Source organism: Amblyomma mixtum, chromosome 2, assembly GCF_055824585.1.
Source record: "Amblyomma mixtum isolate Tamu chromosome 2, ASM5582458v1, whole genome shotgun sequence".
NCBI lineage: Eukaryota > Metazoa > Arthropoda > Arachnida > Ixodida > Ixodidae > Amblyomma > Amblyomma mixtum.
In genome coordinates, this window is record NC_143013.1 from 261,119,716 (window position 1) to 261,263,894 (window position 144,179).

General features: G+C 46.0%; 1 protein-coding gene and 1 long non-coding RNA gene across 2 annotated transcripts; one reads left to right on the top strand and one right to left on the bottom strand.

Annotated features, from left to right (window-relative positions):
• Positions 1-14,840: 14,840 nt before the first annotated feature.
• On the bottom strand, positions 14,841-97,410 carry LOC149363753 (uncharacterized). The gene is made up of 2 exons (XR_016288582.1): positions 95,010-97,410; positions 14,841-14,908 (listed from the first exon to the last, which is right to left on the bottom strand). It is a non-coding gene; the product is annotated as an uncharacterized LOC149363753 (long non-coding RNA).
• LOC149363754 (uncharacterized) lies at positions 32,196-33,519 on the top strand. The gene has a single exon (XM_089569981.1). It carries the CDS (start codon positions 32,308-32,310, stop codon positions 33,517-33,519), a length of 1,212 nt encoding a protein of 403 aa, XP_089426107.1. The 5' UTR covers positions 32,196-32,307.
• Positions 97,411-144,179: the final 46,769 nt, after the last annotated feature.

Sequence of the window (144,179 nt, forward strand, 5' to 3'; positions counted from 1 at the left end):
CACAACATAACACAGCAGAGTGCCACACAACATAAAATGACTCAACATCACATAACATAACATACATGGCAGAAGCCAACAGTCACAGAGAACATAACACAGCTTAGCATAGCATAGCCTAGCATAACATGGATAGCGTAGCATAATATAGCATGCATAGCATAGCATACCATAACATAATATGCATAGCGTAGCACAGCATGCATAGCATGCATAGCATGCATAACATAACATAACATAACATAACATAACATAACATAACAGAACATAACATAACATAACATAACATAACATAACATAACATAACATAACATAACATAACATAACAAAACATATATAAGGTAACACAGCATAGCATGTAACATAACGTAAAAGCTCCCAGCCAAGTCGCGCCGCCGGGCAAGCCGTGAATACCAGCCGCATTTCACGAGTCCGTAAACTCCACTACTATGGGTGCGCTCGTAAGTTTGTGAACCCCGAGAGATGCACACGACCCGAGCAGGGCGAGTCTCGCGAACATCGAATCAAGAAAGCATCCTACATCACCGCTCCTTGGCCACGTGCGCGAGCGCTCTCCGATAAATTCGGGGCGTCTGGAACGCCGCCGCTCGCCGGTTCGAACCATTTCGTACCGGCAGATGAATTATTCAGGCGCTCCTGCTCGCGTAGCCACGTAATCTGGTTGAGCGAAACGAAGTGGCTCAAAATTGCACGCACTTGGCACCTGCTCAGGCGGAGGCAGTAATCTACGGCGGTGGATGCGAACGAACACTATGGAGTGCAACGAGGCAACGCGGATGGAGCAGCGTTACAAAATTCATACGCGTCTTCCTACGAGCCCCCATCCCTGGTTGCCGGAACTTTCTTCTTTCTTCAGTATTTATTTTAATGTTGAGAACATTTTTTAGGAGCAGTGCGGCCAAACTTGTTCTTGTGCTCCCACTTCGTTTAAAGGGAAGTTCTCGATCGGGTTCGAGAACGAGCGTACACTAAAGAACGCAGCAGACATGGCCATCAGAGGAAAGAGACTCGGCAGCAGGGGCTCGATCATCGGTTGTCTAATATTCTATTTTCTTTTTTTCTGCCAGGAAGATCTGATGAAAATGTTAAGCATTGTGAAGCGCTGAAAGTTTTGAGCTTTCTTGCGCGGCTACTGAAGAGTTGTAAACGCGCCTATATCTATTCTGGTGATAGATATTTAACGCACTGATAAAAAAAAATAAGAGAGAAAATCTTTGGCCTTCCTGGTTTGCAGAAACGCGAACTCTGTAGATTCATGGTAATTCTTTGCAGAACCAGAGAGAAAAGTTCTGTTTAGAAGAAAGAAGGTTTTACTTTTTATTTTCCGTATTTTTTCTTTTGTACAAATTCTAGCTTTAAGTCCCAAAATTATCCATATACACCACTCCTTGTGCACCACTCCATCGCCTGTGTGCACCCTGGCCAATCCCCCGCTGTGGGTAAGTGCCATTAAGCCTAGGGCATCATCGTCATCATCAATATCAAAATTTTGGAAGGACAGTTGATGCCATTATCTGTTGGAGATGCGATGGCACTGGGAGCTATTAATGCCTTTACTGGAAGGCCCACCATTCCATATCTGGTACCATCACTTCCTTCATCATCATCATCAAAACGTTTATTTCCACCGAAATGAGACTCCTTTTTGGACCCCCCGGCACGCAGGCCTAAGGGGGCCCTACTTAGGAGCCTCGCAAACTAAGGTCTGGTGAAGACACATTGTCTCTTCACGGCCTCAGCCGCCAGGCGGATGGCTTGTTGCGGCCCTACTTAGGAGCCTCGCAAACTAAGGTCTGGTGAAGACACATTGTCTCTTCACGGCCTCAGCCGCCAGGCGGAAGGCTTGTTGCTGCTTAGCGGGGTCCTCGCTCCGCAGCAAGGTCTCCCAGGCTTCTCTATCTTCTATCTTTTGCTCGGCGCCCGGGCTTCCAGCACATTCCCATATGACATGGTCGAGAGTGCCCCTCTCCCCGCATCACTTCCTTCATGCCAATTGCAGTGACGTCTGTTGGCGTCACTTACCCCGCCAATGGGAATTCTCCGGTCTAGTGACGTCACCTCCATCCAGCCAATGGGCGAACTTTATGACCGAGAACTCAACCTTGCCCCAAGGGGTTTTATGCTCTCGCTTAAAAAGAAAGCATCTCTAGTTCCTTGAAAGAAAACTTGATCCACAAGATTCAGTACTAGAATAGTGCCCGATGCGTTATTACTATGCCGATGTTGTTGCCGTGTGAGGATGGTTGCTAGAACCCGCTAAAAATGCGAGAGGAGAGGAGATATGTGATATTATCGGCGGTCGCATCGATTGGCTTGACATGATGGCAATGGCACAATACCCACCGTCACCGACTCTTAGGCCGCCTGCCGGGCGTATACTACAACCGGATTGCTCCCTCCCCATTCGTAACACGCATTAAAAAATCTCCTGATTTTAGCACGCTCCCCGCGGTACGCATCACTTGGGCTCCAGTCCACGCGTCTCTTCCTGGGTACGAGCCGAGCTCTAACGCAACAGCAGAGAGTTCATTCTATACCACACTATGTGCCCCCCCGGAAAACACTTGTAACAGACCTACCTCCTCATGAGAAGCTGCTCTGTCTAGATCAGCAGAAGCTACAGGAATCCTGGAGGGAGAATTCAGCCCAGGAGGACTGGTCTCATAGTCAACCTTTCTAAAAATACATTTTCCAGCCCCACCGTTTTGAGTAGTTAACTTTAGGTCGGCAGGTTTTGTGCGGACTTAGCCTTATCCCTATTAATGCATACACGTCGGTGATGGCTTCAGTAAACTTGTTTTTTAAAGCAGCAAACAGGCGTCGAGAATTTCTGCTGTGCATAAAACTACAAGGTTCTTAACCTTCTCCAAGGAAACGGGAAAGCATTCTGGGAAAGAAAAGAAAGCATGGAAATTTAATTAGCAATTAGTAGTCCAACTGAACTAAAGAGAGTAAAAAAAATCTGGTTGAATTTTAGGTGGTGCCTACGTATGTAGCTAACAAGATGAAAAAATTGAGTTCTGAGTCCTGATAGCCTGTCCATCCGCCGATAGGAGGATTTTACTCCTTAAGATAAAGCGTCAGTGGACGTCTGTTTGCGTAATGGGAAACCGTAAATAATTTCGTTTCGGAAATCAGAAAGAATGTATCTATTGCTGTTACACTGATTCGGCTAGTTACCTAGTCAGAGCCAACTACATACTGAATCCACTTCCGTGCTTTCTGTTGCTAACTAAAAGAAACCTGAACACAATTGAGCGACGAAAGACAAAGCTATCGTATTCTAGTGATCCAGTACTGCGCCCTTAACACAACGCAAGTTACCGGCAAAGAAGGACAAAGACAGGGTCACAACAAGAAACTTCATTACCTCCATGAAACAATTAAGGCCAACCTTCACATAAACAGCCGAAGCACTGAACAAAAAAAGAGCACTCAGGGACATAAGGGCATTATCCGCTGCGAACTCCTTTTCTTGCCCAGTTGTTCAGTGTGAAAAGCATGGGCAGCACAAAGAGCAAAATGACAAATGCGAGCTAATTGGATTAGCGGACTGCCTCAACTACGTCTCCTTTCTCTTTTTCCTTTTGGGGGCACAACAACGCACACGTCAAAAAGACAGCGGCGCCCGTCTTATCCCCGCGTTCTCTAGAAACGTGGTCGAGCTCTCTTCACGTACTTGCTGCTCTTACTTTCGTGTCCCGCTCCTTTAGCTTCCTCCTATGCGCCTCTGTCGTGGGATTAGTGCTGCTGTCCCAGGCTTCCGATGCCTTCGTTCCGGGTGTTGGGGACGTCGTCTGAAGTGGCACTAACTCCTGTTCGAGGCGAACGTAAGAGAGCTCTCGCTGGCAGGGAAGTTGAGAGATAAACAAATAAAGTTGGAAGGAGTGAGAGATTGTGTGCTTGTTGTTTGGCACGGTGCCAAGAATTATGCGCGCACTCGCGAAGATTTTCTTGAACATTTTGAAGAAGTTTGCGGGGATACGGTGGCCGCAACTGGTGCAGGACAGGATTAATTGGAGAGACATGGGAGAGGCCTTTGCCCTGCAATGGGCTTAGCCCGACTGATGATGATGATGACTGAACTTAGCGTACAGTTCGGTTGAGTTTGTTCCCCCTTTCACCATTTTATTTGATTTAATTCCAGTTTGATAGTATTTTCTTCAGCACCTTTTGAAAGGCTCCTCTATGACACTTCGCTCGCCTTTTTGGCTGGCGAACAAAGAAAAACAATGCATATCTCAGAAATAGTTTATGTTCTTTTTTAGTCAGCTAGCGTTCTCCTAAGTACAGTGTAAGGCAGCCCCTACGGATGTGGTGTTGCCATTTCTATGCGCATAAACAATTAAACTCTTGACATCTTTAGTTCAGCACAAGTGCTGAATAAAAGGCCTTTTGTTTGTGTTCAAGAATATATTTTTTAATTGGATTAGGATCCCTACTTTTGCGTGTCGCCCCCTACTTTTGGATATCGCCCAATTCGTAACCACAGCGGTGGCCTAGTCGGTTAAGCATCCGCCTCGTATGTGGCAGGTGCGGGATTCGGCCACCAGTGTCGCCGTGTACCCACCGGTGATGCAATGGGTGCAACATTTATCCTGGCCTTGTGCTACGCTTCTGTGGGGAGAAATGCTTGGGAAATGGGTCTTTGACACCACACTCTAAATACGAATACACCTTTAAGGGAGTAAAAAGGGAGTGAGCTATCCTCTAGTGCACTCCTGTTTTAGTTTAGAGTGCCCTTTGGGTAGGCGAAGAACACCTGGTGCCATGGCGCTCTTGGGCCGAGCTGCCGTTGAGTCATAAAAATTCATCGTCATCAATAAACAATGTGCGACGGCAAAAGCCCATTTCCCTCTCACCAAGTTAGCACTTTACACTTGGGAGAAGTATTAGACAGTCCAGTCTTCAAAACTGCCGACATAAGTTGTTCTCACTCCACCGTCCCAGAGGGCAAGATATTCGCAGGAGATGCAAGCACCCCGGTTAAACGAGCTACTATTGGCTAACATGCGTGCTGACGTCACTTCCCACGAACGCCGGCCGCAATCAGGACAGTACAGTTGGAACCGAACATGCAGAGCACAGTGCAAATAAAATCCGAACGAGGCGCACATCGTCGCTAATGCTCTGACGTCACCAACAGTTAGGGTCCTGTGCTCGGAAAGAACCTTGGATGCTTGCTAAATTTTTACGAAAAAGGCGGCATTGAGAGCAAGAAGGCCAACCAGCCATGTACGACGTACCAACCATGGCATGTCGAGTCTACAAAAGGCGATTACGTTTCCAAATACTACTTGCGCAAGTTCATGCGTTGCTTTGTGACTTCAAAAGTGCGTTTCAGCAAACTAAGTTTACCAACTGAGAGTGTGCTGTCGGAAAGCAATCCCATCGGATAAGCTTCACAACCACTGTTCGCCGCAAGGGGAAGCAATAAAGTTCCTAAGGAGAGAAAGAAGAGAGCAGAAAAAAAGTAAACATCTAACAGCCCTAGCTTGGACTGGTGCGCTGAATGTTGGGTATTTTACGAGTGAGACGTACTCGCCTGAATGAGAAAAAAAGAGAATAGTTAAGCACGTTAAAACTGCGTACGTACGAGGGGCTTAAACCGATCCAGCGACAAGCCTTTTGTCGCGCGCCTAATTGGGCGGTGCGGTCTCGTGGGAGGACCCCTAAAATGGCTCAACCGAAGAAAGTTAGCAGAGCAAAATTAAATCAAGGGCTTAAAAGGACAAGTGGAGGGAAATCGTGGTTGGGCCTCTTTAAAGCTAGATGAGGAGCTCGGATTGTGATGGAGGAGGGCACTTAACGATGTCCTTTCCGCTTTTTTCTTCTGGTTAAGGCACAACAAAACAGGACGCAACCAACGATGGCGACGGAGCAGCAAAACCGGCGACAAAGGATTGTCGCTGTTTACTCCCGGTGGTCCTTGCTTGAGCTCTTTCAATGGGCGTGAGGAGCTGCCATGTTATGATGGAGCGTGTTTTCTTGGAGGAGTCCTCTTTAAGGATACTAATTCCCCCCTTCCCTTCTGCGCTGCATCTTTCGAGAATTAAGGTACAGTGGGAGGAACACATTAAAATTCCAAGAAAAATTGTAAAGTACACGTCGAGATGCCACACAAAATGTCCCCGCCTACCCGAAAGATTTCTTTCGCTGTCTCAGTCGCATTTCCATATTTGAAGGCTTGGCCATAGCCTTCAGGCGACAATGTTTTCGTTCGAGCTGTGTAACGGAGCTTTTCAGAATCTCTGAAGAACGAAAAAAACTTGAAAAATGAAGACAAGGTTATTCCTCACTTTATAGATTTGGAGAATGACGAGCGTTCACAAGTTCTTTTCCTACATGGCCGAAAACTAAACCATGTTACCTGAGACTCCTGAACAAGGTTGGAAACATCACCTCTCATCACTGCTTTCAGGGTCTCAGTCATACTTATTTGGCCCCGTTATGACGTAAGAAGACGTCACGTAAGCAATCGTCAGGTTATGAGTTCCTTAAGAGGCTCATACTTGCAAAAGAAGCGCAACAAAAACACAAGCTGAGCGGAAATGCTACAAAAGATAGAGGCGTCCAGCTTGAAAACAATTTTCTGCCCTCGCTTCGCATGCCTGTTGTTTGATGGCGAAGCCATGCGGTTTGTTGCGAAATGTTCCATATATAAGCTTCATCAATTCGCAGCACGTCACATCCCAGCTGTGTCCAAGACCGAAAATAAATGGATAGCGCATACATCTATAGAAGCCGTGACCAAGGAGACAGCAGGGAACCCAAGACATGAGCGTTTATCTACTCCTGTGCGTCGCATTATGATAGAAACAGAAACTGAATAAAATAAGCAGTCAAAATTTCCACCTACATTCAGGGCGATAAAACGAGTGTCATAGCTGCAATCTTTCAGATCATACTGAATAACCTCGAACTGTTTGAGAAGCAGATCTATCCATTTCGTACTGTTATTCTGCTTCCATTTTTGTTGGAATTAAATCCGCACCTGACGGCAGTTTTCTGGTATATAAAGCTTTTTAACTGTTCTCGACGCTTTCGGCTCGTAGCGTCACACGCTTTAACCAACCAAGTTCAGCGAGCCATTCACTATAATGCGGAGCACGTTCGTTCCCGTCACTAAGACGCGATCGCGTAAGCGCGCTTGGGATCAAGGAGACGAGAGTCCGAAAGTAACGAAATTGGTGCCTGAGTGACTGTTTGGCTTTCGTCTCCTGAACTCGAGTTAAGAAGTTCGATCTTGACCCTGGAGGCTGCATTTCAGTGAAGACGAAGTGCAAAGACGCCCTCGCGCCGTGATTTCGGCGTACGTTAAAGAACCCCCGGCGACGGAAGTTTATCCGGATATAAAATTTACGCCGAGTCCATCGGAGCCCCGGGCGCTGCTTGAGCACACAAGAACCTTCATCTCAAGCATGCCTATTGCGGAGTTCCTGCTTTTCCTTATCTCTCCCTTTTATCCCTCACCAGAAGCTAACTGGGTCACGTGACCTTGTGGCGTCGTCACAAACTGCCCACCGGATTGTGAGCGAACTAACAACCCTGGCAGGTGGCAGACAGAATATTGACTGATCGCGAGGTGTTGCTCGGAAAGAGCAACTTGGGTCGCACAGGACCCACCGGTGGAAGCACCTACAATCGCAGTTCAGTAGCGAATCCTTTAATCGCTGCACGATTGCGCAAGGAGTCGTATGAGGACCCCCGGGGGGGGGGGGGGGGGGGGTGCATGGGCATAGGTAGTTGAGAATGACCAATTCCATATATAGGGTCATTAATTCATTAAGGCTATCCGCCATACCTTTAAGCCGGAGCTTAAGTGCCCCTCCAGTTTTTATGCTGCGTACATATTCGACATCGTGCGCCATCTGGGGCTGTATGTACAATACGTTTCTTACGTGGGAGTTTAAACGGTCACGTCAGCTAACCATAGGCGATGGATTAATCACTGTAACAGTCAAAAATAGAGGCCGGAATTAGGGAACTTGCGCAAGGCAAGCTGTGCGAGTGATGTGTGGCTGTACTACGCCCTTCATATTTACACTGCGAGACACCGTGTGGACCCAAGCCGCCACTCCACCCACTTACGACATTTTGCATAAAGATCCGCCATAATCACAAATCAGCAAAGCTTGCGACACTTCGTCACGTCAACATCATAGCCATTTCACCGCAACTTAATATAACAAGCTAAGATTTTCACCTCTTTGTAGGTTATTCAGACAAACGCCCCACAAAATAAAACATCCATCCATGAGCTGAAGATGAAAATGTAGTGCCGCTGGACAGAAAGAAACTCAACGCCTGTCCTATTTTCGTACTACTCGGTACTTCGTTCTTTTTATACCGTAGTCACTTGTGTGTAGATCCAACTTTTGTTGCGTTTTTATTCTAAATTTCGTTCCTTCACAGCCTCTCTATCATCTTGAAAGCCGACCCTGATTTTATGGATATTGCGTAACGCACGCGCTTCAAAAAGCCGGAGCCACAACACTGTGGTCTGGCCGGCTCACAATCCACAAATCAAATTCCCCCGTTCAAGGTTATCGGCAAGCTTCGTGACATCGGGGCCTATTGTCGAGAGTGAGCTGTATGACCACATCGACGTCGATGCGCGGGTTTCACAACCGGCGATATTTCGGTTATTACTTCTTCGCTGCTGAGCCCGAGAATTTCTTCGTCCTGACTTCTTTTTTCTTTCTGAAGCCGCAATATAGGTTCCACGCCACACGGAGTGTTTTTATCAAGCAAAAAACAACAACAACAAACAAACAAAGGATAAGCAAGCAACGAATATGTCTCTGTAGAGAATACGTAGTGCTGACGGCATGCGTATTCGCTATAGGGCGCATGCGACGTCTGTTATGAAATGCCGCCCCCACGTCGGCACGTGCCATATGTTTGCCACCGAAGCCTAACTTCTCAGCGAACGACTCAACTGCGCTAAAGGTAAGAAACCGAACTAAATTACTCTTGACAGTGAAGTTTGTTAAGAATTACTAAACGAAAGATAATCGCAAAAGGCCCCTTTTTTCATAAAGTTTACGTTTTGTCAGTTCTTGACTTCTATTAACGTCGAATAATTCGAAAGACATATTGAACATTGCGTTATTTTTCGATTACTTCGCCAGAAAACGAGGAAGATTAGGAATCGATGCAGGTTCAGCATATGTAACACGGTTTCACTTTGTGCGGGTTTTTGTATCACAGTACACTGAAGAATGGTTGTGAGAGTTTCAATGTGAAAGAACCTTCGGTGAGCTGGAATGTGGCTAGAAGTAATATTCTGGACCTTGATGCGATGTGCGGGAGGTGGGGATAGATTCTTTCAACACAGCCCCATAAGCTATTCGATTGCCGTCATTTCTGTATTTTTATGTGGTCATCTTCCAGGGCGTTGACTGTAATGATGCTTTAAACAAGAACGCGTTAGTATGAAACACAAAGTCCCTCAAGTGAGACCAGTGGGTGGTACCATTAGTACCCAGATTGTCGACCACCTAATAAGCGTATTAAGCGATTAGAATTAAACGGAGTGGTATTAAACGATCGAGCACGTTACGGAGCATAAGATTACTAGTCGAATGAAAGCGTAGCGCATCATAGGGATCCACACCAACGACCTTTCGTTCCTCAAACCATGACTTCTTGAAATTTCAAACGTCCATTACGACGAAACTAATTGACGTAAGGCATTCGAAGTGAAATGATTTGATTTGCCTTCTTGCGCTGTATACTGTGACATCAAAGATGTAGATATCTCGATAAAACGAAAAATTTGTACCGGATATAGCAAAGATGGCTAATGACGCAATATTTGTTCGATATTACTAACACTCGAAGCTCATACACTGGCCTAGCGTTTTTCTTTTCTTTGAATTTTTTTTTCCTGTTCACAAATGCATCTCCTCACTTTGCGTCGCCACGCTCCCCTCTTTATAAGCAGCCGAGCCAAGCGATATTCAGTGGAGCGACATCTGCTAGCCCCGTTTCTGCGCGCCAAGAGCGGCCGGGGGTTCATTCCCTCGACGTTCGTTGGAATTGCGTGGTCCGGCGCGATATTGAGTCGCGCTCACCGTCGCTCCGCCGTGTGACATGCCGCCATTTTCGTTGCCACCCTTGTCCGCGTGCCGTCAGGGGATGCCAGCTGACGCACTATTGATTCGCGGTAGAAAGACATGTCCTGCACGGCGCTTTGACAGCTTTTGTGAGGACGCCCTCCTTTTCGTTACCTCCACATCGCGTAGTCATTGCGCGGAAGATACTCTGCAGACGTCTAAGACAGTCTCTGTGCTGACGTGAGTGCGAGCGTGGGTGTGGATGCGCATTTGGAGCTGAATGAAGGAATGACTAAACGTACGCGTGTTTATTTGTTATCAGAACGGCGCGAATAGGGGGACGATAAGCATGGTACCAACCTGCCCAAGATTTCGCTTTGTCTTTATTTGCTAATAGTGGCTCGTAGCCACCTTGTACTTTCCTTAGCTCACGGCACCGTAGGGGCTCGCTGTATATGCCGTAAGGTCCATCAGCAGTTGCTGAACAGTATCAGTGACGTCAGAGAGTCTTAATTAGAGCACAGAGAAGGGTAACAACCCATCACCAGTGTTGTACCCCCGGCGCTTTTATCCGTGTCCACTTCACCCTGCACATTGTAGTCGTGGCTAAACAACTGCCGTCAGCTATATATATATATATATTGTTACTAATATACATTAACGACCTGCCAATTTCTATTAACTCCACAATCAGGCTTTTCGCAGATGATTGCGTTATTTATCGAGTAATCAAATCCGCTTCAGACTCACCTAAATAAGGTATCTAGTTGGTGTAATATTTGGCGCATGAGACTGAATACTAACAAGTGTAAGGTCATGCGTATCTCACACCGGTCTGCTAACGAAAATCTTATTCCCTACAACATTTCAGGTTCTCTCCTTTAGCAAGTTACCGCATATAAATATTTAGAGGTTCATATAACTGCTTACCTTTCATGGCAGGCACATGTCGATTATATTGCTAACAATTCTAACCGCATGCTTGGCTACTTGCGTCGTAATTTTTCCATGGCTCCATCTTCTTTAAAGCTCCTACTATATAAAACCTTAGTTAGATCGAAACTAGAATATGCGTGCTCTGTGTGGGACCCGGGACTTGAAACTCTTACTAATCGGTTAGAGTCAGTACAGAATCGTAGCGCCCGATTTATTTTGTCTAATTTTTCCCGCACTGCTAGTGTAACTGCAGTGAAAAATATTTTGAACCTTCCTAGCCTTTCCCTTCGTAGAAAACTCGCGGGAATGCTAACTTTTCACAAGATTTACTACCACAATGATCAGCTAAAACGGGATCTTCTATCGGAACCATCATTCATATCACCTCGCACGGATCATCGCCACAAGGTACGCATTCCATACTGCCGAAGCAATGCATACTTTAACTCCTTTATACCTAAGACTGCGAGCGATTGTAACCACCTGCCCACTTTGGTTGCCGATATTTCTGACACCTGTTTATTTAAAAATGCCGCGGAAAACTATGTGTTTGAGTAGGCTGTTTTCTTACGTAATCTGATTTGTATTTTGTTCAAGCTTACGTTTTTCATTTCCTTGCTGTATTACATTACATTTTCCATTTACTTTTTGTTTTCATTTTGCTGCATTGTCTTTATTTTTCTATCCACTCCGTTCTGTAACGCCCCACTGGGGCCCTGAAGGTATTGTAATATATATATATATATATATATATATATATATATATATATATATATATATATATATATATATATATATATATGAAAGAAGCCAACAGCCACAGAAACCAAGGGGGCACAGGGGATTGTTAATTTATTTATTTATTTTGTGGTGTTGATCAGTTTTAGAATATTACTGAATATGTTAGCGCTTAAAGCTAGTTGATTAGAAAAGTAGAAGAAAAAACAACCACTGCCGCCGGTGGGATCCGAACCCACGACCTCCGAATGATTTTCTTATTTCCTCCTGATTAGTTCTTAATGACTGACGTGAAACGCCATATATATATATATATATATATATATATATATATATATATATATATATATATATATATATATATATATATATATATATATATATATATATATATGGCGTTTCACGTCAGTCATTAAGAACTAATCAGGAGGAAATAAGAAAATCATTAAGGATAAGTTAGGAAATTAAATTATATTCCAGGACGTGTCTGACGTGATATTCACCTTTCCAGATAACGCATAAAAATTAATGAAAAGTGGGAGCATTATACGGCGACTCAATACTATCTCGGACGAAAGCGAAACTTCGTGCCCAGGCGCCGTAGTAATGCCAGAAAAGACAGTACAGGTGGTCAGGTGAGCCACAATATCAGAACACTATAGCACTCTGCAACCCAAAGAACACTGCATAGGAGCGACGACAAACCATCTTATCTTTGTTAAAAAAGAACAAAACAGCTTGTGAACGGAGAGCGCGCTTTAGAAGGCTACTTTTAGCTTCTCATTCTTGCGCCTTCTTTCCATCGGTAAGGCCCACATTTAATTGATATTTCTTCTTGGCTATGAACGCTGGTGCTGGAAGCCAAATATCAAGGGACAAGACAAATTGATTATAAAATTAATCGCGATAAAATGCTGCTTCTGGACTTTTTTGGCCCGAAACAGTGCATGTGGCCAGTATTTCTTTGGTGTTCCGCAATAACTTGCGGAAGGAAGCACCGGAAGACGCTTTTCCGACTTATGTCCTTGATTACAGATAACTTTAACCAACCCTAACGTCTTCATTCATCTCTCAGTTCTCGCTCGTGCCTTTCCTTCAGACTTTTCGGTACAAAACCCAACTTTCAAAGAGAAAACTTTACTGAAATTCAGGCTGACGCTGCGTTCGACGGGTCGTTCCGTAACGACCTCTCTAGCGTTCGACTATTAAGCAATAGTTATTGTTTAGAAACACTGGTCTTCGTGTGCAGTGAATAGTTTAGGGCCACTCCTGCGCACGGTGAAGCCGAAAGCGGCTTTACCTGGCGACTGGAGGGACAGCCGTCGATTTCTTTTCCAGTCGCTCGGCCTCTAGTTTTCACGATTTTATCACTCTCCTCACTATTAAAACATTCAGCCATCAAGCCGTCGCTCCTAACAGTTGCCCGGATGTCGCATTTATTTTAATTTTCTTTCTCACTTCTTTCTTCTTTCTTTCAAGATTACTGAATATAAATTTTAATTTTTTGTTTCTTTTTGCGTAACACCGGACAGCCGGTTTGCTACGAAACTGTTTCAGCGAACCTGAAATGCCTCTTTGCGCCGACGATTCATATTTATCCTATCCACATAGAAAAAGCGCATTCTCTGCGGGCGGCCGTCGTTTCTTCCTGCCCCTCCCCCCCCCCCCCCCCCTTTCAACCGTCTGTCGTCAGGGTAATTAAGCGAAGCAAGCTGGTGGGCGAGCAGGCATACGCACAATACCACTAGGCGCGCGCTGTGTGGTGCCGCTCCGGGGACGCAATTCGTGCGGACGGCCGCGCGAGTTGACAGCGTTCAATGAGCTGCTCGCGCAACTGTTTCGGAAATGTCATTTGTCTGGCAGCTGCCCCGGCGGCAGGGTCACCTTAAATTGCAGGCTGACGAAACGGCCTACTCTCATTCCAGTTTTATGCTTCTCTTTGTAGGCGTCGCTTTTGGACTCTTCATCTGCATTCTCCGACGACATGTGATTTAGATAGCGGAGATTGCATGCTACATTGCGCAAATAATGGCCCGCAAGAAATGGCGCGTTTTAGAATCGTGTAGCGTTGAGTGGAAAATCGCTCAGAAATACACTTTAGGCAATGTAGAGAGAGCGAAAGCATCGCAAAGAAAAATATTTAGAAAAACAACAATCCTCCACCGCGTGTAGAGTTGAACGGCGTTCACTCTGAAAGCAAAGGTAAGTAAACACACTCGTAAGAATAAAAAAAAAAGTGAGCTCTCAGCTATATTCGGGGAATAATGCGCCGTGAAGAGGTTGCAACATTATGTTAACAAGAACACGGTGAGCAGATGCAGCTTTTTACCTCATTTATTACGCCGCCAAGGAAGATGTGAAGCCTCCGTTTTACGTTTCGCCATACTCGTTGGATAAGGGTCCGCTCGATAATGCAGTGGACTCAACGACTCACCCTCGAGTCCAGCACGCGTTCTCTATGGTTAAGAATTGCTTAATAACTGTATGACGGCTGCTGCATACGCGGCCGACCACAAATGTCAGATTAACTTGATCCTCCCTTTATTGTGCCTTCCGCAACTTTGCATTAAGCCGCATTGTGCCCGAATATGGTCCAGCCTCGTTTCTTTGTCGTGGCGCAAGCAGCATTCCAGTTGACAGGTTATACCCAAGTGACAATATAAGCACGCAGCGATGGGAGAGACGTGAAGGTTGTGCAATCATTCCAATTCCTTGGTAAGCTCACTATTGAAAGGCTCCCAATGATGAAGCGATTTCAGGACGCCAGATTTATGCGAATTCACGGTGATAGCGCAGCTGTCGCATCGCCTTTGCTTACTCAAGGAAGGTGCCCTGCCACCCCTGATATATCTGCTTTCCAATAAGGGCCGCTTTAAGAATACTTTTTGTGGTCTGTAAGTCGTTGCAGTCTCTGTACGTCGTAGCTTAAAATTCGCACATTCATTGATTAGCCAATGAGACCGCTTTATCGGTGACCCTATTTTGCAACAAAATTTTTACCCGTTCAGTCATTTGGCCGGCTACCAGTGGTAGGCGGGACTCATGATATCAAGAGAGAAGGTTAAAGAAGAAATTTTATTCGTCGGAAAAGTTTGGCGGGGAACTTGTCACGGTAGGTTCCTTCATTCGGACTTGTGTTTGCAGTCCGCTATCTGAGCAAAAAAAAAAGCAAAAAAAGCAAGCAAGCAAACAAAACAATTGAGGTTGCCCAGTTACGTCTTGTACTTAAGCTCACAAGCTGCCCGCTTTCCTTTTATGCGATTGTTTTGAAATTTGCCCGTGGGGCTAATTAAAATTGCTTTTTTCGTTAAATTCTTGCGATAAAACTGAATTTTGAAATAAACTGTACGAATTAACCATTTCAAGATGAGTAAGAGCGAACAGCATTGAAGAAACATGGTTATGACGAGTACACGATGTTAATTTTTAAATTCAGTGAAGGCTCAGATTAGACAAGTTTAACTTTCCGCACGCCCGGAGAATAGCGGCACTAGTTCTTTATATGCGAAGAAAAAAAAGAGGAGGAAAAAGATTGGGTAAGTTAACATGGCTGGAAACTAGAAAATAAAAAAAAATATGACGGTTGTTTCGCATAGTTAGGCCGAAAGTGAATTACGTGCGCTAGCACAGTGTGGCCATTGCTTTGCATTGTTTATCTTGGTTTAACATTGCGTATCGTGGTTATGCTTTATTACTCATGGTATTGCTATGGGGTTGAACCGGTATACCAAGTGTATTCTATGTGTTGTGCGTGTCTGAATGGCATGGATGAAGCACAGCAGATACATGACACAGTGTTTATTACAGTAATTCTATGCATGCGTGCCAGACACGGCTACCGCTCAGCGGAAAGTCTGGTGTCGTCGGCAGTGTTGTGAGCAGAAAAGCAGGTGGCTCCACCTGCCACTTAGAACACGTGATTTTGTGACGTCATCAAAACCTCCCAAGTGTGCGCGCGCATATATATATATATATATATATATATATATATATATATATATATACACTGAAAGCAGTCAAGTACTTCATGCTCTCGCAACACACACACACACACACACACACACACACACACACACACACACACACACACACACACACACACACACACACACACACACACACACACACACACACACACACACACACACACACACACACACACACACACACACACGCACACACATATATATATATATATAGTTGCAGGAGGTCTTGTCGTTCAATGGGCCAGGAAGACTTGTAGAAGAAGGGGTCACAACCTTGCAATTATCTTAATTTAATACCGACAGTTTCGGACGGAGGACCGTCCTTCCTCAGGGTATACACAAGAATGAACACAATTTCTCATTTTCTCTGAGAAATTGTGTTCATTCTTGTGTATACCCTGAGGAAGGACGGTCCTCCGTCCGAAACTGTCGGTATTAAATTAAGATAATTGCAAGGTTGTGACCCCTTCTTCTATATATATATATATATATATTGTGACTGACCTCGTTCAGTAGCGCTTTCGCAGTAAAATAACGACTTTATTATACCGAGGACGTTTCGTGCGAGGACCGGTCCCTGGTCGAAACGTTTAATAAATGCGCTATGTTTTTGAGTGTGATTTCCCGAACTTACACACACACAAACCTAGGCATGCTGCCACCTACTAGCCGCAGCAGGTGGGCACCTACCACAAGCAGGCTGGAGAAAGGCAAACCGACGAAATCGGTGAGTGGGGATTTTAGCGCTCTCATACTAAAAAAGATCGGCAGATCTTTGCGTATCAGCATTGCGTATGAGCAGTGCAGAATAGCATCGCTCTGTTTTCTACTGGCTTCGAAGCTGCAAAAATGAAACCCAGGCCTCGCGAAGGAGGCTGTAGACGCTTTTATGTGAGCGTTTCTGAACTCTGAGCAAAATTTCTACCGGTTTTATTCGCACATCGATCCGCACGTTCTCTGCTTCTGAAAAGCCTATTGTCGTCAAACTTTTTAGTGCAAGTGTCGGCCATATTTTGAAACTGCCATCTCGTGATAATTTTTGCTCGCCTTCGAGACCACACATTCTTTCATTTGCCTCCTCTCGTCTTTCTCTCTTCTATTCTCTTCTGAAGTTTCTGCAGTCTTCTGACGTTCTGCTCGCACTGGCTGGCGGAAGAATTCTTAATTGGAGTGTTCGTGCAGTAAACGAAGAATAATTTGATTATAGGCTGGTCTGGTCTCAACTCAAGCTCTCGTAATTAGTTTTTTTCGTTTATTTTAGACAGCACATATTAGGCACTACGTAGAGTAGAGGACCGGATCGTAATAAAAATTGTCTGTTCAGACAGAAGAACGGAAAAAGGTTAATTGTTTTCGCCACAGTTTTGCCGCGGGCATTTTTTAACGGGTAAAGGCACCTCTTTTTTTTTCAGCTCGCAAAGAATACCAGTCGGCACTGCTAAATAAAGATCTGAAGTGTAAAATTTTTAACTTGTATCTGGTTCATGCCTTTCCTTATACTGGAAGACGACTGCTGTAGAGAATATCATAATTGCTGCAGAACGTTAGGCCGCCCTGATGAGATTTTTAGTTCTGTAACGTCATTGCGAGATAACTAATTAATTCTTATCTCCATGACGTGCAAATAAATAAAGGGACGGATTCCTGCAGCTTTCTTGCTGCAGTAGCTGAAAATATTCCGCTTTCCGAGTTATTCTTTTCATACCTTCCCATTAGAATAAAAGAGTAACACAATAATGCCCTCAGTGCGTATACATTTATCGCGTATTTTTCTGTAGGCAACAAAAACAGCAAAAAAATAAAAGTGCTTTTCTGAACTGGTTCGAATAATCTTAAAATACACTACTTCTCTCTTTTTGCTGCGCCTGTGTGGAGGTTCTCACATTTTCGCCTCTAAAACGTGTTGAATATATTGCTGCCAGATGAGAAGCTGGCGAGTGCATGGAGTTATTTGAACGCTCGTTCTAAAGAGGACGGTCCCCAAGTCTTAAATGTCAACGTGTCGAAAACACTACTGTGCAAGACACTTCGAGACGACGCCAGTTAATAAAGAGAACCTTAACTCGATTGGGACCACAAAAACGGAGTAGAGGACGTGGCGTTCAGAAGCGGCGCGAAGTCGCTGCTTGCCGAAGACAGGACCGCAGAGCGGAAAAACTTCGTTATTTGCTCTAGAAGCAGCCTTTGCTGGTGAGAAATATTTCTGGCGAAGTGAACACTAAGGCAGCTTATAGCGTTCTGCTTTCAAAGAGTGCGCCGTCAAAAGGATGGGAAGCCGTACTACGCTGCTGTTATTACTGTGCAGTGCTAGAGGTGCTCTTTAGAGTTGACGCCGCTGACTACGAGGAGGCCAAATTGAAAGACAGACTTTGCGCGCGTACAAATCAATCGCGAACTTGCACTTCATATGGCCGCCACGTTCTCGGAATTTGCGACTGACTATTCTATACCCACGAGCTACTCGTACACTCAAGCACACAAGCAGCCTTGGACTATTCTGCCAATGGCTGGCAGACGCCATGTCTCCAGTTTCTGGAACACGGCACAGCTTTAACTAGGGATAGTACGGGGATTCCTAAAACTCGGTAAAGGGAAAATACAACGGAAAACTGATCTGAAGCACCCGACCGAACTTTCGGTGGCGCGGTCAAAAAGACTGGCGGGCTCAAGCAAACACTTGCGAAGCTCAAACTTTTGAAGCCTCGGGGCGCCGATCGAAATACAGCTGTTGGGAGCTTTCATTGAATCTTGGGATGCTTGGGCTGGAAGCGCGCCAAGTTAGAGGCTTCTGGTGGGCTTGCTTATGTCGGAACGCGGCGGTATTCACCAGTGTGAGCGACTTAGCCAAGAGGTTGGAATGGGGGAAGGGGGGTCAACTTTCTGTGCGATTTGATTGTGCGCAGTAAATGGACAGACGGGCAGCCTATATGCCTTCAAGTAGATTGCTGTTCGCTGCCTGTGGCTTTTGGCCAGGATGCAGTGAAAACGTTGAATACGCGGTAATCTGAGTGCTGCCTTCTGAGATCATAACGTTGGTCTTCGTGCTCCGTCAGGTTGTCTTACTTCTTATGCTCGAAATAACCATCGGAGTTTATCATACTGTCCTAAGTAGACTGTCTACTGGAAGAAACCTTCCTTAAAGCGAAAAAGGATAAAGGTTTAAGCTAGAAACATTGCGAGTAAGAGTTCAGGATTCAGAATTTCGTAACTAGTTCAATTCGATATGCGTTCTGCCTGGATCTTTATTCGCTTCTTTTTTTTTTTTCGCAGTGGCACTGGTCGTGCTTCGATTGAAGTTCCCATATGACAAGAACACATATTGTGAAGCAAGAAAAGGTGAGACACTTCGATGTATTTCGCCCCATTTCAGTTATGAAAGTAGACGAGTAAATAACACTTGCAAAGCCAAATATGATGTCGTACCATTAAAAAATTGAATCCTTCAATGCACGTCTCTCTCCAACGAAGAAAAGAATTGTAGCGATTTTTTTTTGTGCTCAGTCGACTTTAAAAGCAATACATACGCATGAAAAATCCTACGAGGGCAAATGTGTGCACTATCCCGCAAGTGAAGACTCTCTGGTCACTTGGAAAACTTTTTTATCAGAATGCTTTATCTTATCAGAAATCCACCCATTTTAGCTATGGCCCTACAGGTCAGACGAACCTGGGAGTAGGGGTCCGCGGAAAAGTATCACCTTTGCCCTTGAACGACAGAAAACTCAGCAGTCATTCAAACCAAATCTGAAATATCGAACTACTTTTTTTACAGTGGTGTAGATTAAGGCAAGATTTTAATAGCACGCTTATTTTTAGAGGGAGCATAATGTTACAGAAAGGAGAATAAAAGGCAACCATATGCCGTTACTGGGATCCACACCTGCGACCTCCGAGCGACCACTGCTACAACGATGACCATTTCGTCCATGTTAAATTGCATTTAATTGCGTGCAGCCTGAACGTGAAAGTTCTCCAGAGCCACACCCAAGCCACAGTGGTGGTTGTGGCACATACAGGTACGTCCTCCTATACCGCAAGCGCCATGCAGAAAGAGGCCTACGAGAAAAAGTGGAAAGTGTGGGAGAACCTTGTGCTACCTATAGCGTCAAGAATGTCGAAACCGATACCCACACTATAGTATCCAGGAGACAAGGTAAGGATATCCTTGTCTGCCAAACATCTATGGCCCTTCGATCCAGTTGTACTTAGAAGCTAGCGGTCTAGTGGTAGAGAGCAGGAAGTCCTACGCCACCGTCTTTCTTTAACTGCACCTGTGACCGACGAATAGTCTGGTTGTCTCTTGTGTGACCGTGACGCAATAATCTTCCAGTCTCAGAAGCGGTGTGCCTTCAGACGTTCCGGTACAACAGTCGGATCTCAGGAGGGAAGTCTCCGGACTGATCCGGAAGGTTGGAAGGCGGGCCCGATCCATTCGAACGGATCGTAAACAAGGACATTTGACACACTGATTCTACGCGCACTTGAAGCCAGAGTTTGTGATGATTATAATAAAATAGTTTAATTTATTTGAGCTTATATTTCTTATTTTAAATAAATAAATAACTTTAAATATGCCTTAGCTCTTTATATCTCATATTACTTATACCCGGGTGCAGGGCCGCCGATATGAACATTCTGGTGGCTAACATAATTGATTTTCTTCGTCTCTCTCTCCTAGATGGTCAGGTAAAATAAAGAAATAAAAAATTGGCTAAATCTAATAACACAGAAGCAAGCGGTATGCACAGGGATTAACAACTGTCAATCTGCAATCTTAAACAGCTTATTTATTACGGTATGCATGTTTAGAAGCAAGAGCATGTTAACTTGACTGCACATAAAAGGAAGAATCAGAGCGTGTTTCATCATTCGCGTATGAATAGTCAGAAAGTAGGAAAACAAAATTGAAAACTCGAGATGCAACATCTTGACGCAGTCGCAAAGCACATAAGTGCGTTTTCAAAGTTCTACTCTGTAGAAGAAGTCTATAGCCTACTACTCTGCAGAGAGCCTATTACTCTAGAGAGAGCCATCATTGTGCGAAGGAAACAGCGGCGTCCGTTTAGGACACCTCGCAACTTTCCCAAATGATGTTCGACGCTCTAATTTTTTAAACATTTTTATGGTCGCCATAGAGAAAAGCTTTCTCAGAGCTGCCGGCTGCGGAGCGAAGGAAGCCCGAAGAAAAAAAAAGAAAAGACAGCAAACTTGCCGGAGCACGTGTGGCTCATTACTCACGGCTACGTGCGTCGCGTGCTGAGCGACGCTCCATCTTAGGTTCTGCATGACAAAGAGATTTCTCTTTTACGCGCATGAACTCAATGTTGAAGCTGACCTCAACGCGTATCGCCTGTGAGGTGAAGCCAAAGGAGGTCTTCTCAAGACCCCCCCCCCCCCCCCCTCTTCCTTCTTTCTTTTTTCCCCTTTAGAATAAAAGGTACGCGTCCAGTCGGCTCCCAGTGATGAAAAGAAGTCACCACTCAGCGACGCTGCGCATACATCCATCATAATGACGAGCCGAAGGCGCAAGATAAGTCGTTAGCTGTCTTCGCACGGCCCAAAACCTGTGCCGCGCAGTGCAGCGATTCATTTACTTTTCCGAATTGACATAGGGCTTCTATTTGCGCAAGACATTGCTGTCCCAGAAGCACTCTGCTTTGGACAATACGTTCCAGGGACTGCGATCGAAGCGTGAAAAGGTGCTCTTACTAAACAAGCCTTGGATATAATTACCTGCTCGTCTTATTTTCCAACCTGTGGCGTCTCCGACTAATTTAATTTGACTAATATTATTCTAACGCAGTGTCTACACGTTCCCAGTTGTGTGATGTATTCTCATCTTACATTTCGTTTATTCCTGCTTATCATTCTTTCTACTTTCGAAGAACGCCAGCACGAGGACTTAAGCTGTTTCTGGGCTGTATTATTAAACATTGATTACTAATATCAGCAGTTTCTTACTAGAATATTTTTACGTTCATAACAGACACCGCTACAATTCTTACACGCCTAATTAATGATATTCGCTGTCCCACCTGACCTTTGCAAATATGGGTAAAGACGAATCTTTCAACACTTAAGCACTATAAAAGTTTCACACGTGGAGGCTTCCGTCAGCTGCAGCGTGCACGCGTCTTTGTAGAGTCTTCCAGAGGAAAAGCTGGCGCTGCGGTTGTTATCTATACACCGTGGGAAATCCGGGAAATGTGAACTTCTACTCGGCTAGGCTCTAGTGTTTGCCCGAAGATGTGTTTTAAGCTGCAAGAGTATGGCTTTTCTGGGAATTCTATAGACTGCCAAGTTGTGTTTTAGCATTTTCGCAATAGCGCCCAGTGCCAAGCGTGTATACGTGCACGAAGTAATTGTTCAGGAAGCGAAAATTGTATATTGCAAAATCCTTGTATTCCATATTATTTCAGCTGGAGAAATGGGGGGGGGGGGGGGGGGGGTTGCACAGCTTTACCTCTGTGTCGAATTCAGCACCCTAACTGTAGGAAGAGATTTCTGCTTTTTAATCAATGTACCGTCTAAAATGTTACATTAACCGCGCCGAACCGAGATTTCTGCAGCCGAATCCGTATTTTCTTCTAACAGAAGTGCGCATAACAGAAGTGCGTAGTTCGTGGAATTCCCGAGGTGAATTTACTGTTATTCAGGAAACGTGCGCTAGCAGTGGAAACTTTTATCGATTTATATAATTTTCAGAAGGTCTAGCAGAGCATCACTGGTCTCCTGCCGAAAGTTCACGTAGGCTGCAGGCTTTGCTGGCTGTGGCCGTGACAGGGGCGATGCCGTGGATATCACACAAGCTGGCCGGCTGAGCAGCTTTGAAAACGAACCGGTTATCTCAAATGAAATTGTTAAAAGAACAGCTTGGAGGAACAGCGCGCGAGTGCAGCACGGGTCTGTTACAGAAACATCGTACTGAGGTGTTGTAGCGTGCGCCAACGGAGCAAGAGGGAACGGGAAGCCAGCGACTAGTTTTATGCAGAGGCTGCCGCTATAGGACTGCAGTTAGTGCGCTTCCAAATGCAAGTGCTCAAAGTCTGCAGCAGCCGCATCTTATGCTGCGCGAACTTTCTTCAACGGACGACGAAGGGGTGTTGAATTTTTTTTCGTCTCAAAATACCGCGCGTCCTCCTCGTCAGTTCCTGCTACTAGTGTAAGTACGTGTGCGTGTGTGTGTACCATGTGTGTGTGCGTGTGTGTGTGTTTGTATGTTCGTGTGTGTGTGTGCTTGTACGCTGGTGTGTGTGTGCGTGTGTGTGCTTGTACGTTTGTGTGTGTGTGTGTGTGTGTGCTTGCACGTTTGCATGTGTGCGTGTGTATGTTCGTGCGTGCGTGCTTGTACGTGTGTGCGTGTGTATGTTCGTGCGTGCGTGCGGTGCACGTGTGTGTGTGTGTGCGTGTGTGCGTGCGTGCGTGTGTGTGTGTGTGTATGTGTGCGTGTGTGTGTGTGTGTGTGTGTGTGTGTGTGTGTGTGCGTGCGTGTGTGTGTGCGTGTGTGTGCGTCTGTGCGTCTGTGCGCGCGCGCGCGCGCACTCGCTCGCCACTACAATTCGTTCTCACCTGCGCATGCATAAACGCTGTAGGCTCCACAAAGCAGACTCACGCGTTACTGCAGCGTAATGTGTGGCTCCCATCAACGATAAACATGCTCATCGGAGAAGCGGTACAGACTGATATTGTCAGTGATTAGCTGTGGAGGCCCCGTCTTCATAGCTCTGTACTCCCTTTTCACGCGGAAGGGGAGCGACTGGACCACGGGAGAGTGAAACCGGAGCTGGTGCGTCATTACTCTCAGCAAACCCCGAAACGTTCCGGAAAAACGACGACACGGGGAGCATGGCGGACGCCGTCCGATGCACTCGTAATTCAAGCCGAGTTTTCCGCGAAATGTTCGAGCGGAGCTAAGATTACATAACCTTAATGGCCAGATTTCTTCATCCACGTGTTATTATGCTATAGCGGTGCTGGAAAAGCTATCATCAAATTGTCTTGCAGCCGTAACACTGGATAATTTTCGCATACATTATGCGTGCCGCTCGCTTTCTCCAGTGCCGATGAACTCTACACTTGAGCATGGGGAATGTAATCTGCCCGGTGAGTTTAACGAGAGTCGTCACAGTGGCCTCCTAGCTAATTACCAATAGGGCTGATGTAAAAACACCCTGGCCGCGTGACTTGATTCATTAGAGCGAGCGGATTTTGCAAACGCCTGGATGCGTTGCGAGAACATCGCTTGACATGTACAGGTGAGTTCACGTCCTTTGTGCGCGACCTTGAGCTTAATATCCCGGCACTGAGTTTGTTACTAGTGGGTGTCGATGTTATTCAGAACATTCGCGGACGTTGCTTCGAAGAACCTCACAGGTGATTAGTGTTACAAGTGTGTCTTAGTGTGCAGGACCGGGCTCAATGGACAAACGTGCTTTCACTGTTATTATACAAGTGTTCTTTAGTAATTTTACTGGCCTACTAGCGAAAACAAATTCTTAAATTACAGATGAAAAATACTGCACACCGAAACGAAGGTTTGAGACCAGAGAATAACTAGGACTGACTGGCGCGAAACAATTAACAAGGAAGTAGTACGCTCGGCGAAAACCGCTGTGGAGTCAACAGAGCCGTACATATGCGTCGTCTAATAGGAATAAACAAAGACCGGAGCAAAAAAATATGCATGAAAAGGAAGGAAAATTATAGAGAAGCATACGCACATACGCCCTATTGAAATCACAATAAATAAAAGAAAACCACCTTGCGTCAGCACTTCCACGTGTTACCCCTGTTGTTCTCAACCAATGTGGGAGGTGTTACTGTTTCAAAGTCGAGTGAACTTTACGGATAATCACTTGGGAGCGATATTTGTCCACGCGAAGACAGCATCTTGATAACTTAAGCGTTAAATTTTGCCTCTGCACAGCAACTCATATCAATTGCCTCTGTAAGAACAAAATAAATCTCTCTACTAATTTTCTCTCGTGATAGAAACTTCCATTCGCGCCATATTCAATCGGGAATTTACCACTGGAAGGCTACAAAGCAATTATTTCATATACAACATGCAATATGTATCTTTGCTTATATTTCTAATTACAGCTTGCAGTAAATGAAAATAATCCACTTCAGGACATCCAGGCCAAACTGGCTGAGTCGCTAGAGAGGCGAGAGAGTATGTAGTTGCCGACTGTGTTTCTTTTTTTTTTTTCGTGCGTATACAGAAAATTTCATCCAGAGAGTAAATAACAGGCGAAAGCTCTCTGGAAAGCCCAAGGGAAAATTTTAAGCAGTACCATTGGTCGTATATGCGCGCCGTAGCAACAAAGAAAGGTAAATGAAAAACACCAGCGCCTGGAATCCGGTATGAATTTTTCAAGAACGCAGGACAAAAAAAAAAAAAAACATCCGCGTGACGCGCCGACATGTTGTCCAGCATCTCATTTTGTAAATGGCGAGGGTTCCAGCACAGAGTCGTGCGATGTTGCTATCATTGTTGTGAATATAATGGAGTCTCGATTCCGCTTCCTGAGATGGCCCACTCTTTCGGAGACGCGCTGGTCTCAACGGGAACCCTACCGACCTGTGCATATCGTGAATAAAACATTTCAGTTTTTTTTTTTTTTCAGTGCTCCTGCCTCACTGTATTTACGTTATCATAGAGGGCGTGCAAAACCTAAGTAGCAGCAAGAGTGCAAACTTCGTCTCTTTTCTTCTGCGCAGCGCGTACTTTTTTCTTCAACATGTTTCTCTTTATACTTACAAACCAACACGTTCAAAGTTTACATGTCCAAAATTCTTGGACAAACATTTTGAAACTTGAAAAACTGTGGGTTACTCTTATGGAAATATTGAAGGTAATGGTACATTCTTTGATATACGAGGTCTGTTAAAAAAGTATCCAACTTTTTTTTTTTTTTTGCGAACACCTAAAGGATATGAAACAAGCGCGCTTGCATCAGCCGACCAGAACCTTCGTGCGCATGCACGAATTTTTTCCGGCCTGCCGATAGCGTCAGTCGCTGGGACGCAGCGTTTGAGTGAGACAGTGCGCAGTGGTCTCGTCGGTTTTTTATTACAAGGAAAATGGCGGAGCGACAGGAGCAGCGCTACTGCATCAAATTTTGCCAGAAACGGGATGACAACCAAGTGGAAACTGTCGGAATATTCAGTGCGGCTTTCGGCTAATATGCTATGAGCAGCACACAAATTAAACAGTAGTACCACTGGTTTAAAAATGGCCGCACATCGGCGGATACAGAGCCACGCTCCGGTCGGCCATCATTATGCCGAAATGACCAGGTCATTGCCGAAGTGAACGCTCTTGTGATACGGGACCGTCGTGTGACTATCCGAGAAATTGTGGAAGAGGTGGACATCAGCAATTTTTCTACACATTCCATTATCCCCGAAGATTTGGCCATAGAGAGAGTTGCGGCGAAATTCGTGCCGAAGCTGCTCACGGCGGAGCAAAAAACAGCTTCGTGTTGAAGTCTCGCAGGACATGCTAGATTCCACAAACAGTGACCCCGACTTCATAAACACCATAATCACTGGTGAAGAGACTTGGGTGTACGGGTACGACCCGGAAACCAAATCCCAGTCGTCATAGTGGAAGCATTTCATTTCACTGAGACCAAAGAAGGCCCGCCAAGTGCGCAGCACTGTCAAAGTGATGCTGACAGCTTTCTTTGACTCCCTCTGTGTGGCACACCACGAGTACGCACCCCACAGGGTCCAACAATGGCCAAAGTGTACTATAGGGACGTCTTCTGTCGCCTACGTGGTGCTGTGCGGCGCAAGAGACCGGAGTTGAGGTCAACAGGAAATTGGCGTATCCATCACGACAGTGCTCTTCCACATTCCTCGCACTTGATTCAGATTTTGTGGCGAAAAACCAGACTCCTGTAGTTCAACAGACTCCTTACTCTCCTGATATGGCCCCCTGCGACGTCTGGCTGTTTCCCAAAGTCAAGAGGACATTGAAAGGAGCGCGATTTCAGACAAGAGAGGACATTACGGCTGCAACGACAGCTGAGCGAAAGTCCACTCCGAAAGAGGCCTTTTCGGAATACTTCCAGCAATGGCAGCACCGCTGGGAGAACTGCGTGGAGTCCTAAGGAGACTACTTTGAAGGTGATTAGGTTTTCAACGCTCCCGTTATGCCAGTTTTTTTTCTTCGGCCAAAGGTCGGATACTTTTCTAACAGACCTCGTATAGCAAAATCTTTCCGCTAAAGTGTTTCCATCGATCCCATCAAACAGTCAAGACTGCCATAGAAAAGTAATGGAGAACGCTTTCTACATAGAAAAAACGTTATTAAAAAAAAAACGAAGTAATACTGGCGTCGGCTGATCTGCGGATATATTGATTGTTACAGCGAAGTCTTACATTATATAAAAAAAATTGCGTCCATAACCGGTATCGCTCTCAAAAATTCTTTTGTCCAGAATTATCGGGTATGCTTTTTTCTTCCAGTTTTTTTTAGTGTTCTGCTTATTTTTGCATGTTGAAGAGGGGTGCGGATGAAGCGGTTCAATAACAATGAAGGAACGGTAAACAAAAGCATCAAGTGTAATTTCGGCACAGAGAGAAACCAGAATGAAAGAGTAATATTATTACCGGAAGTGTTCCAAAGTCTAATAATCTGCGCCGAGCAAACGGATATCAGAAGCCGCATTCTGCAACGATTCGATTCTTTTCCCTTCCTTCGCTCCTCTCTGATTATTTGCAGTTTCCTAGTGACGTAGGTCATGGCGGAAGACAGCAGTCGCAGGGGACCAACAGAAACGGGAACGAAATGGCTCGTTACAAAATACGGTACAAGCTAGACTGTCCTTCTGAAACAAGCACTGAAAGTGCAAAAATTGCGAGGACACTTTGGCAACTAAAGCGTTGAAAGGCGAAAGCCGAGGACTCTATGCCGTGACAACTTCCGGTGGATGTGACGTCATACCTTCCCGTGGCTCTATCGATACCAAAATTATACATCTTTCGGGATCTTAAGTGTTAATTACGCTTAACTACACATTTTCCCATATAATTTGACAAGAATTCGACCTTTTTCCGACCATTCTGTGAAAATATTTACTATGCCGTGACCACCTCTGTTGGATGTGACGTCACACCATTCCCGTGGCTCTATCGACGTCCGCGCTATTTTGAGGCAATGTATACATTTATGCCTATAATTAATTAACTAATTACTCTACAGTCATCAAACTTGGCTTCTAGGTTCATTTTTTCCTCCTCTATTTAAGCAATCATTTAAAAGCTTTCGCCTTAAAAATCACCATTATTCTTCTTAACAGTATAATTCGAAGGAATACATAATAATAATAAGGTCATGGTTGTAGCAAGAAGCTTCTCGAGATGTTGCTGTGCCGTAACATTGGTTCATCCCCAACTGTCCCCAATCAAGGTCTCTGAATACCTTTTGTAAAGAGGCTATTGCTTCTGTTCCTCAATTTAGGATTTTCTTTGGATGAAATATCTATTTGCATTGCTGTGTCGCTGTCAAGTAGACGGTGAGCGGACGCTGCCAGGCCTTATTTTTGGGCTTCTTGTCAACTCTCCGCAAGATCACGGTCTGTAGATGTTGACGTCGAAATAAATTTGAATAAAAAAAGCAGCACTTGCCAAGGTCAGTGGTTTCTCCATCGAAGGACACGGTTTTCTATCTATTCACCTTTGTATAGCATGGCTAATGAACAATGAACCCTTTGTCTGTGGCCGCGCAGGCCTTCCATCAACGCACAAGGTGGTATGAATATTTAACCAGCCCTTCAGAAAGAAAATGGCTAAAATAAAAGGCAAGTCAATCACTCCTGGAAAGGATGTGTAATTAACGTTAATGAACACCGCGTCATGACATGTTTCGTGCACGCAAGGACATGGTTGGGTCAAGGTTGGCACGTGCTTTAAAACAACTGTACTTAAATGCATAAAGTGCCGAGCACGCCGCTTATAAAGGGCTTGATATGAGGCAACCAAGAAGAAATTTTATGCACAGCAGTGGCATTCGATGACACGCGCTTAACAAGTTATCCATTCGAAGGCGCGCTTCTCTATAGCCTAGCGGTCTCCGTGTAACATCTCGAAAGTAAAGCATCTCGAAAGAGAGTACAAAAAAAGCAGAAGCCTTGAGTTCATCCTGCCAGTGTAACTGAAAGAGGAACTCCGTACCATTTAGTTACTTGAGTTCTTTTATAATTCAAAGAGAAGCGACCAATGCGTAAAAAGACTACGCTTAGGGAGGCAGCTAGCAATATGGAATCACCAAAAACAGAGGTACGGAGTAAAGACACAGCAATAACAAGAACAAACATGAGCAGAAGGCCCAGCGGCCGGTCTTTTACATGCGTGAGTGTGGGACCGCGGCGCCATCCTTGGGGACGGCGCGGCAGCAGTTTTTCCGCCCAAAGCCCTTCTCGCCCTGGAGCTCCCCTCTTGCTCTAAGCGGCCCTCTCTCAAAGCCCCTAACAGATCACGTATGAGTCTCGTTAAATCTCGTACGGTGCCCGGATGCTCTCGTTTCAGCTCCCGGATGTGTGGAGTTCAGTGCCCGAATGAGTGGAATTCAGTGCCCGGATGAGTGGAATTCAGTGCCCGGATGTTGGCTGTCGGTCTCGGCGTGACGTCACCACACTGCCGACAACGGGAGCTAAAAGCATTTCATGCTTAAAAAGTAACAGCGTGCAAAGCCAGCATCGTTGTCTTCGTAGAAAAGGGTGTTCACAGTTAAACAGATAACACACAGCACACGATGCGGAATTGTGCGACAACAATCTAGAAAAAAACCTAATGCATCTATCCAATCAATCGCAACAATAAAATTATAGCAACTATAAAAAATTCAAGCTGCTCCTGTTAGTTCGTAGTTAGCAGGCATTTTGCAGCGAAAGAGGATCACACATGCAGGAGAGGATACACAGGACCGATTATGCCAGCAACTATAACAACTGCGACCTATTCCTCGCTGGGCGAACTGTGCAGAAAAATGGACTCAAAAATGTTTATTCAGTGATTTTTCTCTGCAATAAATCTCTATCGCCGTATGCGCTTAACTAACCTCGCATTAAGGCAGCCCTCGACATTCACGCCGACATTAATATTAGGCAGACGACGGGTGCTAGGCTATGCAAAACACGTTAGCAGGACTGTGTCAGACATGTATTTGGCCCTTAGTGACGCGCACCAGGATTAATGATGAATAATAAACAGCAGGCTTGAAGCACGAAAAGTTACTTCGAGGTCATCGTACGCAGTATCTGTTTCGCGCCTAAAATTTGTAAAATATTTTTTCGAGCAAACTTACGTGAGGTTAACCCGCACGGGCAGCGCGTCACTAACTTCCCATCCATATTCCCACTGTGTTAATGTTGCCCGTTAAAATTTAAACTGAGCTGGCGGAGCCCGTAAGACTCAGAGGAAAATGAAAGTGTCAGTGTAGGAGTGCCCTGAAAGAAAAGAAAGAACCCGTTAATTAATGCTTTACCAAAGGAAGACGCCTTATTTGCAGCCTCATTCTTCCTTCATGGCGGTTTATTCGCGGTCATTGTTCTCGTAACAACCAACCGGTGCCTGAGGAGGTGACGCCGTTGTAACGTCCCTCGTCTAAACATCCCGCCCGCCAACCCCTCTTCGCCACTGTTTGCGGCACTGAAAAGCTTCAAAGGGAATCAACGTGCTACTCCATCGGAGATACATAGAAAGCATTTATTTGTGCACGGGCTTTATGAAGACTATGCGAATGCTGATTGCGACATTGCTTCAAAGACCGGTACGAGTGAACTATGCACTGCACGATTACGCTGAGCTGGGCAAGTTGGAGAGGATGCAGCGTAGAATATTCAGCGCAACAAAGGGACGAGTACAAAGGAAGAAGACACAGGCTAGCGCATGCCGGTGTCTTCCTTTGAACCCGTCTCTTCATTGCGCTGAATTATCCAAGATGAACTATGTACACCCGGAGTCAAAACATTATTTAACGTGACTTTCGAGGAAAAGTGGAATTTCTTTGCATTCATGGCGCACTTTTTTAAGAATTAATAGTACATGCCTATTCTGACTCAAAGAATTAGATGCCAGTTCTAGCTATCGAGAAAATCGGCCATGGAGGTGAGGTTTGTCGCTGATATTAATGTTCCATAAACTTTATATAGCTGATGCACTGAAACTCAGTCACTCGAGAAGCCCTTTTGACATCCGATACAAAAGCGCCCTATGGGCGCCTATGAAAAAAGCTATGTCCATCTATGGCCTTTCATGAGCGTCTACATAAACCCAAAGCCGGGCTTATTGCTAGCCACTGAAAAATCTATGCCACTAGAGCAATAGCTTCGGATTCGTGCAACTAATTTTGGCTGTCAGTAGAAAAATGTATCCGCCTTAAAATACAGCTATATATGGCCCTAGGAAAGGTATATAGCTATTTCAGCCAATTATCTATATCTGGCCATACGACATTTTTGTATGACATTCGTAACGCAAAAATGTTCAGCTAGCGGTGAGGCGGAAAAAATAATAAGAAGAATAAGAAAATAAGGCTGTGGTAAGTTCTTGCTGTTATTTTTGAGATGTCTTATCGTTCAATTCTGTATAATTTCTCAATCAGTTGATTTCCTCTTGTCGTCTTCTCCATGAAGCTGCCTGCACCTATGAGCGTGATCTGTTCTTCAGAAACGTATGGAGAAGTGAGCAATGTCAAACTTACCGTCTCTATTTATCCCGCATTTTCACTTACGTTAAGCTCAAATGTATCGCGCGATAGATTAGCAGGGAGTAAACTCTTTACATGTCGTTCTTTAGAGCTTGCAAGCATCGTTTTTCATGACCCAAAAATTGAAAAGATTTTGCCTCATACAGCTTATTGGTTTATAACCTACATCGTAGTATATACCGAACGTACGCAGCATGAAAAAATGAACAAGTGCTAGCACGCGCACGAAATTCTTGTAGTGAACATTTTTCTGATTTCCTGACAGCTCTGTGATTAAAGATTAAATAAAATATATCGCTAACTTTCAGTGACAAAGATATCATGAGCATGGCTGGAACTCCTCATTCGAATTGCAACATTGCACTAACACTCAGGGAATTCAGTTGCACGAAAAAAAAAAGTAATGGTTGTTTCAAACAACAAGCCGCGCAGTTTAATGTTAGAATAAGCTCACTGTGGGCAGAAGTTAAGAGATTGATTTGAGACGTGCAAAAATGAGTGATGAATACGTAATGAAGGAATAAAGCAACAACTAGGCAGTAAGGAATTAGTGAAGAAACTAGAGAAGAATTAGGTGCATCTTTGTGTGGAAGCTTTGATGTTCATATTGTTACGGTGCATAGTTGCTAGGCAAAGACGACGTTGTTTTGGGACGTTCGGCAGTGGACGACGACGAGGACGTGGCAGTTTGTGCTGGAGTGATTTAGCTCGGTGTGGTTTCTGACTGTGGCCTGTCCCGTCTGCCGCTGGGCTAACCCCCCGTAATATTTGGTGGAGGTGCGGGGTATCACACCGGGACCCTGCCCTGGACCTCCGCAGCGGTCGTCAGCTTCGAGCCATCACTATGCCGTCCAACCAACCTCCGGCCGCAGCATCACCACCAGCGCCGACCGTTGTCGTGGCGCAGCCTCGCGACCCGGGCACCTTTTGTGGCACCGATGACGTCGATGTCGAGGATTGGCTCGCCATGTATGAGCGAGTCAGCAAGCACAACCGCTGGGACGCGACGCTCATGCTTGCTAACGTTATTTTCTACCTGGCGGGCACGGCGCGCGTCTGGTTTGAGACGCATGAGGAAGACCTCACCTCTTGGGACAACTGCAAAGAAAAGCTCAGAGACTTATTTGGCAAACCAATTGGACGCAAGCTGGGTGCTAAAAAAGACCTTGCTTCTCGAGCACAGTCGTCTACTGAGTCATACATCTCATACATCCAGGACGTCCTCGCTCTGTGCCGAAAAGTAGACAGCGCCATGCCAGAGACCGACAAGGTGGGCCACATCCTGAAGGGGATTGCTGATGATGCATTCAACCTTCTTCTTTGTAAAGATTGTGCAACGGTTGACTCCGTCCTCCAGGTATGCCGGCAATTCGAGCAGGCAAAACATCGCCGTATTGCTTCTCGTTTTGATCGCCTTCCGAACACCGCGGCGACATCCTCCTGCGAAGACCTGCCAACACTGCGACAACCATCCCATCCTGCCAATTTAACTAGAATCGTCCGCAGAGAACTGGAAGCTATGACTCCCGTCACCTTCGCCCCTCAACCGGCCGACTCTACGATTGCGCTGATCCAGGCCGTCGTTCGCCAGGAGTTTGCGAACGTGGGCCTCAATTCTGGCCTGCCGTCTGCGTCGCGCTGTTTGCTAAACACCGCTCCACTGGTTGCTGCTGCTTCACCGACTCCGACCGTACTACCACGTTACCGCTACCGGAATCCTGCGGATTGGCGCACCCCGGACGACCGCCCAATCTGCTTCACCTGTTCGCGTGTCGGCCACATTTCCCGTCACTGCCGCAGCCGTTGGTTTTCACCACCTCACCTTCGTTCCACTTACGATCGTCGTGCGGACTACGGACCTAGTTCCAATTATGATCGCCGTGCCGGCTTCGAACCACGCCAGACGTCTTCCCGTGCTGAGTCTCCGCACGCTTTCGACACTTCGACCCCGCGAAGGTCCAGCCGCTCGCCTTCTCCTCAGATCCGCCGCTCCCGTTCTCCGCAATTTCGACGCCCGTCCACTCCACCCTTACCTGGCTCTCACTCGGAAAACTAACCAATGCAGCTCCCGGAGGTGATGCTGCATTGATGACCCGGCCCGCAAATCCTCTCCTGACCCTCGCTCCTCGCTGCAACCTTCTCGATATCTGCGTGGACGGTGCACCAGTTACCGCTCTTATTGACACTGGCGCCCAAATATCTGTCCTGAGCTCCTCGTTTCGCCGTCGTCTGAAGAAGGTTGTGACACCTGCCGTTTCCTCAACCGTTCGCGTCGCCGACGGAAGTGCTGCTGCCGTTGTTGGACTGTGCACTGCGCGTGTTTCCATTGCTGGTCGTACAACCCTGTCGCGTTCACTGTCCTCGACCATTGCCCCCACGATGTGATCCTCGGCATCGACTTTTGAACGACGCACGCGGCTCTAATTGATTGCGCCACTGGCCTTCTTCGTTTAGACTTGCCGCTCTGCTCCGAAAGCGCCGATACCAAGCCGCCTCGCTTACGTGCCGCTGAATTTACTCGCTTGCCGCGTGACGCTGCAGTCTATGTCCCTATGTCCCCGTTACCCGCCGTTCCTGATGGTGTCTACGTCACGTACCCAATCAAGGACGTTGTCCTCCAGCGTAACGTCATCCTTCCACACACAGTCCTGACCGTCACCGGCAACCGCACCTACCTTCCGATTCTGAACTTCAGTCTCTCCCCCCAAGTTTTACCCTGTGGCATCGCACTCGCTGAACTGATTCCATTGGCCGAATGTACAGTTTCTGCTCTAACAGCTGAGCCTAACGCTGGTCTCCATGCCCTTCCCCGCTCGGCCGCTTCACGCCCGGACCCAGCTTTTGCAATGATCGCGGCGGATTTGCCACCTGACCACGCTAACGCCCTCAGCGCCCTTTTAGCTTCCTACAGTGATGTCTTCGATTTCGGGAATCGTCCTATTGGCCAAACTTCTGTCGTGACCCATCGCATCAATATGGGCGATGCCAGCCCGATACACAGAAGGCCCTATCGTGTCTCTCTTCCTGAGCGCCATGTCATCCAAACAGAGGTGGACAAGATGCTGGCGAACAACATTATCGAGCCTTCTAGCAGCCCTTGGGCATCCCCTGTGGTGTTGATCAAAAAGAAAGATGGCAGCTGGCGCTTCCGTGTCGACTATCGTCATCTTAAGTAACGAAGAAAGACGTCTATCCTCTTCCGAGAATTGATGACGCCCTCGACTGTCTACATGGTGCCAGCTACTTTTCTTCTATTGATCTCCGTTCAGGCTACTGGCAAATCGATGTTGACGAACGGGATCGTGAGAAGACTGCCTTTATCACCCCCGATGGCCTGTACCAATTCAAAGTTATGCCTTTCGGTCTCTTCAACGCTCCTGCCACCTTCGAGCGCATGATGGACTCGCTTCTGCGTGGCTTCAAAGGGACAACGTGCTTGTGTTACCTAGATGACGTTGTCGTTTTCTCCTCAACGTTCGAAAGCCACATACGCCGTCTTGCTACTATCCTTGCGGTCTTCCGTCGCGCTGGTCTCCAACTGAACTCCAAGAAGTGCACCTTTGGCCAGCGCCAAATTAAGGTCCTCGGCCACTTGGTTGATGCGTCTGGTGTGAAGCCCGACCCTGACAAAGTTCGTGCCGTTCGTGAGTTCCCTACTCCCCGTTCCTCGAGCGATGTGCGCAGTTTCCTCGGGCTCTGCTCGTATTTTCGCCGGTTTATCCCGAACTTCGCCGACACGCCCCGTCCCCTTACCACCCTCCTGAAGAATGATGTCCCTTTCTCCTGAGGCCTTGACCAAGCTCGCTCCTTCACGGCACTTGTTGCGGCCCTCACTGCTCCACCTGTGCTGGCCCATTTCGACCCATCTGCGCCAACGGAACTTCGCACAGACGCCAGTGGCCATGGTATTGGCGCCATTCTTGCGCAGCGCCAACACGAGCACTTTCGTGTGATTGCTTACGCCAGCCGCCTGCTCTCTCCTTCCGAACGTAACTACTCCATTACGGAGCGGGAGTGCCTTGCTCTTGATTGGGCGATAATAAAATTCCGCCCTTATTTGTTTGGAAGGCCCTTCTGCGTAGTTACGGATCACCATGCTTTGTGTTGGCTGTCCTCCCTTAAAGACCCTACAGGCCGTTTGGGTCGCTGGGCCTTGCGTTTGCAAGAATACACATTTAGTGTTGTCTACAAATCCGGCCAGCTGCACCAAGACGCTGACTGTCTGTCCCGCCATCCTGTCGATCCCCGTGATTCCCACACCCGTGATACCGACGACTGTGTACTGTCCGTATCAGACTTTCTCAACATTGGTGACGAGCAGTGCCGTGATCCATCTCTGCGCCTCATAGTCGACCGCCTCCGCAGCGACCCTTCCGATCCTGCTCTACGAATGTTCTTGCTGCATCACGATATTTTGTACCGGCGCAATATGCACCCAGATGGCGCCGACCTCTTGCTCGTCGTCCCGACCCATCTCCGCTCCACAGTACTTGCTCAACTTCATGACGCTCCTACTGCAGGGCACCTAGGCGTGTCACGCACGTACGACAGCGTGCGCAGGCGGTTCTTCTGGCCTGGCCTTTACCGCTCTGTCCGCGGTTATGTTGCTGCTTGTGATCAATGCCAGCGCCGGAAAACGCCCCCACTTCCACCCAGTGGCCAGCTTCAGCCCATCGACATCCCGACTGACCCATTTTTCCGTGTTGGTCTCGACCTGCTTGGTCCTTTTCCCCGATCAACATCCGGGAACAAGTGGATTGCCGTTGCGACCGACTACACTACCCGGTACGCTATCACGCGCGCTATCCCTACCAGCTGTGCCTCCGATGTCGCCGACTTTCTTCTCCATGACGTCGTCCTACTTCATGGCGCTCCTCGTCAACTGCTTACGGATCGCGGCCCCTGCTTTCTTTCTAAAGTGGTCCACGACCTTCTGCGCTCCTGCTCTACCCGCCACAAGTTCACGACGGCCTACCATCCTCAGACCAACGGCCTTACTGAGCGTCTTAACCGCACCCTGACGGACATGCTGTCTATGTATGTCTCAGACGACCATCGTGACTGGGACGTCAGTTTACCTTTCGTGACGTTCGCCTACAATTCCACGCGCCATGATACCACCGGCTACTCCCCCTTCTACCTGCTCTTTGGCCGCGACCCGTTGCTACCCTTCGACAGCCTCCTGCCTCACGACCCTTGTACCAGCAGTTACGCTTGTGACGCCATTGCCCGAGATGACGCCGCCCGCCAAATCGCTCGAGATCGCCTCGACTCTTCACAACACGCTCAAAAACGACGGTACGATCTTCATCACCCTGACGCCCATTACCCTCCCGACTCCCTCGTACTCCTCTGGCTCCCTGCGCGTCGTGTGGGCCTGTGTGAGAAGTTGCTGCCTCGTTACGTGGGTCCTTACCGCGTCTTGCGGCAACTGAGCAGTGTGACCTACGAGATCGCGCCCCTGCAACCCCACACTCCTCGTGCGGCCCCCTCCACACAGCTCGTACACGTCGCCCGTCTTAAGGGCACAGGGTAAGGTAAAATTAGAAAAAAAATCGTTTTTTTTTTTCTTTTGCAATTTGAGAAGGTCAGTTCTTTCTACACATGTTCCATTGTGGCACTTTCCTCAGAAAGCCATATCTTGGGCTGAAAAACGCTTTTTCCGAAACCAAGTCGTGCGCGGCCACGCCCCCTTTCCGGATACCCTCCGCGTTTATCGTCAATTTCTTCAACCAAAAAGTCCATCACCTGATTTCAAAGCTTTTCTGAAATCAGCTACATATACAAAGATTGTCTGGCAACTATTGTACAGCTGTCTTTTTTTTATCCCAGACAATCCTGAGACGCTGCGGACGTTTTTTTCATGTTTCTGCAACCTTTATGCAGCTGCTTCTGAGTGCTTTCCCTCCCGATGAGTATTGTTCTTTGTGCCGGTGTTGTTGATAAGTTGAGATGCCCAGGGCAAGGAAGGCCTTCGTCAGGCGTGAATTTCTCGGCAACCGTTACACTCATCCTGAAAAAGCAAAAGGAAGTCCGCGACCTAATGAGACGCCGAACGCGCCAGCTCTTGACATCGGAGCTTTCAAGATTTTCTGTGTGCTTCGAGGAAGAGGATGTGCTACAGAGCGGCAGCGAATATGCCTTAATGGATATGAATGGCATTTGTGCCGCAATTACACAGAGCTGTGTGTGTAGACAGTGCGGTGGAAGTGTTCAGCTTATCGAAATTGTGACAAAGCGCGCGCGTTTGTAAGGCGTCGGACGCTAAGGATGGCAGCACTGTACGCGACACTTTCATTTAATGAAGGTAGCATCGCACGGGCCAACGTTTTGAAGGCCTGTGGATTGAACCCAGGGCGCAACACTATCATGTGGCTGAGGGAAGCTGACCACAAGCGTATGTACTTTGTGGACCGAGCAACACGACAGCTCACAAAACAGGCCTGGCAAGCAAAACGACATGTTCAAAATCGCAAAAATGTGTGCGATAGTGACTACGAAGCAGGTGGCTGTTAAACCAGTGACTATGAATGTGTTTGTGCGAGCAAAATTTTCTTTTTCACGTCTTTTTTCACTTTAGGCTCAATTATCTCGAAATCGTGTTTTTTCCTGCAAAGGTACCATTATTTCCAATGCCTTTCAAAACAGACAGCTGAATTTTTTTTGCAACCATCTACATAAATCTTGGCAACTACTGAACTAGAATTAAGCAATTTCACTCATCAGTTTTTTTGTGATGAATTTTCAAATGTGCAAACAAAGCCGAAATTTATGCACTACAGGTAGAAATTAAATTAAAAATCAAATTTTCACCACATTTCAATTATTCTAGTTCAGTAAACAGTGCAAAGAAATTGGAACAAAATGATATATATATTACCTGGGTACTCCTATTAGTTGGTGAGAAACATGTACCTCAACATGGCCTAAAATGCATGGGAAGTATAGGGCTTACCCTGTGCCCTTAAGCCCTACCATCCAAACCAACCATCTTAGGACGCCCAGCGACTGTGCTTCCTTCCGCCCGGCGGAGGAGGGGGGGGGGGTAGTGTTACGTGGCATAGTTGCTAGGCAAAGACGACGTTGTTTTGGGACGTTCGGCAGTGGACGACGACGAGGACGTGGCAGTTTGTGCTGGAGTGATTTAGCTCGGTGTGGTTTCTGACTGTGGCCTGTCCCGTCTGCCGCTGGGCTAACCCCCCGTAATAATATATTGGCTTTGTACGAATATGGAGGGGAAAGCATCATTATCGTGGCTGGACTGAGCGACGAATTACATTTATTTTAAATGTACGCTTTCCTTTCAAGAACCAAGTACTACCTAGCCTAATATATTGTGGTGTAGCTCCAATGAGCCGCACCAGGAACACACACAAGTGCACACAGGTTACCTGTTATTCACTAGTTATCGCAGAAAAATCATTCGACATCTGCCGGTATTCTATACAAGCCGAACAAGTGTGCACATCTGCCTTGTCTTCCAGAGTGCCTTGACTGACTACTTGGTTATAAACGAAGCGCAGAACTTCGCAGTAAACACCGCCCTCAAAGAGACTAAGAACGCAAAAGCCATACTACTATTAGTAGGAAAAAATACCTTGATTAGCCTGGACGTCCTCTTAGAAGCCCTAATTATTTCCTGTTGTTTAAACCAACAAAGCTGGCGGTAATTGCTATCCGCATTCATCAAAAGTACTGGAGCCTTGGTTACAAAGCCTGTGCCCCCAAGGCACGGGGTAATTGAAAGTAGTACTTGCCGATGGGCACAGGCTATTAAAGAGGACATGAGATTTACTACAGGCTGCGTCGTCTGGCATGGTTTACTCTATAAACATTTCATGTCTAGCAATGAACATTCGTTTGAAAAAAGTCAATGAAGTTCAACAGAGCAGTGTGAAATATCGCCGTTCCTAGCAGGCGCCAGCGATCAGTCTTCTGAGCAAACGCACTTTTCTCAGAATAATGACTGGGTAATTCAAAGTTTTATAGTTGCGATTAGTTAGCAGCACCAATATTCGCGCCGAAGGCCGCCTGTTTGAAACGCAGTAACACGCAGCACTGAATTTTACTTTGCTAGGGAGCGTTGAAGCAACGGCACTGTAATGGTGTGACCTTTTGACTGCTTCGCGCGAATATTGGTGCTGCTAACTAATCGGAACTATAAAACTTTGAATTACCCAGTCATTATTCTGAGAAAAGTGCGTTTGCTCAGAAGACTGATCGCTGGCGCCTGCTAGGAACGGCGATATTTCACACTGCTCTGTTGAACTTCATTGACTTTTTTCAAACGAATGTTCATTGCTAGACATGAAATGTTTATAGAGTAAACCATGCCAGACGACGCAGCCTGTAGTAAATCTCATGTCCTCTTTAATAGCCTGTGCCCGTCGGCAAGTACTACTTTCAATTACCCCAGGAAGGGATTTTCGCAGGGTGAGCATACAGAAAATAGGTAAGTACAAATATTAAGAAAAAAAAATATGGTATTACTATTTCATCAAAACTATTCAGGTCGCTCTTTAAAAGCGCTTTAATTAAAACGCAGTCAAACTAACGCAGCTCAGCTTCGACGTAACAAGCCGTCGGCAAAGTTAATTTTGTCTGCACGGTGCACGACAACAGTACTAATTACGACTGAAAAAAAATAAACATAGTTAGGCTCGAAGTAAAACAACGAATCGCGCAGAGGTGATACTTTCTTAACAACCATAAATTTAAGGCTTCAAGTAAGTTTAAGCGGTGTTCGCTCTCAAGAATTTTTTTGTTCTTGTGCTCGTCAAGATGGAACTTCTCGACACATCGGCATCGAGACAAGCAGCTTGGCGGACGCTTTGTCACCATCGCGACATCTATTTTTTTCTTCATTTATCGCTCTCTTTAACTCCATCCGCGGTGGAGTCGGCAAGGGCCACAAAAAGAAACGAAGAAAATGCCTTAGGACTCTGTCATCATACGTTACGTACGAGTAGGAACAGCAGCAAGAAGTAAAAGTAAGCCCCCCCCCCCCCCTTCCCCCTCCTTGTGAACCCACGTGGAGAATTTGAGGTGGCCCCAAAGAGACGATATATCTCGCCCCGGATGGCGGGGCTTCGTAAGTCCAGAGTAAACTGCCGCCAAACCTCTTCCGACGGAAGAATGCTTCGGCATCGCTTAGCGGTGGTATGAGAAGTACAGGAGAGGCAGCACTGGTGTTTTCACACTAGCGCTCTCAGGATATTCCTCCTCACTTTGCAGCTTCCGTAAGAAAAAATAAAAAGTAAACTGACCAGCTTACATCTGGAAGCACCTTCACCTTGAATATGCGGGAGGCGCACGCTATGACGTTTCTGCTCTTTAGGAGCGTTAAGGCGTTTTAGCGAGTACGTGCAAACTTACGTAATCTTGTAAAACTGCGTGAAATCAGTTCGCGATTGGCAGGAAACAACACACACCCCAATGTCTATTACCACTTCCAGCCCAGCTGCTACCATGACCATTGTTATCATCATCCGTTGAGCTCATTTCATTGCAGGACACAAGCATTACCCAATAAACTACAATAAACCCTATTCGAGCTAGCCGCTGATTGATGTGACCTATTCACGCCTCAGCAATGAAACGAGAAGCCGCAAGCACGTCCCTGATGATAAATGAATCTTAATTTGCTTCCGTTTGCGTATTTTCGCACCAATAATTTTTTTTATAGCCTAACCGCAACCATAACAGTAGTTGCAGAGTAAAACAGCTTTCCAATAAGTTGGTCGCTGCAGTCAGACAGTGTGCACTGCAGCCTTCCACGCTCGCAGAAGTATCTTGTGCTGATTACAAATACTTATGCAGTTCCCTGATAAGCCGCTTTTTTATAGAAACAAGATAGTTACTTTCAGAGCGTCTGAATATGTTGAAATAAGTTTCTTCAAACGGCCTTGCCTGACTTCTAGAGCGTTAGTGTTAAAATCTAGGTGTATGAAGATCGCGTCGTTCACACCAAAGGCATCATCAACGCTTGACCAGCGGTGACGTGAGCAATTTTTTCTGCGTTATGTACATCGGTATTTCTTTTTTTCATGTTGCGGAGAATATAGCAGCAATATCCGAGTCATATCCACAATTTTAAAAAATAAAAAGAGAAACGGTACACCTTAATTGCACTGCTGCGTACATATGAATACTTAATGTACGATGTGTTCTGCCTCATATGTGTAGCAAAAATGAATAAAATTCATAAGACGGGGTGAAGAGCAAACATGACCCTATTTCTCGTGGTTGTGTTTCCATATGCTCTTCAAAACGACACCCGGTCGCTCCAGTACCCAATGTGCACCTTCTGCGCGCCCCCTTTGCTTTCAGATTTCTGCCCTGATATGCCGGCGTTACATAGCGTTTTGAAAGTGAACTTGGGAGAGGTGATCTCGGGCAAGATGACATCCGTGCGCGGGCACTGCGCGGACAGCTTCTGGGCTGCTCAAGGTGGCATCATTCACCAGAAAGCCCCGCAAGCACAGACACGCGTGAGCACCACGAACTTTGCAGTTAGGCGGACGGCATCCCGCTTCGCTATAATCCGCACTGTGTGGATATGATAAACTATAAGAACCATGTGAGCAATACAAAGAAAAGAAAACTTCGAGGCCCGCTTGGTTTTGTTTCAACTGGATAAGCTTCTTTATTAAGCGAGCAGTACTTGTCAAAAAAGAAGCCAAATAAGAGGCTGTAACAGCTCTTGATTGAGAAGCTTGGATTTTGACAAACCTAAACTTGCTTTGGTTCGGTTTATGGGGTTTAACGTCCTAAAGTGACTCTGAGGGACGCCGTAGTGGAGGGATTCGTATAATTTCAACCACCTGGGGTTCTTCAACGTGCAGTGACATCGCACAGTACACGGGCACCTAGCATTTCGCCTTCATCTCAATGCGACCGCCATGGCCGGGATAGACTTGCTTTAGTCCAAGCTGCAAAAATATGCTAAACAATCAAGGAATACTTTGTATCCGTTATAGTGCGTGATGCATCGTAAGAAAAGGCCAAAAGAAGCATAAGGTGCTTCATTTCATTCAGTTGCAATGTGTACGTAAAGACGCTCATACCATTTTAGCAAGACTATGAAAAGATAAAAATAAGACACACGGAACGCAGTGAAGAGATCTGATTCAGTAATTTTATATATTCGGATAATTACTGATTTGGACGCCTGCCGATATCAATCAATCGTGACTTAAGGCTGTGCACAGCGGCGCTTTAAGGACAACTACTGTTGAGTTCACCCGAAACTGAAACTATGGCCCACCCCTGTCAGGGAGCAAGAAAAAATGGCGGAGGAGAGAAAGACCTCAGAATGTGTTCTCGAGGTTCATACTGGAGGGATATAACCGGCGGCGTCACGCTGCCAGAAGGCCGGGCCATTCGTCCTGATCGTGAAATAGAAATCCGGCTTCTTTGAAGGTATGGCCCCCGTGGCGCTGGGCTTGCTGCAGCCGCGGACGCAGTCAGGCGTTCGTAAAGGCTGCAAGTCGGCTTCAGATGTTTGGCTCTGGCGCAACGACTGCGACCAAAGCATTTCGCTTTTGTCATTCTGGTTTGATCTGAGAAAAACATAGAAGGGTGCTAACAATGAAAGACAAAAAAAAGGCGAACAGTAAATGGCCAAAACATGAATCTTTTTGAAAGATTTCTCAGGTCCGTATAGTTACGAATGACGGTAAACTTTAAAACAGCAAGCTCTATAGATTGCCTTGTAACCCGAGCACAACTATCAAGATCCAGAGCGTGCTCGAGAAGTCCTGAAAAGGAGTCGGTCCCGAAGTGAAACACCGTGCTTTTTTTGTTTCTGCTACTTTTCGTGGGCAAGTTATAGTCGTTCATAGAAGATATTTCACTTTCGACATTTTTCTTTTTCGACATTCCGTACTGTAGCCTGCCTTGCAAGCGAATTTTCCCGTTGAGGTGTTTCTTCTACTACTTGATATTGCAATATATTGCAATAATAGTGTGTAAACTAAAGGGAAGGAAGGCTGTTAATAACAGCGACAGAAGTGTTTTACCTTGGATACAAAAAGAAGCTTTCCTAGCTTTTAACCGTCGAAGTACGCGTATAAACATAGAGAAATAAAAAAACTAAGAAAAGGATCAAGACTGCACGAAGACGTTTTATTTTTTTTACAGACATCTCACAAAAAGCTTCCCTGCTTTATATAAAGTTGCACAATGAAATGTCCAAGCCTTTTCTTTTCCTCTTCTGTTTTGGCTTAGACAGCGTTTACACGGCGAGGATGCCGAAAGCGCAATACAGCGAGAAGCCCATTGCAAGCACCCCAGAAGCGCCAATGAATGAAAGCCAAAAAACGCAGAACATAATGTATCCATTCATCTTCCCTCATACATACTACCACTGCGTAGTGATGCGCCGCAATGTTAGGAAAAGTATATTTAATGCCTTATAATCGGCCAAGGACGAAGATATTTGATTTACATCGCAATTTTCTCAAAACCGATGCGTGGTGTGAGTGATCATTTCAGAGCAACCACGCCTTGTTTGAGCACTTCAAAGAAGAGGCTGCGGTGGACCAGCACTTTTTGTAATATCAATGATCGTCAGAGTAGCTTTTTTAAGGCGAAAGCCTTTTATGGCTCATACTCGCGGTCAAGGTCACGTCCGGTGTAACGCTGTCTTCCACGAATAACGTGGCAACTGATGAGGATAGGAGAAAACGAATGGTAGTATCAGATAGAGGGGACAAAGTGTTACCCCGACGTCACGTTTGACGACTGTAGAGTGAGTAGTTAATTAATTATAGCCAATTATAGTGAAAAAACAAAGAAAACAACAAAATGCGTTAATACAGCGACAAAAACGGTGTGACGTCACATCCACCGGAAGTCATCACAGCATAGTGAAAATTATCACAGAATGGCCGGAAAAACGCCTGATTTGTCTCAAATTAGATTGAAACATGTGTAATTAAGCGTAATTAGAACTTTAAGTTCACCGAAAGATCTATGATTCGGGTAAAAACTGCTCAAAAGCTAGGAAAAGTGGGTGATGACGTCACATCAGACGAGAGGACGTCGAAGCAGTGTGATGCGCCGCCAAGCAACAACTGCCGACGCACTGCGCATGCGCAGAGTGACGTCACCGCTTCCTCTCGCCACGCTTTACTTCTCTGTCGTGAATTGGATTCAAGAGCGGCAAATTCAAATAAGTGGAATGAGTCGCAAACGGCTTTCGCTTTCCCGCACTTAAGAGATATCTAAGTGCCTCCAACGAATTTGTTCAGCAGGAGCTGCGTGATGTTCTTATCTACTGGCCATCCAAGACATTGCGTACTCCGGCGGGCGCCCGCATTGGGTCATTCAAGTTGCGGCACCGCACCCAGCTTTCTACAGACCTTCGCGACGTGGCGCTGTCAGGCGGTACCCTAAGTGACCAGCCTTAGCCACAATAGGCGGAAATGATAGTGAACTAGAAATGGAGAGAGCGAGAGGCAAGAAGGAGTAGAATTCACGATTCTCGGATTATATGACAGGCGGTTGATAATACGAAAGGCGTTGTGGGGACACAATTTCGAGTAAGGAAAGCAATATGACCTCCAGATTGTTCCGTAAACCGACTTGATTTTTCGCAGCTTGCACTGTGCAGATCAATTAGTACATTACAAGAGAGGAATAATTTATACTTTAAGTGCGTCATTTATTCTCGCTAGCGGGTTTCACATGACCGGTTGTTATTAACAGATTAACCGTTTTTTTTAGGTGTATGACAGGGCAGTAAGAATGAACAGCGTTTGAAAATAAGACCAAGACCTCTTGACACCAAGTAGCCAACGTCTGGCTTTCTTCTCTACTCAACTTCGAGAGATGTGCCCATTAGCGAAACGAAGAATATGAAGACATAAATAATGGATCCTAACAGCTGCGTCGCAAGGTCCTAGCGCTATTATTTCCCGGGCGAGCGAAGCGGCCCGAATTCAACCACAGAAAGAATAAGAAGAAAGAAGAACCCATCAAGGGCAAATTCGACTGTCGCGCGTGCAATATCGTGCCCCACCGTCTTGGTCGCGGGTCATTAGCGGCCCACACAGCCAGGAGGACTGTCGAGGGGGGGGGGGGGGGGGGGGGAGCACGAGGTCGCGGCCAGCAAAACGCCTTCCTTGCTCCTCCAATTATTCTTAACGACTGCGGCGCCACCCGCGCCCAACGAGATCCCCCCACGAGCTTGAGACGCTAATGCGACGATCGTTTTTCCCCCTCCTCTGTCGAGGGATTTAATTTCCCCGCTTTTTTTCCCTCTAATCTCATTTCTTGGTAGGCTGGTTTCGTAGAAATTCGAACATTTGAGAGGGACTCGAGTACGCTGTTCTTACAATGCCAACGCGCCCCGTTCCCCCCCCTTTTTTTTTTTCTCCGACATCTTTATCGACGTTCTTGTAAGTGTATTGGATGCTTTATTCTAACTGCGCCATGTTTTCGAAAAGCGAACAGCTGGATTAACGAACTCCTACTTTTCCCATTACCTTGTGGGACGGGGATTCCATTATGAACACGGTTTTCTTTGCAAGCAGACAGCCAATTAGCAAATGTAAAGGGTTGCTCAAAAGTTCCCAGGCCAGAACTCCTGCTTTCGGGCCTTGTTGTTGAGCATACACGGCGTACCAAAGCTAACAATCTAAGTACTGTGAGGAGGAAAGTCGTACTCATCGCTGAGGACTTTTTTGTAGCTTAATAGGAACCGTAAGTCTCGCACTATACTGCACAAAAGCACACCCTCGACCTGGGGACTTCTGACCAACCCTGCAAATTCATTTTCCGAAGAAAGCATTCATTACATACCACTGCAAACGAAGTTCTGTAGCACTGCCCTACTCTAATCCGCATTTGATAGTTTCTCTGGACCTACGTATTCGCCGCTCGTGCGATAGCTGAGCTAGATAAGCGGCAAGCAGCGCTATATCAGCCCGGGCGGGACGTATACTCAGAGACTGGCAGCGAAAGCGGCAGAGAAAATTTACATAGACTAAATTTAGAGGCTTTGCCACAACGCAAAACAGCATGCCAGCGCTGTTTCCGCGCTGGCTAAATTCTCTAACCTTTAGTAAAGAGCTTCTCTCTCTCTATCTCTTTACCAAACCGGGACCTTTGACGCCACTTCTCTTGCAGACTGTAAGAATTCTATTTAACGCATGTGAAGGCATCGAGAAATAATGGAGAAGCACTTTTTTTTTTCAGCGGGAAGTTGTTTCTGTACGAAATTTTTTTTCGCAAATCTTAAAATTTCAGCATAACAATAAATTTTTCCGCAGATCCCTCCACGCGACTCTTCTAGTTTTCTGCTGTTTCTAGTCAAAACCGCACCCCCCTGGTTTTCCGTGGTAAACCTAAGTACTCGCTGCTAGCTTAAGACAAGATTCAAGTGCAAGATTTTGCGACAGACCGGAAGGCCAGACTATTCCTATAAAACGTTTCTCACGGTATTTTGCAATGTTCCGCAGCTGCCTCGCAGGTATTGTCAAAAACGCAGCGCATCGGTTTTCTATTGAAGTCTCAACTTCTCAATGCGTGCTCACGACGAACTTTAAAAGCAGAATTCTGCTACGCATCGGAAGCTTAGACCATTCCCATCAATGCATTCATTACAATATTTTACAGTATACCACGGTTACATCCCAATCAAAAGCGATGTTCAAAAAAAGCTGTACGTAGATACCACCAAGCGAAGCTCATTCCGAGCGTCTGCAGTGAGAAGGCGCAAGTTGAGTCGCGACACCACGGTCACAGCAACAAATGAGTTAGACCGGCTTCTTTATGAGAAAATAGCGTGCTTGTGGCATTCGTCGACTCGCACTTGTAGCTGGTGAATACTACTACAAGAAGTTGTGAAAAAATTCTCAGTGTAGATCTGTACCTCTCTAAACCCTCCAATCGTCCGCATCCTTTCTTTCCCTTCACCAAATAATTCACGGCGCGGTTCATGGAGCCAACCAGAACGAAACACCTCCTGCCCTGTTCCGCAATCTTCTACCCCCTAAAAAAATTCTGCGTACAGTTTTTCAGAGGTTAACAAACTAACGACAACTGCCACTGCATGAAACTATAGAAGCACGAGGCATGCAGCTTTTGGTTCCAGATCAATTTTAGCCACTTATTTCTTTTTCCGTATAACCTCATTTTAAGTAAATCGGTTATAAGGAAAGGAATTTTCACTCTGGGTAGACTCCTCAAAAGCGCCGTTAGGGAATTAAGGGATGAAAGGGCGCACAGAGAGGTGTTGCTGCAGGTGTAGTACGTACCATGCATGGCCTCGGTCTTGCGCGACTGGAGAGCGTTGTCGCGAATCTTTGCCCACCGGAACAATGCAAACGTCCCTGCCTCTTCGCCGGTGTCTTTCTGTAACGTTACGTACTACTGGCGCATTCCGGACAAAAGCTCAATGCGACTATCCTACCTAGCATGCCCTCAGAAAAGGTTACAGTGCAAACGCATAAATCAATACGGACCCGTTATCCACGTATTGATCTGATGACAACGCACAGTATGCACGCCGGAGCTTGTACGCAGCTCCTTGATTCCCGGGCCGTTGATGCGTTGAAAGGGAGAGTACAAGGTGCTCGGCTGTTCTGAGAGGAACGCTAGTTTATCCGTGACTGCGGCTAGTCAACAAGGTATGGAGAGCTTCCTTTCGTTCTGTCTTGCCCCCCTTCCCCTGACCCCTCTCTTTCACCTCAGTTGACGCGATACTCTCATCTAGCGGCACGATAGTAATCACTATACTGGGCGTTTCAGGTAACTTGAACCAAATAATTACAAAAAGCGGCACGCTGGTGTTGTGTGCAACCGACGAGATATTGTTTCTCGTTTTGTGGGGCACTCCTGAGGGTATTTTGTAAACTCTACTTAATTAGTTAATTAACTATTATTGATCATGCGTAAAATTTTTAATATTCACTTTAGGGTATAGCGTGCGTTTCGTTAAATTGTCGAGAAGGGTAGGAAACAAACGATGCAATTTTTTTTGGCAACATTTAAAAAAATTCGCGCAAAAAAAACCTCGTGGCTGCGTTTATGCTCTACCATATTCCAGCTTTCCGAACAGTGTTTTGAACGAACGACACGTGCGTGCTGGCAGTGTCCAATGAGAGCGGCCAGCACTCAGTTTCGACTGCCTGCATAATTATACAAATAAAGAAAATGGAGGGTACCTTGAAATACGCGACTTCCCTCTTTCCTATCTTTTAATTTTGCTCTGCGTGATGGCTCAGTAAAAGTTCCGTATGCATTTGCTGTAGACGTCATGCTTATAGCTGATCGCAGATAACACCGTGCGGTTTCCATTTTCCGGAAGAATGTGCTGGCGCATTTTCAATACCATGTTGAGAACACCGTCGCCAACTCACTTCGAGACTCTCAGCTCCCATGCTTCGTTCGTTCAGAACACATTTGGCAGCACTACAACACGGTAACGCAACAGCGCGATCACGTGGTTTGTTTTTATGGATTTCGTGAACTTTCTGTAAGTTATGTAAAAAATGACCACGTGATAGATACACTACTACGAAAAACTCGACCGGTTGTTTCGTAACCCCATCTTCAACTTAACCAAGCATTAATTATTTTTCACGAATATTATTAGCTAATGAACTAATTAAGCGTGATTTAAAAATAAACTGTGAGGAGTGTCATACGAACGGAAACAATATGCCCTTGGTCCATCCCAGCTCCGGTGCGCCGTTTTATTTAATGTTCTGTTCAAGTTACGTGAAACACCCGGTATAATATGCAGTGCTATGTCTCGCCAGTCGATCGCATGGCGGCTCGTCGAAGTGCAAGAAAAGATGCGCTGATTGACCGAAGTGATTTTCACCTATCGCACAAACTCGTAGCGTCCTTAAAGGTGGCCCGACTTTTTTTAGCTTCTTTTTTGTTTCAATCAACCAACCTCCTTTCGCTCAGTGCGAACATACTCAGCGGTGCTCACATGGCATTCTTTTGTTTAAACCACATAAGAAGTTGTGCACAATACCGAGCTGTTTCTTACAGCCTCTCTCCGTTATATCTTCTTTGCCTGCATACACGTATAACCCCCCCCCCCCCCCCTCCCCCGCTCCCTCCATTTCGTGTTTATCAAAACAGCCGTCTTTACATATCTACTTTACCGCCGCTGTTTCGCGTAGCATATATTAAAGCAAATACTGCTTCGCCCAAAAGTTTAATCTGCGCCTTGCGGCATCGGGCTCACAAAAACACAAACACACACAAAAAATAAACCAAAGAGTGGAGCGCACTGATTCCGTTTGCTTCCGGCATCTCGGAACAACCGTTGTTCGATTTCAAAACCGAACAAGAGCGCGCCACAGCGAAACCACAAAGACCGTATTTTTCAATTTTTTTTCTTCAAACGCACACACCCGGCCAACGAGGCAGCGGAGCGCGTGAAGAGACAAAAAAAAAAATTCACGCCGCACAGATGCAAGTAAAACGCGCGTCGCACTTCGAAAACGGGCTTTCGAGAGTGAAGCAGGTACTAGGCTACATCTTAAACAAAACCACGCTGGGAAATGCGAGGGGGAAAACGCTGGTATTATAATACGGCCGTCGGTAGTCGTGCTAGCGATTCTGGCCCCGACTTTTTGCAATCACCGCTTGTCGTACAATTCCCCGCGAGGATTTGCTACGGCGTGTCGGCGCCCTGTTATTTAGGCGAAACGCAAAACGGACCAGCTAGCGCATTTTGCAAGTCGGTGAGAATTTATCTTGCTCTTTCTATCACTCTGTTTCCGGTTCTTTCCGGAAGGCGCTTTTCCCTAACGTCGTTACGAGTTTTCCTTTTCCTAAGTTGCGCGTGCTTTGTAGGCCCGTATCGCCACTGCATTCGTCGCGGCTACAAGGAAGGAAGACCGTCTTTAACAAAACGCTGACACGAGCCGACCCGGAACTCAATGCGGAGAGGCGCGAAGAATTTTAGCAAAAAGAAAAAAGGAAGAAAGAGAAGCGCAACACGGTGAAAAGAAGGGAGTAGGCCGGCGATCCTCAACCACGAAGAAAAAAAAAAGATAAAATAAAATCTTTCCCGGGACCTATGTGTCGTCGGTAAAAAAAGCGAATACGCATGAGTGCGCGCAGCAGGTTTTCGGCAACCAGAAGTCTCAGAGGGGAAAAAAAAAGCGCCGGTCTCAATACGAGGCGCCATTCATCATTCAAATATCATTACGCCTCGCCGAAGCCAGCTCCGCCACTACGGCCGTTGGACAAGCGCCCAGTGCAAAACGCGAAGCTCGCGAAAAATTGAGGTAAAAGGGAAGCGACGGGAAAAGAGTATGCAAACCAGGGAAGAATAGCGCGTCAGCGGGAAGAAAGTCAACGAATGCAAAATGTCTGCGCTCTTGCAGTCTCCCGCACTGCCTTCTCTTAATAAAGACCCCCCTCATTCGGCTTTTTTCCCCTTTTATGCCAATCTTTAACTCTGGAATACCCTTCAGGAAGTGAAGGAAAATGCCGAAGAAATAAATTCGGTTGGCAGAGAGGGAACTACGCCTACATTGCCTCGGTAGCGAATTGCCATATGAGGGGGTGTGTGCTCGTCTGTTTTGTGTGTGTGTGTGTGTGTGCGCGTGCGTGTGTGTGATTAAGAAGCGCTCCAACTTTGATTCTGTTTAACACGACGGAGTGAGCAACGAACCGTGCGGCTACAGCAATTCCAGCTTTCAAAGACCTTTCTCTCCCTTTAGATGCAGCTCGAAGTCACATCATTCTAAAAGCAAACGCGATTCCTGCATCTAAAGTAGAACCTCAAGTCGCGTTGCAGTAGGTTTAGCTTTCCAGCGGCAGACAATAAGGTTAGCGTACAACTACGCCGTCCTGTTCAGTCACGCAGCAGTGGTTTCTCATTTCGCGGAGACGTTCGAGGTAAAGGGAAACAATTTTTTTCTTCACTTGTTTTTGTTTTCGCGCAGGCGAAAGTAACATCACGCGTTAAAGAGAGAACGAGCGAATGTGTCCGACACGAGAGGGCGCTGCAGGCGATTTCAGCCCTCTATAAGATTAACATAAACCAGCACCAAACAGCAACACCAGGAGGCGGGCAAAAACCAAGACTAGTGCGATGAGATTGTACTTCAAAGCGCGCACACTTTATCTTTACTAGCGCGCTGTTTGGTTTCTACGAAGCAACCGGGTTTAAATTTATCGCCGTTGCAAACCCGTACTGTGTTGGTTTGACTAGTTACGCCTAAGTCTGCATTCGTGCAAAGCTATTTCTCTTTCCTGTCTCGTACTTTTAACTTGTTACCGGCATCATAACGCCCCCTTTTCCTTCCTTCCTTTCCTCCTAACTAATTTCCTTCGTACCACCTATTTCTCTTCCCTAGCGAGCTTTATATTAGCTGCTGCAGTTCAACGTCTCGCAATATGACAAAGTGCACCGGAACTGGACAACGGCTCCGCGCGCGCTCTCTCTCGCGGCAAGCAAACCAAACCTGGCAAACCCGACACGCTCGTTGAAAAGCCGACACCACTTGGGCAGGAAAGGCAAGAAGCGAGGGAACTTCCTGTTGACACGCGCCTACCCCTCTGCGTCCGCAGGAAGCTCGGATGAAGAGAGGGCCCATTCAGGCCGGAACAATGGATGACGGGAGAGAAGGAGAGCATCGCGTCCCGGCCACTCCAGTACTCGTTCGCGGGAGCCGGCATTCCTCCTCATCAGCGCACAATGCTTCGTCTCCCTTCTCGTACCTTTTATCCCTATTTTTGTCTCCTTTCATTTATTCCCGCTCGGACGCATTCGCGTATCTGTCTCACACTGGACGTTGTTTGCTCTGGCACAGTGGGCTGTCGCCGTAAAGCCGCGGTGTACGAAGGAGCGACGCTCAAAAGGCAAACAGAAAGTACACGACGCTCAACCTCCGAAGGGGAAAGAAAATATACAGGGTGTGAGCTACTGGCTCGCCCGCTTGCCTGAAGCGTAACACCGCAATACAAATAAATACGCGAGGCGTGAACAAGCAAGAAGAGTGCACTACCCGTGGGTGCGTTCCTATACACGTGCCTTCCTGCGGCAAGAGTGCGCTACGATTCGTAGGAAACCCCCCCCCCCCCCCCTCCCAAACACAAAGCAAGACGGAGTGAGTGTAGACGGCGACGCCAAGACGCTCTCCTACCGCGCGGTTTGGGCGCAACGAAAGGCGAGTCACGTGTCTGCGGATGGGACGAGCGCGGATACACCGTCGTAAAGAAACAATAATGACCCTCTTACTTTTTGTGGTAGATGTTATGGACGCAGGGTGTTGTTTGGGAACTCGGAGGAAACGCAGCGGCCGGAGCTCTCGCGAAGCTTTCTTTTTTTCTCGAGGGTTACTTTTTTGTTGCTTCCGTTGCTTTGTTTTTGGACGGCGTCGACGGAGCCCCATTTCAGGATGCGGAGCGACACTCGAGTAAAGTTGTTGTTGTAAGACGCGTCGCTGTACGTGACAACAGGTACGACATGTTGTCCTGAGTGGTAAAGATTTCACTCGTCGTCTATTTTCCTCGCTGCTGCGAACCAGGCAGGAATTCAAAGTACCGCAGTTCTAGAAGATTACGCCGTTGGCCCGAGCATTATGGAGCACTTTCAATCACACAGTGTTTTTTTGTGGCTGTTTTATTTTTCCAGGGCACACATTTCATGCGAACCTACGTATTGTCCGTGCTAACTATAACTATACGTGTTGACACAAAGAAGGCGGCACAAGAGAGAAGGGAGCAGCAGATGTTAAGCCGCAAATGTTTCATCGCGCAAGGTTCTCAGAATTCAGTCCGGCCGTTCACATCATCGCAAAGCAGTACGCAGGAACTGTGAGTCACTGAAATTTAGAAATTCATTTATTTGATAATACCAGTATCGCCGGTGAAAGGAAAAGAAAAGTTGATCTCTTGCACACCCTGCTGAAACATTTTTTCGTCCACATGAGAACTCGCCCTTTGAGACATATTATACCTAGCTGCTTAGAAAGAAAAAACTATTACCTACTAAAAATCGCTAGAACAACATAAATATAGTAATTGTTACAGGCCACCTGTCTAATGGTAACTGTTACACGTTGCATGCAATTTATGTTGGAAGCAACTGCTTTTGTCCGGAACTCTCAGTCGAAAGAAGACTTATTTATAGTGCGGCAAGCAATGCATAAAAAACGAAAGCTGAATCTAGCAAGTGGAGGAGGTCCTACGCTACGAAAGCCTTCGAGAATCTTATCATTGCTACAATGCAGCAATCCGCACCTGCAGAACCCTGAACAATGGATGACCGAGCTTTCTTAACGCTGATAAAAAGTCTTTTTTTAGCTTTTAAAGAGGGTATCCGTTTGCTATTTGCACTGCTGATCCTAGTTCTCAATAATACTATTTGATTTCATGAAGTACTCGTTCTATGTATTTAGTGCGGGCCGAATGAAGAAGCAGTAAGAAATGATTGTGATGCATTGTCGGCCGTATGTGCCTTTCTGGGAACCTGCTAGAGCAGAACACGCTCAAGTGCAACTCTGCAAAACTCCAAACAACATATAGTTAGATTTTATTCCCTCTATTTTTCTCTTTTGGAAATAACTAACTAACTAACTAACTGATCAGCTAATACTTCAATTACAGTTCAATTAGTATGCAATAATTAATCAGCGTCAATGACAGAAATTGTTCCGCTGCAACAGAAGTTCGTCGATCAATTTATCTTCCTTTCGTGTTTGCATTTTCTTGATATGTCAAACGCATATATTCTCGAATAAAAGTAATGTCGTAGCACACGTCTGGTATGTCCAGGCTGTTACCCGCAGAGCCCGCAGTTTTCTGCACCGTGAAGGCTCGTCAGGCAAGCACAGCCTACGTGCGCACATCGAACATCGGTTGCGCGCAGATATCTAGAGGACTGCGTCTTTCCTTCGAACAAGAACCGAGAAACGAGCTAAAATACCTCATCGAATCCATCTCTTCTTATTGCGTGACAATTTTAGGGATGTGTTCATTATCGTTCTTTGCATAATTTATGAAGACGTACTGCGTAGCACTTCCTTGAGCCGCGAGAAAAATTAACAACGTAGACGCTATTCGTCACGTGAATGCATCGTAGCATTCGATGTCCAATGTGTAAATAATGACTTCTTGATGCGTACGCCATTTGCACCCCCAGATTTTCCTCGTCTTTCCCTTTTCGTTAACGTTACTCTTTGTTACATTCTGCCACATCATTCGCTACCACCGGGCTGTTCCACTGCTTTTGCCTCCGTAACCAAGCTCAGCATCCACGCCACATTGTTACACACGCAGTACGTCCCGCAGCCTCCCTGCTTCCATGACCGGTTTGCTTCGCAACCGCCGCCGCGGCACACTGCGCATCACTTCTCTCCGTAGCTGTCCGCACGCTCAGTAATTTCCCGCGCGGTCATCTATCACCCCTGTCTCCCCCTCTTCTTCCCTCTCCCTATCTCTTCTCTCGCCTCGCCTCCCTTTCTGTCCCGCACGCCTTCCCTTTTCCCAAACTCGGGACGCAAATTATGCCGCCAGGCCACGCACAGGGGGATGTGTACACTGGGCTAACGAAGCGTGCGGGTGGAGAGCTCGGGTGGGGAAAGAAGTGACCGGAGGGAGGGGGAAAGGGGGAGAAGGAGAGATGACAACCCACGAGGCGTAGCCGCGCCCGTGACCTTAGCGGCGTCGGCGCGCAACAGACAGCGTGACCTGCGTCGACCTCGGCGTAAAAGCCTGGCCCCGCCATCGAACACGCCTGCGCGCTGCGGCGCCGAAGTAAAAATAGAGCGCTCGAAGTTCCGCCCTCAATTACTCTGGATTCCTGACGGGGCCCCGTGACACCGCGACGCTGCAATTATCCGTATTATTAGGTCGGCCGGGGATGTACAGCGGGCGGAGTGAGATGAGAGCCAAGAAAGGGGGAAGGCTACGCCCACGGTGAAGCATCTTTCCAATGCATGGCCCGTTTTGTTCGCCCTGTAAGTGTCGACAGACCTCTGGTTTTCCTATGGATCGAATGAACGACACTAAGAGGACTCTGACGACATTTTGAAAGTTTGGCTGGCAAGGCCTGTTTGCAGGCTATTGAGCAATGTATACCTTTCGTCTTTTTCTTTCCTCCCTCTTCGGACCATTTGTCATGTTAACTCGGGAAGATCAACAGCTTATTTGTGTTAATTACATTAATATCCACAAAACCACTGCCGCCTGCTGCGACGCCTTGACGACCTACGAGCGTAAGTGATTCTACGAAGGTGTATGCTTACGTTGAAAGCGGCCCTACAACGCTCATCCGGTCGGACTTGAAGAATGGATCGCCATGTGGAAGCGCTTCTTGAACATATTAGTTTGCAAACAAAAACATGATTACTCCACAAAATGTGGGGAATACGCGCTCTCTAATACGTCATCTTTTCGGGAAGTAACTAATCTCGAACTTTTGGATGACGCATATAATACTTTCCTTTTGTTGGAAGAAGGAGTTGATAACATATTTCTATAGCGTGAACCAATTGCTTTCCATAATTGTTCTCCTACCTTCGCCGCATTGCCCTTCTGCTTAATGTGTCTATAACCTTAAGGGCAACACTCCAATCTATTAATCATTCTGTAGTGGAAGGCTCCAAATTATTTTCGTAGCCTGCAGTTTAATTAACGTGCGCCGAAATCTCCGCGCACGGGTGTTTCTGGATTTCAGCTTCATTGAAATGTTTCGGTCTCCACGGTTGAGACCGCAACAAAGAACATGTTCTCGCCAGCCGAAGGCCAACTGAGCCTCTGCGGAGGGTGTTTCGTCTTCCGAGTGCTTTCGGGACCACTTCTGTAATTAGAAATGTTAAACAAAGGTGTCCAATACAAAGCGTTTATCCACCTTAGACGAGAACGCGTAGTCGAAGAAAGCGGAACTGGAAAAAGGCCGCCTATAGAAATCAGTGTCTTTTCCAAGCACGCACTGATACCAAACCACAACGGATTTGCGTTGGCGCGCTGATAACTCAAAGTTGCTTGGACGTTGCCTTATAGCTTCATCTTTATGAATCCTTTAGAATTAGATGTTCAGTTTGAGTGATGAAAATGATACGAAAAGGCCATATTTTTTTCTCCATGACGACTTCCAGACATTTCGGTTTCCTCCACAGAAATAGTTGAAGCTGCAGAGTAACCACCATTATGATGACGGCAATGACTGTACCACGCGTCACTCTAGCCTAGGGCACGAAACCATCTTATCCGAACTCCCGAGAGTCAGTCTAATCTAGGTTATTTCCAGAGAGAGCGTCATATTGAGCCGTAGTTTCGTAAGACAATGGAACTAAATTTTATTGTAGCGACCGAAACCATCAAGGCTGCATGAAGTAGTAATCTGCCTAATATTATCAACTACTGGTACAGTCATGGACAAAAGTTTGCGGGATGCGGATTTGCGTGCAAAAAATTATTTCTGCGCTCCCTCTGTGGACCAGCATTGTATTTTAGTATCGGATGGAGCGCGCATGTCTCCTCATGTTCCTATGCATTTCTGTGATCTGCTATGCTTGACCTCCCCGCAATAATTTTTTTTCCGCGAATCCGCATCCCGCAAACGTTTGTTCATGACTGTACACTCTATTCCAGGTCGCATTTTACGCTTCCAGAATGACGATTATAAGTGTGTTCGCGTTGTTATAAGATGCGTATTGAACAGAGTGTACAGACGCGGTTGGAACGCGCTCTAACATTTCTTCTCTTGCGACCCTTAGGTTGGAAGAGCAAGAAATGATTATAACGGTGGAAGTTCAGTATCATGTTCTGAAACTCTTCAGTCAGTTAAAGAAGTCCGTTTTGTCAAACTCTCCTCAAGATAGCACATGGGTGGCGTGAAGTCATTAGGAATGCAAGTATATATTTCAGGGTATAGCAGAGTCATGAGACCAAATGATTCTCATAACACGCGTTCGCTCTCCAAGAAATAGTCTACATCATTTGTCCAACGTGCTTAAAAAGAATTCTCTGCTTATTATCTGTATGCTCTCATTTTTCCCACCTCTTAAGAAATACCTACTGACGAGGGTCTTTAAGGTGACAAATTAAAGTCAAGGAAACACTCCTTTACAAGTAACCCGTAAGTTCGAACAAGAAAACAGCAAATTACTGACAGCATCAGCAACAGGCCTTTCTGCCTCTGTGCTAGTTATATAAACCGCTCACCAAAAGTCCATCTTTCATTTAAAAAGCTTCCCTTTTTCATTTTTATTCGCTTCACATCTTCGCTCGGCGGCTGTCCAGAACGATTTGGCAAGAAGCGTTGGCGTCGCCGATACGCGTTCCTGAAACCATCAATCAATGCATCGATTTCGCCCTAACGTCGTTCAGCTCGCCGTTTTTGTTCGGTTCCAGGCGCCCCTGTCTCTAAACCTGGAACCACGCATTCGCATCTTAATATAAAAGGGTCAATCCATCACTCGCCCTGCACCAGCGGAGTGCCCGTACAAAACGGACCCTTCTTCATCGAAATGGCAGTGTTTCGTTTTTCCGTCGTTCAAACCATGATTAACATGTTGAACTGGCTAGAAAATAAGATAAAAGACCAAGGTGCGTGTTGCTGTCGGGGCTTATTTTTCGTAAACAAGTGAATGTCTATCAGCGTACGGGTCAAACATCTGGCTGATATATAGGGTTAAGCAATGTTGGGCACGCGTCTCTCGGCGTAAAAAAAAAATGAGCCGACGCTGAGGCAGCGATCGAATATCGAGCGTCAACATGCCTAACATAGGTCGCCGGTTCGAATTCCTGCCACGAGCTAGACTCTAACTTAACTAACACGTTTATGCTGCACGAAACGCCAAATCGAATGCCACCATCCCAAACACTGCGACAAACGGTTGAGCCGCAATATTCATATGAAAATTCGTAAAGACGTGGAATTGGGGGTATATAGGCCGCCGGTTCGAATCCTTGCCGCGAGATAGGCTCTCTCACTCGCATCGAGCGATAGAAAAAGTTTAAAAGAAAGATGTTGCTACACATCGTAAGAGTGGACCATTACTTCAATACTTCCATAACAATACGTTGCAACTGTGCAATGATCAAAATTTGTAGAACAAAAACTGATGGGCACCTTGGTCCCATCAGCGGCAGAAGGGGTAGAAGCACCCCTTCTGCCGCTATCTTGCAGAAAGAACATGAATGTTTGCACACGTGTTAACCTTGTGTTATGAAAAACGTGCCTGGTCGGAGGGATATCTTTCATAGTTCTTTGTGTTTTTCTGTTTTTCAGTGTCGCTGGCGCCTTTATAAGCATGGCTTCCTGAATAAACTTCTGTTGTTAGTAGCGCTGTTTATCGTCCCTTCTTGTCCTCTGGCCTTGTGCCGTTGCGCTGTTGCTCAAGAAATCAAAATTTTTGTTCAAGAGTGTTCGACATGACACGGTCAGTGGCGTGCATGGTCCCCGTCTTTTGGTATAGTCGTGGAAAAAAAAAAAACGACAGGCCTTAATTGAGATTTGTGCCAATTGTTTGAGACGTAATCGAAAACGTAAGGGCATATTCGATTCGTTTCAAATAATTTTCAGCATATACAATTTCATTCGTTCTGTAGGATGGGGGTTTGTTAAAGGCACTGGGACCTCAGGAGTAGGACGGCAACAGTCCGTGGTCGGCGAAGGCGAGAACACAGCACGCGCAGCGATGGCAGCGCCGCCGTTAGGCAGAACGGTCGTCTTCGTCTTCACAGTTCGAATAATCGGATATCCGATTCGGTTTCTAAAATTTCAGAATATTAGCTCATCCCTATCAATCCGGAAAAAAAAATGAAACACATTGTGGTGTATGATATTAAAGCCTAACGAGATAGAACATCACGAGTAGAATAAAACAAAGGCCCAAATGAAGCAGAAAAGTCACCAAAACAGCGCAATATACAAATGGAGAGACCATTTTTGTTTGTTCTAAGCTGCTAGAGGGAAAAACGAAACAAAAGAAACGTTTTCTTTCAGTGAACACCGAGCAAATACTTCGCCAATGCTTAAGAAATGTTAAAAAGGAACGAATTACAAAACAACCTCGTATACGGTAAGTACCAGACGATACTAATTGCTTTTGGAGGCAGCCGTTTCAATAGGGAGCATTTAATAATGCTCGAGACGGTCACACCGCGCTGACTCCAAGAATTGGAGCTAATTAATGCGCCGGACTGAATTCGCGCCGGCAAGAGTCAGCTTTGCGGTAAGGGTCAAAGAAGCTAAGCATTCAGCGCCTAAGCGCAGTGCTTAGTAACTGTGCAGGGCCACTTCGCATCACTCTGCCGAGATTGGAACTACTTTCGTTATTCCTATAAACAAGTAAGCAGATAGAAATGTTCGCTTTTTTACTTCTCTGAGAAAGAATTAAAGCCTTTCTGCTACACAGTTTCTGTGGTTGTTTGCTTCCGAGGTAGTGCCCGAGTTGGAGGTACGCTGCCGCTGAGCTCTGCGACAAAGAAAGATGGAGAATCATGTGTAGAATAGAGCTAAAGTACTGTATGGTATGGCTGTGGTTTTTAGAAACATTTTACCAATTTATAGCGTAATAACTGTAAAAAATTGGAGGGGGCACTAAGCTTCGACTTAACGGTATATTGTTGTTGTTGTTAGTGGCTATTTATTAATAAAAATAAACATGGAAGGGACAGATGTCGCTAGCCGCGGCATCTGCCATCGAAACCTGAAGCACCTGAGCTGCGGATAGCGGGAATAGAAGAACAGGGAGAGGGAAAGAAAGTGGGGAGCGTTAGTAAGAAATGATAGGGCGGGAATATATGCTATGTACAAATACAGGATATGGAAATAATTAAGGTCGAAATTATTCCTCTTTCTTCTTTCACTAAACTATACGAGAAAGTGGTCAAGACTAGACTGAGCATTTACATGGAGGACAACGGTCTGTTTCCGGATACCATGTTCGGGTTCAGAACGGGGCTCTCCACGCAAGACGTGATGCTCCAGTTAAGAGACACGGTACTAAAACAAATATCGGGCACTCGAGAAGACATAATCTTGGCCGTAGACCTTAAGGGGGCCTTCGACAACATCGGCCACAATGCCATTCTCACAGAACTCTCGGCAACAAACTGTGGGGAGAGGATCTTCGCATACGTAAAGGCCTTCCTGTCTAACAGAACAGCAACGATCGGCATCAACAACATTAGGTCAGAAAAGAAGACGACGCCAAACAGAGGGACGCCACAAGGATCCATCATCTCACCTTTGCTCTTTAACATAGCAATGATTGGATTAACTAGGAGACTGAAAAACATCAAAGATGTAGAACATTCAATTTATGCGGACGACATCACAGTGTGGACGACAAAAGGATCGACGGAAAACAAGCAAGAAATATTGCAAAGAGCGGCGGATGAGATCGGTCAATTTGCTTTATTTAGCGGGATGCAGTGCTCCCCAGAAAAATCAGAATTTATTAGACTTCACAAAAATAAAGAGGACAGGGGAACGATAGAATTAGAGATAGATGGACAACCCGTAAGGAGGACAAATAAGCTTCGCATCTTGGGAATGTGGCTGCAGGAGAAAGGCAAACGCGACCATACCATCCAGCTCTTGGAACACTCCACGAAACAGATATGCAGGATGTTAAGCCGGATTACGAACAAGAGAAAAGGGGTGAAGGAGCGAGATCCGTTACGGATCACTTCTGCGCTCATCATAGCGAGGATGACGTACGCGCTTCCGTGCCTACAACCTAACAAAGGGGAAAAGAACGAAATGGAAACATGCATCAGAAGGGCGTATAAGCAAGCTTTAGGCGTCATGACCTGCGCCTCGACAGAGAAGCTGATGAACATGGGGGTGTACGGCACCTATGAGGAGTACAGCGAAACCATGCTCAGATTTCAAATGGAAAGACTTAAAAGAACAGCCGCTGGCCGCGCACTACTGGTCAAGCTAGGATACCCGGCAGAAGACGAGGGCGAAGACAGACATTGACAGCCAAATTAGGAGCACTTTCTTGGTTAAACCAGTGCCCAGAAACATGGACCCCAAGAAGCACGAAGGAAGACGGGCGGCGAGATCATTGGAGTTGGACAGGTTCCTAAAGAAGAAACAGATGGTTCTGTATGTTGACGCGTCCAAGTACAGAACGAAGGAAAACGCTAGGGCGGTAGCAGTAGTGAACGCCAATGGGAATATAGTTACTGGTGCATCAGTGCGCACAAGGACAACACAAGCAGCGGAAGAGATCGCCATAGCTCTAGCCCTGACTGAAGCCAATCGGCAGGGACTGAGTTACTGGATAGCGACGGATTCTCAGGCTGCAGCAAGGGCATACAGAGATGGAAGGATCGGCCGAAAAGCCGCGAGTATCCTCTTCGAACAAAAACAACACAGACATGGATCAAACAACACAAGCATTCAACACACCATCATTTGGGTCCCTGACACTGGGGTTGAGGGAAATCTCATGGCAGACACCGTTGTCGAGGGTTCACGAACCGGAGGGCGGGTTTGCCGGTCGAACCCTTCAGCACGCCAGAATCTTACGGGGAGGCAATGAAGGCGTTGTTGGGAGCGCGCAAGAAGTACTCGGCTCTGGCGGATATCCTCGACAGAGAGCAAGCCACCACGCTCAGACGACTACAAACAGACACCTACCCAAGCAGAGCCATGTATCACAAAATGTGGCCGAACAGATACGCGAAAGAGTGCGTGTGGTGTGGGGGCTACGCTACAACGTACCACGCCACCTGGGGCTGCGAAAAAAGCCCTTTACTACCAAAGGTAAATAGCCCTAGTCTAGAGCAGTGGGAGGCCCTCCTGGCTGACTCCGACCCGAGCACACAGCTAGCTTATGCTGGTGACGAGGGTCAAGGCAGCGGCGGAGGCCAACGGGATCCTGGACTAGGGAAGACCGACCACTGAAGCTCCACATCTATCTATCCCCATCCCCCTACTCCCTAACTCTTCCTTTTGAAAAAAAAAAACAAAATGTTTTCACTACTACTACTACTACTTCCCTCTCCCTACGGCACGGTTCAGGTATCCGCCGAGATATGTGAGACAGATACTGCGCCATTCCCTTTCCTCTAAAACCAATTTACCAATTTTTTTTTTTAAATAATTAAGGGCATGACGCGATACAGTAATGGGTTAATTCCTATACATGAAAAAGGTGACTCTCTACATTCATGGATGGCTGGGATTCCTCATACCCCTCTTGGCGCAGTGGTGCAGCGGTTAAGTGATGCGCCACTGCCCTGCGATGGCAGGTGCCCTTAGCGGTGGGCCTTCTGCGACACAGGTTGCTCTTCCCGAGCGACCAATAATTATTTTAACTGCCATCTGCCACGGTGGGCAGTTTTCTCACTACTCGGTGGGCAGGTTGTGATGACGTAGCAAGGTCACGTGACCTAGATGGCCCACCTGCCTCCTGTGTTGGTCTCTGGGCACCACCTGTCAGAGTCATGCCTTGGAGAAGCCATAAGGTGCATGCGCTCCACCAAGAAACACGTTAACGAAGGAAGACAATCTAAGACTGTTGCGAAGATTTCCACAGTCCTTACAGCCACAGTTGTTAACGAGACGCTTCCCAGTTCTGCGGCATTGGCGTCGTTGGCGTAGCAGAGGGCCACGCTGACTGGTCAGCATGAACTGACGTCAAGCATTATGTAACCTCAATGCACCACGCCGAGTTGTCCGAGGACCGTGGTTTCACGCCAGAGCGCGTGGTAGCGTCACGGGGACTCTATCTGAGAAGAAGAAACATAATAATCAATCAATAATATTTATATTCACCCCAGCAAAGAAAGTAACTGAATCTCGCGTTACAAGCTGGTAATCGCCATTGTGTTTTTTGTATTTTTCATCTATTCGTTTTCAGTTGCCGTTTTAGTCCGTCCAGGCTTGTTTTCCTCGGCAATTTCTAGTTAATATCACATGCTATATCTTGTCAGGATAACTTTGGCGCGGTCGTAAGACTTATACGCCAAGAAACGACGCAGGGTCCCTCGGTCACGTCGGCGACGGGACAGGCGCAGTGGCCCATAACTCGTCTCAGACTCCAAGTCTGGCTGAAAAACCATGCAGCTCTTTGGAGGGCTGTGGAGTTGGCGTCAGCTGTCCTGAAACCTGGTTACTTCATACCGCAGAATGCACGTACTGCAAGGTGCACGTAGTCTTGTGTTATGACGTGGCCGTAATCACGTGGCCGACGACTGTGGCTCACGGACTGTTTTGGGCGGGATCAGTTTTGTTGTTTGTAGGCCCCTTGTGAACCAACGCTGGGCCTAGTTTTCGCAGCACTGCACTGATCTAGGTAGACGACGAATAGACCTGTGGTACACGTTGCGCTCAGGCCAATTTATGACAAGGACCCTCGCCCCTGCCTGTCTCCTTGTCTGCTGCTCGTAACATTGTGGCTGCGCCCCCCCCCCCCCCCCCCCCCCAACATGCTTGTTGGCAGCGCTACCTCCTTGTCGACGGTCTGGGAAGAATGGGGACATCGATTCCGGACGAGACGCAGATGACAAAAATATATACATAAGAAGCCACACTCTGCCGTCCTATACGCTTGCCTGGTCCTTGTGAGATGACTCCTGCGTCGCACAGTGACACATTGAAATCAGTCTCTTCCATCTTTCTTCCTTTTCTTTTCTTTTTTTTTTGTATTACCAGTACTGTCTTGCTTTTCGCTGACGTCCTTATTCGGTTGTAGGGCGCGTATACAAAAACCTCCGGTTCTTCGTCAGAAAACTGTTGGCATCCTACTGGCGTTGTTAGGTCCCCAGTCTCGTTTGCAGTGATAATGGTTGCGCGCTGCCGCCGGCGCCGCATACTGGGAATGCAGGCATAGCTAATATGAGCCAATTTCTATGACAGGTGAAATTCAGTAGCTACAATCCAAAGATTAAGTGCTTTCTAAAAAGTACCATCTGGGCCCCTGCGCGCCAGGTAGCCTTGGAAATGGCCGAAATCGTGAGACGGGCGGCCATGTTCAGCCTCTTGCCTTGAGAAGGGGCGAAAATGTTCTTTCTTCTTCTTTTCCAAAGCAGCAAGTAGTGTAAAGCCAAAGTGCGAGACATTTCGCACAGTGAGTCCCGGTCAGTCAAAGCCCGGAACACGTGCACCCGAGTCCGCCCTGGGAGACATTATGACCGAGACGAAAAACTTCTACATAAAAGTAACTTTTGCCGGCCCGAGAAAGATGCTGTCCGCAGCTTGAGTAGCACTTCGACATGCAGTCGTCACTACTAGGTGGGCGGACGCAAGCAATCACCGTCCCTGACTTCAGACCCACAGCTGCAAGACAGCTGTCAATGTAAGGGCAATCGAAAAAGATTCCGAACTAGAATTGAAAAAGGAGCGTTTTTTAATACGAAAGCGTGACTAGTCCTGTCACGAGAAAAGCCGGCGGATGTGTGTGCGTACTCATAGATATGATACAAAAATCCAAGTGATGGCAAGAAAACAGGGTGTCGTCACCAATCGGCCGTACGACGCACACAGCAAGCAGAGCACTGCCACTTCAGACAAACCTGTATATGTAGTTCGCCTATATACACTCGTCACTGGCCGACCGACCTCCATGTGGTGCCAGTTTTCCCGACATTCGTATCAAATTTGTGACGCAACAGTCTGTCGTGCGATTTCTCGTTGCATAGAGCTTACATGTGCTGGTCAAGTTGGTGGCTAGCTGGTGACAGGAATTCGAACCGACCACATAGGCGCCTTCAATTGTGTGCCTTCCCATACTTTCGTATCAAAATTTTGATGCAACTGTTCGTCGCACAGCGTTCGAGGTGGTGCCATACGCGCGTGTGTTTGGGTGGGTGTCAATGCTCCCAGGGGCAGTAACGTTTTCGCATTCCTACTCGTAAGCAGTGGTAAGTGTCTCTGCGGAATTTTTCTTTTCATTCTCTTATCTCTGTCCTGCCGTGAAAGAAGAATCAGACGTAGATACCACACATGATATCCGCTGTCCAATGGCCAATACCGACCGATACCGACAATACCGACCAATGGCCAGCAGCGATTGCCATTGTACTGAAGCTTATCTCTTTAAACGTAGAATATGTCGCAGTGGAACCGTGTGGCTGATGTTTTAAACTTTCATTCCGCTTATTTTACACTTATTTTTTTCGCTTCTAGGTTGTGCTTTCATATCCCAGAAGGGCCTCAGCTAGAAAGGCGCACGGAATAATGATTCCACTTTCATATCCTTTAATAGAAAACACTAGAAAACTCAGGGTGCGTGGTGACAAATTGGTATTCTCTCTTGCGTTGTCGTATTCACTGACCTGGTTTCCCATGATCCAGGCTCTGAACACGATTAAGACTCAGTCCTCTTCACCACTCTTTCTTTCACAACTTATCCCCGCTATTCGTGTCACGCGAGCTGAAACGAGACACGCCTTTGAAGCTCGCGTTTTATTTCGCCACGCTTTCAGAGGCACGAGGAAAGAGGAGGGCAGGCTGACAGATCGACTCGGATATTCTCCTCTGACGATGCTGCTGCTGTTTCTATATGCGAGAAATGTAGCCTCTCAAAATGAGACTGTAACAACAACAACAAAAAAAAAAGAAAGACAGACGGGGAAATTGAAACTAGTGCTACTAAACATATGGCAGAAGTCTCACACATTCGGTTATAGAGCGAACAGCAAAGCGGGTCATTTCTTACCGACCGACAGACGGCCACACTCTGGAGGCACTCCATTTCATCAGTCTCTCTGGCAAGTAGCAGCTCTAATATGACTTAGTTATCAGTATTTTTTCGCACTCGAGGCGAATAGATATGGCGCTCATTTTCTTTCGTTACTTATCGTGTCCATGTCGACGCGCTTGTTTATTTTAATTACTTATTTTTTGTTTGCCCTTTCAGAGCCGATACTTTCCTGTCATTTGACAAACGACTCGCGCGACGGGCTGCAACTAATGGTATGCCTTACTGTTGCCATTACTGCCTAACGTGACCTGACTCTCCAGCACGGACTTCTCTCCTGATGGTTTATGGCTAGAAAATATTAATTATTTCCTGGTTTTGAGTAAGTTTTTGTGCAAGCATGTGCATGTCAGCTTGCACGCACACATAGACACACACACACGTAGAGGCAGCGAAAGTCCTAACAGAAAAAAAGCATTACAGGTACATCATTCACTCAGTGCGCTATAGCTGTTCTTTTCAGACACATTACCAAAAATTTACGCTGTCAAGAGAGTGACTCATTCCGTCGCCTGCCTACTTAGCGCTCTTCTTATAGGTTTTTGGAAAGACGTAGAATGCAACGTAAAAGCAACATTTTTTCCTCTTTCTTCACTGCCTTGCCGTCAGCGCCCGCACTTGTAGAGTTCTAGCCTCCCGTTAATTCAGCGTCGTCCGGCTACAGGGTCTCTATTGCGGCTCCTCGCAAGAAAGGCTGCGCATACGTCCTAACGCGACGATATTAACGCGCTGACTAACCTCATTATGAGCTCTCTGGCGCGCCCACACACGGCGTCAAAAGCCCGACTCTGTCGCTGCACTTTGCGCCCCGTCATCCGCAGTTTTTTGTTTGCTTCGTATCTCGCCATACGCAGAAACGCAAATTCAATAATCCTCGCAACGGGGCTCGTGAGAGGAAAACTCATCAATCAGCTCCTCGGCCGCCGACTCGCCGTCATGCTCATGCTTCGATGCCTCATGGCCACACAGCGAAGCATAAAATAAGTATGAGCCGACCTCCCTATTTGTTCGAACTTTTTTTTTTTTCGGTTTTCACATTTGCGTACGTTTCGAAAAATACAAAAAGTTTAGTTTCGCGCGCGTTTCACAAGGGGTTCGTGCTCTGGCATAAGCTTTTTTATATGCAGTATCATTTATTAAAATATTGCTTTTGTCTAAATCCCACGGCGTCATCTTACGACGCATCAGTGACAGTGACGGAACGCTCCCAGGAGCAAGTCCATTCTCGCCGTGCGGAGTTTTTTTTTTCTCTTCTTTTTGTAAATATTGGCGTTATGTAGACGTACGACTAAAACACTTAAGCATAAAGTGGCCGTACGAGAGCTCTCAACGCGACGAAAAACAAGCATAAAATTTTTGGATATTCAACTGAAGTCACTCAGGGGCTCTACAGCATTCCAGCACTACGCACCAATATCAGGGAAGTCTTATATCCGTCACTGACGTTGTTCGCACAACGTAATTTCCTGGTGGCTTTATTATGGATCCTGAGTTGTAATTTTATTGTTGTTTTTGCATTCTTTCTTTAAATATTGCGCTTTATTGGTGCGACTACAAATATACCGCCGAGTTTTACTGACATCTTATTTCGAACTTTAGCCTGTTTTGTGCAACTGCTCTGTTTTTCTCTGGCTGCTATAATGAAAACACTTAGGACTGCAGTATTAAATATAAAAGAATAAACTAAATAAACAAATATAAGCACCACCATGGCTAAGACCACGAGAACGTGTCATTAGCCATGTGCAAGAACATGTGCAAAGCACGTGAAAAGTGATCACTGATGAAGGCACCTGAATAAACCAGAGAGAAGCTTTTGTTGCCACCCCCCTCCGTTCCCGCAGCCTAAAAAATAGCCATTATACTCAGACATAAATCTCCGGGTTCATTTCCCGGGACACCGCGAGAAAGAAAGAAAGGAAGAAAGAAAGAAAGAAAGAAAGGAAGAAAGAAAGAAAGAAAGAAAGAAAAAAGAAAGAAAGAAAGAAAGAAAGAAAGAAAGAAAGAAAGAAAGAAAGAAAGAAAGAAAGAAAGAAAGAAAGAAAGAAAGAAAGAAAGAAAGAAAGAAAGAAAGAAAGAAAGAAAGAAAGAAAGAAAGAAAGAAAGAAAGATTACAAGTTAACATTACAGAAAGAAAAAAAATGGAATGTGCTGCTATTCTTCCCGAAATGCTCAGTCAAGGTAAACAAGCGATAACGCGGTCACATGGATCTAACCGACACGCTCAGAGTCCTGAGACTCACTTATTAGTCCCTGATACTAAGATTATTGCATGGTGTACGGGTACGGAGCAGAGATCTTAAAACGAGCTTATGCTGCATATTAATGAGAAAGCACTATTCCGACGGCTAAACCGCAAGCAATATCGATGTTTATGGGTTCTTTTATAAGTTTATGCCAAGTAAATATAATTAAACAATTTCAAATAAATATCCGCGGGCGGGATTCGAACCCGTGGTGCGAACATATCAGGTTCGCTAGCCAGTGTGCGACAGCACTACGCTATCGCCGCAGCAAAACACGCCTCCTGCTAAACAGCAACGCACTCTCGCGCTGTGCATTGCACATCGTCTTCTTGATCAACTAATACTACTGCAAAACTAATATTCCCGCTTGGAGCTATGTGGCGGTAGTTACTGAGAGGTGTGCGCCGCATGCGTTAACGTGGACAACGTTGTGACAGAGTTGACCAAATCTTTAGGGGAATCCCCCAAGGTGGAGTAGATTTGTAATAAGGGAGTAATTAGTCATTGACGTCCACCCGAGCGCAGCCATGCGGCTACAAAGGAAAGCTTTCACAGAAACTGCGTAGCTAAAAAAAAAATTCGTCCTGGTCCGGGGTAATGAGTAATTACTCCCTTATTGCAAATCTACTCCACCTTGGGGGATTCCCCTAAAGATTTGGTCAACACTGTTCCCACTTCGAGTTATTGATCAATTTGCGATCTCGCCCTACTATAAGCTTGCCATCCTGGTTAGCTCAATTGGTAGAGCGACTGCTCCGGTGAAGCGGTGGTCCCGGGTTCGAACCCTGGACCAGGACGAATTTTTCTTTAACTACGAAGTTTCTGAGAAAGCTGTATAGCTTTCCTTTGTAGCCGTATGACTGCGCTCGGGTGGACGTCAATGAGTAATTACTCCCTTATTGCAAATCTACTCCACCTTGGGGGATTCATCTAAACATTTGGTCAACACTGTTCCCACTTCGAGTTATTGATCAATTTGCTCTCGCCCTACCATAAGCTTGCCGTCCTGGTTAGCTCAATTGGTTGAGCGACTGCTCCGGTGAAGCGGTGGTCCCGGGTTCGTACCCCGGACCAGGACGAATTTGTCTTTAACTACGAAGTTTCTGAGAAAGCTGTATAGCTTTCCTTTGTAGCCGTATGGCTGCGCTCGGGTGGACGTCAATGAGTAATTACTCCCTTATTGCGACAGAAACTCTGCACTGGAGCATAGGTCGCCGGCGTACATTGGGTAAATTGGCATTAACGATGAAAAAGTTTAAGACGCACATAACTGCCTCCTTGGGTCAGTAGACACCTCAATCGCGCTTTCAGGCACGTGGCGGGGGTGTCCTACAGCAAAAAAAAACCGTGCTTTCGCACAATGTTTCGAGCTTATCAATGCAAAACCGCCAGCCATTTTTTTTGCACCTCTAAGTCACCGGACCCTTGCACTCTGAAGACACCTTGCAACACATGCACTATGCTTGCGTTCCACAGGGAACGGAACGGCGGTATCGCGCAACAGGCACCGTCGGCTTGCCCAATCATTCTGCTTCCCACTGTTCCTGGCTAGTGTCTTCTTCGCTTGATGAGCGTTGTGAAAGCAAGCTGTCCAGGAGAACAAAGGCGTCCTCGTAATACGTCCGCCGGTGGACGTCAGCAAAAACAATGGATTGCCTATCCCGGCTAGGCTTGGCCTATTTTGCTCTTACGCGCGTTGGCGCCTCTAGGGCAGCGCGAACATAGCACGTGCTTTCATCCTACTGGTTCTTCTCTTGAGGAATAGGGTGGGATACTGGAGTTCGCAGTGCAATAGGGGAGGCGCTGTAGACGACTGCGAAGATGAAAACCGCCATAAGAGTTCGTTTTGTTCTTTAGTGACCCACTTTCCAAGCAGCACCGGTAATTGGCTCAATATTGGAAATAGGTGGCATCGCTCTGGTCCTTCGTAGGCCCAGTTTTTGCAGATACATTTCCAATACTGGGCTGATTAGCTGTGCTGCTACGGACAAGTCAACCAACGAAAACAGCGGGCCATTAAATTGAATTGAAATTAAACCATCTACCATCAATCTACAAGAGTAGAACAGTTTTCATTATTTGATTTGATTTATTGGGGTTTAACGTCCCAAGCAACTGAGACTATGAGAGAGGCCGTAGTGAAGGGCTCCGGAAATTTCGACCATTTGGGGTTCTTTAACGTGCACTGACAACGCACAGTACATGGGCCTCTAGAATTTCGCCTCCACTGAAATTCAGCCACCGCGGCAGGGATCGAACCCGCGTCTTTCGGGCCAGCAGCCGAGCGCCGTAACCGCTTAGCCACCGCGGCGGGTAGTTTTCATTATTGATACGTGTCACGGAGTCTGTACGGGTCATTCACCGCGGCAGTACTCCTGCAAGCAGGAAGACCGAACGAAAAAATTCCGGCGATGTAACAGGAACGTCCCTTAGAATAGAACAGGAACGCCGTCGGAGATCGAACAGTAAATTATTCCTCATTGTGAGACGTACACACACCCAGCTTCAGCAGCAGTGGCTTCTTATCAATTGATTAAGCGAATTTGACACGCATGAACTGTGTCATTTTGTTTCAGAAAGAAGTCCTACCTTGATATAACATATTTCATAATACTTGCGAGTGCGATTACTAATTCAGTAACATTGGAACGCTTAATTAAGGAATTTCTGCTGTAGTTTCCTTCAAGAGTATTTGCATTTGAAACTTGCTTCGAGGGACTGCCAGCGTGTTGCCTTCAATACCGGTACGCCGCCCCGATACCATACCACACCACACCACACCACACCACACCACACCACACCACACCACACCACACCACACCACACCACACCATACCATACCATACCATACCATACCATACCACACCACACCACACCACACCACACCACACCACACCATACCATACCATACCATACCATACCATACCATACCACACCACACCATACCATACCATACCATACCATACCATACAATACCATACCATACCATACCATACCACACCACACCACACCACACCATACCATACCATACCATACCGTACCATACCGTACCATACCATACCATACCATACCACACCACACCACACCACACCATACCATACCATACCATACCATACACACCACACCACACCATACCATACCATACCATACCATACCATACCATACCATACCATACCATACCATACCATACCTTACCATACCACACCATACCATACCATACCATACCATACCATACTATACCTTCAGGCATAAAAACGGATACATGTTTTGGCTTTCACGATAAGTATCCAGAGACACCCTCTGTGTCGGCGCATCCATCCCGTAAAAACATCGGAAACACCCCCGCTCCACAGAAAGCTACGGAAGTCCTGAGGAACATGAAAGCCGAACCCTCTTGATGATGTCCCGAACGGCATCGATCCCATCGTAGACGTGCACTTCGAGATGATGACGGCAAAAACGGCGCCTATAAAACACGCCTATAAAAAACACTTCCTGCTTTCTCGCGGGAAGTAGTTCCGCCCAGACAATTGCTTCCTGCGGAGCAGCGAAAGACTCGTCCTCGACGAATGCCTGATTGCACTAAATCTACCCTGCACGTGCCCTACCCTCGTTTCGCTCCTGCGCCTTCCATCAGCTCACCGTGTACACAACACAGTCGTACCACGCTGGACGATTCCCAAGACGGGAAAACAACGTGGAACGAAACAGCACGTCCCTTTCGCTCGGACCTCTGCGCTGGTTCAATCAACCTCGAGCTGATCCGCACTGAACACGTCCTGTTAAGGTTCGATAGGTTTCCGGAATGTTCAGCGTTGGTTTTACGTCGCTTCGCTGCCGTCTGGTTTCACCCTGCACCGTAAATCTCGTTATTACCCGGAGCCGCCCTTCAGACTACTCACCCTTGTCCCGTGTTGGATTCCTGATCCTTTCCACCCTAGCACAAGTGCCTTTATACCACCTCGAATGGGCACAAAATGATGGTAATTCGACCGCACCGCCCTCTACAGCATTTCTTCCTACGGAGGACGACGTGCTTTCCTTCACCCTGCTGACCAGCAGTGGCTCTACAGGGTTTGTTTTCGAGTCTATCGTAGTCGCGCACGCATCGATCGCACCGAAGTGCGTAAAAGGCCACTACTCTAAAACTTCGGCGCGGGTTAAACGAGCTCTCGCACATTTCGTAATCCGATGCCACGAACTCCCCAGTTCCTAGCACATAAAGAGGCTTCGGAGCGGCAAAGGTGTCACGGAACAAAATGGCCTACCGAAAGCACGCCAATTTAAGCTGTCAGGGCTCGCGAAGCCCATAATGGAGTTCACGAGAGGTGTGTATAGCTCCGATTAAAGTTTACTGAGGAGTTAAGTACGTATCGTCGTTTTACCGTATCTCTCAATGCGGCTTTTGCTGAAAACCTCCTTTCGAGCTCACCGCAGCGGCATTAAGCGTAATTAGCAGCAGTCATCTCACCCTCTTGTTGATCGCAAATAAACTACGTAAGGTTAAATAAATGTCGCGAATAGTCTTACAACAATGACAGCAATGAAAGAAACCTGTAGGGAACCTCAACGCAATTTATTTTTCTTTTATCATTTCCTGTGAAGTCCTAGGCAGGTAATGTAATGTCCGAAACTGCTGCCAGCTGGCAACAGTTTTGGACATTAGACCACCTGCCTAGGACTGCAATAACTGGTGTCCCGTACTACACATGTGGAAAACGATTTCACAGACGCTTAAACACGAATACCACCAGTTGCCGGACAATGTTATTTAGTCTGTTGTTGTTTGGATCGCCATAGCTGGATGTCTTTAATTACTCAGCGCGCTGGGAATCCATCAGCCTCAAAATGAAAGACTTGCGCGAGTGATCGATATATATTCGGCTTGTTTGTTTGTTTCCTTCCTCCGATGGCCCGTTTATAAGAAAACTTAATTAACTGCCGCATCAGGCACTACCATATCAGCGAGCTCATTTCGTTTGCGTGTTTACAGATTGCGGGAATGATATCAGCGCTCTCGCTTCGCGCGCATCGACAATAGAGTCCGCGAGAGACGAAACCAGTGCTACAGAAGCAAAACATACAAAAAATATACTGGCTGCGCCATCTGTGATATTCTTTCTCCACCTCCCTTTCTCTTCCAGCTAGTGGGAGCAAATGGCATGAATAAATGTGAAGAAAAAGTAATTTCGAATGAGGTTTTCAATTTCGGAAATTACATCGCCGAGATCAGAAAGCCGCGCCGACGTACTGTGTTCAGTATTTCAATTCAATATCGTATGTGGGCCGAACGAATCGCATGAATAAGACATATAAAGCGATCAGAAAGTGCTGCACGAGTTTGATTAGCAAAAGCGGAGGGTTTGGATTATAAGTGGTGTGCCTGCTCTCGAACAGCTCTAGCCTTTCATTCGGTATTAATTTTAATATCTACTGGACGCGTTCAATTAGCCGGGATGAAGAAGTACAGCCGTTCACAAAACTAAACAAGCTCCTTCACAGGCGCCACTGCTGCTGCGAAAAACGCGGGGTTCTTTTTCTCTCTCTCTGATAGCAGATTCAAGCGTAACACTGCTTTAAAGCTCCCAGCACTCGAATGCCGTTCTGAATGACCAACGTAAGATCGAAAAGAAAAGCTTCTGGGTCTAAACTTGATTAAACCAATTGGACGTGCGAAAGCGTGCGTTTAGCCTGATTGGCTCAAGGTTCACTTCGTTTGGTTTATAGGATTTAACGTCCCCAAGCGACTCAGGCTATGAGGGACGCCGTAGTGGAGGGCTCCGGAAATTTCGACCACCTGGGGTTCTTTAACGTGCACTGACATCGCACAGTACACGGGTCTCTAGAAATTCGCCTTCATCGAAATTCGTCAACAGCGGCCGCGATCGAACCCGCGTCTTTCGGGTCAGCAGCCGAGCACCGTAACCACTGAGCCACTGCGGAGGTGGTTTTCTTTGTGTTTAGATTGTGTACAGTTGAACACGAGGCGTGATCGGCTGCGGCGACAGCACAGTGCTCTCGTGCAGTGGCCACCGAAGCGATCTGTTTGCGCCAGCACGGGTTCGAACCCGAGTTGCGGCACAATTTGTTTGTTTTGTCCACGTTGGCCAAGGTCACCATCAAGGCTTGGTTTGGTTTGGTTTTATGGGGTTTAACGTCCCAAAGCAACTAAGGCTATGAGAGACGCCGTAGTGGAGGGCTCCGGAAATTTCGACCACCTGGGGTCACCATCAAGGCCAAGCTTCACAAAAGATTCTTGGTTGGAATCGTGTTAAGTAAAGTCACTTTCAAGGTCAAGCTTCACAGAAGACTTTTGGTTGGAACCTTGTTAAGTGGAGGTTTCGCCATAAAAGTGCTTTAAAAAGAAGCCAGTTACACCCAGCAAACGACTATGAAGTTGCAGGGGTATGTCTCAGCCGTAAAAATGAATCTCTAATATTGCGTCACCAATGAGTGACAATTTTGTGCGATGACACCAATCTTGAGATTCTTGTACGCTGATCCCTGTAAATGCTAGTCACCAAAAATGAGAGCATAACAAACGACCACCAAAACTAGGATGAGTTTCCTGAAAATGAATTTTTCTCGATTTGCATTCAGGAAAATTTGTACAAAGTTTTGCTCGGACATTGCCCTATATACATTCATGAAAACTGGTACAAAGTTTACTCAGACATTGATTTTCACCTCACATATTTTCTAGATAGCTTTTGCCGACAGCGTACGATACGCAAACATAAAACTCTTTGACATAATGTTTTCTTCGTTGAACTGACCACCGCAAGGGTTGGTCGGTAATTTGTTGCATTATAAATTTTTACATCTGCAGTTTTTCGTGAAGCTGTACCTTGCTACAAAATCAGCATGTGAGAAAACAGGGAAAAGAAACTTCTACGCATCCAAAGCGTAATGTATTTACATATTCTGCATTGCAGAGAGTCATACATACGAGAAAGGTTGGCCTCAATCCTACTGAAATTGTGTTATTACGGGTGTTAATGACAGACTGTTTGGTTTGGTTTATGGGGTTTAACGTCCCAAAGCGACTCAGGCTATGAGAGACGCCGTAGTAGAGGGCTCCGGAAATTTCGACCACCTGGGGTTCTTTAACGTGCACTGACATCGCACAGTACACGGGCCTCTAGAATTTTTCCTCCAAAGAAATTCAACCGCTGTGGCCGGGATCGAACCCGCGTCCTTCGGGTCAGCAGCCGAGCACCATAACCACTGAGCCACCGCGGCGGCCTAATGACAGACGTGTTTAATCTTTCTTGTGTGTTATATTTGTATGTTGACACCAAACGGTTAATGTAATGCAATGGCTACTGTTTCTTTAAAACGAGAATCTACAGTGAACTCTTCAATCCATGCCTGAGTGAAGGAACAATTACCGCATTGCACGATTATGTTGACAGGACCAGAAAAGCAGACAGGAAAAAATAAATTTTAATCCAGTCTCACGTAAATGCTTATTTTGATATCTATTGATTTCATGTGGTATTCGGACACCACTGTGGTAGAGCTGGCTTTTGTCCCAATATAAACCCGGAAGTTTAATGTTTGGGACGCCAACCTGTAAAACGCCAGAGAGGTTTCAGAAGCGTTGCCGAAGAAAGAAAGAAGGAAAGAAGGGAGGTCGAGGGACACCGTATTTTAGAACGACAGCTGGGTTAGTGGCAATACCCTCCACTGCTCAGGAGTGATACAGGGCGTCGCAACCTTCTCATTCCAAGCTGCGCAACCCGCTCAAGGAACGTCCTGATTCCTCAGGAGGGAGGGGGTTGTTCTGGATGCCGTGATGCGTCGGATTCAGAAATTGGCATGTTTAGCATCTGCCCGAGAAGAATGTTGCACAGTTGGGCCTGAATCGTAATCGACATGTGGACCGGAAAAAGTACCCGCTCGGTCAAGTATGCTCTGGCTAACGAGTGATTGCATCATTGAGGAAGACGGGTATACTGTCTTTCCTCCGACCGGGGTAGACTGGGCCCTATCTTTCCTAAATAAAGTGTTCTAGCACGGCGAAAAAGTTCCTAAACTTTTAATGAAGTTTCGCTTCTTCGACTGCGTGGGCAATCGGAAAGAAAGAACATATTTCTAACTTTATTTTTACCTCCTAACCACTGGTTCTGTTCTCGGTTGAGTAATGCGTCCGGCAAACTTTCCCGGCCCTCCGATGTTTGCGCCAGGCGTCCAGTGGCGTGTCGCATTTCCCGACCGTCGAACCGCGCCGCTCGGGGCCAGCAAGTGAGCGAGCAGCCGACTGGCGTGCCAAACTCTTATCAGATCGATAGCATCGGCGGCGTCGGGCTTGTCTGTTTGCCCGGCCAGGAATAGAGGCGGCACAAGTCACGCGTCCCGACATGTTCCGCGTTCGAAGCCGACAGTCCTGCTTTGACAGAATCCGAGAAACAGTGCCCGACCTTGAGCGAGTTAGCGCCGACCAAATCCGGAAGCCGGGACATATATACGTCGCTATATCAGCAGTCCCAGTAAATGCGAGCAGCATTGCGGACGCTACCAACCCGGCGTCAGCGAGTCAATAGGACCAGCGCATCCCGCTGCAGTGGGCTCCACTGCGCGCGACTTACTTAAAGCGCGATAACTTTCACCTTAGAGTAATAAAAGTACACGACACAGAACGTGGCGCCGTCAACGTAGTTATCTTTATTGTCATCATCGTTGAGGTTGCATCCGCCCACTAGCTTACCCACTGCAGCACCGGGCTGCATTCAGTTGCTCCTGCAATTCACTCCATTGTGCGGACAGATCATCGGCTATGTTCCTTTCGAACTGCATGTACTGCTTATCTGTGTTTGCTCTCCTTTTCTTGATTTGAGCTGAGATAGCATTAATTCGCGTTTGTTCGCTAATACACTCTGCTCTATTCTTGCCTCTTCAAATTACTGGTATAATTTTCTTTCCGTAATGCGCTGCGCTGTTCTCAGTTTTCTCAATCAAGTACCGAGCCTTATCTTTATTCTCCAAGTTTTTTTTTCCTCTATCGGTGATTGCTCGCAGTATACCGCTATTATATAGCCCAAAAAACGCATTGATCGTGATTATGTGCACTACTGCGATAACTGCTTCAATGTATGAGAGCTTCGATCTGTCCGGAACACGGTGGGCCAAACTAAGCACTGCACGGAATTCCTCTCTTCTCTAAAGCGTAGCGTAGCGTGCTTCCGCCTTGTACGCGTAGAGCTCCTCCACTGCGCTGCGTGGGTCTCAGTGAGCCATACTAGCTCCGTGTCTCCTCGGGTAATTGCGTGTTACGGCTGGCTCTCTTCTTGCGCATGACATTGTTGCTGTCTAGATAAAAGGGGGTGAGGAGGGGGAGGAGAGGCAGTAGGGGGCATATTTTAGCAGCGCGAAAAAAAACGAGAATAAGAGCCAAAGACGTAACACACAATACAGCCACTCTTCCTTCGACTTTCGGGGTCGATCAACCTTGACCTTGATTCTGGGATTCCTTCAGTGTCCGACTGAAGAGACGGCCTTAACGCTTCGCGCATTAGCCTGAGTTACCGCGGCAATTTCCGGAAAACAGCACCAATCTAATCGGTGAGCTCCCCCTTCCTTCTGGAACGGCTCAGTAGGCGCGCTTTCTTCCGTTAATTTTTAATCTGTTCGTTTTGCCCGTTACTAGGAGTTCCAAAAAGGGTTACAGTTTTAATGGGCGTATGAAAGGGAACGCCTCAAAAGGTTGGCACGGAAAATGTCGATGCAGACGTACGCGAACAGAAAGCACCACTCTTATTGTCCGCGCACCGAAAGTCATTTGATGTAGGAACGCCGAATTACACGGTGCGTATAGGCAACCAAGACAAAAAAAAACAACAAAGAAAACCAAAAAGTTCGAGGCACGATTCAGAAATGTAGAGTCACATGACCCTCGCTACGCCAGTGCACCAGCCTGTGGCACGCATATGCCCTCAGAACAGAATAAAGTGCAGTCGCCTGCATATGAAAACGCGCTGTAAAAAAAATGAACGCATGCTTTCAGAAGATCAGTCTAGAGCATGCTAGCCAGGGTAGAAACACTGAATATACTGAGTGGCAACATTGAATGTTTTATTGCGAAAGCAATACTACTTGCACTTTCACGCCTTTGCCGTGCCGCGGCCGGTGACCACCACCGTGCCGCGGCCGGTGACCACCTTGTCATTTGACCTTGATTGCATTAGATTGGATTAGGTTGGATTAGATTAGATTAGATTGGATTGGACTGGATTAGATTAGATTACATTAGATTGGATTAGATTGCATTGCATTGGATTGGATTAGATTACATTCGATTAGATTAGATTGGATTACATTAGATTAGATTAGAGTGCAGTGGATTGGATTGGAATGGAGTGGATTGGAATGGATTGGATTGCATGGGATTGCATGGAATTGGTTTGGATTGGTTTGGATTGGATTATACAACCGATGCATCACCACAAGTCTAACCACAAGCACCACCACCAGCTACACTACCAGCTGTACCATGGCGTACGTACGGATATTGCTTTCGCAATTACCGGGCTTAACCAAGCTAAGCCACAGCGAATTTTTTTATTTCACTGCGAAAGCACTAAACGATGCGGAAGCAGGGGGCGGCAGAAAGTGAGGTGAGCGGAGGAGATTCAGAAGTTTGCGTGGATACGGTGGCCGCAACTGGCGAAGGACAGGGTTAAGGATGGGGATAGAGGCCTTTGCCCTGCAGTGGGCGTAGTCAGACTGATGCTTATGATGAAAGAACTACTTCACTAGCAATCCTGAAAAAGCCGATGGGTCTCTTAAACCTCGACTTTGGACGCTTGACCTTTCACCATTGACGTTTCAGATGAAATGACATAGAAACGGTTCGGGTAGGATAAGGTCAGGTGATACATAAAGTTTAAAAGAAATTGTCTTGAAAGACAGTGCAAGGCAATGTCTAGGCAGAAGTTAGGCGAATTTGAAGGGCAAATTACGACAGTGTTTAGGCAATAGTCCAGCTAATTCGAAACGAAGTCCTTTCGCACGTCATGCTCGGTGTAGCGGCGTTAAAACTTGTCATTTTTTTTCTGAGAAACAGGACAACCTACAAGGAATTGCCAGAATAGCAGCTGTTAATGAAGCCGTGAACAAGAACTGATCTGAGGGGAGACATTTAGAAATCCACAACACACGCTCCCCGCAGTCGTTGAGGTGCACAGTCTTTCTTCCCTGCCACACTGCCTCAGTTGCTGTCTCAGCTCCAGAAACGCTGTAACGCTAGTGACGAAAACAACGCGATTCTTCACGATACACGCAAAATTTTCTCAAATGCTTCATCTGTCAAAAAACGTGACATAGCAACAGCAGAACGCTCTCTATTGGTATTCGTAGCGATATTTATGCGTGCCTCCTTTTCGGTCATGTAATCGGCTGCTTATTCTGCCCAGGTTGTGTTTGAATTATGAGAATTTCAGCGAAAAAAACAGCCGGGTATTTGGTAATATAAAAATAACACAGACATGGTTAAATATATGCTGAAAGATTGCTTTTTTTTCAGTGCGACCGCAATTTTTGTGACACTTTCCCCCATTTAGTAATTGTGTGTTTGTCGGAAGCCTGCATTTTGGAGGGTTGCCCAGCTGCCCACCAGGTTGCGGGCAACCTGCCCACCCTGGAACAGGGCAGTTATATTAATGATTGGCGGCGAGAGATTGTTCGAACAGAGCAACCTGTGTCTCACAAGCCCCACTGATTGCAGCTGTCAACATAGGACACTCGCGCATCGCTGCACCACTCCGCCAGAAGTAGTATGAAGAATCCCAGGGATCCATGTATGTAATCAGATAATGACCCATTCCGCAGGTATGAGCATTAACCCATTATTGCTATCCGAACACCTTTCATCCGTGAACAACGAATCCGAAAACCGGGCCCGAAATGAAAACAGAAGTTCTAGCGCATCTAATTCAGATTTGGCATAACTACGCAAATCGACCGTCATTTTTTTTTTAGCTTTAAATGTTGTTTAAAGGGCAGGTGAAAATAAAATATATGTTGAAAGGAATGCCCAGCTGCAAGAACGGAAAGAGGACTAGAAATATAAAGATATGGAGCCTTGTCAGCAACACTGTGGGGAAACGGACAAGAACGGTTCGCGGCAATCGGAGTTCAGGCTCTTGGGAAGGACTGGGAAAAAGGAAACTGGATAGAAAGAAGGAAAGTGAGCGTGGGAAACTATATTCCCTTTTGCTGCGCCACACTCTAGTTAACCCAGCGTAATCGAGAACCATCACGCCAATTATACGAATGCACCTAATAAGAAAATGCCGGAAGCGGTACGAAAACCAAGAAACGTTGATAGAGATTTGCATTCTCATTCCTCATAAATTAGAAGCATGTATCTTTCAGAATGGTGTTCTTGTGATCGCTTGGCGCTAGGCTGGGGTTTATTTGGCTCAAGTTAAGGTTGAAAACTCCACTCCAGAGAAGTGATGTTATTACAGTATACGCGTGTGCCTTCGTACTCTTCCTAAACGAATATTTTTCGCGTAGTTCCTCATGAATAATGAGAAGCGAAATTCTGCTGCGCTTTCAGGCAGCTGCGCCCGTTCTAGAGGATGTTTCCGCACTGAATATTAAATCACATAACTGAGCATGTAGCGTACGCAGAATTTTGACTAGAAAATGTCTACAGTCAGCAGAACGGCCCCTCTTAATTAATTGGGAAGGCGAGCTGATAAAACTTCTCCGTTCATCTCCGGTTGCTATTCCTATTCGTTATCAAGCGCGCGAGTTTTGAGGAGTGCAATTTTTAGATCCGCCAGTTCGCGAAGCTGCCCTCCCAGGACGCAGGAGCTAACATTAGAGGAATTTGTCGTTTTAAAGGCGTTTATAACCCAGCCACACTCACGAAGGAAACCCTACGTTAAATCTAATTACTTTACATGCTTCTGTACAATCAAAAGCTTCTTAAAGAAAGATAACTTTGTGCGCAGCGCCTATGCGCGACGCAGCTAACGTAACAACGGCCAGAAAAAAAGATCGCAAGGAACAGCAATTTTTGGAGAAGATGATTTAATAATCCGTCGTTTCGTCGAACTGACATCAAAGAAGAGGAAAGGTAATTTTTATAAATGTTTAAAGAACTTAGGAGTTCTACGCCAGAAATAACGTTCTCAGTTCCCAAAATACTTTACTCGGTTACGTCAGTGTTTATTTACGAGCTGTGCAAGGAAAACCATCTCTGCATGACGCGTTTCCTTTTTTGTTGGTTTTGTTTTCTTTTTTATACATTTTGCTGGAAGTCACTTTCTGGGTTTTACAACTAGTTTGGGCTTTACAAAATTGACTTACTCATAATCATGCCGCCATAATTCTCCTGACTGTGCAGCTCACAGCGCTTACTGGTTCCGCAACTCTGCACTTCTTTTTTTCTGAAAGTAGCCAATTCTTCGCAGAGCTATTTTTGATCGCCACTAGCGAGGAATGAAAGCTCGTGTGTTATTACTGTATGAGAGGCAGTTGTTATTTCGCTCGCTTATAACTCACTTTATATCTCTATATTTTGTTTTATTGTGTTTCTCACCAAAAACAAAAAAGAGAAAAAAAAGCCCGGGAAATGCCTTAAGTGCAGTGCCACAGGAAACCAAACAAGACAGCATTGGCGCTTCAAAGGATTCTGGATCAAGGCAACGAAAGGGCAGATGTTTAAGCCGACAGGACCTGCCGTGTAACGGCTCTTCGAACCCTCACCGTGATTTTTCTCTCTAAAAAAAAAAAAAAAAAAACTGAGTCATTCCTCTACCTCGCAACGTACACGTGACAAGGCTGACACATGTCAAAGTTAATTTTTCCACCGAAAACATCGGAAACGCTTGCTCCCTGAACCGCGCACAGGGTTGTACGAACGACGTCGTTTTCACGAAAGCTGACATAGTTTCGTAATCATACGCCTAGGTGGCGCGCACTATTGCGTAATAATTATGCGCGTTACTTAATGCGCCCACCGAGCTCTTGCCCGCGAATGATGCGCTATGCTTTAAGCAAGGTTCGCCAGCAACAATTGGGCAACATTTGCTCGTCGTTAAAGACGACAAACAAACAAGCAAACAAGACAACAAACAAACTTGACAGTGGTAAACGTGACAGTAAAGAACGAGGGGCTTTTAAACGTGTCATACCAACACACGAGATTGACAGTGTCTGTCGCGTTTATCGCTTTGAGTCAGCGAGAATGGCAGCCTGTATTTCGTAATGAGCCAAAAGCGTTGAAGCTAGAGAGATAGATATACGCGGTACTCGGCTGCTCGAGAAAAATGCATTTAATGGGTAGAACATACCGCCATCGTCTTCTGTGTGAGCTCGACTGACGTATATCAAATGCGGCTGTGTTAAATTTATGCTGACTTTCTCCTACGGCACCTGTTTCTTAGATACGTGTTCTCGCGTTCATGATCTAAGGCTGGCCAAGTATGAGGCATGGCGCATAAAATTACGCAAGTTATAGTTACTGTGTTCAAAATGAATCGCGAAAGCAGCGGGAATATTTTCGTCGACGACGTTCACTGGTCATCGCAGGATATATCAACGTTTGAAAGCCATCTTAAAGGTTAGCGCCGTAGCCTGTTTGAGCAAGTTACAGAACGGAGCAAGGGAAGAGAGAGAATGGAAAGAGTAAAGAGCCTAAAATTGCTCAGCAATGCAGACGGAGAATTTCAAGCATCTTCTTGGAATCCCTGGGTCCGCCGTGGTAATGATACTGCCAGTGAGGTAATTTTTTTTCTGTGTATTACGTTTGCAACAGATGTGCGTATCTAGAGGGTTGCAGGTATGGAAAAAAAAAACTGAATTACTCATTTTCTCACTCGCCGCACTCCACAAGTAGTTTTGCACCGCTGAATAGGATATCACAATTGTGGGCTTTTCCTTTCCTTGTTTCTCGTGTATAACCTTTGATACCAGCTCGGTGCAGGGCGGAAACACACATACGCACACGCGTCTCGTCATTGCCTGCTGAACTCCAAAACATAGAAATCTGAGTGCCCAGATAGCGAAACTTGGAAAAGGGGGCAATGCCGCCTTGCGGCCTCAGCACGACGAGCTCTACCGCTAGAGCCCATTACCTCGGCCGACGTTCGCGCGAGATTGTCGTCTCGCGACATTTGCGCCGTGGTTCAGATCTACCAAGCTGACACACCGGTCCGAAGGAAAGGAATTCGGAGTTTGTTTTCTTCAAATAACTTGGTTGAAAGCGGCGGTGTAAGAGCTAGGTTAAATAAGGAAAACCGCTCAGTGACTAGCTCGCCTACCTGTCAGAGTATGTTGGAAATCCTTTTCTGTCATTATAAGGAAGTAGCTCTCAAAGGGAGATGGACTCTAGACCGAAGAGTTAACCAACACTTGGAGTAGAATGGAGCCTATCAAAGCTTCCCTTTCCATCTCCCAGAGGCGCTGTCTGCCTAGCAGATTGTTGTCCAAGAACTTGCATCGAATCTTGATTTTTCCTTTATTCTTTTTGTGCGGGTGTATTATTTCTGTTCAGCGCTTCGTTCGCCTTCGGGAGTTGAATGCAAACAAGGAGGCTCATAAACAGGCAGGAAATAACGAAATATAGCTTCTGTCAGGCAATAAAAAAAAAAGATAAAATGACGCATGGTAAAAAAAAAATCACCCGCAAAGGACAGGCCACCAGCAATGTTTTGTTTGCGTGTTTATACGGTTTTGTATCATGTTTGTCGTAACTTAGCATATTCACACCTTTTCTGCCACATAGTGGTCATCACTTCTCATAGTCTAACTTGCCGCTTGCTTTATTTTGATTGAAAAAGAGCAGATAGAAAGCACAGCCGAAAGATTTCAGCTCAATTATTCGTTTGTATCTGTAAAAAAAGAGAGGAAAGACGGCGAGTCATTTATTACTGACCACGAACATATTACCTTCTCAAAAAAATAAACAATATGCAATAATGGGTTAACAGTAGACTTGTCATTTTTTTTAACTCGCCAGATCTATGGCCAGCAGTGCTCCAGACCATAGAAGAAGGTGGAAAGCAAAGCAGGAACAAAGAAAAGCTCTCAAATAAAAAAAAAACAGGTGCCATTCATTGCGATTTCCGTGACCTGCTCGAAGTGAAAATGGAAGGCTTAGAGCGCACGTTGCACAGGGGCGCGTACATTTGAGAACCGTCGCCCTTACCTTCTGATAGTTCGTGGAAGCGAAAACTGGCTAAATTTTGTTACGCAACTTACTCTAGAGCTCTGTGCCTAATGAGATCTCAAACTCTCTTCGATGATTAGTTACCAAGGGCACTAGTGCGCTTTCACAGGTAGGCTAAGCGCAAAAAGCGCTCTGAAAACGTAGTACCTGCACATCATACTTCCCCACGGCGCGCTTTCCTCGATTCAAATTTCGATGCGGCACTCTTGCGCAACGCTACGACCTCTGCGCAGTGCTAATAGCAGCGCTGCTGCCAACATTCCGGGTGCTTCGCGGGTGCTTTCATTCATCGCGGAAATTTTACTGTAGAGACGACCTAAGCCATGCCCTTCCAATCTGAAACGACTACATTTAGAGGTGCTAAAACGCCGAAGTACGCTGAGATACCAGGGAAAGTCAAACTTTTCCCTACTCCGTGAGCCCTATGCAGATACGAGGGGGTGCCGCAGCTTTCGACAGGGCATTCAGAATTGGGTTATTCGATGTACGCGCCGTATGCGTAAGTGCGGAACGTTGAAACATTTCAGTCAAATCGGCAACGACTCGCAAGTGGTACGCTGCGCCAGAAGAGTTCCGCTAGTTGCGCACATACGACGTACGAATATGTGCGAAGCCCAAAACGTAAGCGTATTCGCTAATATAACACTACAGGTACTACAAGCACTGTTGCTGAGAGCATGCTTATTATCTTGCACTATATTTCATTTTAAAGCGTTAAAGCGTCGAGGAGATTGATTCGGCCGTAGCTTTGAGTATCTGCTTTAAAAAAATGCACTTGGACACAATTCAGTTCGAGACAACGCTAAAGAGGCGCAGCAAAATGGTGGCGGTGGAAAATATAGTACTGACCCTGCTTGCTGGTTTTGGTTGCACCTCACCAGGAGCATTGCAAAACACCACGCTACGGGCAGCATTCACAAGCACCGCGCGCAGTACCCTCTGCACCAACGCCGCACGCGCAGCCCAAGATGGCGGCGGTGCACGCTTTTAGGATTGGCTCATACGGGGCGCCACCAGCAAAGTAAGATGGCGGCGATCAGGCATCGAAACTAAAATTGTGTACAGCTAGTGGGAGTCCTTATTACACAAGCCAAGCCCGCCGTTGCTGCCGAAGGTTATCACTTTACCTTCCTGGTGAACCTTGCCAGCGGCCCACAAGACGCTTTTACAGAAATATGCAATCATATTGGACTGCCTGCCACTGAGATATTATCTGCTATGCTTAAAATGAATGAATGAATGAATGAATGAATGAATGAATGAATGAATGAATGAATGAATGAATGAATGAATGAATGAATGAATTCCTCTATCGCTCTGCAGAAGTGCGTGAGAGCAGTCGGAAGACTGCTGGCGTAACAGCGCGGCATTAAATTGTAGCAACGTGCCACTACAATTCCCGACTATATAAGAACCTTAAAACAAATAATCCCTACTATTCTTTGCCACTTTTTATGGAATTCTGTTCTTCTACAGGGACATTTAGTTCTGGTCAGCTGGTTGCTGGTTGCAGTAGACTACTTCTCGCGTTTCCGTTTAAGCCGGCGCAACTATTAATTCTCAGTATCAAATTACGGGGCAAGCGCAGTATCCCAGTTCGCTGCCACATTTCCGCACCGCTTATCAGCGCGTTAGCGCAGTAACCCGTGACTGTCGTTCGCTTTTTCTTTTTTCTCGCTACTGAGAGACGACTTTCCTCGACTCCATCCCCTCACGTCCCTTGCTCCAACGTCTTTCTTCGCATGCCGGAAACAAAGCAAATAAAAAAAGAACAAGTGGCAGGAACACCCGAGGCCGGAAGGCATTATCAACGCGGCGAGTGCCGCCCCCTTCTAGCGATGGCGCTGCTCTAGCACACTGTGATCTAATTTGCGAGATCTCACCATGCTGCCCGGACAGGACTGCTGGCAAATGACCGTGAAGCCGTTTCCGCAGGTGTACGTGCCGTCTGCACGACGAGAACAACCACGAAAAGAATGTTCTTTATACCATACTATCCTAAATATATATATATTTCCTCTTCTAAGTGGTCATCATTTTCACAAGCTATTGCAAAACAAAAAAAAAAGACAAGCGACAATGTAGCCAGCATTTGCTGATCCAGTGCCTCGTTCTGTTCAGAGATTTTTGCAAAGGAATGGCGGAGTGTTCGTTATGGGTACGTGCTATCTTGAACCACGGTAACTAGAGGCAGAGTGTCGTTTGTGTTCAGCCCGTTTTCCCCATGCTGTTCACCATCCAGCGAACATGATTCACAAGAGCTTCTGGCGCATCTTAGGCTATTTCACGTGGGGTTCAACATCCTGAAGCTGTACGTCTTCTATAAGGGACACTGGGGTGAAAAAGTACGGATTGATCCCGACAGCTTTATTAATCCGTTAGCATTAGAATGGTCTGTGCAAGCGTTACTGGTGACCGCCACCACACGTGGCCACGTCGCTGTCACTCATGGTCCCCTGGGATCTAATCAACTTTAGACCCAGGTTGTTCTTCCCGAGCAACTTCTCGGGAGCGATCATTAATTCAGTTGCAACCTGCATGGTGGGCAGTCAGGCATGACACGGTGCCAACCTTGTGACGTCATCACAACCTGCCCATCGGATTGTCGGCAAACTACCCATCGTGATATGTGGCAGTTCAATTCATGATTGGTCAGGAGACGTTGCTCGGGAAAAGGGACCTGCAGTGCAGTGCAGTGCAGTGCAGTGCAGTGGAGCATCGCAGAGCAGTGGAGCATCGCTTAACCGATGCACCACTGAGGCAGGCGTGGTATGGAGACCGTCAGGGATCTGTGAATGGAGAGAATGACCTATTCCTCATATATATGGGCATTTACCCATTAATACTATCGCGTCATGCCCTTAAGGCGGAGCTACAGCATAATCAGCCGCAGTAAAATATGTCAGTGCACTCAAACGATGCACCCAGGATCTCCTAAGAGTTTTTTACCAACCACTGACATCGTACGGCAAACGAGCAAAGTGCCTCTCTCCCCGCCGAAATAGGGCCTCAGCCTGTCGCTATTTATTTATCTACTGCGCCAACACATGTAGCAGTCAGTGGGTATAGAAAAAAAAATACAGATGTGAAAAATTGGTAGGGGTTTAACGTATTTAAACTGAGCAGACGTGTGAAAGCGGGAGTTCATTCTTCAATTGGAGAGGGAACTTAATATCCGCCTCAAAAAGCCACTGACCACCCTCGGGTCGCAAACACTCTCTACCGCTCTTGGAGCGAGCCTCCTCTCCTTCCGTTCCCTCCTAGAGATTTTTCTCTCCCGCTCCTCGTCGAGTAGGCTCGGCAAGGCAAAATCACCCCTTCGTTTTCCGATGTAAGCCGGAGGCGTGGTGTCTGTGGAGTGCGTCACACGTCTACGTCATGGCCCCGCCTTCAATAGAATTCTTTTCTTGGTTTTTGCATTTTCTCCGCACACTGAACGATCGAGAGGCGCGATCGGCTCGACCACCTAGACTTGTTAGCGAGCGCATCCTTTCATACATCTGTTTGTCATTCCCAGTTAGCGAGCCACCTTTTCATTTTTTTTAGGCCTCCTCACCGTTTCACGAGCGGAAGGGCGGAAGTCGGTTGTGTTCGAAACACACGGCAAAGCGCGGACCCGGCAACCGCCCGTTTGCTTTTCCTGTGTGTGTTTGTGTTCTATGTGTTTGTGTCTTTTCTCAGCTCCAAAGCCCATGCGATTCATTGGAGTCAAGGCGTACGCAAGATGCACGAAGGATAAGCGGTGTGTGTGCGGAGCGGTCAAGTGGGCGAGCGAGGGAAAGGCCCTGCTGCACTAGTAATTAAAACCTTGTTTTGGGGGCTTGCATAGAAGAAAAAAAACTGAGAAGGGAGCGCGCACGCAGAGCGTCTCGTGACGTGCTCACGGCGGGGGAGCGAACCAACTCACTCAGTTTTACTATTTTTTACTTTTTATGGCTAGGGTTCAAGGCTGTCACCGTACGCTCCCTCCGCAGTTTTTTTTTTGTTGTTGTTCCTTCATGCGGGTTTTTAGGCATGGGTCATAACAGAAGGCGCTGCGGAAAGCGTTGTGCAGACGACGCGACGCCAAGGCTACGCCCAACCTTCTCCCGTCAGTCAGAACGATGCACCAATGGAGTTGCACCAATGGCCTTTAGCGAAAGTAACCCTCATGACGTCAAGGGGGTTCAGAGTAGTGGGGCGGGGACGTTTTTTGTTGAAGGAAAGAACGTGTGGGCTTTGATTTGAATTTTTGCAGCTTTTCGGGGCGCGCATGGCTCTAGTATTTTGCAGAGGTTATCTTCGATGCCTCATCTATGCAGTGGGCTTGTTTTTCAAAAATGTCCGGACCCTGGTCAGTGGCCCTTTAAGGGTATGACTTGATATCACAGCTAAGGGCAGGGATTGTGCGACCCATGTTGCTCTTCCCGAGGAACTTCTCGTGCAGCTCGCGCGACGCTCCTCCGAACTTATCCGAGCATGACAGCATAATACTGATTAAGGATTTCAAGTTTTATGGCTTTTACTGCAGTTATTAGATTTCAAGTTAACAGAACTAGCTAATTTGCAGGTATGTAAGAAACCATGCTAAGTAAATTGTTCATAGTAGTATTTGAATGGTGTAACCATGCGTCACTGACCCCACTTCAGGTATACTTCATCATTTCTGCTAGCATTCATAAACTTTAGCATTCGTCTATTTTATACATAACGTAGATTTGGGTTTTTATAACAAGTGAGGACAAGCCTGGAGGTCATTATTCTCAACTAAATTGAAATGAGTAAAAGAGAACGACATAAGTACACCACTGAGACACGAGAAACGTCAACTTCTTTACTACTGTCTCGGCGTGTCGTCGCACAAGCCTTTTTTTTTTATTAGAAACTGATAATACATGTCCCGTAGCAATAGAGTACGAATACTGGCAACAAAGACGGCATATCGATCGAGGAGGAAGAGGAGGAGGTAGAAGAGAAAAGGCAGGGAGGTTAACCGGAAGAATAATCGGTTTGCTACCCTACACGAGGGGAAAGGAGTGAGGGGATAAAAAAATGAAAGGAAGAGAAAGGAGAGTAACAGAAAATTGAAGTCACTCTAAAAAGTCACGGTTCGTTGAAGTCACAACCTATCGTGCAGGCCAGTTCTCAAGAAGCGGAACAGTGCTTTGGAGGCCTTCTCCGCCGACGACCGCCGCGGCCAGTGGCCGAGAATCTTCATTTCCGTCAGTGGGCGTGGATCTAGGCGCTCCAGCGCACGGCTGGGAGACTGCCTTTCGGTGGCGTAGGCAGGGCAGTCACAAAGAATGTGGGTTATAGTCTCGTCATGCCCGCAGATGGCACATGCAGGGCTATCAGCCATACCGATTAAGAATGAGTAATGGTTGGTGAAAGCTACACCAAGCCAGAGGCGACACAGCAAAGTTTCTTCTCGTCGTGGTAGGCCTGATGGTAGCCGGAGCTTCAGATCTGGGTCCAAGGATTTTAAACGGGAATTGCAAAATTGGCCGGAATTCCACGCGGCAAGCGTGATGACCCGCGCAAGTGCATGAAGCCTGCTCGCTGCGTATGATCTCGAAATGGGGATCGACACAGAATCGCCGTCGTCGTGAGCAGTTCGCGCGACCTCATCCGCGCGGTGATTGCCTGCTATGCCGCTGTGCCCCGGTAGCCATTGGTAGATAATGTCATGTACTTTGTTGATGGCAGAGTGATGTAGTTGTCGAATTTCTGCGACCAGTTGTTCATGGGCTCCACGGCGAAGAGCAGCTTGTAAGCCTTGGAGGACAGCTTTAGAATCGGTGAAAATAGATCACCGCTGAGGGCGCTGCTGACTGATGAATTCAATGGCGACACGAAGAGCGGTGAGTTCTGCACCCGTCGAAGAAGTGGGGTGACCTGTCCTAACTCTAATTTCTGTAGTGCTTGCGGGTATGACCACGGAGCCAGAAGAAGTGATAGGGCTCACTGAGCCGTCCATGTGGACATTTCTTTATGAGCATACGGGACCAGTAATCTCAACCCTACTGTCACCAAGATGCGAACGCGGATATCGTCAGAAGAGGCATGCTGCCTCCCTCCGGGGCGCATTTGGAGCGCATGGTATGTGTGCTCGTAAAGCGACCAATAGCATTCGCTCATCACTATAAGAGAGCGGGAACACGATCATGCAATAAAGGTAGTGGACGAAAAGGGAGAGACGATGAACAAAAAAATTATCTTCCAGGCATGTTTTTCTCGGTAGCTTTAAGGACCGAGCTGAACAGCTCATAAAAGACATTCGTAGAAGTATTGTTTTAAATTGCGCTCCTCTGTGCTAGACTCGGAGATTAAGCGTGACTACATTATTTTTTAGAGGATTTTTCCTTTTTTTTTTTACTAGGAAATTGTCGATCATTGTGCAAAACAAAAAAAACTCTGCCTGATGGCTGTCTTTATGCACAAATGGTATGGATTGTGATGTCAAGCTTAACAAAATTATCGAAAACCGTTCTCTTTGTTTCGTTTCACTCCTCATTCGGGTACAACGTCTAGGAAACTAGGATGTTCTATCTTTCTTACCTTTTTTTATCAGTGGTCGTACTAGGAGAATTGTCTCGGGGAAACTCGTGGTTCAAGTTCGTTCATAGTTTGTTAACCAATAGCCCGAACACGGCTAATTGGTTTTTACGGTTAAGTTCCCTCTCAAAGCACATCCATCGTAAAGCGAAGTATGAGAATAAAAGCTCCAGTTTCTACAACTCTCATTGCAGAGAAACTCACTGTCACATCCTTTGATAATTTTCCGGTTGGAACACCCTCCAAGCAGTGGAAAAAAAAAGAGAGAGATGATGAAAGATTGAGCTCGAATAACTAATAACACCGACGCGAAAGTGTGTCTCGTAGTTAGAATTGTGTTCCACGCAAAACACAGAAAATGAAGTCTACTGTGATTGGAAAACTTTACTATCCAACCACTCCTTTGTGCTGTGGCTTTCTGTGTATAATACTTCTTTATCAAGACATAAAGGCTACCGTACAGTATAGACAGATATTGCAACGAATACGAAGTTCGTACCCAAAGATCCATTTTACTAACTGTAGAGGCGAAGATATACCTCTAGGCTCTTAGAGTACTTTTTTCCCATTTTATTCCAGGTTTTAAACAATTTTTGGGGGCTGTTTAGCCTGTGCTAGCCTTTACTAACCGTAACTAACTACTTTTATCACTTTCTGCTGGGTGCATTAGGTGCCATTACCCGATGCTTTAATAAAGCCCAGATGTTAATATTTCTTGCATGTTGAACATGAAGATATGGGCTCATGCATGTAGAAGAAGCCTGCACCAAAAAAAATCTGCTCCTCATGCATACCTATTGCAACGAGGCGTTGCCTGCATGCTGATGAAATGGTTTGTTTCATCGTGCTTCGGCTGCGCAGTATGCCGCAAAAGTTTACGGACAATGGGATCTCTGCACAGAATAGATCAAATAAATATTCTGACTTGTCACTGAACGCAAGAGTAACTGCAGATTAGACCTCTTGACATTAAACTGTATGTGCATAACCCGCAACAAGAGTCAAGTTTTTTTTAGAATCCTAGCGATATACAAGTATTTGCGAGGATACGTTGCCTATAGCTTCATCAATCTTTTCTCTCGTAGGTTCCCATTTCTCTACGGCCAACTTTATCGAACTTTCCTTATACAATTTCCAAGACAGAGGTGAGACCGGCCTAAGCATTGCACAATCGGGAAAATAAAATAAAAACTTAGAATGTTACAGACAGAAATGGCTTGTGCTAGAGGTTCCGAGTCGCACCGTATATAGTTCAGAAATGAGAAATGCATAGAAGTGAACTGTTCCGCTCGCGTGACAGCAAACGACATCCCGCGATAATAGGGCTTTGTGCCTGTAACCACATTATAAAAAAAAAATCGAAGACCTGATTGAACGTTCGCGAAGTGCTTGGGTGAAAATGTGCAAGAATAGTTCCATCCAGTGCACGACAACGGCAGGTTGTCGTTTCAGCCAGCCTTGCATAGAAAAGTCCATCAGCTTGCTTACTTAGACGCGCTGAGGCCATTAGCGACTTAAAGACCCCAAAATAAACTGACGGAAATACCGGACAAAAAAAAAAAGAGGTTTGCCGACCCATAGTTCCAAATGCAGGAACATCTGCCGCTTTACCTCTCTGCAACAGAAAAAAATGAAAGGCCCTGCCGAAAAAAAAAATATCGCACACTAAAATCATGCGGCTCCATCTGCTTTGACATGACGAATAGCAAGAACCGGGTGCCATAACAGAGCGAGTGCCTGAGAGGCGGTCACCTGAAACCCCGTATCACGACAAACACCACTCTCCATGACACTATTTCGCTTCAAAGCATTAGAAAAGCACGGCAGACATTGATTTATATATATAAAAAAAATGGAGGGAGAGAAGAACGAGGCAAACGCTTCACGAGAACAAAATACCACGAGTCGAAAAATGGAGGCCGCGAAGCACCGCTAGCAGCAAGATGTCATAAGAAAAAAAATCACCGCGGTAAAACATGCAACTCATTTCTATAAGAACGTCATACAAACCTTTCGTCTTAACGTGCGGAATTGTGAAGTTCCAAGAACTGCACGGCTACTTAAAATTTACATGACCAAACTTCAATTCTGCACTTTCCAAAGCAAACACACGTGGTTGTATTCATGTATTGATCGTAAGATGACTAACAAGTTTTAGTTAGTCGGCTGTTCCACTGGTTAGGCCAGGTGTCTTCTGCTTTCAGTGCTTTCGGAACATTCAAACACAGAAACAGATGTGGAAATAAGAAACTACGTTTGTGTGAGCAAGCTGTTTTCAAGCTTTGCCGGATATTTTTCAGCGACGCTTTTTTCTCTTTTATATATTTCTTTCCAGTGCATTTTGCGGCGAATCTTTGATCGCGATGTTTTTTGAACGAGCACAGAAAATGGTAACCACCGTAACCAAAGAGAAATTTCTCATCTTTTTCCACCCATATGTACTTAAGTTGCTGATATAGTATCGCAAAACCATTGCTGAAAACAACTGGAAGAAAAAAAAAACAGACTGCGCTCTGAAAACATTTGCTGCTGAATTCTATCCTATACAAGCATGCAGTATACTTCAAACGATCACTGCAGTCCCGTGTGTTGTTAGGACAGTGTGCTAGTGAATGAGCTTGTGCACATCCATTAAGATGCACATTTTGTTTGCTAGTGATGTCTAAGATGGGATCTTATAACGCCAGTGTTCCGATCTTTTGCCGCGCACGCAGCGAAAAATTTCCTCTAAGGCACAAAAGGTTCACTGTGAATACTTAGGAAAAAATGCCGTCCAGTAGGATATGGTTTATGAAACGTTTCCAGCCATTGTTCTAGCGTTCTGCTTAGCTATCAAAGGGGCGTCGAGAAAACCTCGGAAATGTTAGCTCACTGTTTCGATCGCATCTGGCATGTCAAGTATCTAGTAAAGGAAGCCTCCAGGCGGCACTGGCATATAAAGCATGAAACAAAACTACGCAACAAAGTATACAAGGCGAATGCTCTCATTATTTCTAGTTTAATTTGATTTATGAGGCTTAACGTTCCAAAGCAACTCAAGCTATGAAAAATGCCGAAGTGGAGGGCTTCGGAAAATTTCGACAACCTCAAATTTTTTTATTGTGCACTGGCATCGCACAGTACGTGGGCCTCAAACATTTTGCTTCCAACAAAAAGTGCCCGCCGCGGCCGGGTTCGGACCCGCGTCTTTCGGGTGAGCACCAGAGCCCTACAACCACTGAGCCACCGCGGTGGCTCTGTTACTACTTCTGCACAGAGATTAAAACTGCTTTATGGGCATTATCCGTAGAGAAAAAAAAAACAAACAAAGAAAAAAAGTGTTTTTTTTTCACTAATCAAATAACCACTGCTTGCATGTGTATAACCTGTTCCTTTTTATATTGGTATTATCTGTACAGGGACGTTGTTATTCAGGAAGCACCTGCAATACCCAGCAGGTGAATCTGCTCCATGGCTCCCCAAAGACAAAGGCCTGCGGAAGTTCGTAACGGTCCCGACTGAGAGCGGGGTCTTTCCTCGAGTCACGCCGTCACTTGCTCATTACAGACAGTCACTCAGAGATTGATAAGCGCCACATTGGGTTGATGGCGGTACGTACCAGAACATGCCAGAAGAACTTAAGACTTGAAGCAAGAAGCTTTTATACACTCTTTCTGCATCCCAGAAAACTAGCTACCTCACACGTCTTGAGAACTACTTTAGTTCTAGACGTCTTCACGGACACTGAGTTTCACAGAACAAACAAACCGCGACAACTCGTGCAACACTTCCCACAAGAGACACGTCACATCACCACACAACTGCACTAGAGTGACACATCAGTACACAATCACCAGACAATATCGCACGACTCGAGCACAAACGACACACAGTATCAACAGCGATGGAGAGAAGTATAAGACAGCTCAGCCGGACTTTGTTATCTCACCTTGGGCAGAGAGACGCTGGTGATGGCATAGCGCGAAGGTTTCCGGGATTGCAAGAACCGAGCCGCTCCGCTGTCCAAACTGCTACCGCGACGGTTTTCGCTATTCGTGCCGTACGTGGTTTGCCGCAACGAGGCCAGACGCTCCGTACTCGCCCGGTAGGTGGCCACGCTCAGCTTCATGGCCACCGAGCCGCTTCTCCTTGTCGCTCACGAGACGCTCGGGGGACGCACAGCGGCTGGACGCGCGTTCGCGTTAGGACTAAACGTGGAGTCGCGCTACACGCAGGAATAACGCGCTGTGCAAGCGTCTCGGCGCTCTCTTCTTCTTCTGCTGTTGTTTCGATGCGGCTGTTCGTCGTCGTCGATGGTTCGTTGGTCTAAGCGACGACGCTGTCGCGCTGTTAGGATGGCGCACAAGCACTGGCGTCACCGCTGGCCCGGAACGATCAAGACACACAAACACTGGCTAGGCGACGCGCACGATGCGGGCCCGAAGCACTCTGTCTCGTAATCAGAGAGACGGTGAGTCACCTTTCCTCGGCGGGCAGACTGTTCGGCGCCCCTTTAGCGTTCGTTCGTTGGCTTCTTCGAAGAACAGTAAAATCCTGCAGACAGTCACACAAGCGAGCAGCGAATCGAGCGAAGCGTACTCACGCGTTTAGTCGCGATGCAGATGCGAAAACAGCAGCGTATAAAAGAAACTGGAGTAAGAGCAAGCAGTCACTCGCGCTGGTATAGTCGCGATTTAAGTATTGTAGTCCGCGGCTGTAAGTGGATACACGCGCGTGCCGCGGAAGCTTGTTTGCCGCTTTTCTTTTCTTTCTATCTCTCTTTCAGTGCTCTGCTTAGCGTAAGCGAAATCCTGATCTCAGAATGCTTTAACGTTGCTATGCACACTAAGAAGCGAAAGTTCGCGATACTTCTCGCGTAGCGAAATTGCGTTGCTCTTCTAGCCGATGAACGAGGAAAGGTAACCGGTTTAAAGATTCCCTCTGGATCTTCAAGACAGTATACAGGGGTCGCGTACGTACACTCGGCAAGTGCATAGGGATAAAAAGTAAAAGTTCGCTGAACGCGTTCTTGTAGTCTTATTCACTGTAAATAAGCTTATACTTAAACCTTCCTTGGTATTGCTCTTTTAGACGAAAGTATTTTTGTTTTTTTTTGTCTGTGAAAGGTGAAACCTTGCAAAGAACGAGCAGTGCGCGAGCGAAATGATTTCGTAAGCGAACAATGCTGCAGCGTTCTATTATGGGATCGTCGTTCGAAGGCCGAAGCGAAAGAATTCCGAGAAAGGTACAGAAAAACAAGCCTACGCTAAGCGCACTACCTAAGATTATTCCCGGCTCGGCGCTATCTTCACATCTAGTAAAACAAACCGTTAGAAAAGCGAAATAAAGCAACGACCTCTAAGAGGCGTAACTTATCGCTACATGATTACGCAGCGCAACGCTAGGCGCAGGAAGAATTTTGCAGCAATTCTCATAGCGTCAATATTGGCTGGTGAAGGCGCTGGAAGCCTGACAGAAGTTTCCGCGAGTGACGAAGCGAGACATTACTTTCAGCCTCTCCTGAGAAGGCGGCATTGCTGGCAAAACTTGCGAGGCGCCTATTCTTAAAAGCAGTCGTGCTTGACCACACTTTTCAACGAGAACAGAATGCTGATAACATCTTTAAGCCTCTTTTATATAACTCTAGGGCTGAAACGGATACCGATGTATGGGCACACAGCGTAAAATACTTAACAAAGATAATAAAATGCCTCAAAAACCTACTGCACCGCCCAAAACAAACAAGCAAAAAGGCGCAGTCTCACTGCAAAGGAAGCGCGTCACCACAAAGTACAATGTTACGAAAAGCAGCGCCACAGCCACCAATCACTCGGAGTTATCATCCACAGAGCACACTCTCATTGCAATTCACCAGGTCACTGCAAACTATGCAACGAGAATACCACGGATGCTTCAAGAACGCGATGGTCACACGGCCGACGCAAAGCTTGAAGGATTGCAGAACAATAGCTGTCCAGATAAGTTATTCCATGCTGTCCGACTTCGATGCACTCGCAAAGGGGTAACGAATAGGGAAAATAAACACCGCACAAGGAAGCACGCAAACTGACCAGAGGAGCGGAGCAGAGCAGACCACGGCGACCGTCCGATGCAACAAACTGAGCGCTGCAAGCCTGCTTCAAGCGCCGGAGAGAGTCACCTTCGCGGGAAGATCAAGGGAGAAAAAAAAGGGAGCCCGGCGGTCGAGAAAGGCCAGACGGGAAGAGGGGGAGACCGAAGTTTGGGTGTAGCCCGAGAGAATCCTGGGCGTCGTCGTTGGGCCGGGGAGCAAGGCCGCCGGTGGGCGCGCGTCGCCGTACGCGAGCGAAGCAGCAGCAGGTCGTCGGTCGGCCAGGGCTTCTTCTCGAAATGGGCGCGATATAGGAGGGCGGCTGCGGGACATGTGCGCGCTCCCGAATGGGGAGCAGAGGAGAGCGCGGGCGCCCCGGAGAGGGAAGGAGAGGAAAAGGGGATCGGCGAAACTGCGCCGCCGGACAAAGCGCGGCGGTGGAGGACCGATGGGCCCAATCGCGGAACTCCAGGGACCGGCGCATGCGCAGAGTGAACGGAGAGAGAGGGTGAGGGAGTGGGGAACTCGTAGCAGACGACGCGCGCGCGGTGCGCCGCGTTCCTTTGCAAAAACTGCGCGAAACCACTGACCACGCGCGGACGCGTTCCCCGCGGCCTCCAAGTGAGGAAAAACTTTCGCGCCGTCTCTAGAAGAGTTACATGTGTGATGTTTGTGCTCTTGGGATCTCTGTTCGCGCAGGATGCTGGCTCTGTTTAGACAGCCCCGAGTTTCAAGTGCGATGCGCTGCCATTCTGAAGGACTATCGTGGATGAAGCCCCATTTTTTTTTTTTTGTGCACTGAGGAATCTTCGTTTCTTGTGTGGCCGTGAAGAAATTGGCGCTGCTCGGATTATGGCGCCCTCACATCTTATCGTCGTCACGTGGGGGTGTGAACACTTACGTTTACAACCATATCCTGTTTGGTCCTGAATTGAAATGAACCACAATGTGCTCACGTTCCTGCCTAGTGCACGGAATATTTTGTGTGTTGTGAGTCCAGTCTGCCTTTCTTGTGCTTTACAGAAACTCCACTGAACTCTGTATGTTAGTTCTAAGTGTAAGGCACTTATCATCAAAATTAAGAGTGTTTTAAGGAGAGGGAAGAAGACAATAATATGAATGTTAGCAGCCTCCGTAGTGCGCGTGAATCCAAATGTGATCTCGTTCGTTAGCCATCACGAACCATTCCGATTTCGGAGTAGCTAACAGTAGCCTTTATTAGTGATTTGCCACTTTTCGTATGCATTAGCATGACCAGCTGAGACACTTCGAACAAAACAACCTCCATAGCTCGCAGAGATGGTCCTTTTTAGGCAACAAGATGATGGAATGGCTCCCCTATATCACTGTTTATTGTAATTGAAATTTTTCTTTCGTGCGTGTCAGAAGTTTTTAGAGAAGAACGCCAGTGAGTCTCGTTCACGCTAATTATACCCGGTAATAGGGTGAGCAGTAAAAAAAAAAAACAGAACAAAACGGAACTGAAAATGAGAAAGCAGATGTGCACCCTTTGTCAAAAGTTCTGGACCCGGTGAGATTTACTTCCTTATGCATCGCCAGCGTTCAAATTTGATGAATGTAAGACGAACTGTGGTCCCCCCCCCTCCCCCCTCAAGAATGCTACGCAAACTTTCCTTGGCTCAGCATTTTTTTTTTTTCGAAAGCTGTACATGATTAAAGTTAGGACGGAAGTGAACAAGTGAGATATGAGACGGCGCTGTAATTCTAGATGGAAGCTTTGATTGCTGTGCTAGAGTATGTCGAAGACTACGTATTGAATTGTGGGCTTGCACAGGGAGGGGGAACAGGGCTATGTCGGATTTCAAAGTTATATCTGGAGTCACTGACTGTAAGAAAAATGTTAACCGCGGTGACATCTACGTGGGCAGCCGATAAGATGCCGTCATGATAAAGGCTAGCAGTGTCTAGGGCTTTGCAAGAAATGAAGTGATGCCATAACGGTGCTTGATTATGGAGGTATGCCATTTTGGAGCGATAGGCGTCGCCTCTGATGTCATAGTACGTCTGACTGAAAATTTCTCGTTCACATACTGACTATTCAGAATATTAGGTGAGTTACAACAGTGAGTACTGTCCGCCTTCTGTTTTTTCCTAACTGTGTTCGCGCTGCTGAAATCGTAACTATTTACTGGTGCTATCGTTTCTCACCTTTTTTACGCTTTGAACCCTTACTAACTCACGCAGCAGTCTACTGCTTTACGCACAGTGTCTCGCAGCTCATGCTTCGATTGTTGATAGAAAATTGTTTACGGAAACAGAAAAAGTGAGTCGGTTAAACAACTCTTCTGTCGAACAGAAGAAACTATACCATGTTTTCAGCGATGCAATATCGGTTTCTTCGTTGCTATAGCTACATGAAAATGACAACTTAAAGACTTTCAGACACCTTTATGCGGCGCAATCTTATTACTTCGAACCGAACTACCGGTTAATTCGAACCGGCACTTTAGTAGCGCTGAGGTCGTATATTTAAAAGGCACCCCGTTACTCAAACATCGCGTGAACTGAACAAAGTTTAAGCGCTCTTCGATCCTGAGTTATCGGGAGTAGATGGGAGGCGTTTTTAATAAAGCCCTGGCTCATGTTGACAGAGAAACTTTTACACCTGGTATGCAATTCGCTCACTCTCAGCATAGCAATGCTTACAGTATGTTGCGCTACTTATTGCCAGATCTTTTAATCACTATTAACACAATTAGACGCAGCTTCCGCGCCCATCTGAAACAGTTACTAAGTCATCGGCTAGAGGCTGAAAAGAAGGGTTTTCTCGCTGCAGAAAACAAACAAACGTATGTTCCTTAGTGGCACAAAGCAGGCAGATGCCAAGAAGACACGTGCGCAAATAATAAATTGATCCACTAATCTGACGAGGTTCGTAAAACTGGCGTTGTTGAGGTGGTGTTAAAAGACAAAGGACGAATGAATAGACAGATGTGGGCATGTAATTCTCCACACTGATGAAATGCTGGGTTTCTGCTGAGGAAAGTAATGACCCGTCTGCTGTCTTTTAGACAAAAAAAGAAAAGGAAAAAGAATGAACTTGGCAACACAAGGTCTCCTATGAATGCGTGGGGTATTACCATAAATCGAACAATCCGAGCAAAGCAGCCGAGTCCTGGTGTGCTCAGCTACACGCTCGGTAGATAAGACCTTGACGTACACGCTTCAAAAGAAGGCTAATGACGCTCGCTCTGCCTTCAAGAACACAACAGTCAGTAAAGGTCAAACGAACGAGGCGGAAGTGACCTTGAAGTCGAAATTCGAACGACGCTGGGCTGTAGGAAACGAGGCGCAAGTGACCTTGAGAGAGTCGAAATTCGAACGACGCTGGGCTGTAGGAAATGCGAGATTGATCACGCAGTGCTGTCGGCTGTTTATCTTTTGTATTTGCTTTTGTCCTGTGCACATATTGACAAACTCGAACTTTTCATCTGGAGTCCGGTTACAAAACACATTGAACCGAAGAGACCTGCCTGAATAAAAGCGAGCGCAGGAGATTGGTACCGGCCGCTGACGCGGGTATATTTGATCAGGTCGCCCCTTTCCCAACGTTGTACTGCTTTCTTTGTGGTGAAAAGATTGTCAAGGTTCTTTAAGGTCTAGCTTTTCTTTTAGCGCTGTCACATAGTGCCGTTGTAATGTTTTTTTTTCGTGGAACATGGAGGTGCTGGTTAATGCCAGGTTAATCAAGCCTTTTATTCAGATAACTTATGGACGAGATGAAGGCATGGCCCCATGCGGCTCTCGCCAAGATTATCAATACTGTAACTCTTGGAAAGCGTCCTGCGAAATGCATTAAAATAATGGGCGGTAGCATCTTGCTCAGGGTGGATGATTGGGCGAGTTGGTTGCTCATGATGAAAAAACTGTAGCTCTCGAGACAAGGACACACCTAAGACGACAACACAGTTAGCGCATGTGTTGCCATCTTCGTTGAGTTCTTGTCTCGAGCGCTACAGTTTTTTCAACATCTTGCTATTTCGACTAAGGTATGTTTTTGAAATTTTTTTTAACCATAATTTTTTGTTACCCTTGTCCGATGAAAATATGACGCGCCTATACAGAGTAAATCATTTCCCTGAGCAACGTTGTATGCCTTGTAGGTATGAATGGCAAAAATAAAGTTAATGAAATCCCAAAGACGTACCAGCGGTGGAATAAGTCTTTCATGACATCGGTGTATTATCAGATTCTCGGCAAACAGACTGAACACTCAAAAACCTCCCGCTAACTTCACAGCACTCGAACAATTTTCTAAATTTTGATAAATTAGTTTTCTACGCACTGTTATGTTTACAGCTACTTATTGTAAGCTGTACTGCTTGTTAGAAGTGTTTGATTTCCGCGATTTATATTTTCTGCCAACAATGTCGCGCTCTTTCTCAGAGCGCTTCGTTGCTAATTTTCCTGATATCGCCAAGCAGTTGTTCTTTTCCTGCTTTGTCTTTCGCGTCGTATTGATTCCTTTCAATTAAATACAGCAAGTTGCTTTGTAAAATGGGTTTGTCTACCAAAAATTCTCTTCGCTCCCTTCCTCCAACAAGACAATCCTTTAGTCCGATGCAGGCATCGTGAATGTAAACTAAAAGATAATTTATAGCTCTAGGAAGAGCAGAACATAACGGCGACATGACTACGTCCTGCTCCGAGCGAGAAAGGATAAGGATATGGAGTTAAGAAACAATTAACTCCACATCCTTATTCTCTATATTTCATCATATATATAGAATACGAAGAATATGGATTATTTGATACAGATATGAACTTCCAATTATTATTGTTATTCTCCATATTTCATATTCTATTGTTTCTCGTTGTCCCACTGGTTGGATTTACTTTCTTCAAGTTTTTCTTTAACAGGCCACTCACCGGGAATGCGGTAAATGTATCATTGGAGATGTTTGGGTCGACTAGAATTTAAACCGTTTCTGAGCGGTTGTTCGATAACCGCTCATTGCGGTACACTTCAGTAAGTTAATCGGTATATTTCCAGTGTATATCGCTATTCGATCGCTTTCTACACTGTCCTTACAGATGTATTTGCGCACTCAGAGTGAGACAGCGAGAGGGTATGGGCGACACAGAATACGTAAAAAACTAATTAAAGCGTGTGCCTGAAATGCGATCCGGCTCAACTTTGTGGGTTGAAAAAAAAAACACAACTATGCTTACCAAATCTAATAAGCACGCTTCTGGATTAGACGGCATTAAGGCCCAGCAGATTTAAAGAAGCCGCGGCAGATATTCCACAAAACATCTTATTTTCTTGACTTGCGTCTATGCCCGGATGTTTTTCTTTCCTTGTGTTCTGGTGCGCTCTAGAATTTCTTTCGCAAAGATGACAAATTCCATAGTTTCGTTTAGAAGCATTCCGACCCTTACTTTTAGCTTTTGTTCTAACTTATTTCCTTTCAGCACGTCCGTGATGAGCTACAAATAGCTTATGAATCAAGCTTCTTTTCGGCATGACCATGAGCTTCTGAAGTACTGCTGAAATTTCGCGGTTCACAACTTTATGATTCCGTCTGTGTTGCATGCATTCGCAGAGAGCGAATAGATGACAGGGTAGGCGAGTGCGCAATCTCAGTGCACATGCCGAATAAAAACCTTCCTCGCGGCAGCATTGCATAAAGGAAACGGCTGCGCCGACTGATTTTAAAATTAGTTAAAATGTTTCCAAATGGCTAAATATATTCGTAGTATTCCCCTGTTAGGGAAAGAACGTTATGCACATTGCTCTCCTTAAGCTGAGATGGCGCCAACAGCGGGTCCTCAGCGCGACAGGGACAGAATTAATAAAAAAATTAAATCTTGTTTCGGACATATATTTCTTGCAAACAGGTATCCAGAAATCCACGTTATCAATTTTGTGCAACTGCACTCTCTACGTGCCCCGATTTCTAAAGATATATTGAGCTTACAAAAAAAAATATAAACAGCAAAGGATTTGTGGTCGTCAAGATACAACAATATTTATTGTTACTCAAGATTTTATAATAAATGAACCGTTATTCGGAACAGGAAATATGACCGCTGTGGTTGACCTATGCTCGGAACACCGCAGCCACAGCTAAGCTGAATTACCTTGCCTGGTCATAACACACGTATCAATTATTCCCTCACAAGCTGTTAATAAACACACCCAACTACACGGGAAGGTTCCAGGAGCTCAGCTCAGGGAGCTAACAACCGGCAATGACAATATTAGGGTTTAGAGATACTTTTTTGGGGGGGTAAATTTCACAAGTTCGTTTCCTGTAGGGTGTTAACAGAGACCACCTCTGTTATAGGTGTTATCGCGACCCAGTAGAGTCGCAGAGAAGATGCAGTGTGAGGAAAACAGTGAAGGAACAGGGACAAGAGAAAAGAAGACGACGGGACAGGCGCTGTCCCGTTCTTTTCTCTTGTCCCTGTTCCTGCGCTGTTTTCCTCAAGATGTGCCAACTCGCTCAACTCACCTTTTTAATGCAGTGTGAATATGTTTCTTTTCGACTGGCCCCTCGGACATTACGTTGCTCTTGGCGGACAGCAATCCGGATCTCTTCCCGTCAGGTTTGGTGTGCCCCAGGGAAGCGTCCTGGTGCCATTATTGTTTCTGTTATATATTAAGGCTCATACTGTCATCCGCACGTTAACAAAGCGTGTCACACGAGTTTAACTCGGGAACTGAATAAGATAGAAGAAAACCAATAATAGCATCAGATAGCGGAGGAAAAAATGAACCTAGAAGCCAAGTTTGATGACTGTAGAATAATTAGGCAATTAATTATAGGCAAAAATGTCGCAATTTCGTCGAAATAGCATGGACGTCGATGTAACCACGGGAAGGGGTGTGACGTCACATCCACCGCAAGTCGTCGCGGCATAGTGTCCTGGGCTTTCGCCTCTCAACACTTTAGTTGCCAAAGTGTCCTCGCAATTTTGAATGACATTGTAGATGGAGTTTATCCTGGCGTTTAGATCCGATTGTCACCAATGATTGCACATTATTTCGTGAAATTAGTAATAATCACCATCAAAGTGACCTCAATGCTACCATTGGTAACAATGTAAACTGGTGCAGCCATTGGGATAAGGTTCTTAATTCGTAGAAAACTTTTTCCATCTGCATTGCATGTAACGAATCCCACAAAATATAATCATACCTCGGGTCTTCTGAAGAAACTCACTGGTGTCGAATACTTAGGTGTGACAATTACATGTGATCTACCTTGGAATACACACATTGGAAATATCTGTACAGCAGCGTTTAGAAAACTGCGTTTCCTGAGGTATGAGCTCCGTAATTCTCCATCCAATGTAAAACTTCATAGCTACCTTTCCTTAATCAGGTCAAAGCTAGAATACGCTTGCATAGTCTGAAATCCGCACACTGGGCAGTCCGGCGGAGTACGTGAGCGTGGCATAACGCTGTTTCTTCGCTTGCGTAGGGACCAGATTGCCGTCTGCCTGCTTTGTGGGTGTGTTCCTGCTTCGGATGCTTCCATCATCGACGCCGTTATCAGCATAGCATGGAACAAGATTCCATGTGAGCGCTCATGGCTACAGGGGCCACGGCACAAGTGCGTCATCCAGGAGACAACCAATCCAGGCCGACGACACTGGGCAAAGAAGCTTAAAAAGCCACCGCAGCTTGTCAACGAGTGCAGTCCGGCGGAGTACGTGAGCGTGGCATAACGCTGTTTCTTCGCTTGCGTAGGGACCAGATTGCCGTCTGCCTGCTTTGTGGGTGTGTTCCTGCTTCGGATGCTTCCATCATCGACGCCGTTATCAGCATAGCATGGAACAAGATTCCATGTGAGCGCTCATGGCTACAGGGGCCACGGCACAAGTGCGTCATCCAGGAGACAACCAATCCAGGCCGACGACACTGGGCAAAGAAGCTTAAAAAGCCACCGCAGCTTGTCAACGAGTGCAGTCCGGCGGAGTACGTGAGCGTGGCATAACGCTGTTTCTTCGCTTGCGTAGGTAAGAGCGGCCTTAGTAAGTTTTTTTTTTTTTTTGTTGTTTTTGTCTGTGAAATCAATTCTGCTCCGCCGGACTGCACAGCTTTCTGTTCAGGATGTTAAAAAGTGACTGCCTCGCGTGTCTGAAAGCTCTTGCGCCTGATAGCCAGAGTCTTCGCTGCAGTGATTGTGATAACTCTTATCACACTGGAAAATGTTCAGGTGTCACAAAGACTATCTTGAAAAGCATGTCAGCAGAAGCCATATGTAGTTGGCTGTGTCCCACGTGCGCTGAACGTAAAACACGTGTGACGAACACTGAAAGCGAGCCTGGCTCTAACCGTAGGAGCTCGACGGGTATTACGGGTATTAAAATGTTCAGGTGTCACAAAGACTATCTTGAAAAGCATGTCAGCAGAAGCCATATGTAGTTGGCTGTGTCCCACGTGCGCTGAACGTAAAACACGTGTGACGAACACTGAAAGCGAGCCTGGCTCTAACCGTAGGAGCTCGACGGCAGATTGTGATCAACCTTCTTTGAATGACGTCATGTCAAAGTTAGACATTGTCCTACGCCGTTTAGATGAACTTGAAAAAAAACAGGAGGAACAACTGGCTAAACATGATACCACCAATGAAAGCCTGCAAAAGCAAGCAGTGACGATACAGTGCATGGAAGAATCGCTCGATTTACTGTCTGCTAAGTACGATGAAGTGCTTGAAAATTTTGAATCACAGAAGCAAGACGTAAAAGAGCTAAAGAAAAAAACTACTGATCTGGAGGCGCAACTGCTTGTAAAGGACACTAGGCTTTCTCAGCTGGAAATGGAGGTGAATAGATTGGAATCCTATTCAAGGCTTAATAATTTGGAGATACACGGTGTCAAGTACAACAAGAACGAAGACTTGAAGGCAATAATAAGTTCAATTGCAGGTAGACTTGAACTCCCCATTCCCAGCAATGAGGAAATCGAAACAGTGCACAGGATGAAAGGCAAAGCCGATGCTGAAACTCCCATATTAGTACGTTTCTCCAGGAGGGAAACAAGAGAAAAGTGGCTTGCGAAACGAACCACACTCAAGGATGAGAACATTTACATTAATGAAAATCTAACAATGCTAACTAAGAAGCTTCGATGGATGGCAAAGCGTCTTGCGACTGAAAAACTGTACAAATATGTTTGGGTGCGAAACGGTCGTATATTTGTAAGGAAAATTGAAGGTTCCCCTGTTATTACTGTTGAAAACGAAGCGGATTTGTGCAAGATAACGTGATGACTGCGAGTGTACGTTCATTTTGTGAATGGATGGAGATGCGCCGGGAATTTGTATCGGCTCAACCCTGCATAAGTTTTGATGTCATCCATGCAAATGTGAGAAGCCTTCGCAAACATTGGAACATGTTACAAATGTACCTTGAGAATTATTTAGCTGTTCTGGATGTCATAGCATTTACTGAGATCAATATCAGGGATTTTGAATCATCTCTTTACAATATACCGAACTATCAATCATGTGCATTGTGCAGGGAGGACAAACGTGGTGGGGGAGTGTTAGTTTTTGTTAAAAACTCTTGGTTTTGTGAACGCTTGAAAGTTGATTTCGATGAAGCAGAAGTTATAGCTCTTAATCTCACAAACGGTGATGAGGAATTGTTAGTTTGTGCTATCTACAGACCTCCTAACAAAAATATTATAGTTTTTTTAGAGGAGCTGGGTAGTTTCCTTAAAAGATATGGAGTAAACAAACGTGTGATTCTTACTGGAGATTTCAATATTGACATTTCAATAACTGACAAAGCAGGCGTAAGCGAATACCTAACGTTGTTGGCTAGTTTTGGTTTGGAAAATAAAATTCAAGGCTACACGCGAGAAGAATTCCTTGGCAACAGATTAACACAGACGTGCATTGACCATATCAGTACAACCGTGATGGAACAGGAGACGTGGGGCTGTATTATCAAAGAAAAAGTTGCTGATCATTATTTTGTTTCTCTTACGGTGCTAAAAGAGAGTAAAATAGAGGCACAGGAGCAACCTGCGGAAAGGCTTGTAATTAATAATGGCAAAGTAGATAAACTAATCAAGTCGTTCGACTGGAATTCGCTCTTACAGCACAATCACTTAGATGCTTATGAACTCCTTGTTGAACGTTTAAAATCAATTTACAACGCCTCAAAAACGAAGGTCCGGATGACACGTAGAAATAAGGCAAGTCCTTGGGTAAACAAAGAAATCATTGAATTATCCTATATTAAAAGTAAACTTTTAAGAAGGTGCAATGACCACCCACATGACATGGGACTAAGAGAAGAATTCAGGCAGCTGAGGAACAAAATCACAGCGAAAATACGACTGGCGAAAAAACTGTACCAACTAAATCAATTTTCGGCATGCAGCAAGGATGTAAAAAAAACTTGGAACTTAGTACAGAGCACTATAGGAAAACCACACAAGAAAAGCATTGATAACGTCTTAGAACAAGCATTTCCAGACGAAAACAGTGAAGACTTGGCTACCGAATTCAATAAGCGTTTTGTAGATTCTGTTTCCGCCTTGTGTAAACCGGGAACGTCGATAAGGAAAACTACTGCTGCTATTTCGAACATCCATTCAGCTTACATGCCTACTGTTACTGAGCTAGAACTACGGGATGTATTGAAAACAATGTCAATCACAAAATCGCCAGGGTATGATGGTGTTAGGATGAGGGATCTCATAGTGCATTTTGACAGATTTAAAACCATATTACTTTGTATTATTAATGGAACTTTCACAACCGGACATATTCATAGGTACATGAAAATAAGTTTAATAAGACCTTTGCACAAAAAAGGCTCTAAAAGAGATTTTAATAATTACAGGCCAATTGCGATCTTGTCCGCCATCGCTTGTATCATGGAGAAAATTGTACATGCCTATATGACGTCCTTTTGTGATAAGTACCATCTATTAAATGCCGCCCAGTATGGTTTCCGCAAAGGTAAAAGTACCTTAAGCCTACTGGAAGATTTTCATGATTTAATATGTAAAGAAATAGATAAAAATAACATTGTCCTTACACTTTTTATTGATTTACAAAAAGCGTTTGATACTATTAATCACAATTTACTATTAGCTAAACTCGACCATTTTGGTTTCAGAGGTCCTTACATGTCGTTTTTTAAGAGCTATTTTGCTGATCGAGAACAATGTGTTCGAATAGGCGAATCGTTCAGCACAATGTTACATGTTCACACTGGTGTTCCTCAGGGCTCTGTGTTAGGACCCTTATTATTCAATATTTACGTCAATGACGTGACCAATCTTCCGTTAAGCTCTCAGATTTTTTTATATGCCGATGACACTGCTCTGGTGGTACCAAGTGAAACTTATGAAGAAGCATGCGGCAGGATGCAACAGGATGTTCATTTTTTGATAGAATGGCTCAACGCTAATCAGATTTATACTAATATCTCAAAAACCTGCCTTCTTTGTTTTCATAGTCCATACAAACAACTTCGTACATGCTCTAATATATATCTTCATGATAAGAATTGTACAAGCTGTTCATGCACGCCGTTGGAACTTAAATCTAGTTTCAAGTATCTTGGCATGACATTTGACGAAACTCTGTCATGGAACATTCATATTCAGGAGCTAGCCAAACGTTTGCGCTTGGTGTGTGTTTATATGTATGCCCTGCGATCTATTTGCGATGTGTCGGTTAGAAAAATGGTTTATAAAGGTTTAGGAGAATCCATATTGCGATATGGAATAACCATTTACGGAACTGCATCACTGTATAAACTAAACATACTAAGCCGCATACTGTACAGAATTGCATCTAATCTCGCCTACGGAACTAGCTGTCATGATAAAGCGGTAAAAGCTAGTATGGAACATTTTGAGATGCTACCTGTACACAAGCAATTTATCTTTGAAATATTGCGCAAAAATTTCTTCCACAGCGTCTTTAAAATCGACAACATTAAAGCACGGCCTCTCCGTCAGTCGGAAAAATACGTCATACCACGGATTTACACCAACTATGGGAAAAAAACCCGCAGTCATTATGTTCCTTATTACTTCAATAAGATACAAACAACCCCGAGCATTAATGGATTAAAACAACTTAATAAGTTTCTTCGATCGTGGTTGAATAGTAATACTGAGTGATAAATTTTTAATCTATTTTTTTTTTTTTTCTTTCCATGTTCTCAGCGTTGTCATTTCGTGCATGAAAACGGTGGATGCTTTCTTGTATTTGATGTTTTTTGTTCATGTATTCGCCTTGCACCGCGGGAGCAGTATCTGAGTCTGTCTGGTTTCAGCTCTTTAGTGTTTTTATGTTTTATTGCATTGCGGAAGCAATTTCTGAGTCTGTCTTGTTCGAGCTCTTTTTTTTTTTTTTTGTGTGTGTGTGTGTGTGTTTTATTCACCGCTGATCATGTACTTCACACTCCGGCTGCCCAGCCACGCACACAAGCGATAACGCTTACGCGGGCTGGAGCATGTACTTGCGAATTGAAGTGAATAAAAGATATTATTATTATTATTATTATTATTACTATGTCGAATATAAAGAAGCTTGAAAAAGTGCAAAGCAAAGCTGTCAGGTTTCTGTTCTCGAAATTTTTGAAATCCGATTCTCCTTCCGAATTAATGCAAACTCGCGATATACCGCGCCTAGAAAAGCGGCGAAAAAGTTTTCGTTTAGAATTCCTTTCATTGTTATAAAACTGTAAGCTTGGACGTGATCCGTCCTAATATTAAATTCCACAGCCTGTTAGAAGCACTCGATTCAATCATACTAGTTTATTATCACCATATTTCGCAGGAACAAACGTATAAGTTTTTTTTTCTCCCTCGCACCATCGCATACTGAAACTTTGCCCAGATCCAATTACACCTCTATGGACTAGCGTATGTATTCCTGAACTGTACTACGCCTTGTAGCTTTTTATGAGTCGCAATTTTTTTATTGAGGTGCAGGATTCTCGATTGTTTCAAGTGCCTTCCATGCTTACTGGTTCCTTGCAAATTTTGTATATCTTTCGTGTTACATCTCAGCGCTCCTCGTACGTCGAAAGGTTTTATGAACTTCTAAACTCTCTATGTTGTAAGTGCGATTTATGTTATGAATTGACATGTGAATTGCTCTATGCTTTGCACAATTTTATTTATTTTTCCTCCTTTCCTTTTTCCTTTATTTATTTCCTCCTTGGACCTAACCTTGGTCCGCAGTATGTTCGTAAGTAAATATAAAAAAATGATACTCACGATTGTTCGCTGTCAACAATGAAACGTACAATCATTTTGAAGTAGTTCTCGTTAACACAAAACAAAACCAGGAGTCAGAAAACCCTACTATAACGTATACTCTGGTTATCGAGAGTGCCTTGCAGAGTGAAAATAACGCTAGCTACTGAACAAGTAGTCAGAGTTGAAGTCATGTGCTTACAACGAATCATCCTCTAATGTTTTTCATGCGTCGGCCTTCATTTGCCGTAAAGCTTTGTGACCTATGAACATGACCTAATTACTGAAAATTATCGAGACCAACGCATCTATTACGGCTCATAATACGACAACAGCACGCGTGCCCATTTGTTAAGCGCTATTTTGGTCGCGTATTGGGCGTGCTGCAGCTGAGCTGGACTTGCGACGAATGCAAACTTGGACTAATGCTATCACACACGCTAGCAGCTACGCAACTACCGCTTCATTAATTCACGGAGCCTCCATTATCTAGGCTCATTAGGCGTAAATTACAGTATGACGTGACCCAAAGATTCACCGGCACTCAGAAAAAGGCACGGCCGACATGTTTGCTCAGCCACGCGGGAACGCACGCGCGTACACACAGGCGAAGAACCAGGTTGTGAGCTTAAGGCATTTTGCCTCTTCTTGCATGGTCCTTTGTTAGGTGCTTGTTATAAGCATGAATAAGCATTGCAACCACGGGAGCCTCCCACGTATTGCTTCGAGTGTATTTACGAAATACTAGAAAGCTGGTTTTTCAATCCTAAAGTATGTTTTATATATATTCAATACAGCTATCACGGTCATGAGAGCAATGCATGTCATTGCAAGCACATGCAATTTCGCATTTGGTAGCAAAAGATCGGTGCGATGTTGCTGAAGCTACGGATGGCTGAGACAAGAGCGGGTTGCTTTTGTTCGGTTCCGAAGTTTCGTCAGTGGAGATCAAAAGGCTGGACCGGACGATTTATGATCATGATGAAGTTTCGAGATCTCAGGACAATGGGATCTATGACAGACGAATGTCATTATATCACGTCACTGGTTGTGCTGCTGAATTGAAAAAAACACTTAACTTTACGAAACTTTAGGCACGCGTTGTTGCTGTCTTGTTTGTTTAGTACAGGAGGTAACTGTCGGATGCAACTTCAATGGCTTCCTGTAGAACACCTTTTAGAACTCACTGCTGCCAGTCCCGTCCCAGTAATCTACTGACCATCTGCTCTCCGCACTGCATGACCCCTTCAAAGAATACCTCCCCTTAACTTGATTCGAGGTATAATTAACTCTTCTCCGTTTTATAACCGACAGCCCACTAAAAACAGCAGGTGATATCACAAGCAGACGAACACTATCTGGCGTTTGTGTTCGTAGAGTTAGCAATTCAACATTTTTGTTTCGCCTTATAGTCCAGGATTAAACAGCAATGCTTTGCTCGCCTGACGCTCTCCGACAAATTGTATTTATTTTTTTATTTACACGGGGCTTGACATCGCAAAGTTGGACACGGGCTTTGGGGGATGCAGTAGTGGAGCGTACGGAAGTAATTTTCTGTCTTGTGGGGGTTCTTCAGCGTGCACCGACATCGCATAGGAGCTCAGGGGTTTTTCGCGTTTCGCCTCCATCGAAATGCGGCCGCTGATGTCGAGGCTCGATTCCGAGCTTCTTGTGCTTAGCGGCCAAACGCCATAGTCACGAAATCACCCCGACACGGGTCGGAAGACGACCCGTATTATAAACGGTGATGAAACGAAGCAGTACCCCATGGACAAATAAACGAATAGAGAACGCTGCACAGGGATTTGCGGACGCCTTTCTTCATTTATTTCTCCATGTACCAGCGCTGCTATTCCGCCATCATGTCAGGTCAGCTTGCCGAACACGTGGTGTCAAGAATTAAAAATGCTTGTGAGCCATCCTCTCAGGCACTCCCAATAAGCTAGCCCTGTTGAAATCATGCTTTTCCGAATTTGCAGCGAAATTGGACAGCGGCCAATAAAAGGCGACGGGACAGCGGTTACCCCCTTCCACGTTTTATGCGACAGAGCGAACGCAATATATATTTAGTCAAGTGCGCACTTGTATAGAAACCAAAGTCAAAACAAGTGTGACTTGACAGGCTAACCAATGTCAAGCAGTGCATTTCACTGTCTGCCAACGCAGAGAAAGCTTAGTAATATGTTCGAGGCTACTTGTTTCTACAAAATGGGCTTCGACTAACTCCTCGTTAACTGAGCTTGGATCTCTAAACATATATTAGCTTTCACATGCGTTGTATCAAAAATAAGTTGCATTGCTGCATCTTAGCTTTAGAAGTAACAAGTAGAGGCTTTTTTTTCTGACTTTTGCTTTCAGTTTTTGTTCACCTTCCAACTTGAGGATGATGATGAATTTTTATGGCGTTATGTCATAGCGCCATGGCACAACGTTTTTTTTTTTTCTATTCAAGGTGGGGTGTTCAATGCCCATTTTCCAAGCATTTCACCCTAAAGAAGTAGAGAACCAGGCAGGGTAAAGCTTGTACCCTTTGTATCACCGGTGTACCCGGCGGCACAGGGGATCGAACCCCACTCCTCCCGCATGCGTGGCGGATGCGCAAGCGACTAGGCCACCGCTGCGGTCAACCTGCCGACTTGACTTAGTGTACGTTTTTTGTGTTATGTTGAATAAAAAGTGATTGGAAGTAAGCTCTGTCGCGTCGTCCTTCATTGGCTTTGTATTCGAAGCACTTTTTTTCGAAAATGTGAACTGACGCCAATTCTCTAATCTCTCAGCTTTAGCTGTTGAGATCAAGGTGTTGCGGTCCAGATGGTCTCTAGGGGAAGAATCGCACAGGCTAGTTTACTGGTTGCAGCTGTTCATACTTCACCAGAACCATGAGCTATTACCTGTAGATGACTTTTCATCACTGCACTCAGTATCCGCGCCTTCACGGCACTTCTGGGAACGTGCGCAGCTCAAGCGCGTCACCTGCAGCAACCCAACTTGTTGTCTTAATCTACCTTTACTCTTGTCTTTAAACTACCTTTAAACTACCCCTACTTTCCTTAGAGACAGCGTTACCCTATAACGCACTTCTCACCACAAAGAGGCGGCGCCTTCCTTTGTTCAGCTCGCAGGCGACACAGGTACATGCATTAGATAGGAGCAGGCTCTAGGACGTGGAACCAGGCCTGCGTGGAAGAGTAACGTTCTCGCCAAGGTGCGAAGCTCTGCAGCATTTTTTTTTCAAGAGATACGTGTCGTGTAGAGCATAATAGATTGACGGTATTGTCCCTTTCGGTGCCTTGTCGTGCGCTGCACTAATGACGAGGGTGTTGTTTCCGAGTCGTCCTAAAATACAAAATGAAGTTAGGGAAGAATTTAAGCGCTGCTCCCCTTTTTTTCTTAACATAGCTGGTTTTATATGGCCGCTCATTTCTTTTCTGTGCTATTTTTTCTTCTTTTAAAAATGTATCAGTCTCTTCTCGCAGGATATTTTTGGTCGATAGAGAGAGCTTTAATTACTATAGTACGGCATTCAAGACAGGCTATTTCTAAATATAATCGTTGCGTCTTTATCGGTAGCTTTTCTTTGATGGAAAGCAATACAACTTCGCTCTGCACTTTTTATTTGGTCAGATATTGTTCATGTAATAACTATAATGAAAAGTGGTTTTTTGAAAGTCTTGAAAGACCACTGTGCCTTATATACCAGTTCAATTCCTCCACGTTACTGGAAATGTTTGTCCAGACTCTGTTTTGTAAAATGAGCATAACGGAGTGCGTAATTGATGTCTATGTAGACTGAGCTACAGAAAAGGTATAAGAGGTAGAACTCGTCTGCTACCAGTCAGAAACAAAGGAAACACAGTAAAATAATACAAACTTGCAATATATGCGATCGCATCGATTAATTGTTGTTTTTCATTTTATCTTGTTTACACTTGAAGTAATAAGTGTGTGCATGTGTGCCTGTGTATACAAGTAGCATACGCCGCACAAGCTTGAGTATATAAGTGCTGATTTGTGGAATGAAAACTCCAATATTGAGTTAAGAGCTTGCAGCCGTTGACTCATTATCCTTAATAGCAAATCACACTGATCATTCCACAATGTTTGAATGCAACATAATGAAGTGTTACAGGTTAACAGGATATGCGTCCTGTTCGCGAATGTCCGTGCCCGCCGCGGTGGCAGCGTAATGCTGGCGGCTGGCAACAGCCATCCGTAACGGTTTGCCTCTGGGAATCTCTTCAGAAACTGCAAAGCCACTAAGACTCTGAGTATGCTCCTGTACTGTGTCGTGGCTTAGGACGTGCAAAAGGCGGAAGCGTGTGCAAGAAAACACTCCACTTCAATGTAAACTACTTTGGGGATTGTTTACAACATCGCTTGAAGCAAATCTTCTCTGGGATGCATATGCACGACCAGTGTGTTTGAACGAAGAACGCCAGCTTCGGAGCCAGGCGAATGTCGTCCCGAACCGGCATGCTTGGAACGTTTCCAGGGCGAGCGCCTGTCACGTTTGAATGACGGCACCCAAGGCTTCGATCGACGCCTCGAGGTTTGAGAAGTTCCAGAGGAGTGTTTGTAAGGGAGTTTGGGCTCTTCGAACCGTAACACGTAGCCCATGAAGTTTGCTTTGTCCGTACAATCGATCCGCAGCTTTACTGGTCTTTTAACTTTGCTCTCTATTTTTGTTTACTTCTGTTCGCGACACAACTCCGTGGATTTTAAGATTGGAATTCTGGGCTGTTGAAGTCGTTGCTTGTGTAGAACTTTTTAGGTCGTGATGAGAGAGAGAGAGAGAGAAAAGGAAAACTGCCTTGTTGCGTGCTCTACATTTGTTTTTTTTTTTTCTTTTGAGAAGGACAATTGTTATGTTCCTCAGCGACTACGCTGCTTCTTTCACTGCATTTCAAAAAAAGCGCTTCTTGCATTCATTGACTTCCAAAAGTTTTCTCGTAAAAAGCGTTAACACCACTGCGTTCAATGGTCATATCTCTGCGATGATTTCTCTAAACCTAGTCGTTATTTTACCTTATTTCTTCGCACATTTGCAAGAGAAACAACGAACAAGTTTGAAGTTCCTGTTGCGAGGACTCCTGAAGAGTGTACATAGGGTTGAAACGGAGAAATCTTAACGAAACATTCAGGTCAGATTTTCGTACAGTAGGGCAAGAGTTCATTGCCATGTAAAATGTCAGGGTCAGAAACAAAAAATACAGCACTTACATGTAGCTGCAGCTGATGGATATTGCTCAGCGGCGTTATGACATCAAGATCAAAAGCTTCATTTTTTTCTTGCTTTCCTAAAACAGCATTTATTCAAGCCCATTTCCTTTTCACTAGGCTACTGGATAATCCTTTTATATTTACTATCTGAGAATCGAGGAAAGGCGTGAGCGGGTAAACTGGCTCTGTTTTGCGATTCATGCTCAGGACTTTCTCTTTGATCTCGTTGGCCCCAGAAGTTTTTCCTCACCGAGTAACTGCAGAAGGTTCCCTTTAGAGAACACTCCAAGAAACGGTTTCGTAACACTTCTAAAGCTTCCCCAGTCTATCATCCTTAAAACCAGTTAGTTGACTAGGCACAGTAAGTGCTTTTAGAGTGAATGAGTGCTTCATGCTCAAAAGCAGCCCTAATCAACGCTAAGAAAGAACAAACGAACAGTTGACGCAAGCGAGTGCCCTAAAGCTGAAGGAGCCTGCTTAAGAAAAAATAAAAATAAAAGCCATTTGGAAAATGTCCTGGGCATCTTGCTCGAGGCTTCAATATAGCAGAGAGCACTGCCACTGTGCTTGGCAACGGACTCGTGCTTTACTACTACGCATCTTGTCCAATCGTTGTGCACTCTCAGCTGCAACCCTATCGTCGTCCTTTCTTGGTTAAGAAAGAACCGGAGAAAATATGTTGGCGAACACATCGAATTCCGGAGCCGGAACGGCCCCGGCGACCAAGCTGATTCAGTCTTGAAGGCGCGTTTTCACTTTTGTTATATTTCCACTTTCTCGTTGTCGGCACTGACTCAGCGCTTTTTCTGCTGACACCCGCCTGCACGCCTGCCATATGTGGATGACTTAGTTTCTCCCCGGGAGGAGAGGCATAAATATAAGTGTGGAGAAAACGTCGCGAAAACGCTGCGTTTTCTTCCGTTCTCTCGAGTCGGAAGGTAAAACGCAGCAAAAGACCTACCGCTGCTGCATGGGCTAGAATGCAAGATGCCGAAGTACATGAATAACTTCCGAAATTCAAGCAGGCGCGGAACTGAATGAAAGTAAAGTTCCACGGTACCATCGCAAGCTTTGTCTCTTGCATATATGGTCGGCGATCCTGCTCTGTACTGCTCGGGGAAATAACTCAGCCCTTAAGGCCTTTGGCTCTATGACAGAATCGATGGCACTCAATAACTGCAGTAGAGTAGGGTTTTACATTATGCGCGACGAGAACCACACACAAACTGTTGAGCTCTGCTCGATAGCTTTGTAGTTTTCATGGCTCTCGAATTATGGAACCCATGCAGACACTATCGATTTGAGTTGCTTATGGCTTCATGGCAGTGGCACAATTCAAGGTTGCCTGTCAATGTCACAGACCCTGCCATTAATCCGGGATGGGCTCAGAATATAAGTGCTGTGAAGGAATAAACGCCGTAAACTACGTCATTGGTTTCTTCATAAATATTTTAAAAAAAGATGTGTTTCAGAAAGTTGATACACTTAAATACATAGTTTCTTAAATGTTACCTGTTTCGTTGGAAGTAACTGGCGAATAGGTGACCATGAGTTGAGAAGCACGGTACATAATGGCGAGGAAAGATGTTACTAAGCTTAAGTCTTTTTACTTGGTTGCAATAAAACGAGTTGTGGTCGTGCTTCTAAGAGTGTACTTAGCCGAAGGCTTAATTTTTGTAACACACGCAATTTCAGATAAACCATTTAATCTCACTCTAATACGAGGAGCGAGGGAGTCCGACGCACTATAGCTTTTAACAGCAGCCCGCCATCGAGTTTATCTAAAAGCCTGTCTGCTTCTCTGACTGCCGAACTTGAAATGCATTTTAAGGACAGAATGTGGCTCTTTGCGAAAAGCCGATAAAACCGCGTGGCCTCATGCACTTACTGCCCACAGCGTTGGTAAATTAGCGGGGGCCTAATTGTCTATCCCGTGGCAAAGCAGCTGAACTGTTCCTGCCAGCCGCGCACACAGCTCGAAACAAACCAACAGCATGTGTCGGTCTGCACTGGAGCGCTGTTCGTCGTGTGAACGCGATGAAACGATGTCAGCCGTGAAGGGTCGCTGTTGGTGTAAATAGCGTTGAGTCAACAAAACGGTAGCATGTTGAGCAATGTTTATGGAGCGAGGCGGCCCGTGTGTAACGCGTGCTTAGTTAAGGCGGTATAGGAAAAGCATGCGCGGGAAGGGGCACTGAAGAGAAGGAAGCAGGGTGCTTGTTCTTCAGGCAGGGAACATGCACAGTAAAGAAAATACGTTTAGGCTACACGTGAATTACAGCGGAGAAAATGATTTCAAATTGAAAGAGCGCAGGAATGATGGTTCCTAGAAAAGCCTAGTAAATTGTTTATGTTCAAATGGATGCATACAGTAGGCAAAGTGAAGAATACATTGGAAAGTGAGAAATAATGAGGAGGGTAGAGGGAGCGTGAGAAGCCTTCAGCTCTGGGCTCCCATCACAAAACTCCCGGTTCGCGTTGGAACGCAGCGCAGTAGGGCTCCTAACAAAATAAACAAAAAATTGAACATAACATGTCCTCAAGTACGGCAACTGTATAATTTGTTGATTGAAGGTGAAACCGAAAGGTATGAATGCTCATGCGTGCTATAAAGAACAAAAAAAAATAAAAACAGAGGAAACAATGGCCACTACTGTCATGTTAAAATCGGCAACCGATCGTTCGATGGGTTGATAAAACCAAGCAATATAGTAGTTAGCCAAGCGGAACAAACTTCAGTTGACATTTTTGTCAGAGGACGCAGTTTTGTGCTTACTGCTTTACTTCTAAGCTTTTTTGGCTTCATACGAGTCGTAAAATGATTACGAGTCTCTCGAAGCAGCAACAGTTCTCAGGTTTTTTCCTCCTGCAGGTCTTGGAAATAAAAACTTATACTGTTGCTGTAAGGCCGCAATAGCGAGTGCAAGTTGTGCGGCGCGTGCGGCGAGAAGAGAAGAGAACAAGAACACCCCCGAACATTCCAGAAGGCGCGGACGGTTTTAAGCGCATCTCAGCGAAAGGGTGGCAAGGGCCAGGACCTCCTCTCCCCTCCTCCCCCTCCCCCCTGAGAGAGAGAAAAACAGGGACACAGCATGTAGAAGTTATTTTAACGACATGCTTTCCACCTTCTTGGTGAGCACATTTCTGATGAGGCCGCCGTGAAGGGTCAGTGGTTATGTTGCTCGGCTGCTGACACGAAAGACGCAGGTTCGATCCTGGCGGCACCGGTCGCATTCTGATGGAGGCGAAATGCTAGAGTCTCGTGTACTGTGCTATGCAAGTGCACGGTAAAGAACCGCAGGTGGTCGAAAGTATTCGGGGCCCTCCACTACGGCGTCTCTTATAGCCTGAGTCGATTTGAGACGTTGAACCTTATAAACCCAACCAAACATCTCCGATGATTTGAATGGGCACAGAGAGTCTGGGTAGATAGTACGGTTTCTGCGTTTAAGTCAGGGCTGGGAATGACAATTATTCGCATATTTGGTTTACGCAGAGAGACATATTTGTATACGCTGTATACTGCTAAGGTCCCTATTAAAGTGTGGAAATGGAAATGGTCTGTGTTGTGGTGATATGCCGTTCGTTCCCCGTATAAACTTTTCTAGCCTTCTCTCACTGAAGGCAAGACTTGAATTTTTGATGCGGCCGGATGCAACATGATGAAAGCAAGGTCTTCAGAGAACAGAGCCTGGTATCAATATATGAAACGCTACATTGCGCGACGACTTCCTGCTTCTAATGTCCGTGTGTGCTTTGAAGGACGCCTGTATAAATTTCTGAACATAGGTTGTAAGTATGAATGCACTTAGAAATTAAAGTGAATAAGTAACTGAATATTGCGCCTTGAAGCTACGAACACTCTTGTGGAGCGGTTCTTCGTCCACCTATGATACCTCACCTAAATGTCTGAACATTTTACCGTGATTACCTTGTAGTCCACGATTCCACAACTGAGGTGAGAATATCTTGCTTAGCAGCAAATCAACGTGGATGCCTGTAGTTTCCGCAGTGAGCAGTCATCGTAGCTGTAATGACTTCAAACGAGCACATGCTTCGCCCATAGCCGTTGGACAAAAATTTATTGTGATTTTTCGTAAGAAACCGAGCATCCGAACAACGCATAAAATATTCAGCGGGCCCTACCTGCTGGTCTGCTTCTGTCAAATTGCAGTAATCTGTTTTCCTTGATTTATTCTTGGCAGCCACTGAAGAAGCCTGTTTTCACACAGTGAAGCAGCCGCTAGTCAGTACAAGTAATTTTTGGTCCCAACCCCAATTTTCTTTTCCACTTCCATATTTAGTAATCTGGCTAAAGTATTATGGGGTAAAACTTAACATTTTCTAATAACTCTTAATAATCAATTATAATCTAATAATAATAATTGAGTGTTTTTTTCTTAAGTTTGAATCCACGCCCAAATACCCAGTGCTTGCGTTACAGCTAAGGACACCTATGGAATACTGATTTTTTCTTTTCTCAACTGTATTGGTTAATGCTAACAATGATAAGACTACTGAAAACCCTTTCTGTGCCTTCCTGCCCTCCTTTATTGATTGGTTGGTTTATGGGGTTTTAACGTCCCAAAGCGACTCAGGCTATGAGAGACGCCGTAGTGGAGGGCTCCGGAAATTTCGACCACCTGGGGTTCTTTAACGTGCACTGACATCGCACAGTACACGGGCCTCTAGAATTTCTCCTCCAAAGAAATTCAACCGCCGCAGCCGGGATCGAACCCGCGACTTTCGGGTCAGCAGGCGAGAATCATAATCACCGAGCCACCGCGGCGGCTCCTTTATTGAAGGTAAAGCCAAAGATGAAACAAGCACGTCCAGTCTATTTTTTATCTTAATTTCTGTTTCCGAGATGCGCATTGTTTATAGTAGTCTTCAACGTGATTTCCAGCATCAGAACATATCAGCTTGAGTAAAATTCAAGAGAGTTGTTTTTCACAAGGATTTCAAGCGATGCCTGCGCACCGGTTGGAGAAATGGCGTGGAAGCTTCATCTCCTCTGACGGTTTTCATCGTTTCAGCTGCAAAGCATGCCGTCCTTACAACGCTCGGCTGCACAAACATGCGCAGGTGTCGAAAGAGTTTTCCTGCGGCTCGCGTCCGCCGTAATGCATGAATAATTCATCCGCCACCGTCCAAACCCTTCAAACAGGGCTGTGGCGTTCCTAAAGTCGTGTAGGAGCGGAGGTTGCCAACAGTGTTACGCCACTTAAGTCTCTATTTAGCGGAAATGACTTCTAAAGCTTACACGCAGCCCTGGTACATGTAGCAGTTTGTTACACGTGTAGTGTGCCAACTGTGACGGGTTCCGCTACCGCCATGCGCCGACACTATGGTGCGCCTGACAACGACGAAGTAGCCCTGCTCTCTTGGTCTCTTGGTGCTGGCTACGCCTGTCTACGCCGCCAGATCTTACACAGCGGTTCGGTCTCTACGAGGACGCCTAATAAACGCACCCCTATACACGTTAAAACACACAACTTAGGAGCCTGATTAGTTAGACAGAGCGAACATTAACGTTTTATCTTCTTCACAAAGAGAACATTCGATCTTAAGGCAACGTTTAGGTGGTGTCGTATAATCCACTGCAACTTCGGTCTTCTCTCTAACAGCGAGATTGATAAGCTCGGTGTGACATGTTTTTACAGGAGCACTGCTTACATCCGTAACTACCACGCAGTATAGCGTTGCGATGGAGCAAGACTTAAAAGCCTTCTCGAAGGTTTGTTTTTGTTTTTCAGTAATTATTTCATGGAGAGGTAGACAATACCTTGACACTTGCTTATTATCTTTCCGTGTTCGCTCATCGAACGCCAAGCATAAAAGCCCCTTCGCGACCGTCTGCCTCACTCAACGTACAAGGCTGCGTGCAACCCGATGATTAACACTGACACTACTTTTCCGCTATTCAATCGACTTTACAATACCCGACTAACAAGAAAGGGGTACAAGCACGCGGCAGAGTTAATATAGTTGCAGATCAAGTCGCTCAGAAAGAGGATGCCAAAGCAAATAATGCCTTTATCGTAAAGCCCTTTTGCTTTAGTGAATGATATTTTTCAATGTTGTACGGCCATACCAATTTGCTAAAATGGATTATTTGGAAGCTGGAAGCAAAAATAAGAAGAAAGAGAACATTACAAAATGCGCGAATTTCTATCCTGAATATAGGAACGCGTGTATTGATGGCACCGCGCCCCGAGCTGTCGCAATTTGTTACTTCTTTTTTAATCCTGCTTCATTTCTCTTCTACGCGATGCCACCTGTCGAGGAAATCGAAATAAAAGGGGCCTCTAGATAAAGCTAGATGCATTAGAAGAATAGTATATAAAATAGTAGACACCCCTCAAAAGTAACAAAAGGGTTATTAGAATACTCAGTATTTGTATCTGTGACATGGCTCCGTGTTTTACGGTTACAGAATGGACGCGCCTGAGTTTTTTCACATGCACAAATAAAAATAATTTGCATTTGCGGTGACGACGTGAACACGTGCAAAACGAGAGCAGCGATATATTGCCGATATGCAGTCGACAAATTTATTTTCAAGGCAAACAAACAAAAATATACAAGTGAAATAAAAATAACGATGAGGAAAAACGATACCAGAAGCTGTTACAAGGGTGCTTGTGAAAGCAGTCTGTGGTGTTCGCGGGTTCCGGCAAGGAAGAAGCGATACGAAGTCTGCGTAGTACTTTATTGGGCAACAGCTGAGATGCTTCGTCCCGCGGCGCTCATGCAGGCACTTGCTTTTGTAGAGCCACTGCTGACGTCACTTGGAGCGTCATCACGAGTCGCACAGCCCACACGAAACGCCAGCACGCGTGTCACTCTGCTCGCCCAGAACGCCGGCACGCGTCACAGTCAAAGAAAGAGAATGTTTTTTTTTTCATCCTCTCTTCTTTGCTGTCTTCCAAGGCGAAAACGGAATGAAAACCGGACGTGACAGCGGAATGTTATCTGTTTGCCTTTCCAGACTTGCGCAAGCTAGGCATCCATTTATTGGATTGAAAGCGAGCTACAGTCCAAGTGCTAAAAAAGAGGGAAGCCCGCTTGTGTCTATAGTATGCAAACAACTGTCACTCTTTTGTCCGTATGACAAAGAGGCCGCTTTATATGAGACAGAATAGAGATTACATCAGACCACTTTTCACTGCGATAGAAGTAACAGGTTGCATCCCCGAAATTGCAGCGTCAGAGGGTGACAGCAGAAGGCTTCACTCTACCCCCTTCAACATCCAAAACCACCGCCCATCTCCACCTTACAGAAGCGTACACCGAGGAGAAGCCTTTAGAGCAGTTCACCAGTCATTCAAGCACCCGTCTCCACTCTCCACCCACTCCCAGACACCAGAAGGGTTCCATCTAACTTGATCCTCCAAAAGCCTGTCCCCCCCCCCCCCCCCCCTTCCGAAACCCATGAGAGGACCCTATCACTTACCCACACACCCACCTCTTCTCACCATAAGTACCTGCCCTCCAGAATGCCTCCATTCAGAATCACACCCCAGAATGATCCCCTTAACGGAAGCCCACACAGCCTTGGAACGAAAAAAAGTATAGGTGAAATAAATTAAAAAGCGCAACGAAAAGGTGACCGATGCAAAACGAGAGGCAAAATCCCCTGGCTGTCGCACCTTCACCGCATCAGTTCCTACGATCATTCATCACTTTTTTTTTCTTTCCATGGAAATGAAGAGGCCCCGTAATGAGAGGAACTTCGCACCGTGGAAACGCCTTGCTTTCGGAGACTTCTTTCCTCCCTACCCATCTTTGCTTCCTATCCTCACTCATCATTGAAGTTGTTTATCCAAAGTGAGACTGTTAATGGAACTGTGTTTTCTTCATAAATTGGTCCTGCTACCTCGTCTAAATTTTGTTATGGTGGCTAGTTAGGGTTGCGTGATCAGCCTAGCAACTCATTTATGATGGATCACGCTTTTACGGTTTGGCATGAGTCGCTCAAGAACTCAAGCGTCTCCACGAAGGCAGAATAACTGGGAAGTAGCACTGTTTTGAAAGTTGCACGTTTTGCCTTTGTGACTATATGGTCATATTTATCTATGCTACTAGCCTGGTTCATTCTGGGAATAAAAATCTAGTTATGAAACTTCCGTTTCACTCGCATGTCTGTAATGTACAGTCAGGCCGGAATGAAACGCGAACAGCGCATGTCAAGAAAACCAAATATTTTACCTGCCTACTTTCAGCTGTAGTGTGCAGCTAGCCTGATTCATGTGTCTGGATAAAGGGTCTGCCGAAGGGCATAATCGTAAATAGGCTGTAAAGGAATATTTCGCTGCAAAGTAGAAAAGTATCACATATGCGTGTTCGCGTTTCATTCCGGCCTGACTGTATTTTCAGGCTGCTCTTATCAGCAATTATTAAGAAAGTCTTAAAATTGTGTTCTAAATTAAACTGTCATTACGTGGTCATCTGATATGAAGATATTTACTAGGACTCCTCTAAACTTTCACCAAAATCTAGCAAAAAATTACGTTGGTTTTGAATCCTATTTGCGGCAAAACCCGGATCAGGGATATGCTCCTGAAATAGGCTAACTCCTAGAGCACTCGGCTTGCTGGGGTTAAATGAACAAGAAATGTGTCACTTGGTTTCGTACCACAAACTCCTCAAACACCAATAAGCACTACTGTCGTATATGCCTCTGTCTTATATGCCACGCGGTGCGGGCCGGGTAATTTTCATTTTAGTTCATTTCCTGCCCATTCTACTTTATGTCGCACGTGTCCGAGCCCTACTGTGTATCGCAATTACCGTATTTGCGAAAGGAAGCCCTTTTACATTTCCAATTATCAGCTTCATCATCGCTATATGTCTGAAATTGCTTTTAAGTGGAGCCAAAAAAAGCACACACTGCGAAAAAAATTTTGCTGTGTCACAGCCATTATGCATCGTTTTGTTGCCATGGACGGATTACTTGACGCTATTATAGACTACTCGTTGATTCAGTCCAGCTCAAGAAACATTATTTTCTCAGAAAACGGCGCAACGATAATAAAAAATGTATACGGATGTTGTATGTGGGGTTTCACGTCTCGAAGAGACACACGGGATATGAAGGACACTATGGGCAAGGGCTCTGGATTTGTTTGGACAACCTGGGGTTTTTTATGTGCGCTCACATCACACAAAATACGGCCTTTCTTACATTCCGCTTTTACCGAAATGCGACCGCCGCCGCTGCTGGGATTCGAAGCCGCGAACTTGAGATCAGCGGCCACACGCTATAGCCACTGAGTCGTCGCGGCGGGTCAGCAGTAAAAAGAAAACCTCCGGAAAACGCTATCAACGTCCCTCTTGAATGCCCTCGGGCCTTGAGGGTAAAAATAAATGAAAAATAAATGAAATGAAACGATTGCGTGGATTACCGCTCGCGACGCAATAATTGAGAACTTTACGGTCATAGTTGTCTCATGGCATGAGCGTACAGGCTCCGAGCAAACTATAATACCCTGGTGGACGTCACTGATAGTCCCGTGGATTACTTGATTGAAACAGGAATAACTTGTACGCCGTTTTTGTAATGTTAGCTTGAGTACAATGGCTGAATCAGTGAATCAGGTCGTTAGCTAAGCCAGCATGTCCCCCTTGCGTAGTGCAGACGTTTCAAATTTCAAAAGACGGCAACCTTAGCTCCCCAATCAGACTTTGCACAATGACGTCATTAAAGGTGCACTGCACAGGAATATGAACTCGTATTTTTACCGCTGGAACTCAATTTACACGTTCCGAGCGTTCTTAGCAACTTCGGATCATTGTCCTGTGCGGCCGATTTATCTAATTTAAATTCGATTAAACGTCCAGGCTCCCGCCTTTTTTTTTTTTTAATTCCCCGCAGATGGTGGGAGGCGTGAGCCAAACTTGAAACCAGTCAGGCCCGTGGCGGCTTGCCGCTCTGCCATCGGCGAAGTGATACGTAGTGATCGGCGAAAGCAAAGAGTCCACACGCATTTTTATTTTCGTGGGCCCAATTTGCAGCTGTGCAGTCTTGACTAGATGAACTATTTATTCACGGAAACCTAAAAAACAAAATAATTGCGAAAGCAAAGCCGCCACGTGACAGGCCGAAACGCACTCCATGCGTTGGTTGACTCCTCCCACCGCCAGCGGGGAAATAAAAAAAGAAGGCGGGAGCCGGAAATTAATTCGATTTAAATTAGAGAAATTGGCCACACAGGGCAATAACTCGAAGTTTCTAAGAATACTGGGAACGTGTAGATCGATTTCTCGCGGCAAAAAGAGGAGTTCAGATTCCTCTTCCGTGCACCTTTAATTATACCATGAATCTTCGTGCCACGAGCCCTATAATAAAAGGAGATCGCGTTCAACATTCTTTTTTTGCGAAAAATAAAGGAAATCTGGGTCTCAACAAGCATAAAACTTGGTTAATGTGGCCAAGAGATCGTGAACTCCACTTTACCGAGGCGAACGACGAAAAATAGAATGTTCCTCAGCCTCGCTTAATAGCTTTGGCATGAAATTGCCTTGATATACTTCATATAGCGACCCTGTTCCCAGTCGTCAGCGAGTTTAAACTACCAAGGTTGCACGATTTCTCTTCGTTATAAACCGACATAGCGGGTCCGTACTGTGCCCGTTCAGTGTTAACCGAGAAAGTTTTTGCCCATTCCTCGATGCAACGAATTCATAAGATATCCACGTGTTGTTATATTAAAGGACTGCGATCGAATGCGCCGTAGCTTGCGAAGTTTCAGGCGATTATCTGGTGCCTGCAACAAACCAGAGTACACATATGGTCTTGGAGGTCTTCTCTTTGGGTTAACATGCTCAGTTTTGGAATTTATGCCTCAAAGAGTTTGAAAAATGCTTTCGCTTCGAAAAATGGCCCTCGCAAGTTGCTCTTATGTATTAAATGAGATTCCCAATATTCTCCTTCGCTATATCTTCTCTGTTCTGTGCGGGAAAGAAATCTGGACTGGTCAGTCCGAGTTTGTATCCTAGCTTCTCTTAGTAAGAACTACCTGCCTAAAGGTTATTATTTTTCTTTTTACTTCTACTTCATGCCGGATGAATATTACAAAGTTTAGGGAGCTCTGAGCGACCTGTAGCTATAAATGTTGCATCTTGAAACTTGGGAAAAAAAACCCACCTAGGCGCAAATGATTTCACGGCACAAAAAAAGACGAGGAGACAACGGACAGGCGCCATTGTTCGTTGTCTCCTCGTCTTTTTTTTGTGTCGTGAAATCATTTGCGCCTAGGTGGGTTTTTTCCCAAGTTTCAAGATGAATAACCAACTAGCCCGTCAACATGCCTTACTGAGATAAATGTTGCAGCCATTGCAGTTATTGCGAATATTTTATTTTTCAGTGTAAGCATGCAAGCTACGAACTATACTTTCTAATGCAATCTTTTGGAAGCTACGACAAAAAGAGGTGGGATCCAGGACCCTCGCTGTCTATCTTGGTTGTATCGTGTAATATACCTCGACTTCGCGTCGTTGAAACCATTGCTTGCTGTAACTTGTTCACTTTCTACTTTCTCTTCTTTTAAAAAAAAAAAAATGGCTGCAGATCTGGCTTTTTCACTGCCTTAATCAACACAAGAGGGCGTCGAACTGGGCTCCAGTGTTCGATTAAGACTTTCGTAGTAATTACAATCCGAACCAACGTCCCATGTTCGCGTTATGGTCAGCTGGCTGCTGCATTGTTGAGCACTGCGATGCACATGTGTCATTTTCATGTCGTGAATAGGCCATAAAAATTTGTTTGCTCTTTGCCGTGCTCTTTAAGGCAACCGCGGTGAAAGCGGAGACAATGCACGCCCTCTTCTTCACGCCGCTGCAAACAGCCTATGCACAGTCACATTGCCGGAACACGAAATGTATCACCGCACTTTGTAGGCATACGCTAACTAAGGGCGTCAATAAATTTAGACAGCAGAAAATGCGAAGTCCCTTACCAAACACGTAACGCTTCATTCTGTTATATTTCGTGGTTCATTTTGCATAAGCGTTATACATGTGCAGTCCAGACTCAATACCGCCGTCTCAGCGTCTTCTGCGTCGTTTATCTGCGGAGCATGGTGATGCGTGATTAAATGCAGCCTCCTGTCTTCTACGGTGATCGCCTGTTGACCATAACGGCGTCGGATGAAATAGAGGCCAAGACGGCCGCGCTTCGGTGGAGGGTTAATGCAAAAGGCGCCCGAGTGCTGTGCTACGTCAGCGCATGCGCAAGGATCGCGGGTGGTGGACATTATTCGTTGTTGTTGTTGTTTTATGGGGTTCAACGTCCCAAAGCGACTAAGGCTATGAGAGACGCCGTGGTGGAGGGCTCCGGAAATTGCGACCACCTGGGGTTCTTTAACGTGCACTGACATCGCACAGTACACGAGCCTCTAGAATTTCTCCTCCAAAGAAAATCAACCGCCGCGGCCGGGATCGAACCCGCATCTTTCGGGTCAGCAGCCGAGCACCATAGCCACTGAGCCACCGCGGCGGCGGACATTATTAGGAGTGCTCCACTACGGCACTTCTGTCTTACTTTTAAACTCCGTCCTACATTTCTTCCTTGGATACTGAGCCCGAGAACAAGGGTTCAACTCCGGCTACGGCGGCCGTGTCTCGATGGAGCCGTTAGTGGAAACAGTGCCCTTGTGCTCCGCGATGTCAGAGAACGTTAAAGATCACCCAGGACGTCGAAGTTATTCCGGAACCTTTACTACGACACCTCTTCTTGTTTCTTTCATTGCCCTCTTCATCCCTTTTCTGGCGGCGCATCTCCAGTGCCCAATGAGCAGAGAGACTCTTTGGGTTTTATTTACTCAAAACCATTTTTTTTTTGCTTTTTCTCAAGGCGCAGCTGAGGATGATTACTCTTCCTTTCCGCATAATCATTGCTTTTAGCTGCCTCTCTTCCCTCGACTCCTCTTTCCAAGGCCTGGATGCTGCCAAGCGAACAACCGGTTGTCCGCTGGATCACACCCAGCAATTCTGGACAAAAGAATCTTTTACCGGGAAACAGCACAATTTTTTTCATGTATTAATGTTTCATTATAACGATCAATATATCCGCAGATCACCTGATTACAGTCTTGCAGTTACTTTTTCAAGGGAAAGCTTCAATACGGGACTTCGGGCTGACGGGCACTGACTACGTTGTGGCAGACACGCGGCACTGCAGCAATAGGCCGCAGCGTTCACTGCGTGAGCAAACTCTCGCGATCAACCATTAACTGCCACCTGCCAGGGTGGTAGGGTGGGCGCGCTGCTTATCCAGTGTGCGGAACGCACTCAACGTTACAGACGCCAAGCCGCTTATAGTTGCCCGATACGCCACAACTTTCGCTCTCTAATCGGGTTCAGCCGTAGTTCAACCACACCATTTTTTCTATTAACGTTTTTGCTATTTTGAGAAGCGTTACCCATTGGTTTTTATGGCAGTCTTAACTGTTCGATGCGTTCGATTGAAACACTTCAAAAGAAAGATTTTGCTACATAGCAGAAGAACGGAGCATTATTTTTAATATTTCCACAACGGTGTCTTAAGTGTTCTAATTTTCAAACTTTTTGGCCGAGAATAAAGGCTATCACCATGAATGACAAATTCAACTTCACTACAAAAGTTGATATCAGAAACGCGGCACAAAATGTGCGGGAGGTGTAGATCCGGTGTCCCGAAGTGGCATGTTGTCGCCTCCCTTCTTTTGTATCGCCTAGAATATAAGCATAACTAAACTGCTTCACTTTATTCAAAGCATTTCTGTGCGCTTGTGCGTTCCACGGCTGCTGTGATAGCCTTCTCCAGTAATTGTGTCGTTTTTTGAACCCACTCTTTCCTTTGGCTTTCGAAATCGTTCTTTACTAACGTTGTTCCACCCTCTCATTTAACGTATCGCTTTACTCGTTGCAAAAAGAAAGAAAAAAATTCTGTCCAAATGTGTACAAATACGACACCCGGCATTTTGTTGAGGTGAAGTGTACATGGCGCTGAGAAGAAGGAACTAACAGCGAACTAAAAATCTCGTTATGCACTTTTCAATCTGGCCTATGACACACTGTGAAATATGATGCAGTATTCTTACCTATTATTAAAATCTTATCGAAAGAAAATAAAATGAGTGCAATCTTGTCAGACAGCATTTCGGCAAGATTTGGTGCTCTCAAGCACTGAGCCAGAAGAGCCGCGTTGAGTATGATGTAGATTGTGATCATAATGATAACGATGGTCGTGGTGAAGGATGTTATGTTGAGTAGGCTGCTCATTTTTGGCGTGCAGCTCCTATCCCCGCATTTCTGATGTAAAAACTGGTCGGCACTACGTTATCTTGCACTCACATATGGCCCTGAGCACGCTTTACTTATGCCCGCTGCGATTTATGGTGATTACAGCCCCGGTCTCACTGACGGGGGCGATGATGGTGCACTTAGAAGAATGCCCAGTCATCAGGCGGCTAATAGAGTCATTACGCTGAAAGTGAAATGGCTGAAATAATGTGCAACTCAGTATATGAGAACGGGAGAGGGGGCCACACGCAGCTAAGCTTAGACGTTGAGAAATCGAAAGAGGGAAAGGGAGCGAGAGAGAAAGGAAAGTATGTTAGGTTAGCCAGAGCAACGGAGCGTTTAGACTAACGTTCTGTGTAGCCCAGAGCAAAAGTGCTGGTTGGTGACCAGCCCCTCGTGAATGTTTGTCAACGAGCATGATTCCGCACAAAGAATTCATCCATGCGTGAAAGCGGTAGAAACAAGAGGAAGAGTTCCTTTAATTGTGAATATCAACAAAACAGCATATACCCTTGAGCTCCACCTGCTGCATCCAGTTTGAAATTTGTTACTTCGCTTGAGACGTTCCATGTAAGGAGAACAAGGTTGTCTTAACTGTTTGAGAACTAGCAGCAGTAGGATCTTACGATGGAGTCTACGATACAACTCCTCCGCAGTTGAGCAAGGTTATATGACCCACTTTTATCGGTAATATATCCTATTAGTCATAAAAAGAATTCAGTTTTATCCCTTGATAATGACCCCGTTGCATGAATGACCCCTCTGATCTCTCTACAAAGCATGACCCCCTTGACAGCTAACGCCGCAACTAGGAGCATTGCGTTAATACCTCTGAAGTTTTTTTCCAACCAATTGACCAATGAAATAACATCACTTCCTCCCGTTTCGGGAAGCATTAGATTGGTGCGCTTTCGACCGCAGTGTGCTTTCGACAGATGAAAAAATATTTTCTTTGTTTTTATTTCTCAATTTTCCTTCACCTCGTGCTATCACCAGAACGCTCGCTTATGGTGACCGTGTCTACAATTTTCGTTTCACGCGTGGCTTAACTTCCGGCCGTAGTCTAAGCTGTTTTTCCTAACGAACGTTCTGGACTCCTGTGGCCCATGCAGAGACAGACAGGGCACTATATATAGCGAATGCCGGAAGTCGTGAACGTTATCTAAATGACTTGCTTCCGTAAACGCAGGTCGCGTGTAGCCACAAAGCGTTTTACTACCTTCAGAAACGGGCAACCTGATCGCCAGCTCAGCGCGTAGTGATATGAGGCCGCATAAAGAGCAATGAAAACGGTGATTCGAGGCATGGTACGTCTCTTTTTGCCCTCTTTTTTTTTTCTACGATTCGAGGCTGATGTGTACGGAAAAAGGGAAAAGAAGGTGAGAAAAAAGAAGGAGGTGGGAAACGGTGCAAAATCGACGAAAAGAATAAAGCATTGAAACAGTTCTCATCGGACAATCGGAAATTTTCTAGGTTGATCCACGTTTTCTCAAAGGACATATGTAGGTTGACCTGGCTCGAAAGAGCACTGTCGTCCAATGCCGAGCACTGCTACTACCACCATATACCACGCTATTCAGAGGTGAGCAAGCTTGACTAGAGCGCTAGAGCACTGCGCTGCGGAGCGAATGAAATGAAAAGTTAGCGGATCTGCTTTGCTAACGGCGAGGTGCTTGTGCCTGCACGTTTTATCTAAAGGCTCGGCTGCACTCGAGTGCAAGTATTATCTGCGAAACTCAGTTCTCGTGTTAAAATTTCGCTTCCTTTCCTGAACTGAGCACCGCTGGAGCGCTCTAGACGAGCGTGCTCACCTTTTGTTCGCCTTCCCAGTTATGACTCATCCCAGAGCTCGACAAAATCTGGCATATTGCGATTGGAAGAAGAGCATGCCAGTAGCCATCGAGGAGGTCAGTGGGAACTGGTCACCGCGCTGACACTTGGGCTACTCTCTGAGAAGCACTCCCACGCAAGAGCCGTTTTCCCGATACCACCTGGAGTTTCCATGCAGCAGCGTTTACTCCGACAGCAACTCGACTTTGAAGCTTGCAGCTGGTTCTCTTTTTTATCGGATTCTAATGAGAAGAGTAAATAAAAGCATGTATGGCTGCATTAGAGGTTGCATATACCTCTTCTGTGTACGCGCTCTAGTGAATTTATTTTCTTTATATTTATTATTTTCCCCAACTCTTTCTTTTTTCTCTGTTTCTCGGGAAAGAAAAAAATTTTCTTTACCGAGAACAGTGTCTGTGCCTGCGTGTGTGCGAGCGCGTGCGCGTCTGTGCGTGCATGCGTTTGTGTGTACGTGTATGTGTATGTGTGTGTGTGTGCGTGCGTGTGTGCGCGCGCGCGCGCGCGCGCGCGCGCGCGTGTGTGTGTGTGTGTGTGTGTGTGTGTGTGTGTGTGTGTGTGTGTGTGTGTGTGTGTGTGTGTGTGTGTGTGTGTGTGTGTGCGCGTGCGCGCGCGCTTGCGTGAATGAAACAATGCGGAATCCCAGCAGTAAATAAGCAACTCCCACCTACCAGCTTCCATCCGCTCAACTTCCCACTCCAGAATCGCTCCTCACGCCAGCTACCAAGGAAAATTTCGGCCTCCACACACTTCTAGGCTTCGCCTACTTGCACCCTTCAGAAACACCCCCAACCTACACCATCGAGTAACCTGCGTCATCCAGAAGCCTCTAACCACCATCCATTTCAATCCTCTAGAAGCTTCACCCGTAGTCGCCCTCACCCGCCACACAGCCACCCACAACCAATCCACAAGCCTCGGCGTCCTCTAGAAGACTCCACCCACGCCCATGCGGCATGGGAACGAAAAAGCAATAGTGAAATCGAGTTCAAAGACGCAACAGGAAACATATCAGTGTAAAATTGAAATGTACAACCATTATTGCTAACGAAGATTTGTAGCATCTCATGGTATGCTCGACTGTGCATATTTTTGTCACTGAATATTTCATGTTTCATCAAAGCTGAAACTTATGCTGTTCACTGCTTTCAGGCGTCATCATTTATAGGTATCCTTACGCAAACAACAAAAGTGAGTATTGATAATTCATCGCTAGGTCCTAATTTCATTTGTAGGGAAGATAGCTAGCCGAAGCGTTGTCCGGGAAGACGAAATAACTCACACCCGTGAATGAAGAAACAGGACACTTTTGGGGCATTTGCATTTTCAAAAGTGGCCAGTGGGCCCCAAAAACGGCCATTTTAATGAACATCTTTTTCGTGACCTATTGACGAAGCATGCAAATTTGATTCTAAAAATTAAACAGAAATTTAAATTACAGATCAACTTTAGTGCTCAATAGTGCAGCCATGGAGGAGGTTATTACTAGAGACCGGATTTTAGGCAAATGCCTATTTTTTTTTAACGCTTCGTAGGCGCACCATTTTTACATATGAGCACGAATTAGGTGTTGAAAATATCTTTAACACTCTTTTTATAGTGCCTATAAATGCCTATTTTGGGTGTCACTGCTTATAAATGCCTATTTCCGACGTCGGTGCCTAAAAATGCCCTATATTACAGAAAAGGGGCCTGAAATACCCTGTGGTTTTGCTTTCAGATTCTGTTTGGTTTCGAATCCATTTCGGTTTTGAGTAGAACACACACGTGGCAACATTAGATGACCTCGTCAGTTGGTTGTGGTGAACACTGTACCTACGTCGGCTATGTACACAATACCAACCACGTCAGCCGAAAATATCGAAGCAACCTTTTTCCTAATTTCTGCAATTTTATCGTGGCAGCGATGACTTTGGCTGTTAAGGTGGTAGTTGACCAGATGGCACCACATTTCAGAAAGTATACGGAGTAAGTTATAGGTTCGTCCAAATAATTCCCAGTTGGTTCCAATGGAAACCAACTGTAAAATGTTCTATAAACCTGCTGGAAAAAGTTTAACTGATTAAAATTTCCACCTGGGTAACCTGCCTTATTTTTTGCCGTCAGTCTTCGACAAAAACGAGAGGTTCTCAGTCCTCAAGCAAATTTCAGGAGTACTTACCGGTGAACATTCTATAATACCGAACAGTGTAAAGCCATCAAATGTTCCTAAGTACAAGCATGCTCCTGTAACATCCGTTGATGTTAAGCGTTTTTTTTCAGCATACAAGCTTGTTCTTACTGGTAAGAGGCATCAACCTGGAGATGGTGCTTGTCTGCTACTTCTTCCATAGCTTTAACAGTGCTTTCTAAATGGATGATGTTTATTTTATCATGGATCCTCGTGGAGGTACGTAGGCCTGTGCAGAACTATGATTCTTTTCGGCATATTCCGCATCAAGCAGCACTTTGTGTAACATTTTCTAGCACCTCGTATTTATGGTTTCTAGACCCTTCTAATAGCAAGCACCATTTGATAGTCGCGTGGCTCCAGACACGTGAAGCCACAAACTATAAAACACTGTTTACACAAACGACTACATATTTATTAATGTTGAAGCATCGTGTATGCCTGCAATAATTAAGTTCAATTCCTGTGTGAGCGAAGACTGAACTCCTTTGTCAGATGCTTTGAATTGACAACGTTTCTATCAATTCCTAAATACATGGCCTCCTGTTAAGGTGTTCATTGTTTCTACTTTTGTACACGACAAGCGAATTGTTTGTTTCGAGGTATACCAAAGTGTTTTAAAAAGGCTGGTAACCGTCCCTTTTGCTTTGCTGAGGCATGTGTATTGCACGAAAAGTTGCGCGACAGCCTTAAAAAAAAACGGCTTCTAATGTTCGCACCTTGCTTAAGGTCCCAAATCATTCCTGCTGTGTTTTTGTTTTATTTTACGGCAGATATTGCGCGCGGAACTGTGTGCACTTTTCATAAAGTTTATAGTGCCTATATTTCTCCGTTAGGTGCCTAAAATGCAATTTTAGCCGCCTATATATGGCGCCTAAAACGTGCTTTTTAGTTCCTAAAAATCCGGCCTCTAGTTATTACATACAATATTGAGACCAAAATGAGTGCTACACTAGAGGAAATAAACACTCCGTATCTCGGCCCAATGCCTTTCACTGTGCCTTCTATTTTTTATTGACTCAAGAATAAAAAATGGCTGAGGCTTAACTTGGTTAAGCCTGGAGAATGCGAAGCATCATCGTGTCGCGTAATTTGGAGGCGCACAACCACAGCGACGGCGCGAGGTGGGCCCCCGTTTCTCCACTGTCGTGACGTCATCGTGTCACGTGGTGTGACGTCATGTATCACGTGATTTGGAGGCGCACAACCACAGCGACGGCGCGAGGAGGGCCCCCGTTTCTCCACTGTCGTGACGTCATCGTGTCACGTGGTGTGACGTCATGTATCACGTGATTTGGAGGCGCACAACCACAGCGACGGCGCAAGGTGGTCCCCCGTTTCTCTATTGTCGTGACGTCATCGTGTCACGTGGTGTGACGTCATGTATCACGTGATTTGGAGGCGCATAACCACGGTGAAGGGCTGAAGTGGTAGCTAAAGTAGTATGCTTCGCATAAAAATGGAACATAGTAACGTTTCCACGAGAAAACTAGACACGGATAACGCAAAAGCACTTTCTGAATAACTTCTTTCCTCCGCTCTGCTTCAACGGAGCGCACAACCACTTCAGCCCTTACTCTATGAACTTACCGCCGCAGAAAATACGAGCTCAAACAAGTTCTGCTTCGGCATTTCTTAAAACTTTATCCGGAATACGCTCCGGCTGCTTAGCCTTTACTTTGTTTTCGCAAACCCATTCTTCATTCATTCTATATTCCCCTCTTTCTTTGTTATTCTTTCTTCACCTCTCCATTCACCCTCTTCTTCCGCTCACTCACCAAGCTTCGCGTTTCCTATTACGGCACTGCACCCCAGCGGTAGTAGCGTACGAGGAATGCTTGCGATTCTGTTCCCTTTCGCGGCAATTTCGTCGATTCTCGTTTTGTACCCCTGCGAGCACTTCCTCCACTCGGTGTGCCATTCACTTTCCACCGATTTTTTCTTTTCATTCTTTTCTCACTCGTTTTACTCCTTCCATCGAACGAGTTCGATCAGGCGGGAGTTCGAAACGAGAAGGCCTTAATGAAAATGTTTCTTCTTCGCAGCCCCCGCACCCAGCTGCTGCTGGGTGACACATTGACTCGCTGTCAAACAGAACGTGCTCGTACTTCTCTTGCTTCCGCGACGACATTTTTTCGGACGTGGTAAGAACAGCGCCGAGCATTGACTTAAGGGCAGCTTGCCTTAAGGGACGCTGCACTTAAATGTCGTAAAAAAAAAGCTGTATTGCATTGGCGTTCACGCTTCGCTGAGCCTTTCTCGCTTTTCTTTCTCTTGTGATGCATGGGGGCCAGCTCAGACACTTGTAGTCCTGTAAGTGCGCGTCATTTGCCTCGTTAGTCCTTGTTCGCGCATTTCCTCGGAAAGTTCGGTTTTGCTGTCCTAACGCTGCTAAACACCACGAGAACTTTAACTTTCTGCTAACACATTTTTTTTTCTTTTTCAACATTAACCATTTCCGTGTTTTCGCTTCGGATATAACTGTGAATAATCAGATGCTGGTGATCTGTCATTTCTACCATGTCTTTTTCATAAGCTGGGGTATCTTATGATTCTTCTTCTTGTCCTTCCAGTTCTACAATGGCGTTTTAATTAGCATCTCCGTATATTTCTGGGGCGTGATTTGCTGTCTGCTTTACCCAGGGTAACCCCGTGTCGTGATATGTACTAACATCACATGTTTCCTTTCACACAGTTACTCGACTTCGTCTTGAAGACTCTCCTTCTGGCTGTCCAGTAGTCGCTTTCATCCCGAGACACACCCAATTACGTTCTCCTTGTTTTCATCCTTCAGCACTAACTCCAGGCTTTTTGTCCCTCTCCTCTGTTCTTACCTTACTCTCTCGCAAGTCCGTAAGCCCTCTCGTGTGTCTCCTTGTAGTCTCGTAATGTCCAGAGAGAGCCCATTGTGTTCCCATCTTCGCCCCTTGTCGGCAGATTGTATCATTTGGGACAGGCCTTCTCAAGAAGGATATGAAGGATGTCGGTAGGAGTCCGAGGGTAGAGCGGAGCATTGGGCTTCACAACCGTCGGGTATCTCTCTCGACTAGGGTGCGGTGCTCCTTTGCCTTTGCGGAGGCTCTAATTCAATTTCTTTCAAAGGGCTTTGTCATAAGGAAGCCAACGTACATTTATCTTATGCCTCGTATTTCTTTTTGCAACAATACACACAAGCCGGGAGCGAAGACAGGACAAGAGAATAAAATTTATTTCTAGGGCAGTAAGAATAGAAATTGAATTTCATTGTTTTGCTTTATTTATTTATTTATGACATACTGCAGGCCATGAGGCCCAAGCGGGAGTGGATGCAGAAACAGATCACAAATTGAGCAATAGTACCAAAGTGCAACAGAACAGGAGCAGCGGGAAATGACAGAAAGAGAAAAAAACTAACAAAACAAGCTAACAATGGTCAGTTATCAGGTCAAGAGACCTTACACATGAAGCTGGTAAGCTGTTCCAGTCATTGATGGCTTGCGGAAAGAAAGAGTGCTGAAATAAGTTGTTAGTCTTTGCAAAGTATGGGGTCAGACAAAGGTAGCGGGAGTATGGTATTTTTCCGGTGTTCTGTAGATTAGGATACGGCGAAGAATTTATTCCAAGCTTACGGTTAAATACCAAAAATAAAAATTTCAACCGAAGAAACTTGCGCCGGGACTGAAGGGTTGGTATTGAATTCGACTGCATTAATGCAGTGACGGAAGCAGTTCTATTGTATTGCGAAAACATGAATCGCACAGCTTTCCTTTGGATCCGCTCAAGTGAGAGTATACGGGCTCCATACAGAGCACGCATATTACAATTACAGTGGTAAATACTGCTGCTTCACTTTGCAGCGTTTTGCGGTATGCATGTTCTATCCCAAAAGTACGGTACAACTCTTTGCGGTATGTATGCACTATCTGAGAACAAGCGTCGCAGAACTCCTTTTTTTTTAATTGATTTCATGAAACGTCCGTCTCATCGGGAAATTTTCAGTATTCACCCTGTGTTCACTCTTAGTGATGAAGTCAAAACGCTGGCTTTGGTGATTTCTACAGTTTTGAATTCAATGAAAAGCAAATGAAGGCAGCGTAGAGAACTGCAAGAAGGGAGTATGTTTGAGAAGGTTGGTCATTCATAGTTATCAAGAAAACATGGCTCTTAAGCCAAAGAGACGAGGCGTGCAAAAGCGTATATTGATGTCTCATTTCCCGTCTGGTTTTTTTTTTCGCCCTATGTATTCATATCAAGACTGAAAGGCTCACTACATTTTGATAAGCTAAATTACTAAGAAAGATCTTCCTTTTCGCTGAGATGGACGCGCGTCTAGAGGCAAAATTCAATCACCTCATCGACCACCTCTCCCAACGGTTCGAGCAACAAATTGAAGCGGCATTTACGCGCATGGTACACACCCTAGAGATGAGCCTTGCACAGTACGACGCCCGCCTCCAAACAATAGAGCAGGCCCTTCCCTCGCTACACCTCAATCCGCCGCATCAATCCAGCCCACCTACCCCACAGAACTCCCCAACCAACCCACTTGCCCTCACCCCACCAAAGCTCCAGTATGGCGGGGCTCCCTCCTAATTCCTTATCAATTCTTCAGTGGAACTGCCGCCGCTTCCGGGGCAAGCGCGCACCCCTCCAACTCCTCCTCCCCACACTTCCCACGCCCCACATCCTTCTCCTTCAGGACACACATAGCCCTGCCACACTTCCTAGCTACACATCTGTTCACTCGGACGCCACGAATACACCCAGGGCGTCCACACTCATACATCGCTCCATTACACACCAAACCCATTACATCACCTCCGAGACGCCCTGCGTAATTACAGAAATCATACAAGATACACACTCACTACCATCGATGTTTGTCGCCAATATATACCACCCACCATCTCACCCGATGGCTTCATTGGAAACGCTACTGCGAGATCTCCACCGTCTTGCAGGCAAGCATCCATTGATTATCGGAGGAGACTTCAACAGTCAGCATACTGACTGGGGCTACCGCACCACCACTGGACGAGGCCGGCGTCTCTGGTCCTTGGTACAAGAGCTCCGCCTCACAATACACAACAACTTTAACACCCCCACGAGGATTGGTAACAGTGTCAGCGCGGACACCAGCCCGGATTTGACACTGAGCCGCAACCTTGTTGGTATTACGTGGACCACAACGCGTCATACATTAGGAAGCGATCATTACATCCTCTCCGTTACAGTACCGTACAAGCAAAGACAGGCCCGTCACCTAACACACAAAATCACCAACTGGGATGCTGTACGCTCCGCACGGGCGGCCCTCCCTGACGCTTCCATTATAGACATCGACCAGTGGGTGGCATCACTCATGAACGATGTCTCCACACACACGCGAACCCTTGTCACAACATCAGATACGCCCACCCTCGACACTCGCCTGGCCCACCTTTGGGAGGCCCACCATAGCATACTAGAGCGCTGGAAAGGGCAAAAGCTCAATCGGACCCTTAAAAAGCGGCTGGCCGCGCTGCAAACACAAATTACTGAGCACGCTGAGGAGCTCTGCTGATCAAACTGGGGTCAGATTTGCGACAGTTTGGCTGGCAATCTGTCCTCCAAACGTAGCTGGCAACTCCTCCGTCACCTAATTGACCCCACGCAATCCAAAACAGCCACACAACACCACGTCACACGCCTTATACACGAGACCGGCCTTTCTCCTGACGCACTCATTAATATACTTAGAAACACACATACAACTCCCGGTACCTCAAACCCCCTGCCCCCCTATACAGGCGCCCCGAATGCCAACCTCGACGCAGAGATCACGGAGACAGAAGTCAGAGCGGCCCTCCTGACTCTCCGTTCTAACTCCACCCCAGGAGTTGACCGGATCTCTAATGCCATGCTCCGCAATTTGGACGATCAATCGATCGCCCAGCTCACGGAGTACTTCAACAAATGCTGGCAGGAGAGCACTCTTCCCCAATCCTGGCGTCACGCCAAAATCATATTCATACCAAAGCCCCACAAACCACTTACACCCTCAAATCTCCGTCCCATTTCACTAACCTCATGCCTAGGCAAGCTTTTCGAACACGTCGCACTCGCTCGACTCACCCAACACATGGCGGAGCAAGACCTCTACCCGCACAGCATGGTGGGCTTCCGTCCCCATCTGTCAGCACAGGACGCCATGCTCCAACTCACGCAGGACATTTTCGACCCCCTCATTCCGGGTCACACAAAAGCTGTCTTAGCCTTGGATCTCTCCAAGGCCTTTGATCGCCTGGACCATCAAGCGATCATGGCGGCTCTCTCCCCCTTGAACATAGGTGAACGTATGTACACCTATATTCAAACATTCCTTACTAACCGCACGGCCGAAATTCACTTCGGTCCCCACATCTCCCCCCCATACACCCTTAGTGGTTTCGGAACCCCCCAGGGGTCTGTCCTCTCCCCTTTCCTCTTCAATGTCACTCTCATTCCCCTTGCCCACAAGCTACTAACCATCCCTCACCTTCGGCATACACTCTATGCCGATGATATCACGCTATGGACCACCCATGGCAGTGATGGAGACATAGAGAACACCCTACAGTCCGCGGCTATCCTCACCCAAACGCATGCGCGGAGTATCGGACTCTCCTGCTCACCGGAGAAGTCGGAGCTCCTCATAATCCGCCCCACAACACGAAACTGTCCCACAGCCCCCATCACCGTGACACTGGAAAACCGGCCCATCCCGGAGGTAAACACTCTCCGGGTACTTGGCCTCCACATCCAGAACAACGGGAAAAACACACTCACCATACGGAAACTCAAGCAGACAACTGTGTCGATATCACACCTAATCCGCCGCGTTTCTGCACACCACAGGGGCATGAAGGAGCATGACCTATGTCGTCTCATTCATGCCTTCGTCCTCAGCCGCTTTATCTTCACGCTCCCCTACCTGAAACTCCAGGCCGGCGAAATCTCCACCCTGGATGCCATGATTCGAACAGCATTTAAGACAGCATTACACCTACCCCAAAATACCTCAACCGAAAAACTCTTTCAACTAGGCCTGCACAATACGATAGGGGAGCTTATTGAGGCCCACCGACAGACACAATACATACGTCTCGCGAGAACCACCACCGGGAGACACATCCTACACACCCTCGGTATACGCCTACCAGTTACCGATCCCACACAGCTCCAGGTCCCCCGCCTCATTCACCGCGATTTATTTATTAAACCTCCCCCCAAAAACATGCATCCCACCTACCACGAACCCCGCCGCAGAGCTCGCGCACGGGCACTCCACAAATACTATGGCACGGAACCGTATGCCGTTTGGGTGGATGCCGCATGCACGGGCGAGGACGCGGTTGTCGCCATCACGAACCCCTCCCTCCAACCCATTGCCACACTTCACATAACCCCTACTGCCACTTCGGAGGAGGCCGAAGAGCCCGCCATTGCCCTGGCCATCACCCGCACGGAGGCGCGATATATACTGTCAGATTCTAAAACTGCCATACTAAATTTTGCTCGCGGGAGAGTTCACGTCCCTGCATTTCGCATACTGGACTCCCTCGCCGCGCACCCGCCCCGCCATATGGAGCTGATATGGGTGCCTGCCCACTCCGGGAATCCCGGAAACGAGGCCGCCAACGCTTTAGCCCGAGCTTCTCTCAACCGGGCACCGGCGGCCTCCGAACTGGGGTTCTCGCGGGAGCGCATGCACTCATTCAGTGAAATGACGCAGGCCTACAAAGCCGAGCGTCGGCTCTACCCCCCACCTCATCCTTCCCTCGACAATTACCATCAGACACTTTGGAGGCGGCTCCAAACACGCACTTTGCCCTCCCCTTATATACGCTCGCGATATCACCCAGTCCACACGAACCCTTCCTGTACCCTCTGCCACCACCCCAAAGCCACCCTCGACCATATTCTTTTCCTCTGCCCGGCGGATCCTCCCCCGCGGGGCCTGGAGCACCTTACCACTTGGGAGGCTTGGGAGACCCTACTGCGCTCCGAGGACCCGGCCAAGCAAGCCATTGCCACCGGCCGGGCTGCCAGCGTCATGAGCCTCCGGGACATGAACGTTTGAGTGCAGTGGGGCCGTGCGGGGGCCCAAGGACCGACGTGTCCAAAACTCCCTTGTTATAAATAAAGTTTTCATCATCATCTTCCTTTTCGTCTTTATTAAAAGAGTAGTCGCACAAGAGGAAGAGAAAATTGCCTTCGTATTCGATTACCTCGTTCTTTAGCTGCTGAAAACTACATTATAGGCAATAGCGCGGCTAAGCTTTCTGGTAAAGTTAGCAAGAAAATATTGCAAGGGGGCGAAACTTAATGCTTTGCCAGGCTCATCCAGTCTGCTGTTCTTTTCAGACGACCTGAGAACGAAAAGGAGACGCTCGTAGTTGATTAGCCGCACATTTTCTTTTCTTCAATAAACTTGGGCGGACTGCCAGCTAGGACGCACCCCTGTTGCTCAATTTTCTCGCCCCCCCAAAAAAAAAACGAAACCGAAAGCAAGTATAACTCGTCCACCACAGTAACCACGATTTCCATGAGTGGTAGACTGGAATTTATATACGAAAGCTCCTGCAAAACTTCTTGTTTGCTCTTGAAACTTCCTTGAGCTTCTGGACAACGGTAAGGTCACGTTCCTTCGTTTTCGAGAACTGTAGTTCCCTTCGCGGCAAGCGAGTCAACCGTTTCAAATGGACATAAATGGGCAACCTCGAAACGAGGTGCGGCAGCTTTTTTGCCTTTCTTTTCTGCTGACCCGTGATAAGGAAGGAAGGGTTAGTGAACTGCAGCCACTGGTCTCAAAGCGGCCAGAACAAAAATGGTAAAGGAGGCAATATTTCAGGCGTCCAACTCTGTTTATCAGTGACTAGATCCTTGCACTTGTGAAACGAGGGGCTCCTTTCCTTATGTTAAGTCCAGCAAGGTTGTTTTGCAATGAGTTGCGAAAGCAAATCTTTCTCCGCCAGACTTCCACTTCTTGCTTTCTTGTTCGTGGAAAAAAATACTGAGCCATTGCAGTCAGCTTTAATACCAAGCACAGTAGTAGTTTTCATTATAGTTAATTTTCTTTATTTAGAGTAGTGACCAGACTTTCACCGCTGGCAAAATAAAGCCTTTATCGATTTTTGTACGCCTTGGTAGGTAATCAAATAACAACTTCCATTTTCAACAAAATTTAATATGACTCCTATTCCTCAGGTGCTAAAACACCTCCTTTCGTTGGTAACTTGGTTAATACCACTTAGAAACCAGATTTTTGAACATTCCTCGAAAGCTTCAATTCTGCCATTCCGTTAAGCCCTATATGTTTATGAGTCGGTTCTACACTTATAAAAATTTCTTTAGACATTCCATAAATTGTTGGTACACTTTTCTGAACGAAGTCTGCGGACTAGTCTATAAAATTTTATTCATTTATTGCCATGCACTTTTAGTGAATGAGTATATCTCGAGCGATTCCTTGAAGAGAAAACGTTTTATTTTTTGCAGTACAGTTTCCGACACCCTCACTTCATGAATGGCTGCTTATCCAAGCTTTAACTGTTAACGTTAAATATTTTTGATTTGTGTGTTAATATATATCACAATTTAACGAAAAGATTATTTTAAAGTTTATTACAAACAACACACTGGAGGGCCTTGCATTGTCCTCACAATATATTTTTTTAATTCCCCAAATAGCGATGGACATGGAAGGTGGTAGCCATATTTACAGTCATCCGCTGTAGAGTTGCTCTCTGCACGCAGTGTTGAACGCTCCATTTATTCAACGTGCAGACATTTTAAGAATAGAGGACGTTCACGTGTGCCAGAGACTGTGCGCTGGACCCTCACAAATTTGATAAAACACGTTGTAAAGATTCCACCCACAATTTGTGCGCCATTAAAAAGTTGTGTTGGCACAACTAAACAAGCGTCACCAAGCTGAACGACGAAGCTAACGCCGCTGGCTAACATACGGCAGCGTTTTTTACTAATTAGAAATCGTTTTCTGTATTCCTTTAACCACTGGCCCAGCAGGTGCTCAGATCTGAGAAGTGATAAAACCACTTATCTGCCAGCTTACATAGGACCGAGTGAACGGTATCATTACAGGAATGACAAATTGTTCTTTTCAGGTGAATATGCTATGATCGCCCAATGTACCTGTTCCACATTATCCCTAAGACAACAGCGAGAGACATCATCAATGATTCCATCAAATAGCCTTCTTATCAGGTTGAGCCTGTAGTATATGTACCATCTATAAGCCTCAATTAGACAAAAAGATTGAAATTTTATTTACTTTAGTCTAGAGATCGTCTATAGA

Excerpts from the sequence above, each read along its gene's own strand:
- LOC149363754 (XM_089569981.1), top strand. The coding sequence starts at position 32,308 with ATGCCGTCCAACCAACCTCCGGCCGCAGCATCACCACCAGCGCCGACC.